General features: G+C 38.3%; 9 protein-coding genes and 1 long non-coding RNA gene across 14 annotated transcripts in view; 9 read left to right on the plus strand and 1 right to left on the minus strand.

Annotated features, from left to right (window-relative positions):
- Positions 1–7,282: 7,282 nt before the first annotated feature.
- LOC149926720 (macrophage mannose receptor 1-like) lies at positions 7,283–15,455 on the plus strand. Its single transcript, XM_090159155.1, has 26 exons — positions 7,283–7,382; positions 7,442–7,632; positions 7,701–7,878; positions 7,951–8,085; positions 8,148–8,276; positions 9,062–9,210; positions 9,282–9,390; positions 9,456–9,709; positions 9,768–9,942; positions 10,010–10,159; positions 10,223–10,336; positions 10,395–10,562; positions 10,632–10,664; positions 11,064–11,245; positions 11,310–11,478; positions 11,532–11,669; positions 13,008–13,136; positions 13,201–13,343; positions 13,407–13,506; positions 13,570–13,832; positions 13,895–14,069; positions 14,135–14,296; positions 14,364–14,471; positions 14,530–14,694; positions 14,763–14,804; positions 14,872–15,455. The coding sequence occupies exons 1-26, from the start codon at positions 7,328–7,330 to the stop codon at positions 15,042–15,044; spliced, it is 3,789 nt and encodes a 1,262-aa protein (XP_090015281.1). The 5' UTR covers positions 7,283–7,327; the 3' UTR covers positions 15,045–15,455.
- Positions 15,456–15,816: 361 nt separating this feature from the next.
- LOC149926721 (macrophage mannose receptor 1-like) lies at positions 15,817–25,547 on the plus strand. Its single transcript, XM_090157737.1, has 11 exons — positions 15,817–15,862; positions 16,107–16,238; positions 16,317–16,445; positions 16,776–16,930; positions 16,992–17,100; positions 18,709–18,962; positions 21,140–21,314; positions 21,370–21,510; positions 21,577–21,693; positions 23,427–23,600; positions 25,336–25,547. Exons 1-11 carry the CDS (start codon positions 15,817–15,819, stop codon positions 25,545–25,547), a joined length of 1,644 nt encoding a protein of 547 aa, XP_090013863.1.
- Positions 25,548–26,341: 794 nt separating this feature from the next.
- LOC149926722 (macrophage mannose receptor 1-like) lies at positions 26,342–30,223 on the plus strand. Its single transcript, XM_090157738.1, has 10 exons — positions 26,342–26,480; positions 26,539–26,667; positions 26,717–26,880; positions 26,941–27,049; positions 27,107–27,360; positions 27,417–27,591; positions 27,658–27,798; positions 27,866–27,982; positions 29,771–29,944; positions 30,009–30,223. Exons 1-10 carry the CDS (start codon positions 26,342–26,344, stop codon positions 30,221–30,223), a joined length of 1,617 nt encoding a protein of 538 aa, XP_090013864.1.
- A 7,103-nt stretch (positions 30,224–37,326) lies between these two features.
- LOC149926723 (macrophage mannose receptor 1-like) lies at positions 37,327–52,492 on the plus strand. 4 transcript variants are annotated; one of them, XM_090158833.1, is made up of 13 exons: positions 37,327–37,360; positions 42,501–43,017; positions 43,084–43,149; positions 43,214–43,342; positions 43,412–43,566; positions 43,629–43,737; positions 44,645–44,898; positions 44,962–45,136; positions 45,207–45,344; positions 45,405–45,518; positions 46,849–47,022; positions 49,517–49,666; positions 49,889–50,080. In XM_090158833.1, exons 2-13 carry the CDS (start codon positions 42,960–42,962, stop codon positions 50,044–50,046), a joined length of 1,680 nt encoding a protein of 559 aa, XP_090014959.1. In that variant the 5' UTR covers positions 37,327–37,360; positions 42,501–42,959; the 3' UTR covers positions 50,047–50,080. The 4 variants fall into 4 exon arrangements, with proteins under 4 accessions (XP_090014959.1, XP_090014958.1, XP_090014960.1 ...); XM_090158832.1 differs by lacking the exon at positions 37,327–37,360 and having other exon boundaries at positions 42,207–43,017; XM_090158834.1 differs by lacking the exon at positions 37,327–37,360 and having other exon boundaries at positions 42,207–43,017; positions 49,517–49,651.
- Positions 52,493–53,108: 616 nt separating this feature from the next.
- LOC149926724 (macrophage mannose receptor 1-like) lies at positions 53,109–59,784 on the plus strand. The gene is made up of 11 exons (XM_090157739.1): positions 53,109–53,217; positions 53,388–53,516; positions 54,010–54,161; positions 54,229–54,337; positions 54,404–54,657; positions 54,712–54,886; positions 54,954–55,091; positions 55,152–55,268; positions 55,608–55,781; positions 55,851–55,967; positions 59,633–59,784. Exons 1-11 carry the CDS (start codon positions 53,109–53,111, stop codon positions 59,782–59,784), a joined length of 1,626 nt encoding a protein of 541 aa, XP_090013865.1.
- A 5,636-nt stretch (positions 59,785–65,420) lies between these two features.
- On the minus strand, positions 65,421–68,755 carry LOC149926725 (macrophage mannose receptor 1-like). The gene is made up of 9 exons (XM_090157740.1): positions 68,674–68,755; positions 68,527–68,605; positions 67,476–67,729; positions 67,241–67,415; positions 67,034–67,174; positions 66,855–66,971; positions 66,517–66,690; positions 66,227–66,448; positions 65,421–65,796 (listed from the first exon to the last, which is right to left on the minus strand). Exons 2-9 carry the CDS (start codon positions 68,582–68,584, stop codon positions 65,618–65,620), a joined length of 1,320 nt encoding a protein of 439 aa, XP_090013866.1. The 5' UTR covers positions 68,585–68,605; positions 68,674–68,755; the 3' UTR covers positions 65,421–65,617.
- Positions 68,756–101,548: 32,793 nt separating this feature from the next.
- On the plus strand, positions 101,549–103,137 carry LOC149926726 (uncharacterized). Its single transcript, XR_016473721.1, has 3 exons — positions 101,549–101,607; positions 102,902–103,030; positions 103,098–103,137. It is a non-coding gene; the product is annotated as an uncharacterized LOC149926726 (long non-coding RNA).
- A 459-nt stretch (positions 103,138–103,596) lies between these two features.
- LOC149926727 (uncharacterized) lies at positions 103,597–107,721 on the plus strand. Its single transcript, XM_090158912.1, has 7 exons — positions 103,597–103,807; positions 105,902–106,076; positions 106,147–106,284; positions 106,346–106,462; positions 106,645–106,818; positions 106,887–106,910; positions 107,505–107,721. Exons 4-7 carry the CDS (start codon positions 106,366–106,368, stop codon positions 107,699–107,701), a joined length of 492 nt encoding a protein of 163 aa, XP_090015038.1. The 5' UTR covers positions 103,597–103,807; positions 105,902–106,076; positions 106,147–106,284; positions 106,346–106,365; the 3' UTR covers positions 107,702–107,721.
- Positions 107,722–125,553: 17,832 nt separating this feature from the next.
- On the plus strand, positions 125,554–131,242 carry LOC149926728 (macrophage mannose receptor 1-like). 2 transcript variants are annotated; one of them, XM_090158910.1, is made up of 11 exons: positions 125,554–125,608; positions 125,672–125,800; positions 125,867–126,021; positions 126,084–126,192; positions 129,310–129,563; positions 129,625–129,802; positions 129,869–130,009; positions 130,072–130,188; positions 130,393–130,566; positions 130,638–130,901; positions 131,018–131,242. In XM_090158910.1, the coding sequence occupies exons 1-11, from the start codon at positions 125,557–125,559 to the stop codon at positions 131,215–131,217; spliced, it is 1,773 nt and encodes a 590-aa protein (XP_090015036.1). In that variant the 5' UTR covers positions 125,554–125,556; the 3' UTR covers positions 131,218–131,242. The 2 variants fall into 2 exon arrangements, with proteins under 2 accessions (XP_090015036.1, XP_090015037.1); XM_090158911.1 differs by having other exon boundaries at positions 130,638–130,661.
- Positions 131,243–143,915: 12,673 nt separating this feature from the next.
- LOC149926729 (serine/threonine-protein kinase PLK1-like) overlaps positions 143,916–144,179 on the plus strand; it is a 2,107-nt gene continuing 1,843 nt past the window's right edge. The window contains exon 1 of the mRNA XM_090157741.1: positions 143,916–143,964. Coding sequence (XP_090013867.1) covers positions 143,916–143,964 — 49 coding nt within the window. The remainder of the gene's footprint in view (positions 143,965–144,179) is intronic.

Raw genomic sequence — 144,179 nt, forward strand, 5'->3', positions numbered from 1 at the left:
TCTCTTGAGTTTCTTGCGCCCGTTCCGACCCTTAAACCTTTTTAACGGGTTAATTTGAAATTCGTGGAAGGGGAGGTTTAGTTGGGATTTCTAAGTAGTTCAGGAATTTTTGCTACGCGTGTTACGTGTGTTACGTTTTTGCTTCACGTGTTACATTTTTGCTACGCGTGCTGCGTTTTTGCTACAGCGCGCTGGCAACTTTCACTTGCCAGCTCCCTCCTACGCATTCTAACACGACCACCGGTAATTGGCTTTACAAGTCGCTAGTGACTTAAGCCTATAGTGGTGCCTTGGGTATTAGCTTAGCATTCTACATTTGTTTGACTTCAAGAATGCATTTGGATATCTGAGAATACGGGTAGTTTAAGCTCCTCTTCATTATTGTGTTGAAAAAATTAGTCTTTCCAATTTTCATGACACTCATTATCTGCTATACAGGGTGTCCACTAAAAAATGAACCAGAGCGAATATCTCAAAATCTATTTTAGGTACCGAGTTTGAAATTTTCAGGTTCGCATAGAGTGTGTAGGGGGAACACCTAGTATGAAAATGTCGATGACCTTGAACCATGTCTTCAAGGTCATTCAAAAATTATCTCGAGAACCGTAAGTGATAGAAAGTTGGTTCCAATTAGAAAAGTATTCCATGTCACGTTTTATGGTTAAATAGCTTTGACCCGATCGGATTTAACCAATAGGAAGCTGAGAAACTTTTTACTAAAATCACAACTGGTCGTAAAAGGGAAATTTGCTCATTCTTGATGACTCACGAATATTGCTCAAAAATCAACCAACTGTTCAAAAACGCGCTAAGAAACCCATATTTACTCAAAACTAGGTAAAATATTAATCATATGCCCTCTTTAAACATTACATCAGTACTTAATGCAAGTTTTAGATAAATTCATATTTATAAATATATATTTACTAACTGGGTAAGCCGGTCTTTTATAGTTGTAGCATATGTAACATAATTACCCATAGGTATACAACTAGCTCTATTTCTTCACTAACGGTTTGTTTCACAGATATTGCGTCATCCGTACCCTAGGTAGTGGCGTACCTAGACCCTTTGACGCTCGGGGCGGATCACGAATTTGACGCACCTCCGAATTTCCAAAAGAGCAATCGTTTAATAGTTAAAAGCAGTAAAAACTATGATACTATTTTAAACTATTTACTGGCTAACTTGTGCATGGTACTCAATTAACAAATAATCACACCACTGTTGCGCAATAATACCTTTATTTAGAAACGCTACAGCTGTTTCGGGACGACTCGCACGTCCCGAAACAGCTAAATATTTCCGATATTTCTTAAATAATTCCGATATTTCTGAAATATTTCCGATATTTCTTAAATATTTCCGATATTTCTTAAATATTTCCGATATTTCTTAAATATTTCCGATATTCTTAAATATTTCCGATATTTCTTAAATATTTCCGATATTTCTTAAATATTTCCGATATTTCTTAAATATTTCCGATATTTCTTAAATATTTCCGATGTTTCTTAAATATTTCCAGATTTCAGAAATATCTAAAATATTTCTAATATTTATCGATTTCCGGATATAATTATTTCGATTTATCACTATTTGTACACCAGATTTCTTGAGTGACTTCGCCCTCGGGAAGACTGCCCCAAGAAACTACCTTTCATCTGCTTGAAACCTCTAAAGCTACGTTCACTCGTAAGCGGTAGAAAACGGTTTGAATTGTTTGAAACGATTTAGCGTGGTTCACGCAACTTCTTCGAAACGTACTGAATCGATTTCAAGGTAATGTGTATATAATATACTGGTTAAATCGTCCGTTTTTGACGCAAAACTACTTTCAAACGATCTAAAAATTACCGATTTTCCAGACATTACGCTTATTTACCTGCTTTTCTATATACATTTTGAGATCGGATAATTATTTTATCCTGTTTCAGTGCAAACTGCCGACTTGGGCAAAACTCACAACAGTACTTGTCCCAATGGCTAAATACGACGTACACAATCGATACTGTTACTACTTTGAGACATCGTGCGATAGGAGTTACTCCTCAGCTAACTCCGACTGCTCCAGAAATGTTTGAATTGGAGCGGGAATGCATAATTGGAATCAGCCAATCCTTTGCACAGTAATAATAATTAAAATAAACGACATTGATATTTAGAACAGATAACATTCGTTCATTTCAATTCAGAATCATTACTAAAAACTTTATCATTCATAACAGGAAACCGATTGGAAACTATTTAGTAAGTTAATCCTAATATGGTAGGACGTGTTTGGTCTTGTCTCAAATTCATATTTTCATGAAAAACTTATTGCTGGTTTTTAGCTTTTGATTGAATTATATTTCCGGAAAGGTTATTCCAATGACTGAAATATTGTTAGTTGTGGTTTTCATTATGTACATTTCAACGGCATTGCGAATACAAAAAGTTACTTACAAGAGACTACCCGAGGTGGTTATCACCGATTTTGTTAGAACTCGGTGGTTAGGAAGACATTATGGTAGTATGAAAATTGCCAAAGGGAAAAGTTGCAATGGGCTTTAGTTTTCATATGGCAACCGAAAATGTTTTTGATCTCTCTATTTAAAAAAGCATGGGATATTCTCGGTTAACCAAATTTTGTTAAAATTTTACCATAATTGATTAATTTTACCCAAAATCCTTGACCAATTTTACCCAAAATAGGTCAAATTCATCTTTTTGGGTAAGTTTTGAAAATTTAATTTTTTCAAATTTTTTAAGTAATAAAGTACCCTGTGAAACCGAGAAAATCCCATGCTTTTTTAAATGGAGATTTTTGGGTTTTGAGAGATCAAAAACATTTTCGGTTGCCATGGGAAAACAAAAGCCCATTGCAACTTTTCCCTTAGACAATTTTCATACTACCATAAGGTCTACCTAACCCCTGAATTTCAACCAAATCGGTGATAACCACCTCGGGTAGTCTCCTTGTTAGTTTTCGCCAGCCAATCTTATTGTCGTATATGATCATACGTTGTTATCATATGTTATTTTTAGTCTCTATTCATTTGATTCATCGAATGACACTTCGCCATCTACATTTTAAAAAGGCGTTTGTTTCAAACAAAGAAAATTATTCCCGTTATTACAAGGTGTTTTAATTTTTGGAATTGTGTAAAAGCTTCGAAATTTATGTATCTTATTACTCCTTCGATGCGGCGGTAGGTTCTGGCCTAGGAGAGGATTTTCGGTAAGAATTTCTCACGGGTACATTAACAGGATTTTTATCCCTTCTCAATGCGCTCTTAATCTGTTGTCTTTTAAATTACCAGAAAACTAGATATTTATAAATTTGGGATATCAACGGTTCCGTGGCCGAATGCATAGAGGGATTTACACTTCGTGAAATATAAAACGTGACACGTTTTTTTCAAAATCATTGGCTGGCTGCTAAGAAGCCGCGAAAAAAAATAAAGAATATTCACTCGGAAAATGAACTTACTGGAAAATTAATATTAAAGACGAAGATAAGCTCTAACACTAAAGAGCTTGGATAATTACTCATGCTCTAATGAAAAGGTTCTAGTTCCACTTAAAATCGTGTATTTAGCTGAGCACGGCTTGAGCGAAAAACTCGATGAGAATCATCAGAGTCACCATTGTCTTCCATTGACTTAAGTAGTTTCCTAGTTCGGCTTGGTTGTATTACTCGTATTTCGTGTGTTTGGTTTCGGGATTTTTTTAATTAAGTTTGTTATCGGTTTCAATTTGGTTTCGGTGGGGTAGCGGAGTGGTTAGCACTTTCGCCTCGCAGCAAGAGAAGCCGGGTTCGATTCCAGCTTGTGGCTCTGGTGGTTAAAAATTTTAAACTACACTTTGCAAGTTCTCTAAACACTGGTTAAAGGATTCCTTCGGTTTCCCCTTTCCATAAAACCTTGTAGAGGTTAACGGTAACAGTTAGTGTAGGGAGCTGTTGGCTCAAGTGGCATGCAGGGCTTGCCACCACCCTCCTACGCATTGTAACCCGGCCACCTGTTTAAGGCATTAAAAGTCGGTAGATGACTTAGGCCTAAGGTTGTGCTTTGGGTATTAGCCTACCTAGCTGATTATTATTATTTATTCGGGGCTTATAGCTCTACATCGAAATATCTTTCGAATTGAACTATTGTTTTATCCCAAGTGTTGTTAGGTGTCTTTGGTGTTGTTGTCGTCATAATTTGCGACACTTTGCTATCTTGAAAGATAAATAATAACTCCTGATTCCCAGTTCACACGTACTAACACGTGAGAGGTATGCTAATCGGACACAAAAATCAGACTTTTATTTACAAAAATAAAATGTTATAAAACTTAAGCTTCAAACCAGTAGCGTAGCCAGGATTTGGTTTCGGGGAGGGCACACAATGAAAAAAAGTAAAACAAAAAATAAAAAATTGTACATATTTAATGTATTGATTTGTAAGAATACACAGTTAAATTATGTTTACAAAAGAAAAGTAAGGAAATCTTTACTGGGGGCATTAGGATTCGAACCACGTTACTCCCGGTAACAAGAACACACCAAGTCACACGTAGGCTAGGGCTCTTCGGGTCTTTTGATTGGTCAGTGTTCTTTGATTTTTAGCAAAACAAATACTATTTAAAAAAGTATGCTTATTATTACAGGTAAAACAGATAAAATTGAAGATTGGCAGTTAAATTTCACGACGGAATTTTTTACTCGGACTACGCTGAAGATGGCGCTACACCACATTAATTGCAACGCCGTTATCAAATAGAAGTGGGAAAGCCCACCTAATGTGAAAAGTAAATAACTCGGCGACACCCCGCAAAAATATTTCCACCCCCTTTTCCCTAATTTCTCTTACTTCTAGCGCCAGAGATGGATAGCGGATGATTTTAAAATTACAATGGAAAATGCGATCTAGAACAGCGGTTCCCAAAAGGTGTTCCGCGGAACCCTGGGGTTCCGTAAAAGGGTCACAGGGGTTCCGAGAATTCGCTGAGTGGCCATCTTTGTTTGTGTCAAGAGTTTAAGATCAGTAAAAAAAATGAGTTGGGGTTCCGCCAGAATTAGGTGGATAATTTAGGGTTCCATAGCAAAATAAAATTCGGAACCGCTGATCTAGAACATGCTTGGAAAGGTGAGGTACTTGCGTTTCTCGCAAAAGGCGGTAGATTCCGGTAACACGGCGTAAACATAAAAATTTATAAAATTTATTATAAATTAAATTATAGTTTTTTTAATTGGATTTTTTCGCCAATTGCGTTTTATGTATAATTTTACATTTTTTATGTTTTTAAAGAATTAAATACTACATCTTATTAAAATGAAAAGCCTCAACTCCCACCTTCCACAACTTAAAAATGCCGGCTGTCTAAATATGTGGAAATCCCTATGAAACGTGAGCCGTCTTTCAGAGTTTATTTTAAATTAATCAAAATTTTACAGGTGGTGAAAACCGCAAAGTTTTTATTTGACTTAATTTTCTCCTTTTCTTATCTGTCCGCTTTGTTAGTTTATTTAAAAATAATCAAATGGCAATTAATTACGCAACATAGAATAGTAGCATTCCATAGCGTGGACCATGGCCTCCATTTTGCGCGCAATATTTTTAACCATAGGAAAAACTAGAGAGACGTCACAGTGCTATTATTCTGTTCGAACTTAAACGGTACTGCGAACATGGACGAACTACTGAAGGACACTTCTCGGGCAGCTTTTCCCTTCACGCTAACGTTCCGTAGCAGCTTACGTGGGGTTAGTTCGTGATTTTCTCACCAAGGTGTGTTGGCTCTGACTTCAGGGGCAAATAAAATATCCCGTGATGCAGGAATCTCAACGTGCCTCCGTTTTCGAGAATTTTGAATTTTAGTAGCGGTTTTATCTTTTAAATAATTCCACACTTAGTGACGTAAAGCTCACGTGACTTGTCCCTGAAAACGTGCCATAATATGCACCGAAACACGAGTCATACTTTGCCGGTAGTGTTGTAGAAGGCTAAGTTAGAATAAACCTCCTATGGACTGTGCGAAGGATGATAAAATACGCGAAAAAGTAGATTAGTCCATAATTAAAAGGGATAATATAAACCCTAAACAAATTTGAAGAAATTAAAAAAACTTACTAATAACTCGTACCAATAGGTCTTTGAGCAAACAAAAAGATGCGAATCTCGGATCAAATAGATCTTCGAGTAATAAACTACATAAAAACTATATAAAATAGCCAGAAATTCCAACGGTAGACCGGTTACGTTATATTTGGAACTCATCAGTACCGTGCGGGAAATCTGGCTGGCGACTGTTATATCGAAAAGAGAAACTAAGCCTAAACATCAAAAATTAGAAGGCTAGATGAGAGGTGTAGCGATGCGTCGTAAAATGTAGAAAGAGCACCTTTTGCAAAAAAAACACATAAAACTAACCTACTTTTTCCTGTAGTAACCATAATAGTAAATAATTAAAAATAACGATCGAAAAAGACAGTGACCTGCTTTTAAGCAAAATATTTGGTTATACAAAGGCTGCCATTTCCAGCTATACCAGGCAAAAGAATTCTCAGTCGGCCAAAAAAGGTAACTTTGTTTCCCGATTCAGAAAAATTCTTAACACACCCAAGTGTTTCAGTCCAAACAGCTCCACTTATGAAGAATTTCCAAATTCCTATATAAAAAATAAGGTTTTACTGCCCTTCACACAAAGGCTTATAGCTATACATAATCAAAATATATATAATCGTGGCATGAAGTTGAATTGCATATGAAGACATTTGCAAATGAACTGAGATCCATTAGGCTTTTCACCCTCGTTTCTATCAAAAACATATCTTTCTCATCAAATTTTAAATCCACGTGGCTTAACTCAAAGTAAACTGAACTAAGAATTTGATTATAAAATACACGAAGTCATACTTATGGTCTTATGTTACTTTCGCGTATACTTAAGAAAATGTAATTAGAATAAAAATTGGCAATTATTGATAGGCTTATTAAGTTCCCAAATCAATGGAATTCTATTTTCTACTCATTTCTTTTATAATTCACGTTCGCAATCCAAAGATAGTCACCGTTTCTGATAAAAGGAAATATCCGCGATAAGCAGAGGAACTTTGGGGGAGTATATGAATCAGGTACAATAGATTTCAATTAAGAAAGCGCCACGACATATCAAAGCATTCTATTAAACAGTTCCGATTAAAAACAACAATAGAGATACAAGTAGATAAGAGGTGAAAGAGGGGTGGATCTATTATCTTGGCCTGTGGTATTTCGAAAGAAAACCTTTTGGGTTTGAAAAAGTGTTGGGGGTCCGAATGTAACAAGTTACACGAAAATCGAATTCAGAAAGGGATAAGATGACGGGGAGTCAAGTCAGGACGACTTTGCTTATTTTGGCGCTTTTACCCATTGGTAAACTTACAATGTCGAAGTGGATCGAATATAAACTTATTTTAACCGATATTATTTAGCGTTTTGCGAGTTGATTCCGTGTACTAATGGTAAAGATGGTTGGTATCTCTTCAACGAAAATTGTTACAACTTCATCGAGGATGGCACACGACGAACATGGGATGAATCTCAGAGATACTGCAAGGATAATTTGAAAGCCAATCTCGCCTCAATTACTTCCAAAGAGGAGAATGAATACATTCAGGGCGTTGTGAGTAACCAATATTCCCAATCTTGACCTTAACCATCGATGGCAATATATAACACGCGTATATCTAGTTGAAGACCTTCGAACTAATTAAATCACCATCATCGTACATGGGATTAAGGGCGATTGGTATAAACGCGACGTACAAGTGGTCGGATGAGTCCATCTTCGACTTCAATAATTTCAAGGACGGAAAAGTGATAATGCCACAGACAAGGACGTCGTGCGGCGTAATCACCAGCATCGAAGGTTAGAAATTTTTCGAACTTTTTGAAACAAAATGATTGTTAACAGATATAAAGTAACTTTGGACAATTCCAGGAGTATGGGGAGGGGTAGATTGCAACACCGTATTGAGAAGTTTCATCTGCAAAAAGGAAAACTCAACCGTGGAACCGGTAACCGAACCACCATTTATAGACGGGAACTGCAAAGACAACACCTATCGCAATTTCAGTAAGAATGAAACTCAAATTGCCATGAATTGAGTGCGATATTTTATTTTCTTGATTCTTAAGGGGGTCAGTGTTACAAATTCTACAGCGACCGAATTGAGGATGGCGGTGGTAGTACGTACGATAACGCCCGGAAGATTTGCCAGAATAACGGCGGAGAGTTGGCTTCTATCCATTCCCAAGACGAACAAGGTACAGCTGCAGGGCCTTAATTCAACTGGGGTAACTTTTAACCGTTAAATTGAGAGTGGGGTTGCGGAGTGGTTAGCACTTTCGCCTCGCAGCAAGAGGAACCGGGTTCGATCCTTTCTTGTGGCATTGGGTGAAAACTAGAGGTCGGCGGAACGAATAAATTAACCGTCAAAATTTCGATTAACAATAAAAAGTTGGGTTAATTGTTTTTTATGCACATTTTATACGAATAAACAACGATTTAATCGGTTTTTTTCGTATATTTTTTGGATAATTTGCGGCTATGATTAAAAATAAATAATTGGATAATTTCTTATTCAAACGCCGATCTCTAGTGAAAACTCGGAGCAGCTCCTTCTGCGTTGAGTTTGAAAGTTATCTCCCCACTGGTTTAAGGGGTTTTCCCCCCGAGCTCTTCCAAAAAAACTTGTAGAGGTTAACGGTAATAGCTAGTGTAGGGAGCTGTTGGTTCGATCGCGTGGCATGCAGGACCACCCTCCTACGCATTGTAACCCGACCACCTGAATTAATGGCTTCAGAAGTCGCTTAATGACTTAGGCCTAAGGTGGTGCCGTGGGTATTAGCCTAGCTGATTATTATTATTATTATTATTATTATTATTATTATTATTATTATTATTATTATTATTATTATTATTATTATTATTATTATTATTATTATTATTATTATTATTATTATTATTATTATTATTATTATTATTATTATTATTATTATTATTATTATTATTATTATTATTATTATTTTATTATTATTATTGTTCGCAGATGTAATGACAGTTGAGCTATCCTCTCTGAACACAACTGTATGGATTGGTCTTCACAAAGAAGGTAGCTGGAATTCAAGGCACGAATGGGAAGACAAATCCAAATTAGATTTCACGAACTGGGCTCCCGGAGAACCTTCCGATAGTTGGGTAAGCAAAACTCATCTGCCATTATTCATAGAAAATTATGTTGTTTCTTAAACCGTTACTTTCATCGCCAGGGCTATTCTGAACCGTGCGTCGAAATGTACCACATCTTGAACGTGGCCGGGAAATGGAACGACGTTCCTTGCGACAAGAAATTAGGTTTCGTCTGTCAAAACAAAGCTGGTAAAGAAATTAATTGAGAGATATATTCGAGTTAATAAAAAAAATGTTCACTTTTTTTTACGTAGATCCTAAGGAAAAGAAGCCGACCCCGGCCCCTAATCGCTGCAGAGCCGGAGAAACGCGTTTGCGAGATGCTTGTTTCAAAGTAGTAACCGATCCCTTGGATTGGCAAAGCGCCGAAAATGCTTGTAAGAGGTATCCTAACAGCGGACATCTCACGTCGGTCAACGACAACTTTGACCTCGCCCTCATTAACGTGTTAGCCAAGGAAACTATTCAAGGGGATATGTGGCTAGGATTCTCAGACAGGAACCTATCGGTAGCGTACTTAATATCTAGGAAGTCGAGAAAATATCTAACTCGAATGGTACTTTAAGAACAATGGCCTCTTCACGTGGGCGGATGACTATCCAGTGTACTTCACGAAATGGGACACGGACCAGCCCCAACCGGACACCGCCGGCGACCGATGCGTCTCCACGAAGCCAAACGAAAGATGGACGGTGAACTCGTGCGCCAACAAGCTACCATACGTCTGCCGAAGAAACGATTGTACGGTGGAAAATATCAAATTACAGTATTTTTAGAAACTGTTCTAAAAGTCGCTTAAAACACGCAGATAGGCCACCGGTTAAGCCGGTCATAGTTGGTACATGTCCGGAATCAAACACGACTCAATGGGTCGACGTTGGTAACAATTACTGTTACACCGTCAACTACAGAAATCCCAGAAGCTGGGATGAATCCCTTAGAGCTTGCGCGTCGTTAGGTAATGCGGAAGAACCTGGATACACTTAACATATTTTCTATAACATTTTTTCAAAAACTCAAGGTCGAGGTGTAAAACTCGCGTCATTCCATAGTAAACACGATCTTGATTTGTTGAGGACCTCAATAGCCGACACTGAGAAAAACTTGTGGATTGGTCTGATACAAGACGATAACGGTAAGTTGAAATTTGCTCCTAATTATCGATTATCGAATATATATCAACCCATTTTAAGGAGTGTACAAATGGTATGACGGGACACCGGCTGACTTCATTCCTTGGGATAATGGAGAGCCAACGCCAACCAGGAACGAGGGCTGTGTAGAAATCTTGGGACACAAGATGTTGTACAACAACCTCAATTGTCAAGAGAGACGAGGCTTCATTTGTGAAGTTCTAAAATGTACAACCGTAGTCATACATGTAGTTATTATATTTTAGCCGCTTTATAAAACGTTTCTCCTCTGCGTAGCTCCCGCCCCAACAACCACACCAGGCCCAACCAGTAAGTTTCGCCAGATTTCATATTCAATACCATATTTCAAAACATTTTTTCCTACCACTTTTCACTTCCGTAATATAGAAGAAGGATTATCGCTAGTAGTCTTTGTTAGGTTAGTTTTGCCTAGTGGTCAGCCAATCCAATAACACTCGGTAAATGTAGGTCGATGTTGATAAACTCTACAAAAAGGCCGTTGAGATCCGAAATTAGAAAAATATTACCTTCATAGACAAAGCTAGTGATTTAAATAATAAACTTTATGTTATGCTTTTTGCTAAAGTGACCCTTGACCTCTAAGTCGGATACGATATTAGTATTGTTCAGGAATTCGCCGAATTTCATACTTCTCTTATGGAAATGATGATAATAAATTTAACCGTAGCCCGTTATTTTCGAAATTAGCGGTACCTCTGCGAACCGATTGCGGTCCCGAATTTAGAAACTGGAGATACTTCAACGGTAATTGCTACCTACCACTAAATACCTATAAAAGCTGGTACGATGCGGTAGAATACTGCAACCAAAACGGTGGACACTCGGTTTCGATTCACTCCGACGAGGAAAACAAGTTCATTTTCAAATCGGTAATCCTAATATAACTTCGAGAGTATTAAACGACTTATAGATGAATAAACGACTTTTCAAAAGATACCCTTGTACAACACGTATTGGATCGGGCTCAGCGCGACGAATGGAGAAAGCTTCGAATGGAGCGACGACACTATTTTAAACTTCGACGTGCTTCAGGACACCACCGATAAACTTCTTTTGAAGAATGAAAAATGCGTCTCCGTGGGCAATTACCGGAACCCGAATAGTACGTTACGAAATGTATTTGTCTATAGAAATTATAACGATCCAATCAAACAGGTACGTGGGCTCTTCAACGTTGTAACCAACAGCAAGGCGTTATATGCAAGAGAGAGTTTGGAGTTACTCCCAGCACCATCACTCCTACCCCAAGTACCAGTGCACCTGGAGTATGTCCCGATGGTTGGGTTAGGACGGGTGAGTAGCTCAGTCTATACTACGTATAACCAGAAGTCTATAATGCCCCTTTTGAGAGAAGTATCAATCTGTGCCTTTAAATTAAACGTTTACCTTCGCGAGCTCGACACGAACATCAATGAACGCGAATATTCCGCTAAATCGCGTATATGTACTTTTTCTCCCACTGCTGGGTGCGAAGTGGGGATTGGTCCACCCGTTGCTGCACCTTCTGCTGGGTTGAGTGGCTTCCGTCTAAGGTGCGACCATCGGTAGTAGGGTACTACTACCCATGCTGGATTTGTTACTTGTGTGGGCTTGGGGACGCTGGCGTAGGGTACTATGATGATAGACCTCCGGTGGTATGGTCTCTGGTACTAGGTACACTGGGATATAAATTCTGACACACTGCATCACGGCTAAAAATTTACCAAGTCTCTTACTTAAAAATGTAAAATGTAAAATGTTAAAATTACACAGCGTAGGTATAGTCCATATTTTACCCATGGAATAGTATTTTTTCCTACTAAAACGGATGGTATATGTTTCAAGCGAATAATATTAGAAGGGTAGGTAGTAAGTTTTGTAATAAATAACAAGTTGGCAAGCCAAAATATACCTCTCCTCGGAAGAGTTTTTAATTTTCAGTGAAGCGTAACTGTATCCGTGGCTCTGCGGTAGAACGCTCACCTGTCGTTCAAGAGGGCTCGGGCTCGAATCCCGGCCGATTTAAAAATTATACTACACCAATGACACAAGGGCGTATCCAGGATTTTATTTCAGGGGGGGTTTTGAGGGAAAATTTCAAGGGGGGGTGCTGACGGAAGTTTCACTGATTTTTATTAGGCACCCCCCAGTCAATCAGCATTTCGGGGGGGGGGTATTGAACCCCCAAACCCCCCCTTAAATACGCCTTTGCAATGACATAAAGCGGGCGTTTTTGAAAAAACCTTTTCCCTGATTCTAAGAAACTGGGTACGCAGTGATTACGCTTTGCCCCAAAAATGCGAACGCGTTCGCAGGCCTGACAGACAGACCCACAGACAGACAGACACGGTGGTTGTATAACCCCTCCTAGGGTACAAAGTTCCCTCGGAGAGGTAAAAACGTCGTTACATTTGCATATATATATTTTTAAAAGATTTTTATTTTTACAATATTTACATGAGCGTCTGACCGGTTTCGTCGGGCTTAACTCTTTATCGTCGACGATGAAGGGCTAAGCCCGACGTTTTTATTTATTACAAAATTTACTAACAACGCATATAGTAACAACTGTATCATTACCTAAGCCTTAAGTATAGGTAGATAACTAATAAGAATTTCAGCTGCCAATAACAAATTATCAATCTTCAACAGGAAACAAATGTTTGAAACTATACGGAACAGCCGAAGGTGAGAAAGCCAACTACACGGTCGCGTCGACTACTTGTAAGGTGGCTGGGAACAAGGGCAGTTTGCTATCCATTCGAAGCGACGTGGAACAAGGTACTTACTAATGGAAGGTACTCTAAACGGGGTTAAACAACGTATCACGTTTATCTATGAACAGCGGTGGTAAATACGCTACTTCTGGGTGTGAAGGACAACGTTTTGATTGGATTGAGAAGAATAACGACCTCTTTCGAATGGGAGGACCATTCTGCCTATAAATATACGAACTGGGCGCAGGGACAACCCAGCCTTATTTATCAAGTTAGTTTCAGCTAATTTCTTTCAGCTTGCCACAGGGAATATTAAGAAGATTTTTCGTTGCAGCGTTATTGCGCCGTAATGCAAACGACCAGGAATCAACCTGGGAAATGGCAATCTACGGACTGCGCTGAGAAAACCGCTTACATTTGCCAAACTGTTCCAAGTAAATTGCGCGAGCGTATTATTTACCACAAAAAGCTAATTGAAATATTCTAACCTTAAAAAGGAACCGACATTGTCACTACTGTCCCAACACCTCCCGAATGCTGGACGGACGAAGAGGGTTACGTCAAATTTGGAAATTCGTGTTTCAAATTGTACACGAGCGAACAGAAGTCGTGGGACGCCGCCGAAGAAGACTGCCAACAACGAAAGGGACACTTGGCTTCCCTCAACAGCGGCTACGAACAAAGTTTCATCAATACTCGCTTATCCGGGCTAGCTGCAAATAGCGACAGTCTTTGGATCGGACTAAGCGCCGAACCCGACGTAAGAATACAAATATTCCAACTTTCCCGATAAAAAGGAGAATCTAAACGGTTGTCTTTCAGACGAAACAATTCAAATGGGCCGACAAATGGCCGGTGTACTTCACAAACTGGGGCTCCCTTCAGCCGCAACCCTTCAACAGCACCAAAAGATGCGTTTTCCTCGACGCAAACCGGAAGGAATGGAACAGTACTGAATGTTCGGAGGAACGAAGTTACATTTGCGAAATCTCCAAAGGTTAGTTTATTCAATACCGAAGATCAGTAACTAAAATATAAACAACCAACTTCCGTTCTTGGTAGACGTACCACCAGTAGTACCCGAAGTACCCAACGGAGTTTGTCCGGATCACGTAGGCGAATGGGTGGACATAGGAACTGAATACTGCTACCACGTTGAAAGCGGAGTCGGTTTTAGAAAAACCGCCCCATGGTCGGACGCGAGCGCATTCTGCGTTAGATATGGTAAAATATCTAGAATAATCTTACGTCGTTTAATCGAGGATTGGTAATGAGGGCTTTTGTTCCCTAGACGCCGAGCTCGCCAGCATTCACTCGCAACACGAAGCGGACATGTTGGCGACGTACATGAAGGAAGCTCGATCCTCAATATGGATCGGCCTAGTTAAGAAACATCATGGTAAGAGTCAATCCTGGGAAAACAATTAAAAAATTAAATATTAATAATTACAAATTAGGCGAATTTGTATGGCTCGATAAATCACCGTTGGATTTCGCCCAATGGGAGGATGGTGAACCAAAAAACAACACTAACCAGTGCGGAGTTATCAACCCGATCACGTTAAAATGGGGAACGATCTACTGTTCGCAGTCGCTAGGATTCATATGCAAAATTAAGAAAAGTAATTGATAATCGCTGGTTGTTAATTAATACGAATTACATCATTTTAATATAATATTTTAATATTAGTTATGAGCAACTTTCCATCACCGCAGCCAGTTACCGACAAAGGTATGACTGTAACGATTCGCAATATTGTTCGCGAACAATAGGGTTTACGATAACGTATTGTCCACAGATCCAAATGTAGGAATGGGCGGCGGCGCTGTGGCTGGGATCGTCATATTCGTAATTCTAGCAGTATTAGCATTATCCGGCGTTGCCTATTTCTACCTCAAACGACGCAACATGCTCCCTTCAAGCAAACCCGGAGTCAGTTTCGATAACAACTTATTCGAAGGATCCAAATAATCATTTTTAATTTAAACCATAAATCGATTCACAAATTGATCGCGGGGAAACTAACATTTATAGCCTTAGAGGTTCGATTTCAATGCTTTTATTCATATTAGATGGCGCTAATTTATACTTTTTGATGGGATAAGAATAAATACCGATACATGTAAAATTTTTAAGGAAGAGATTGAAGTTTCACACTCTTGACGCTCTCTTGGCGCCATCTGGTAAGACTTAGGGTATTTAAAAATGGGCCTCTAATGGCGTTACTCCCGTGAAAAAGGATCTTTTCTTTTGTCAAACGTGTATCGGTCTATAACGCGTTTATTCTTTCTCTGTACATATTTCATCTTTCTCGGATTAATTTACAACAAACAAAAATGTATAAATGATGTAATTAAATATATTAAAATGCTTTCGTTAATTCGAGCTTCGAAGTTATTTTCATTTAAATTGACTGCTAAACGTCCTGCTTTGAAAATTTAGAGCGTTTGAACGTCGCAGAGGTATTCAATGTTTCTATTTGAACAGAAGGTTTGAGTTATTTAGAAGGATATGATAGCGTGTTAGATTTAATTGCCCGAGCTTAGAGAGTGAAACGGCCATTGTTTACGGATTGATACGTAACTTATACAATTAAACTAGTACTTCAACTAGAAAAGGTGCATTTTTCAAGCCGGCCAAAAGAGGAATTTCAAATAATATTTCTTAGCTTTTATCTAAAATAAAAAGCAATTCACCTAAGAGCAAGTGCTACTGTTTATAAATTGTTATAATTATTTTTAAAATGCGAACACATTTTGGAACAACATTCGTGGGCATATTATTAAGAGGTAAGTTGCGATAATGTCTTAAGGCGCATTGTGAGTTTAGCATTTAATTTAACGTTGTTAATGTACTAAAAGTAATGTCAATATAAAGTTTATACATAAAGGAATGCTTATCTATGAAATTTACTTTAAATTTAGCTGACTAACAAAACTGATAGTGCCCTTGTAAACGCTTTAAACAAATTTGCCATTTAGGCTTAAGAATTTAGTAAAATTAACTTTGTTAACATCTCGAAATATCGTTAAGTTTACACCGCAAATGGACTTACCACCACGATTCCGACAACTAGTCAAGATCCAATTACAACGACAACAGTGAAATCATTTGTCCAACACCCGATGAACGCGAGTAGCTGTCCGACATCGTGGAAACAATATGGTAAAACGTTACTCACCTAGCCCTAAATCAAACTAATCAAAATCACCCACAAACATTCTTCCCTGACCTTTATTGCAGGAAGAACGTGTTACAAAATCTACACGAACGGGCTTGAAGACATAGAAAACAAAAATTTTGACGATGCCATGGAATTCTGCAACAATATACAAACCAACTTAGCTGTTATACACTCTCAACAAGAGCAAGGTACATTTCATTAGCATCTGGTCGGTCGTCAGCTTTATGGTTAGATAGTCCTGATAGAAAAATTACCAAACTGCTTACAGGGAAGCAAACGTTCAGAGCGATGCCCTTAGAAGTTTCGATTTAAATTAATTTTTTATACTAGATGGCGTCAATTTAAACGTTTTGCATCTTACTTTAAATATTTGTAACAAAAGTCGCGGTTTTTTCAGACTGTTGGCGCCATCTAGTAAGACTTCGAGTATTTAAAAATAGGCCTCTAACGGAGTTAGCACCTGGAAAGGATATTAACCGTTGTCAAATGTTTATCGCCTTTTGACGTTTCATTGCTAGATTTCTTAACGACGCACTTGGGAAATCCGAAAGTGAAGAACCGAGCTTACATTGGTTTAGAGAAACACGCCACGAGCGGCGAAGCCTACGACTTCAGATGGGTCGAGAACGAAGATTCCAATTACACGAATTTCGCGGCGGGGGAACCAAACGGGGTACGAAAATCGTTATGGATCGGAAATACAATAAATATTAAATTTTTGGTCAAATTGACAGGCGTTGTACGAAAGATGCGTTCACATGTGTGGGAACGAGGCCATCGCTGGTAGATGGAACGACGTACCGTGCGACGAAAAAATGGGTTTCGTTTGTCAGTTTAATCTGGGTACGTGAATGACACGCTTATGGTGATAATCGAACAGTCACAAGTAACTTAATTAACATAAGTATGGCAGTATTTCGGTTAATGATAGTCTGTCGCGGAATAGGCGCTTAAATAAATCATTCTCCCAGGAAATCGCCAAGAATATTTCCAGAGCCGCAAGGTATTGTTTATATAGTGCCTGTTGAAATAATGGAAACCTTTCACCTGTAAACAGAACGTCATGTCAAGAGTTTTCACGTTAAAACTGAGCCCGAGCTGAGGTATTGCGGAACGCATATTGTAACTAGTGAGCCCGAGATTGAGTCCCTGTTAAAATACAAATTACTTCGAACTCGCACTTGAACCCATTTCAATATTAACATTACTCTGAGCTCGAGCCCGAGTCCGTATTAAAAATTGACGTACTAAGAGCTCAACCTTGAGCTCGACATAATATTTGAGCCCGAGCTCGAGACTGATTTTTGTAGTTTTCATATCTGACGTGAGCCCGAACTCAACTCACGATTACGATTGAGCCCGAGACCGATTTGAATACTGTTTTCGTATCTGAGGATAAGCTCGATCTCTTTCCAATTCGCGATATATTTTAGAATCAAGCCTACGTTCAAAAAGTTGTTTTGGCAAAAAAAAAGCGTTAGAAGCTAGCGCAGTCAGCGCCGTCTGGATTATCGGGCTCAGGGCTGCCTGACCGCCTCCGACTGTCTTCCACGTGTATCAGTGATGCCGGAATGGAGCTCGAAAACACTAATTAGGCTATTTGATAAATACATTGTGCGACGAAACATCGAGCTCGAGCTTGAGCCTTTAGTAGTTTTAAAACAAAGTGAGCCCGAGCTCGAGGCCACCATTTTATTTGTAAGTAACTATAATGAGCCCGAGCTCGAGGCCACCATTTTATTTGTAAGTAACTATAATGAGCCCGAGCCCGAGGTCACATGTCGAATTTTAATTGTTGCGAGCCCGAGCCCGAGACCACCCGTCGATTTGTAAATATAGTGAGCGTGAGCCCGACACTGCCGGTATATTTATAACTACAGTGAATCCGAGCCCGAGACCGTTTGTAGGTTTTAAATCTACTGAGCTCGAGACCTCACATCGGCGGGGATATTTAGATTGCGAGCTCGAGCTCGAGACCCGGCCAATAATTGGTGAGACCAAGGTGAGCCCGAGATCAGCCGTAAGCTCCTATACGAATTCAGTGAGGTGAGCTCGAGCCCAGCTTTTGGCGTGGACCTATGTAGATTACTGTGATGGCGATAAATACTAGCGAATTCAAGAATAATTAACTACATACAGAAACGGATGGGTTACAATAGTAAATTTTATGTTCCTATTAAATAATTTGTCATAATTTGGCGAAAACAAGCTGTTGAAAATGTTTTAATTTTCTTTAAGCCTTGGCTGATCCTTCAAACAGGTGATTTATCAGTCACTATCACCTCACAGTGTCACACTTTCCAAGACTAGTAATAGCTCGCGAAGACTTCTCAGTTCTTAGCCACTCAGTGATTTATATAGTCCTTTGGCAAAACGGACTGTCTTTAAAAAATTTGCGTATACTTATGTCTGCTATCTTACGTACGGTACAACTAATTCATATTTTGTCAGTTGAAACGAGTAAACTCACGGATGGGATGGAAGAAGATCCTCGGTGTCCAAATGGTTTCAAGTTCTACTTGGATATCTGTTATCGCTTGGAAGAGGACGAGGAGAGTTGGTTTAACGCCGAGGAAAGATGCCGTGCCCAGTACGGAGGACACTTGGTGTCCATTCTGGACGAATACGAACAGGCCTTCGTCAATTTACTAACAGACAACATTGAGAAGGAACTTTGGATCGGGTTTTCAGACACGAATAAAGCGGTACTAGAACACGCAAACTTTCAGAGGCGTAGCGATCAACGGGGTATAGACGTGCACCACGACCTTAGCCAGGGCCGTGCTTAGGGGGTGGTGAGCCGGGCGGTCGCCCAGGGCCTCTAAAATTTTACCATAGGGATGTATATACCGGAGGGCCGCTACAATTAGTTTCGCCCGTGCATTTCGCCCGGGGCCGCGAGACCTCTAAGCACGGCCCTGACCTTAGCCGAATTTTATCTGAAGGCACTATAATAAGAGTAAAATAAGGCGCTAAAATAGAAAACACGGCGCGAAATTCACTTAAAAGGTCGTTCCCGAAAGACAGTGAGTTAAAATTATCTTCCCCATATTTTATGAAGACTAACTTCCCTCGCGTCATAGTCTTCTATCTTACTCCCTGAACCTAAATGGTGGTATTCATTAGGGCAAAATCTTCACGACGGTGAGCGTCAACGCAAAAATACCCGTTAGGCCTAATGATTGGTTTCCACTAACGGACGTCATAATGAACTTTTCTTTAAGTGCGTCAAAACGTAGGTATGCTAGCTTGGTATACATTAGGGCGCTTAATAATGTATTTTTTTTTAAGCGCATGAAATCTTTTGTAAGTTCCAAAGTTAAGTGACACGCCTTTACGCGCGCTAGTAGAAACTAAGCTTAATCCAATTTTTTGCGTCGACAAAATATGGGGATGGAAACTTTTACCCAATGACATTTGGAATTGATCTATTAGAATATTTAAAACAATCTTGGTAATCTTAGTATTCTACACTGTCTACATTTATTATAGTCATGAAATGAAGATAACTCCTTCGTATAAGAACCGCTCAAATTGAATATTTTTATTATAATTATAGGGGCCGCATTGATTAGCGTATATGGTATTTGAAAGGGGCTGCCAAAAACTGCTTTAGCGTTTTACGTTGTAGTGCTCGAAGATTGTTCAGATTTTACTGTGACATCACGGCTCTCGCTCCGAGGTGGTAACGGTGCTAGGTAGAGCCTCTCCAAATGATATATGAAATGTTTACAGAGTGGCGTATTTAGGAGCAACAAACACAAGGAGAACGCAGCTAGCCTTTAAACACGCTAACGCCGTGTTGTGTACAAATTTCATTGGACGAGCCTTTACGCTGAACGTTTTACGGGCGGGCGGAAGGCAAATTTTGAATTATCCCCTTCCGACGGCCGCAGCCGCTAAAGCGTCTAACTAATGAAAACTGAACACAAGAAAATGCACGACTTTTGACGGGTTGCGTTCTCCTTGTGTAGGGTGCTGTGTTTGTTGCTACTAGGGCGTATCATCCGCTATCTACCAAGAAGTTCATATGCCGGTGCCCGCCCGTAAAACGTTCAGCGTAAAGGCTCGTCCAATTAAATTTTTACACAACACGGCGTTAGCGTGTTTAAAGGCTAGCTGCGTTCTCCTTGTGTTTGTTGCTCCTAGATACGCCACTCTGTAAACATTTCATATATCATTTGGAGAGGCTCTACCTAGCACCGTTACCACCTCGGAGCGAGAGCCGTGATGTCACAGAAAAATGAAGTTACGACCGATCTTAAAATATCGCTTCGTCTTGAGAGACGTAGTAGATCAGCTCAGCCCGAGACGCAAATTCGTCTTGGAGCTGGTTTTTCCCCCCCCATTGGAAAATATTTTTACCCCCGGCAGGGACAGAGAGTGCTAGTAGCACCCAATGAAAACCGTATTAAATGGTTAGTTAAGGTCAGATCTTTTCCCTAAAAAGGGTACCATTGAAGAATTTTCCCCCGGCGTCTTTGGCATGTGGCTGCCTTTTAAGTGAAGTCGAGATACTGAATTATTTCTCGTGCCTAAACAATGGGGCATTAGTAAACTTTTTTTACACCCCCTTTTCTGGTGCCGTAATTTCCTCGAACTCCTTGCGCTTCTCATATGAGGTCGGGCCTTGGCCTCCTCAGCCCGACCCGCGCGCCGCACACCCTCGGTACGCCACTGCAAACCGTAACTTTCTATACATAGTTTTTCACTTACTCAGCTGAACCAGTATTTCTATTGCCAATTGGCCACTTTTCAATCCCTATCAGTGCGTTCTACTGGCGTAGTGGACGCGTTCCCATAGTAAACTTCACGTTTAGCTAAGTATGGAAAACTATGTACGACGATTCTATTTGGATATCGTGAAACTGGCCTTTTTCAGACCGAAGGTATGTTGAGGTGGTCTGACTTCCGGCCAGTATATCACACGAAATGGGACAGGAAGGAACCGTCGGAAGGGAAATCTGACCACCGATGCATCGCCATGCAAAAGAACAAGAAATGGAAGGTCCGCAATTGCGAAGACAAACACGCCTTCATCTGCGCCAAACACAAAAGTAACTACGGGTAATGGTGAAATTTCTCAAGATAAGACTAATGTTTTAAATACAGAGACGCACTCTGACGTACCACCTCCAATTATGGGTTCGTGTCCGCCACATTTCATAGACGTTGGTACCCAACACTGCTACTACATTGTCACCGAACAAAAGGAATCCTTCTTAAACGCCAAGCAAGATTGCGAAGACTTGGGCAAGTATACGAGCTTTACAAATACCATCTTTCCATAGATAACTTATAAATGTAATATTGAAACAGTGGAGAATGGCACCTTGGCTGAGTTTCATTCGGAACATGACATGGTCTTGTTGCGTCCTCACTTGACGCGTTACACTGATCAAAGATTTATCGTCGGAATTCAGGAACAACAATACGGTTTGTATACTGCTTTGAGCTAGACACAATCAGAAGACATATTTCTTAGAGAGATGTATTAATCTTCCTCTATTGCTAAAGTTATTCGCTTGAAACGTGTACATATTTGGCTCCTATGGTCTCCATGGAAATCGGGAGGGGAGATCAAAAATTCAAACCTTTTCGGGCGTAAACTTTGAACACGCGCTGTTCGCGCTACAGCGGCCAGCCCATTCGTTGAAGTTTCTATGTTAACCTATGAGCGAAAGATATGTGTATGGTTTGAGCGCCCCTAGCGGATTATTATGTTTAGAGTAGTTTTGTCATTGAAGCCAATATAAAAACGAGTGTGGCGCTGAACTCCTACAGGTTATAGTACAGATTATAGGGATAAATTTTTTGCTCACGGAATTTCGACGTTATGGGCCCTAAACTAAACCAGATAAGATTTTAAACCCGGGTTATTTAAATAAAATAAAGAAATGACAGGAATATCTACGAAAAGAAGTTGGCAAAGTTTATAAAATTTGGCCTTTGTGATGATGCTTTTTACAAATTTAAAATTACCTTCGGTAACGAATAAAATGACCAATACTCGAACAATTTTTAACAAGGCAGTTGCCCATTTTTTAACGTGAAACTTAATTCTTAATTATTTGAAAATAATTAAAATCCCCAAACAGACGATTGAAACTGTCAACCCTCGCGTTTTACTAAGAAATCTACACCAGAGAAATTGCGGTTCATTCTTACTCAAATTACACATTTATTCTTGGTGCATACATCTATACTAAACTACATCATTGATGACGTAGGGATGCAAACTATGTTAGTTTTTATTGGGATTTTATACATCATCGGAACAAATTGATTTATAAACAAGTTGGCAAGCCAAATATACCTCTCCTCGGAAGAGTTTTTAATTTTCAGTGAAGCGTAACTGTATCCGTGGTTCTGCGGTAGAACGCTCACCTATAGTGCAAGAGGGCTCGGGTTCGAATCCCGGCTGATTAAAAAATTATACTACACCCTATGACAAAAAGAGGGCGCTTTTGGAAAAACCTTTTCCCTGATTCTAAGAAACTGCGTACGCAGTGATTACCCTTTGCCCCGAAAATGCGAACGCGTTTGCAGGCTTGACAGACAGACCCACAGACAGACAGACACGGTGGTTGTATAACCCCTCCTAGGGTACAAAGTCCCCTCGGAGAGGTAAAAAGTAAATATTTCTTACCAGTGTAATTTTATTATTTTCTATAATTATTCGGATTTTAAATTTTGAGCCGTACAGTTTCAGCTTAAATTAGACCCCATTTAAAAAGTGGCATGAGCCTGCGAAGTTAGATAGTTATCTTGTTATAGATATACTAGCTGGGAAGCCCGTCCTTCGGCCGGGCCCCAGCTAGAACTAAAATCCCGGGAAGACTGAGACTTAAACCAAATCCTTCCCCCCTCCCAGCGCAGCAACTAAATTGACTGAGGCAGAAAAATATTGCTTTAGAGGTGTATGTAGGTTGCAGGATTCACGGCACCTTTCCAGGGGCAAAAATACATTATTTAATTAATTAACTTAATTGGAAATCGATGAAAATAGCGCGACTCGCTGCCTTTGCGCCATAAGAATAGCTGTGAGAAATTTGGAGGTCCTGGGTTGAACGGCTCGGACGTCTATAGAGAATATAGTTAGGAATATAGTTTAGATTATTATTATTATATTTATCAGCCACAACGTAACTAAAGTGCGCAATCTTTAGGACGCTATGCTTACATCACTGAGCCGGACGAAGAAGCCAGTTACCTGCCTTGGGATACGAACGAACCGAACAACAACGAGAATGAAAAGTGTGTCGAGCTGATCGCCCATAAGATGGCCTACAACAATTTCAACTGCGATCACGATAATTTTTTCATCTGCCAGATTTATAAAGGTACTCAATCGAGTTCTAACATTATTAAAAATATATACCAGAAGTCTATATTATCCGCCGTCGGTGGGAAGTATGAAAGCGTAGTCAAATAGCGTAACAACAAATCTCCCCCGTGGAACTATATAACTGTGGTGAACGGGAACCGACTTGGTTTTGTAATCTGGCTCAAATCTCGGCTTTGGGGTGCGTCTAGTTTGTCGTTCTGTGTTCTGACAAAAAGCGTTTCTTTTACAAAGAATTCTTGGCCAAATAGCATTCATCTAAAAAATCAAAACAAAAAAGCACGTGTTTCTGTTTGGCATTGGCTCTGAAGCGCAATTTTAAATTAGTAGGTGCTAAAATAACTGTTAGACATAAAAAATCGAAGAACAATAAGGACGAAATATTACTTCCTATTCCCACTGTTGTACACGTTAAATATAAATTTTGTTTCGGGATCGTATAGTGTCTCATCAGCAGCACTACGTCCCCATTTTGATTTCTGTCGGCAAAGTACGTCGAAACTATTCTGAATATTTAGCTCAGAACTAATGATTCTATTCGTGTCTAGTAAAAATTTCTGAGCTTCTGAGTTAGAATTTTGACAAACTTGACGCACCTTTGACCAGACTTAAAATTTATCATATTCGTTTCTTAAAAGCTCCTTAAAACTTTATTTTGGTGATAAAAAATGGTTATAATTATAATTCTGTACATAATATGTTTTAAAGTAATTAATTTTCGGTTTACACCACTTGGGGCCTTGGGTTTGGTGTGATTTTGGGGCCCATTTCGCTCCTCTTCTAATTTTATGTTTTGGACGCCACCTCGAAACTTAGCACAAAGTTTTATCATGATATATTTCGCGTGGGCAATCTGGAACTTCCTAACACGCCTAGGCGTAAAATAGCCCATTCTATTGTTTGTTTGTTTCTATAAAATCAATGTTAAAGATAATATAACCTGCAAAGCAATCTTTATGGAAGACCTCTTCAATTTTTAAAATATCCCTGTACAGTGGCGCCAAACATTTCTAAAGCCAAAGCCAAGAGCGGCCAGAGCTACAAACGTTGGTGTTCCACACCAAATACCTGAGGTTATATTCCCTTTAAGTCCAACGCCGATATTTGAAACTGAATCATTTCGTTAGACAAGTGCTTACCCTAACATTTCCACTGCGTCGAAAGATAGGCCCTGCTTTACAACGATATGTATTAGCTGTTTATACTAGTTTACAGTGGCGTAGCCAGAAGTCCTCCTACGCATTGTAAACCGGCCACCTGTAAAGACCTTTTCACACGAGCCAACTTTTCAAATCAAAATGCTGAGTCAGCAAAAATGGATCAGTGATCCATTTTTTTCTCGCGTACTTTTTTGGTGGATCAACTCATCGAACTTTTATTCACACGAACCAACTAGTTTACTCAACTCAAAGTTGACTCATCTAGTTGGATCAAAAAGTTGGCTCGTGTGAATAGACCTTTACTTGATCACGCACAAGCAACATTGCTTATGTGGTCGAAGGTGGTGCCTTGGGTATTAGCTCTATTTTTAAAGAAAAAAAAAACTATGTGAAATATCTGAGAGGGGTCGATAAGGGGGTGACTTTTTAGTACCCTCCCCTTGTCTACGCCATTGCTAGTTTAAACTATGATTCTATAGTTTATGGAAAATATCTGTTGTACGCGATTTTTGCCATGGAGATTTTATACTTCCCACAAGCGAGTGATACTTAATACCAGGAAATTCTCAACAGAAATTCACTACCGGATACTGCCACACCCGGAGGAAAAAGGTGGGCTCTCAGGGGGAAGCGTAAGTGCCATTGTTATCGTAGTGCTGCTGCTCATCGCCGCCTTGGCTATCATCGGTTTCTATTTTTACCGAAAAAGAGGCCTAGACGACAAAATGAAATTGGGGATTGTGAAGTTTCAAAACGAATCTAACGGACAAAACTCCAATATTTGAACGTTTCAAACAAACATTTTGCGTTTCATCTTCGGGTTTTTATAAACAAAACCATACATACTTATAGCTATTGTAGAATTATCTTATGTGAAATAAAGAGTGATTTTTCCAAAACATATCTTTACATAAAAGTTGAAATATTTCAAAGGGAAGTCGATAAAATTACGAATACAGAATTGATTAGTTTCAACGAACATAATTTAGTTTCAAATCTACTAGTGTTTAATGATTTAATCTTAACATGTCCTGTTTTTCTATAAATATTGAAGTGAGAATATTCGTTAAATTAAAGAAATAAAAATCGTTAATAAAGTTTTCAAAAATATCATATAGTTTCAAGTTATTAGTCTTAACCGTTCCAATTGAGAAAAGCCTTGATCATAGTAAATAGAGCAACTATGCGATAGACGCGAAGCTATTTTAACAGTTCATATTTGAACAGGAGGACGGTATTATTTGTCGAAGAAAAAATATATTCCCAGCTAGCATGCTGTTCTAATTGTTGGATAAAAATGAAAAAAAAAAAAAAACTAGTACAGGCTTGCTTATCCTAAAGAAGAAACAAGATATAACTCCTTTAGGTAACAGGCTGTATAGAACTGACTTAACACGTTCTATAAGATTTTACCTAAGAATTATCTTTAAAATAATTTATCTGCATACCTTAAATATTTTCAACTAACTTAAAAAATGAGAACTTTCTTAACTCTGACTTTCTTTGGACTCGTATTTAGAGGTAAGCTAATTATCTATCGTGTTTAAAATGATTATCAAATAGCCTTATTTTTTAAATTATGGAAGTGTACTCTACGAGAATTGCTACTAAAAGTTTGACTTCGACTACCACACTCGCTACAACTACAACAACAAAGGCGTCATTCATACACTTTCAGTCAACCGCCACTAAATGCCCATCAACGTGGAGACAATACGGTAAGGCCAAACAGAAAATTTGTGGTTTCTTTTAATTTCGATAAATAAACGGGCATAGGCAAGACGTGTTACAAAATCTACGCGAATAACATCGATAACGTTGAGACTAAAAACTACGACGATGCCATGGAATTTTGCAACGGCAGACAAACCAATTTGGCCATCATACACTCCCAACAAGAGCAAGGTAGTCAAATACTACTCCAAGTAATTTATTACTTCGTTACTGAAAATAGACTGTTTAGATTTTCTAACGACGTATCTGGGGCATACGGAAGTGAAAAACCGAGTTTGGATTGGTTTACAGAAACACGTCAAGAATAGATACGACTACGATTTGGACTGGAATGACCACGGAAGTTCCAATTACACAAATTTCGCGGCTGGCGAACCTAACGGGGTATCTTTACCGTCATTTCTTGTTAGGCGATAAAGTGGTAACATATTTAACGTGTTCCAGGCGTTGCACGAAAGATGCATCCTAATGTGCGGTAGTGACGCCATAGCTGGACGATGGATAGACAAACGGTGCACCGAGAAAGTGGGTTTCGTCTGTCAGTTTGATCTTGGTAAGTCTCAATACCTAAGGCAAACTATCAGCAATCATATATAGCTTGTCTTGTCAGTTGAAAAGAGTAAACCTAACGACGGACTACCAGAAGATTCTCAATGTCCAAAAGGTTTTAAGTTCTATCTCGGCATATGCTACCACGTGCAAGACGAAGACGTTGACTGGCACGAAGCCGAAGAAAAATGCAAATCCAAATACGGAGGCCACTTAGTGTCAATTTTAGACGCGTACGAACAGGCCTTCGTCGATTTACTGACAGCCAACGTGGATAAGGAGCTCTGGCTTGGCTTCTCGGACACGATTAAAGCCGTAAAAAGATTCGATTGGAATAACCACAACACGCGCTTATGAAAATATATTTTCAGTACGAAGGTATGTTGACATGGTCGGACAGCCGACCGGTGTATCACACGAAATGGGACCGGAAAGAACCGTTGGAAAATAAAGCCGACCATCGTTGCATCGCAATGCAGACCAACAAGAAGTGGAAAGTTAGGGATTGCAACGATAAACACGCCTTCATATGCGCCATACACAAAAGTAATGAGACGCGAGATCACGTAAATATTTCTGCCAAAACTAACTTCTATTTTTTACTAAATAAAGAGGAGCAATCGGTAATACCGGAACTAATTATTGGATCTTGCCCACCCAATTTTATCGACGTGGGTACCAAACATTGTTACTACTTGGGCACCGAACAAATGGAAACCTTCGATAGTGCTAAGAAAACTTGCCAACACCTTGGCAAGTATTTTCATTTTTCGGGAGCTCAGTCTCGTCACGTGTACCATGTTTTATTCATTTAATTTAGCGGAGAACAGCTCATTGGCCATGTTCCGATCCGCGCACGAACTGGATTTGTTACGACCTCATTTGGCCGCCCATACTGATAAAAGGTTCGTCATTGGCATACGACAAGTGAAATACAGTAAGTAATCATTGTCGTTGTACAAGTGGACGTAGGTAATGTATCTCTTACGAGAAAGGTTTATCAATCTACCTATGCGGCTAAATGGTATAGGTCGATTTACAATTTTTAACGGGCAAAGACACTTTAAAGGAGTAAAATTCATCCGAGGTAACGTGGTGATGGCGTTATTTGTTAGTAGATGGCGCTCTGATAGCAGCATGACGTCATAATTTTTATTTTCAATGATTTGTTGAAAGTTTTCAGTTTTTAGTGGAGAACGGTTTTGTCGAGATTTAAAATACAAAATTATCTTCCCTGATTGGATAGTTTAAAATCGTATTATAGTGCCATCTATGGCGGAGAGTGTTAACTACTGTTAAAATTAATTTTTAATTTAGATTACAAAAATTATTTATTTTTAATAAGAATTTAAAGTACTATAATTAACTAGTTATTAATTAATAACTTTTTAAAAAAGTTTATTTTTCATAAACTTTAGTGTCGCCATCTATCTCAAACAATATTAAATAGGAAGGTACCTCGGGTGGATTTTGCCCCTTTTTGTATATTTCCCTGTAGGCAATATGTGAATGCGTCTATTTGTAGAGTCTCACCATTTTCTCTAAATACTTAATTATAGTGAATTTTTTAAAACCTATAGCAGTGATTGTAGGAGGCGTTTTAAAAAAAAAATTCTTCTGATGTTCCTACAGGCTTCTGCACACTCGATTTTCAGTTAACGTTTCTAAAACAAACCATTGTATGCAGTGAAATAACGATATCTCAATGTGCTGTTATTATTACATTTATAATATTAGTATATTTTGAGATATATTAAATTCACGTAGGTCACAGTTAGACATAAAAAAAATCGAGTGAGTTTGAAAATCAACTATTAGTTGATTTTATGAAATAAAACGTGGTCTTGCCCAACTTGTGGAAATGTTGCTCTTATGGCACTAGTAATTAGTAATTTAGTATACTAGCTGGGAAGCTAGAACTAAAATCCCGTGGAGATTGAGTCATGGCATAAACCCTTCCTTCTTTCTCTATGCATAAACAAAACTCTATCCCCCCTCCCCAGCGCAGCAACTAAATTGACTGAGACAGAAAAATATTGGTTGTATAGGTGTATGTAGGTTGCAGGATTCACGGCACCTTTCCAGGGGCAAAAATACATTATTTAATTAATTAACTTAATTGGAAATCGATGAAAATAGCACGACTCGCTGCCATTGAGCCATAAGAATAGCTGTGATAAATTTGAAGGTCCTAGATTGAACGTCATGGACGTCTATAGAGAAACAGACGCAAGACAGAAGACACTTAGGAAAATAGTATAGATTCTTAGCCTATATTCCTCTGGCGACTGTAGCGCGCGCTCGTAGACTTGTAAAAGTTAGAGACTGTGACGTAAGAGCCACATTTAAACAATAAGGACATGTTACTTTACAAAAAGAACAATACGTGACGTCAACGTTAAAATGAAAAATATGTAAACTAAGAAACGGCGAATCGAAATGGAAACAGTTTTGTATTTGATACTGACTTGTTTCGTTTCTGTACTATTGGTTTGTGATTAAAATTTAACAGTCACTGATAAAATGCTTAGAGCATATTATGTTAATTTTCACTGGCTGTTATTCGTTTTCCCGCGCTCATTTAACTTCACCTTTGCACGCTAGATAGTGCACGTTTCACATTTCCGATATAGATGTTAACTTTTCTCGTAAGCGATATGTAGTATATACTTCTGATCGTACTTAATAATCATTGACGCATTGACTTACAATTCAAAACCCCCAGAATTTTACGCTTTCATTTCGGACACCGATGAGGAAGCCAATTATCTGCCCTGGGATACAAACGAACCCAACGACAATGACCGAGAAAAATGCGTCGAATTGTACGCGCATAAGATGAAGTACAACAATTATCCTTGTAGGATTCGAAAATATACCATTTGCCAGGCGGATAAAGGTAAAGTAAACCATTTCTAAATTAGAAGCGTTTAAGGGTCAACTTTCAAAATATTTTCGCGTAGTACTGCACCCAGAAATAGCGAGCGAGCATAACGAGGGAAAAGGTGGTCTGTCGGGAGGTGGCGTGTGTGCCATCGTGATATTCGTTCTACTTCTGTTTGGTGGCGCTGCCCTCGCCGGGTTCTACTTTTACAGGAAGAAGAATTTGGACGACAAAGTGAGGGCTGGAATATTCCAGTTTCAAAACGAAACGAATGGCAAAAGTTCCAAAAGCTGAAACAATAAACATAATTTGAATAAATCATATTTATAATAACAACAGGAATCTGAAGCGTCATTTTTAAATTCCTCGAAAGAGAAGATGAATAGAAATCGTTTTTACAAATTCCGGGCAACAAATGCTTATAAAAAGCATAAGTAACAGTATTACATTACGTTATTTTATTTAATCAAACCAGAATCTTTAAAAAAAAATATTTCGTAACTTTCAACGAGTCACGAAATACGCGTCGAAGTTTGAGATGGAAACCTACTTTGAAACGAAAGTTAGGTACCCTTGACAACAATGACAAGCCAACTTTATCTCGAGCGTCGCGAGATTATATAACCTTAATTTGTAATTTGCTTTTGGTTTCCAAAATACAAGACGAAATGAGCGATTAAAATCTGAGGATTCCGAAGTTTGTACAAATACCGTACACTCTACAGAAAAATGATTTTAGAAATCTTGTAATAAACTTGAAATCTCAAAATCATCCCAGAAATCCACACGAAAATCGTGCTCTGAAATCTCAAAATCAGTTTCAGATTTCTGAAATAACTTTGACATTTAAAATCCCGTACGCAAAATTGACAAATATTTGAACACTCGTTCAAGACAGTCCACGTTTGCATAAAGTTTGCTATGTTCCGTGTGTAAAAAGTGTCATTGAAATAATTATGTTTTATGGAGATAATTATGTTATAATGAGACATACTTATGAGATAGATAGGATAACCGATTCATTAATTCGCTAGGAAGTATTGTACTAAGTCATTCTTAATCAAATAATGGCGATCTCCGACTAGAGCTTTTTCGAATTTCTTCAAGGAAAAGTAAATAGCTAATAGTTGTCATGTACTCTGAGATACAATACCATGTTTTTCTCCGTCCTTAAAGACTCAATCAATCAGAAGACTCCTCAAAGTTTGAAATTAAGGGCTGGACATTCGTGAAAGTAGTAGTAATAGTAGTAGTGTATTCGCGACCTAAACGAGTCTAGGTGGCGTAACGGCGCACGGCGCTAGCTTCTCCGAGGTACAGAAAAATTAAAGTCAAATTTGCCAATAACAACGAAGAAAAATTAATAGTCTGCTTTAAACGCTACTTATATGTTTCAATGGCGAACCAAAGGGGGCGTAGCGGTAGTTTTTGGTCCCTTTACCAATCCTGACGGGATTTTGTTCCTTCAACTGCTTTGGTTTGTCGGAAGAGTTTACCAAGTTGGTCTTGTTTCGGATTGTTTGGTGGTTTTCACCTGTTTGCTTTACCGGTAATGGAGATCATTGTAACCAACTCACTTACATCCGTTGTCAAAAACCATTAATACATCATAAATGTCTAATTAACTGTGGGCTTAATGAGTTTGGCGGCTTAATAAGAATTTTGAAATTAAGTAAGGAAAATGGATTTAATAATAATCTTACAAAGCTAGAACTAGACAATTACTCATTCCTAATAATTATTATATTGAATTTGGTAACAGAAGGATAAAATTGCAATTTAAAAACAAAATACAAATCAAGATAATAGTAAAATATTATAGACCTAGGGCTCTTAATGGCACACTGAGCTCCGTAGTGCATTAGTAACGACTAAACAAAATCACTGAGGTATTGTGCTAAAGAAAGCAACGTTCACAAAATACAAATCAAGACCATAGTAAAATATAATAGACTCAGGCTCTTAATGGCACACTGATTGAGTTAAAAAGTGTCTTAGCCACGACTAAACAATATCACTAAGATATTGTGCGAGCTTAGCAGGAAAACCTGTTGCTGGTACGTTAAGTGATATTTTACGTTCAGTGACTGAGCTCTCAATTCTTCCTAGCGTCGAAGTTCGTAGAGCACCGGTGCCATTCTCAAGGTGACCTAATTCCAGCACACCACACTCACACCACCCCTTGCTTTAGCCTAATTAGTCTTCACGTAAAACTTGAGGACTTTGGAACACAGTCTCGCGCCATTAAAGTTTTACCTCTCCGAGGGGACTTTGTACCCTAGGAGAGGTTATACAACCAGCGTGTCAGTCTGTGTGTGTGTGGGTGTGGGTGTGTGTGTGTGTGTGGCCTGCGAACGCGTTCGCATTTTCGGGGCAAAGGGTAATCACTGCGTACGCAGTCGAACAACCGTTTTAACAGTTTAGAGGTTGGCAAAACCACCGTGTGACGGTAAGCGTTAACGGATAAATTTGCGATTGCGTTGAGTTTTTTTTTTTCCGTTAACGTCCACCGTCGCTACGTTTGTTACGGGTGCGTATTCTCCAACTCCTTCTTATTGACTTTCGGGACGGACCGAGTGCTGAGCAGTGGCGTACCTAGACCCTTTGACGCCCGGGGCGGATCACGAATATATTATAATTATACGGTATAATTATTATTTAGTAAGAATTAAAACGGATTAATATATATATATATAACGGTATATTAGTATTACCTAATCATTGTTGTCGTCTTGTGTGGTCGTGCACACTACTGCATCATAAAAATATGGAACGTTTGAGGGAAACGATAAAGTTTTAGTTTCACTTTAGATTATATATTGATAATATTGTTAGATTTTCGATTTTAAACCAAGGGTTAATTCAAGATTAATAAACTTGGTTAACAATTTACTATATGTATTATCAATGCCATGTAAAATTAATGAAGTAAAAACAAATACAAAAAAAAAGAAAGTCAATGTCAAATGAGTAATCTACACTACACAGAACAGATATATTTCAACTATCCGTATAGGCCTTTATTAAAAGATGGGTAACAATTACGAGTAACGACCCACCCAGCAAAATTTGAATTTATGTGAAAGACCAATAAGAAACTGCTATTTCGTTACACGACGTCTGAAAGGCAGACGATTTTAACTCGAAAACACGAAACTACGCAAGACAGGAAATTCGTTTTCATATAAATTCAAATATTGCTGCGAGAGTCGACATTTTTACCCACCTTTTAATTAAGGCCTATAATCCGTTTCCGTTAATCCAAAAACTGAACACGATCGCAGGGGCGTAGGAAAGTTTTAGAAGTTGTAGGGGGCAAAGTGAGACAAAATGGGGTCTGGAGAATGGTTTTGAGTTTTTAATGGAGTGTAGCTCATTGAGTTGGGAATATTAATTTAGAGATCCAATCAAATCTGCTCCCGCGAAACAAGTTTTTGAAAATTACGAATGTGCCGTCTCCTCGAAAATGACGAGAAAATGTTATCATATGACCCGTGGCGCCATCCATTATTTTTGAAAAAAAAATATTTTTGCCGGAAAACGCGTCTTATTTGAACGAACCATTGAGAGATAGACGACGCCACGGGTAGAATGATAAAGTTTTCTCGTCATTTGGGAGCAGACGGCAGTATTCTCATTTTTTAAAAACTTTTTTCGCGAAATACTGAAATCCCACGTTTTGATTGGACCTCTAGATTAATATTCCCAACTCAATGGTGTAGCTTCTACGAATGCATGTTTACTTTTTACTACTCTGAAAATTGGCGGGAAAAGACTGAAATTTAAACACAGTTGAGGTTCTATAAGCTTTATATGCTTTTAAAATGAGAATTTGAGCCTTTTGAAGATTTCAACTGAGCAAAAAGTTGGAGGGGCAATAACATTAGCTGCCCCTCCCAGCAAAATTATAGGGAGGGGCATTGCCCCCCTGCCCCCCCCCTGGTTCCTAGGCCCCTGCACGATCGGCTAAAACTACGACGAACATTTATCTACGGTTTTTACTACGTCGTTAGTTGCCGCCGGGCTCAGGAAAGTAAAATTCGTATTTAACAAGTTGGCAAGCCAAAATATACCTCTCCTCGGAAGAATTGTCCCTAGTGGTATTAGTTTCTCGAGGAAACCCTTAAAGATATATCTCCGCAATTTAGAGTTTTGTTAAAAATGTTATCCCAGTTCTATCCCGCCCGGTATAAAATTTTAATTATAATTAAAATAATTGAGACGAAACGACCAATTTTAATTTATTCAAAATATCATAAGTTCAGTAGTTACAGCAGTGAGTTAGACGTACTATAACAATGCACAATTAAATTAAACCCTTTTTACAGTACAAGTTTATCAGTTGAATATAATACGAAGCAAACTTTAATGAAAGAAATATCTACAGAGGGTATTATAACGACCGTTCGCTTTTTGGTTTATAATTTTAACGGAATCGGGCCGATTTTAATTAAACGATAGTTTATCGAAATTTTGTTAAAAGAATATTCCCTAAGGCCACGCGATAAATTTACGAGAATAATTTCCCGTCGCCGTTATATCGAAAATTTATTTGATTCGGGATTGCCAGAACTGTAATGTTGTGGGCGAGTGATTAGAAAATAAAATGACAACCAGAATTATGTAAAATTATAAATGTTTATTTTTATTCAGAACAGTCTATGGAACGTTCTAGATTTAACTTTCATCAATAACCCAACAATATATATCCCTTCTACGTAATTGTACAGAACTGGTACTCAAGTGTCTAAGACTAGATTTGTCTTATTTCATCGTGATTGAAAAATAAACCAAAACACACTTACACTTAAGTAAATATCATAAATTATACTGAGTAATTTTAACTAAATTCAAACTACCTAACTATAAACTGTCTTAATTAACAGCTGAGAGCTAGTTGTTCGCTACTAATTACTTCCAATCTACTTAATTAGCCTCACAGGTTGAGTTGATAATTTCAAGGGTATAATTAGGTTATTCCAATTCAAAAAAGAATAACAATCAATTTTATCTTACAGCTGACTTGAGTTAGTTCACAATTACTTTAACACTTTCAGTCTTAAACACGCACTGTTCATACACTTAAGACCATTCACTCACGGTCCAAACGCGAAACACAATTTAACTCTTTTCTTGACCGAAGACCGAACATACTAATTAAAACCGCAAAGTTACCTCATAACTTTTGACCGACACCAGGACCCCGTCCTGTAGTAGTTCGTCTGACAGCCAAGAACTAAGAAAGACTATATCTTCTATATTGACGGCAACGGCCTTATATACTTTTATTTTGTGTTTTCGTTTGACCCGTCGAGATTTGACTAAAGTTCGAAAAATTGAAGAGATTATATTTTTTACCCGGTTTGATTGATAGTTCTCCACACGGTGGCGCTATATTATTACTTTGATATAGTTTCCGCGGGAGTTTTGAATAATTATCCTTTTTCTAAGCGTTATTAAAAGGTAACAATGAACAACTTTTTGTGTTTTAATGAAATTTTGTGAAGAATTTAACAAAAATTTAAAACAAAACAAAAAACCGTACCAAAGAATAAACGAACAAAGTTCAATACACAATATATACAGATATTGTATTAATCCGTTTAGTAAAAAGACCCGCCTTATCATAATGGTTCCTTTACTTTAATATTTTCCCTAAGGAAGTCAATGGCTCGGCGGTGAACTATCCGCATTGTTACAATGCGACCCGAGTTCAATTCCTGATCACGATCAAATTTTACATTAAAATACTAAAATATTTAATTAAATATAAGATTAATATAATCTATAAATATTTAATTAAATATAAGATTAATATAATCTATAAATATTTAATTAAATATAAGATTAATATAATCTATAAATATTTAATTAAATATAAGATTAATATAATCTATAAATATTTAATTAAATATAAGATTAATATAATCTATAAATATTTAATTAAATATAAGATTAATATAATCTATAAATATTTAATTAAATATAAGATTAATATAATCTATAAATATTTAATTAAATATAAGATTAATATAATCTATAAATATTTAATTAAATATAAGATTAATATAATCTATAAATATTTAATTAAATATAAGATTAATATAATCTATAAATATTTAATTAAATATAAGATTAATATAATTTACAAATATTTAAAATGATGTAGAATAAATTATAACTTTGTAAAGGACATTCGCCAAAGCTGTTTTTTAGAAAAACACCGTATATTAACAAGCGTTGGTGGCTGAGTGGTTAGAGTAAATCTCTTGCACGAGGCAGACCCGGGTTCGATTCCCGGCCAGCGCCAATAAATCGCAAATTGATACTAAGACGAATACCGTGTGCAATTGGTGGAAACCCTGCCATTGGACGTTGAGAGGTTGCATAACACTCAGCAGTCGGTCCGTCCCAAAGTCATTAAGAAGAAGTTGGAGAGAAAACGCCCGTACAAACAGCACAAACAACACAGACTCAACATCCACAACCATCATTACACGAACTCAACATTCACAACTTACACATAAACATTACAATAATGAAATATCCAATCAAACTGAATTAAAACTGTCGCGACGGTGAACGTTGACGAAAAAAAGACAAACCAAACCAAACCCTACCGCAAATCAATCCGTTAACGCTCACCTTCACACGGTGGTTTTACCAACCCTTCTAGAAACTGCGAACGCAGAAATTTCGAGAAACTACGTAAGCAATGATTACCCTTTACCCCGAAAATGCGACAGACAGAATCACAGACAGACATTCACGGTGGTTGTATAACCCCTCGTAGGGTACAAAGTCCCCTCGGAGAGGTAAAAACTTGTTACAATATGTAACATAATTACTCCACGAACCAGTAAAAAGGTGGACTTCGTTAGATTTTAACCTTTTTATTCATCCTAGAAATTTTGGTAGGTCACACTATTGGCTACCAACATATGTATTTAAGCCAATGGAAAACCTATAAATTGAGAAGTAATTTTCGGTGTCGGAATTTTAGTCAGCCCAATGTAGCTTTATTGAAATTTATAAACTTGCTCGGTTTGTGCGGATGAAGTTAAATAGTGAGTAATTTAGAAAAATAAATGGTTGTGGAAAATGATTAATAAGTCTTGAATTTTTTTATGAATGAATTTATGAAGGCCTAATCTGGTTTTTTTATGAATGAAATTATGTTGATTTAATCTTGTTTTAATATAATATGTATTTCGGTTTTAGGCATAGTAAGGGTCGTATGTTATTTTTACTGATCGAGATAATGTTGTTTTTTGTCTATTCTTTGATCTTATATTTTTATCTTTAGTTTTTTGAGATTATTTTTTTCCACGAGAGCGTCCAGTTTTGGAGGAAACTTTGTAGTGTGTGCGTCGTGTTCTTTAGCTTATCCGGTTTCATTATAATAACGTCGAAAATTCCTGTTTGTTAAAGGTAAGTTAGTCTAAATTTTTGAAGGAATTTGTTGCTTGATTGCGTTATATTTTTGGTAATTTATTTCATTTTTTCAGTCGTATATTTTTATCTATTGTGTGTTTAGCGTAATGGTTCATTTATGAAGCAAATATTGAGCTGTATACATCGTGCCATTACACTTATGTCGGTCTGGTTTTTAACTGGGTCGTCATTACTTCGTAAATTATTTTAAACGTTTTCTCGACTGATTAAGATGTTTAATGCAGTTCATCAATTGGGTTCGTTTGTTTTTATTTATAAAGAGCCCTAACTATTCCATCAACGGTCATTTATTGATATACGAACTGTCGTTTAGTCAAGTGGCTTTCTGTGCTTTGTGAATGGTAAGTTTTTCGCTTCTTGTTAATACATTTTTTATTGGTGTGGATATTTGGACATCTACGATTCCTAATGCAGTCATTGATTTCCTGGGTGTGCGAGTCATTATATGATATTGGAAATTGGATGGTCACAACGTCAACAGGAAGTCTACGAGTCGTCCACTACCAGATATCGAATATAGCTATTCTGCGGTATCTTCATCAAGGGCGAGTGTTGAACTAAAATGAGCGTTAAAGATGCGGCAAGTATTTCGTAAGCGATAAAAATACAAATACCCTCTGTAGATATTTCTTTCATTAACATTTGCTTCGTATTATATTTAAATGATAAACTTGTTCTGTAAATAGGGTTAAATTCAATTGTGCATTGTTTTAATACGTCTAACTCGCTGTTGTAACTACTTAATTTATATTATTATGAATAAATTAAACTCTGTTGTTTCGTCTCAATTATTTTAATTAAAATTAAAATTTTATACCGGGCGGTATTGAACCGGGATTACGTTTTTAGTAAATAACTCTGAATTGCGGAGATATCTTTAAGGGTCGTCTCGTGAAATTAATACCACTAGGGACAATTCTTCCGAGGAGAGGTATATTTTGGCTTGCCAACTTGTTGTAATAACTATGACTCGATACGTAGCGAGACGCTATTAGGGTTTGGCAGCCAGTTGCGTTAGGACCTTTTTACCTCTCGGAGGTGACTATGTCCCCTAGGAGGGGTTATTACCTCTCCGAGGTGACTATGTCCCCTAGGAGGGGTTATACAATCACCGTGACTGTCGGTGTGTGTGGGTGTGTGTGGGTGTGTGTGTCCAAGATGCGAACGCGTTCGCATTTTCGTTGCAAAGTGTCATCGCTGCGTACGCAGTTTCTTTGAATTAGGGAAAAGGTTTTTTTCCAAAAGCGCCCTCTTTTTGTCATAGGATGTGTAACAAAATTGTATCATTCATACATTTATGGTCGACCCCCCCTCTGATAAAGAAATATTCCACTGGCTCTGGCACTCCTTATACCTTATTGTGGCTCTGCTCTTTCCCAAATATTCCGCTCTTGCGGATAAAATTTTCCACTCCGGACCGAACGATGACCGAAGCTATAAAGTGAGGCACGTGGGTTTACGGGTCAGAACGTTTTTGATCAACGAAACGCGTATGCGGTATGCCACTCTGTTGGTACTACTTTGTAGCCGGATTCCTGGTGGGCTGAAAAGCCAAAGTTTTAAGTATGTTCGCGGAGAACCAAAATCGAGTGACCGCGATCAAGAAATAGTGCAGTGCGGATCCACGCCGTTAGTACCACGGTCTTACGTTGAAACCAGAAGTTACCTCCGAGGGAAATGAACCTATCTCTTCGAAACTGTAAGACTTTAATAATTAGTTAAGACCAGAGCCAGAACCACCTATTACTAATAATGATAAATGTATGTACGTTTTACTAATACCATAAATTAAGTGACCAAATAAATCTAAAGAACCTTTAATTAAATCATTTTTTATTTACTAATGTGACACCAATTTGTTACTATATAAAATTAACCCCTAGACATAACGAACCAAGTACTTTAAGTAACCCTCCCCTATAAAAAGTGTCACAGATGTTTTATAATTTTTTTTTAATTTGCGTTAGTATCGGGCGGGATACGAACCCGAGCCCTCCTGCGCGACAGGTGAGCGTTTTACCACAGAACCACGGCTTGCCAACTTGTTAAGAGATGCTTTTAGGTGTATTAGAGGGTTATGATGAATTAAATAGAAGCTATAAACGGTTAATATTTGCATATTATTTTAATTTGACCATGTTTTGTGTTTCCTCCATGGTAACCTTATATTAAAACAAGTTGGCAAGCCAAAATATACCTCTCCTCGGAAGTATGGTCCCTAGTGGTATTAATTTCTCGACACGACCCCCAAAGATATCTCCGCAATTCAAAGTTATTTACGAAAAACGTATTCTCGGTTCAAACCCTGCCCGGTATAAAATTTAAATTATAATTTAAATAATTGAGACGAAACAATCGAGTTTAATTTATTCAGAATATTATAAATTAAGTAGTTACAACAGCGAGTTAGACTTACTAAAACAATGCACAATTGAAATTAACCCTTTTTACAGTACATGTTTATCAGTTGAATATAATACTAAGCAAATTTTAATGGAAGAAATATCTACAGATGGTAATTGTATTTTTCTCGCTTACGAAATACTTGCCGCATCTTTAACGCTCATTTTATTTCAACACTCGTAGACTTCCAGTTGACGTTGTGACACATACCGCATGAAAAAGACCAATGCCGTCCAATTTCCAATATCATATAATGACTCGCACACCCAGGAAATCATTGACTGCGTTAGAAATCGTAGATATCCAAATATCCACACCAAATATATTTACAAGAAGCAAAAACCTTACCATCAACAAAGCACAGAGAGCCACTTGACTAACCGCCAGCTCTTAAAGCAATAAACGGTAAATTATCGCCTTTGAATTAACACAACTATATATAGGTCGTTAATAATACCCGTAAATAAATAACAAAAAACTAACAAAGTGGACCACCCACAGGGTCTACCCTTTAACCCTCTTATCTCGGCGACTGCGCTAAAACAAGATTTAACCTTTAAAATTTCATTCGTAAAAAAACCAGATTAGGCCTTCATAAATTCATTAATAAAAAAAGACTTTATTACCTATTATGCTTACGATGCGAGTCTTAATTTCAGTTAACCTAAGCAGCTATCGGTGGTTCTGTGGTAGAGCGCTCGACTGCCAAGCCGAATGGTCTGGGTTCGAAACCTGGGTGGCGCATTTGTTTTTAATCAATAGAGAAACGCTAAATTAGAATTTCTACGATGCAATAATTTCAATTTCAATTCTATTTCAATTAAACCAAAATTTCGTACTCTATTAAATACGCTTCCGATAAAGCTGAAGGTCTAATTTTCAATAAGGCGTAACAAGTGTCGGTGGTTCTGTGGTAGAACGTCCGCCTGTCAAGCAGGAGGTATCGGGTTCAAATCCCGCCCGATGCGATCGCAAATTGATACTAAGACGAATACCGTGTACAACTGGTGGAAACCCTGCCATTGGACGTTGAGAGGTAGCATTACACTCAGCACTCGGTCCGTCCCAAAGTCATTAAGACGAAGTTGGAGAGAAAACGCCCATTTAAACACAACAGACTCAACATGCACAACCATCAGAACACAAACACAACAAATTCAACACTAACAACCTACGCATAAACATTACAAAAACGTAATACACCAAACCATCACGACGGTGAGCGAAAAAACACCATCTAAACCAAACCGCAAACGAATCCGTTAACGCTCACCGTCCCACGGTGGTTTTGCCAACCCTTCGAGAAACTGCGAACGCAGAGATCTCGAGAAACTGCGTACGCAGTGATTACACTTTGCACCGAAAATGCAAACGCGTTCGCAGGCCTGACAGACCCACAGACCCACAGACAGACACGGTGGTTGTATAACCCCTCCTAGGGGACTTTGTCCCCTCGGAGAGGTAAAAACGTAACGATCTTTAATATAGTGCAAGCTACGATGCTTTTAAACTGAGGTAACGATAGGCGCTGTTTTGGAAACGCGAATTAAAACTGCTCAGTATCTGAGAACAGGAATTCATAACTCAGCTGATTTGTTTTTGGTCATAGGCTAAAAAACCTTCAACGTAGGATGCGCGCGCATTCGTTTGTTTTGATTGCGTTAATTAAATTGCGTTTCCTATTACTCAAAATTAATTTTAAACAATAATAATTAATAATTATTAAATTATTATTGGGATACTTGGATAAACCAAATATACTTTTTCGAAATAAAAAATATTATAGATAAAAATTAATAATTTTATAATTAATTTATACTAAATTACCGTTCTTTCCTGGTTGATAAAATATAATAAAATAAATAAATTTCCACGTGCTTCCTCGCACGGTGCATTATTTGCTATTTGAAAAATGATTAATATCCCGCCGCAATCTAATTGGTTAGGATGAGGCGGAATGTCGTGACATCAGATACCGAAGCCAAGAGTAGCGTAAAAATGTTCAACAAAATTGAAGTCGGTACGAAACCGACGTTTGTCGTAACAGCAAGCCGCCAGGACCAGCGCCATTTTTCGTGACTGATTGTCGTCGGTACCAACAACGTTGGCGGTACCGGCAACAGTTGTTGAGACGAAAAACTGTTCAGTGTGCGACGGGCTTAAGGCACGAAGTTTGTATTATCTTTGTTCCAAACAAAACGGTAGGGTTAGTTAGCAGCGTTTAGACAGCCCTGGGCTAGCTAGTGTTCGGCTTCATTTGTATTTATTTGTAATGTTCCTTGTCAATAGCGGCGGAATATAGGGGTACATTGAGGACTGCCGAGAGATAAGTTCCGGTCCCCAAGAGGGCCGTTAGTACTGGAAATAGCTATACTTTTTCGGAGGGAAAATCGTTAGTATTATACCTCGTTTTGCCCGGCCTGGGTACATTGTATCTCTAAGATTTAATTCGGTGGTACAGTGTACGTATTTGCACTCCCAAAATTGTATTGCTCTTCAAGATTTTATTCGGGGGCACAGGGTACGTATTGGTACGCCTAAAATTGTATTGGGGACTGAATACGGACTTCCCTTCGGATTTTACTTTTAAACGTCACGAAATATTATCCTCCACTCTGCCTGGAAACCGAGCTCATATTATTTTTTTAATTAATTAATAACATATTTATAGTAATATGTACAGGGAAATTTCTGAGTGTTTTTTTTGGCAAAGTGAAAACTGCAACAGAACTATCGTGAGGTGGCGAGGTCGATGGGGGATATGGCAGATTATCCGTTCCTAGACCTGTCGACGTATAGATTCCTGCTCAAATCTATAATAGGACGTGGGTAAACGTTAACCAAACTTTACATTAAAAACATAGAGTTGGATTTTTGAAGAATAATTTTAAAGGCACCAAACACTTTTCACAAAATACGTTCCACATTGGTTGAAGTATTGAAGAGTAAAAGCGTAACGACCTCAAACGTTATTCCGGAACTTTTGTAAAATAGGAAACGAGAAAATATAAACCTCGAAGAGTTCCTTCAACGCAGAAAGGCAAAAGTTTATTTTTATAGAATAATTTTGAATTCCAAGAAGAAAGTGAGTGGGATCCGGTGCAGGAAAAAATAAAATAATCGGTTAAAAAATAAACGATCATCCACAATGAACGAAGTTTAGCGCCATGCAATGGCATTTAAACCGGGTTTACTAACAGTGACTCTTTGGACAACTATCTTACTAAATGGTAAGGTTCACCGTAACTAAAGACAATGGTAAATACTAATAGGAGGAGAATTTCCAAATTGACTAGCTCAATGCGAAGGAACGACAACATCAACTTTATCCACAGGATGTCCAGAAGGATACAGACCATTCAGTCAGTACTGATAAATGCATTTTCCTTCAATAATGCTTTATAAAAATAGCGTAATACCCCATAGAAACGAAGTGCTACAAAATCTACAGCAACTACCTCGAGGGAGTGGTCAACAAAGACTTCGAAGACGCAAAATCCTTTTGCGAAAATGAAAGCGCCGATTTAGCTTCCATTCACTCCAAAGAAGACCAGGGTACAACAGATTTTAAGTTTCAAACTAACTTATAAAAACACACCGTTCACCGTAATTTACTCCCTTTAGATTTTCTAACGGCGTACTTGGGCGAGACTTCAGTGACGAATCCCGTTTGGATAGGACTCTATAAACTTTTTGGAAAGAACCACACTGAAGAAAAATGGATCGACGGATCAGATGACAAGCATTTCAGAAATTTCGTGCCAGGAGAGCCAAACGGGGTACAATTTGAAAACGAGTCTATGGGTGGTTAAAATTTAAGTAACTTTGACAACGTTATCAGGGAACATTTGAAGGCTGTTTCCTCGTGGAGACGGGTACTAATGTGGCTGGAATGTGGAACGACGTCCCCTGCTCCAGGAAAGAAGGTTTCGTTTGCCAAACAGAACGAAGTTCGTCATACAAAATAACAAAAACATTTCTTTCCAAGAAACTATTTATGTATACACTTGGAGTGTCTAAGGAAGTATATATGGCGCTAATAATTATCATAGGAACCGGCGTGGTTTTCCTTCGTGGTGTTTCAGCGACGGCAACTAGCCAATGAATTTGGAGAAAAAAAACCCGTTAGGTCCTACATTCGGTATAGAAAGTATCGCGCCATTTTGATTGTCGTTCTCTTGGTGGTTTTCGTATACTAGTAATTGTGTTTCTCCTGGTAATTGTCGTTCTACTGCTGTTATTCATTTTCTCGAGCAGGGTTTCATGAATTCATAAATACAAATTTTAACGGAGGAAACACACGGATGTAGAATAGTATTTTTTTATTTATCTCTTCACTTTTAAAATAAACAAAAGTCAATTAAAAAATAAAAATTCCAACTAATACAGGTGAGCTTTCGACCCGTGGGTCTTTGTCAAACTAAAGTATAACACTCCTTGTCCAAGGTTAAATTTAAATGCGAAACTATGGGGGCGTTTGATAAAAAGCTGTTGTATCCCGCGATAAAAACTGATTCTTGATTGTGTCGTGTTTTTTATTGTATTTACTCTAATGGTGTGTATATAACCTTGGACAAGGAGTGTTATCCTTTAGTTTGACAAAGACCCACGGGTCGAGAGCTCACCTATATTAGATGGAATTTTTATTTTTTAATTGACTTTTATTTATTTTAAAAGTGAAGAGATCAATAAAATATGACTATTCTACATCCACGTGTTTCCTCCGTTAAAATTTGTATTTATATTAATCCCATGACTCTTATCAAGTATTTTAATATTTATTTCATGAAAACTTTGACATTCCAAGTGCATATAGTTTTTTCGTCATACTAATGGATATACTGGTTGTATTCTCAGTTGGTGGAAGTAAAAACGGACCATTCCAGCAAGACGGACGATGTCCAGAAGGATTCAGACATTACAGGGACAAGTGCTACCGTCTTGAAATAGGGGACGCCGACTTCTGGACAGCCGAGGACAAATGCGAAAAAGACTTCGATGGTCATTTGACGTCCATTCGGGACAGTTACGAAGAGGCTTTCTTGACTACCTTGACTGTCGGGGTGAGGAAGAGTGTTTGGATTGGATTTTCCGATCACCTCAACGATTTGGTAACTACATATTTCCAGACGAGAAACAACAATTTTGTAGTTGAATGAGACACATAATTACAGGTGAGAGGGAAATTCACGTGGACGGATGGCAGCCACGTTTACCACACTAATTGGAATCGACGACAACCCGCCAGTAGGTCAGGAGACAGTTGCGTCGCGGATACACCCAAAGGATTTGGTTGGACTGTGGAAGACTGCGCCAAGAAACTCCCTTTCATCTGCTCGAAACGTCTAAGTAAATAATGTTCTGGTTAAACCGACAGTTTTTGACGCAAACTTACTCTGATTTTATCCTTTTTCCGAAGAAACCGGCGACTTGGCGGTAACTTACATCGGAACTTGTCCCAATGGCTGGATAGACGTACACAATCAATATTGTTACTACTTGGAGACATCGTACGGTAGGAACTACTCCTCAGCTACCTCTGACTGCTCCACAAAAGGTAAGAAAATCATAATACCCTCCGAATGTTTCGTTGCATACTTAAACACATTAACAATAGCACCGAATGGAACGCTGGCGATGTTCGAATCGGAACATGATTTGCTTTTGCTACGGCCCGCCCTTTCCAAACACCAATGGGTATTCATAATTGGAATCAAACAATCGCCGATCAGTAATATCAACTACTAGGCTCGGTTCACACTCGGCGGATAATGCATCGGAGTCACAGCGCTAAACACGCTGCGGAAATTTTGTTTCTGATTCGTTTGACATCTGACCATAGAAATCTTATTACATAGAATGATTCCGTATAAATACAAAATTGGCCAATTAAATTTTCGGAGGTTTCGTCATTATCAGCCAATCACGATTCAAAGAGTGACTACGGCAACGACTCGTTGCCATCTAGTTTGAGTTACTGAAAATAATAATACGATTTTAGATTACGTCACTTTAAGAACCCGATTTGGTAAAAGTTACTTCAGGAAGTTCAGTGAGCGTAGTGGAATAACAACTCAGGACTATAATTACTGCAATATCCGGTATCGAAAAAACACTTCATTTAACATTGTAAATATCGGTCTTCGTTGAGTACTATCTCTTATGTTGTTTAACAGTGGAATGTTGAATTTAAGCAGAGTGCGAGATATTTATCTTAGCTAAGCTTTTAAGAGAAAAAGCATATTATTAAATAGAAGGTAAAGTTTTGAAAAATGAGACCATTATCAGTATTGTTGCTGTTTACAATTCGTCATAGTGTCATTCTTTAGTGTAATGTATTTTTTCTGGGATATAATAACTCTTTCATAAGGTTTTTGTTTAACTAAGTTTCTACAAACATAATAATAAATATAATATTTCTTACTTTAAATGTGAAATAACCTTTAAATACAAAGGTTAATACTAAGTACCTTCAGTCACTGCTTCTCCCAAAACTGCCGTTGACATTGCCTGCTATTAAAAAGTTGGGCTAGGCTATGTCAGGCCTAGGCTTAAATATTTTCAAAGCGAACCTAAACGAAATCTTATTTATCTTCCTCACAATGGCATTTAAATATTCCTTATAATAAGTAAATATGGAAAAAAATAAAAGTTAAAAAAATCTTAACACTATTATTAAATAAAAATTCAAAAACGTTGAAGTGGTTCATGTGAAATATTCCAGCAAAAACCTATGGGAATTCTGCGAGCTTGGATCGGATGGATCCTGTAAAAATCGTCTGAGCTTCTACTATTTTTAACCGCCATGTTATGGCGCTAGTGGCTTGCCGTAGTCAATGAATGACCGCTGATTGGCTGAAGCTTAAGCAAAGACTATATAATCATTAGCAGTTGCTACAAAATGTCTTGGTTCTCCCGTAGACCGGAGCATTCTATGTAGGAGTATAAGATTTCTGACACCCGATTTTACGCGGCTAAATTTCCGTCGAGTGTTGAACCAGTCGCTAAATCCGAGAGCGGTATTATATTTATCGCATTATCTTTGAATTAAATCTTCGCAGGTAATGCCGTTTACGTATTCTCAAACAATAAACCAGCGACGTATTTGCCTTGGGGCGAAGGTGAACCTGACAAATTGGCAGACGAAGGTTGCGTCGAAATCGACGTTCACTATCTGCAGTACCGCAACGTAGTTTGCGAGAACGAGAGAAACTTTATTTGCCAAACCGATAAAGGTAGATAAAATACTTCATAAACGGAACGAAATACTTAATTCTTAGTATATTTAACTTTTTTCACGCATTTTGTGTTAAATTTAAGAAAATCTCGATATTTATATTTTCCTTAGTGTCCAAATAAGGAAATAAAATAATGTTGGGGAAATAATATTTAAGGAAAAAAACAATTTGATGGACAAATATTTTGCTGTAGTTTGGAGGATAAAAATATTTTAGCAAGATGAAAAATATTTTAAAGGGAATATAACCTGCAAAGCAATCTTATGGAAAACCCCTTCAATTTTTCAATTTGCCCTGTACAGTGGCGTCAAACACTTCTAAAGCCTAGGCAAGAGCGGCCAGAGCTGCAAACGTTGGTGTTCCACACCAAATACCTGAGGTTATATATTCCCTTTAAGTTGCTTTAACTATTGAGGGGCTATACCCCCCTCTAACGGGTAGAACCAGGACCATAAGTAACATAATAACAATAAGTATGACAATTAACGAGATTTACAACCAAACTGATTTTCATAGTTATTGCGTAATCAAGATGTTCTCTCAGCACAGAGCCCTCTAGTGTCTAAAATATGCGAGAATTCCGCTAAGCCTAAATATTTGGTTTCCGATAGATAGGCGGAATATTAGGCTAAAATTAAAAATGTTTTTATCGGCGCCACGAGCTCGTGTTTTTTTATTACGCGTGATTCGCACGCGGGCTTCAAAACCAAGCCAAAGCCCCTCGCGACTCCAGAACGTGCTCTCCGATATTAGGCTTAAATGTTTATCAAAAAGTAGTCATCCAAAACGGTAAGTCGCGAGCCCAAGTAACAGCTTGAAGAGAGTATCAGTGCCGAGAAAAGGTTCAGTTAGAAAATTAGCATTAAAGCAATAGGAAGTGTCTTACTTATTGTTATTATGTCACTTATGCTACTACTTTGTGGTAACGGAATTCATAACTAACGACAAATTCGACAATACACTAAATTTTTACTTGGTCAAAATGTGTTTCTATAATTTTTTTTATCTCTAGCAAATATATTTTTCTCTGTCAAAATAAAAATATTTTTAGCAAAAATATTTTCCCCACTTTTTAGCTTTATCCCCTCTAGTATGTAGGAGAAAGAGGCTGCTATTTTCGATACTGTCGTTGTCGGCGGTGGTTGCGCTTCTCCTCAACGGCGCTTGATAGAGATTTATTAGGGGTGTCATTACATCGGTTAATAATCACCCCTTAAATGAAAATGTGGCGTATTAGGCTTCGAAACGTGTCACGCGGTAGTCGCTCCCTGTTGAGATACAGGGTGTCCACGTGGAACACTTTTCAAATTGGAACCAACTTTCTAACACTAACGGTTCTCGCGTTAGTGTTAGGATGACCTTGAAGACTCGGTTCAAGGTCATTGAAAGACACCCAATCCTGATGAGGATGTGTAGCAAATTTCAGGACTCTAACACGAGTATCTTTAGAGTTATCAGCTCCCGAACCTCGCTTTCGACAGGTTATCAACTTAACGACCCTCTTGTTTTTCATCTAGCATTTCTCGGCTTCCTATTGGTCAAATCCGATCGGGTCAAAGCTATTTGTACTTAAATTGTCACGTGGAACACCTTTCTAATTGGAACCAACTTTCTAACACTTACGGTTCTTGAGTTAGGTTTTGGATGACCTTGAAGACGTGGTTCAAGGTCATCGACATTTACGCAGTGGGTTTCCCTTTACATCTTGTATACGACTTGAAAATTTCAAAATCGTACCTAAATCAGATTTTGAGATATTCGCCCTGGTTCATTTTTTAGTGGACACCCGGCTGTATAGAATTGTAAATTAATATGCTGATAGCGAAAATTTTATGGCACGTTTTTTTAAATAAAGACAAGTTTATAGCGAAATCTAACGTGTGATAAATAAATATGTTAATAGCGCGGCGTTTATACTCCCACGCGACTATTAGCGCCAGCTTAATTATAAAGGCAAATTGAAGTAAGTGAAAATCCATAAAAATGGTCCGATAACCTATAAATACTATGGGGCTTCGCTTAATCTCTCAACTTTAGCTCGATATAACTTCAACAGACCAACAGATCCATGTTATAACACCTGCAGATCTTTTTAATCCCTCTCGTTAGAAAGGCTACGCAGCCTATACAAGCAGCGAGAAGAAATTTGTAAATTGAATAAAGATTTTGTTGCAGTCTTAACAATTTTGAATTTACATCAATTACAAGAAGGCGAATTAGTATTATGGCCCCACCAACCTCGCCACATTTAACTATTTCATTTAAAAATTTGGGATGAGGTTAGTATTAAGTTTTAATTGCCAATTTTTTTTTATATTTTCACTAAAATATTTTTTCTTAGTAAACTTAAAAAAGACAGAAGCTTTGGATGATATTTAGAATATTTATTAATTACAAGGATAATGGTGTAAAATTTAAATTTAATTAATTTAATTTTTTTTTAATTTTGCCATATTAATACCTGACTAACCAAGTTGAAAAAATATTTCAGATATCCATCAAATGATACAGAACGGTAGGTTCACAACTGTGACGGACGTTGCCATAGTTACTCAGGGGTATTCAACATCTGACGCGGGTTCGACGTCTGAGAAGAGGCAGACGACCATAATTTCGACTAATACCGGTACCAACTCTGAAAGTAAAACAGTCCAAATGACCCCACTTCCCACTAGAATCTTTCCAGACCCCACTGCATCATGACTTCCTCAATAATCTCCACTCTTTCCCATGTGTTAACAACAGTTAACTCTAGTTGTCTAACGTTCTAAATGTTTGTAAGATTACCCTGAACATCCTATATATATTCTAAATATATTAAATTTCGTCTGAATCCCAATGATTAAGGTAAATATTATTGCAGAGGACAGAGCTCGTTGGGTTTCCAAAGAGAAAAAAGGCTTGGACCAATTATCCGTGGCTTTGATTGGAGCTATCGTCGTCACTCTGGCATTAGCACTGACTTTGTCCGCGTACTATGTCTGCAAGCCTCTACGAGCAAGCCAGCGAGAAAATCATTAGATTCCAAAATGAAAGCGAATAAACAAATCTTGATAAATGGTCATCTAATCCAAATGAACATTATCGTAGATTTTATTATTATAATAATAATATTGTTAAATTTTAAAAAAAGCTGCTACTTCATGACTTAGAAAAAAACTTGATTTTATTCGGAGCTTTCGGACCGTGGTCCTTCTTCAGTCACTCGCTGAAGAAGGACCACGGTCCGAAAGCTCCGAATAAAATAAAGTTTTTTTCTAAGTCATGAAGTAGCAGCTTTTTTTTTAAATTTAACAATTTATAGTAAACCATGGCTAAAAGTTTTAATATTTATAGTTATAATAATATTGCAATAAATAAAAATGATTTTCATTTACCTAATTATACAATCAAAGGTGCCCAATAAGCGCTTAAAGGCCTAGGTATTTTTCTGCCTGTCCCCCTTTAAATTAACTTAGTGGAGCACAAACACCCTGGTGGTAGGCCAACCGCTGAACATGTTGGCCTAATTTAAAGGGGGACAGGCAGAAGAAAACCTAGGCCTTTAAATAAATCATCCTCCAAAGGTTATCGCCAAGAATTAATATATTATATTACTTCTTGGCGATTTCCTTTGGAGGATGATTTATTGAAGCGGGTGATCTCGACCTTCAAAATGTTTAACTCGAATATACGCCTATACAAAAATCTTAAACTATATAAACCGTTCGACTTCGACCATCAAAATGGTGAACTTTTAATTTTTGAAATTTGGGTAATTGCACTTGTTCTAACACTTAATTTGTAAACGTAAACAATGATTTCGCTCAAAACATGTTCATTTTTCACAGACAATCATTACAATAACATAAGGCGTAAAAACATTTGGGTAGTACCAACTTGTTATTTTTCATGACCTATTATTTCAGTGACCAAATGTACGATTTTGACCTTACTAACTCCATTAAAGGTTTTCGAGTATGCTCTACAACTTACTCATTGAAACCTTTTGCCTACCACCTAGCGTTCAAAAATTACAAATTCTAAAACCGTGAAAAATTTCAAGATTTTTCTGAAATTCACAACTAACAACGATCACCCCCGAGAGAGTACATACTAAAAATGTCACATTTATAGAAGGTATAGACACCCAGTATAGAAATAGTATAATATAAATAAAAAAATAAAAGCAAAAGTGTTACATATTTATTTCCACCATTAATTATTCTATAGTCAGTTGCAGGCTAAGAAAGACAAAATATATAGTACAGTCGGCGCAAGGATACATCAGACCATTTCCGGCCAGTTGACCGCGCGTAATTTAAATTTGACCACTTTACGGTCAATTTCAAATTTCGTGAGTTTCATCGTTTTTTCGCGCCATCTAGGAACCGAAATTGGAATCTATAGTTTAAATCCATGTTGTCATGAGTTTAATTACTGAATGCAGCTAAAGAAGGTTCGATAATTGAAGCTCCAAATATTTTAAATAGCCCAAGAGGTTACTATAAAAAGCATGATAAAGGTTTATTGTTAACAAGTAAAAATATAATTTTAAACGTCTATAGCTCATTAAGACATCGTTACCCCCAGAAAGCGTGGTAACTATTTTAAAAGAAACTGCCGATTTAACTGGTAAGACGTAGAAATAAATTTACAAAAATAAATAATTATACATACTATTTTAAATTTAAGAATTATAGGGATGCCTTATCTTTTAAATTTGCTCGCCACCACAATTATGAAATTAAAAAATAAATATTCCAATTTCGGTCTCTAGATGGCGCTAATAGACGACAAAAAGAGCAAAATTCTAATTTAACCGTAAAATGGCCAAATTCAAATTTCGCGCGGTGGAATGACCGGAAACGATCTGAGGCATCCTTGCGCCGATTGTACTATATATTTTGTCTTTCTTAGCCTGCAACTTACTTATATTAACGTGTTATTTAATAGTTATCGTAAAAAAAAATACTTACTCTGATAGAAAAACACTCTCCTTTCGGGAAAAATAGTCTTAGCATTTCAGTTTCCCCTTTTCATAAAATCCTGTTGGTGAGTGTAGGGAGCTGTTAGCTCAGGCTAACGGAGAGGGTCCAGACAAACTGGCCGCCTCGGAGGATTGGGTAGCCTGCTGTGGGGCGGCGGGTCTCCGTATGAGGCGCAGTGGTCCTTTTTTCAGGCCTTTTGGAGCACACCGGGATCTACGGTGCCGGCTGTGCCGGGTTATGCGGACAACCCAGGCAGAGCTTAGGAAAAACGCCACTCCTTCATTTATTAATACACCTCTTGTTAAATTATAGATTTAATCCCCGATCAGCACAGAGGTCAGACGCTCAACTTTATGAAGTTACGTTCTACCAGATGCCGCAACCGAAATGTCTAGCTACTCGAACAAAGAATTCAGCGCTATATGCTAAAGAATCGGTCTTCTATATAAATCTATGGTGTGAGCGTATTTAATAAAAATAAAGATATATACAAATAACATTTGTAATATTTATTTTAATGATAATAATTAACAGAATATTTTATCTAATTGACTCTGGCTACGGGCCTGCAACAACCGTGATTCTCGCGAACCTTAGCTATAATGTTTATGTATTATGTTAAAAGTATCAAACACGTACTCTTCTCAAAAACCGTCGAACTTCGAGTAGAACGAGCTCAAACGTAATTGCGGAACTATTTTTCCAGGATTTCCGAAATAGAAAAAAGATATTATAAATAGAAAAATTTTGTTAATTTAGTTCTAAACGTAGAAATGTGAATGCGAGGAGCTAGTCACTCCGCGTAATCGGTGTACAATCCCGTATCTTTGACTGTAGTAATGAGATTACGCGTAATCTTGACAGTCTGTACCTTTGAGTACGCGTAATCGGTGTACAGGCCATCTGACAGTGGTTAGCCCCTCAGGTGAACGTTAATATTGTTATTTAGGTGATTGAAGGGAGCAATATTAGAAAAACTGTAGTGTAAAAGTGTCAGAACTCTCAGTAATAATATCTAAGTTGGCGTTTAAAGCATTTTGTTCTTAAGAAAAACGGGGATATAAAATCCGCCGTGGGAAACGAAACCAGAGTATAATAGTAAGAACACCCACAATGGTTGAGGGTGGACGCCACGTGATGACATTTAAACAGGGCTTACTAATAGTAACCCTTTGGACTACTCTCTTACTAAATGGTAACGTTCAGGGTAACGAAAGAAATGGTAAATACTAATCGGAGGACAATTTCGAACTTGGCTAGTTACTTGCGAAGGAACGAAAACATCCACGTCATCCACAGGATGTCCAGAAGGATACAGACCATTCAGTCAGTTCTAATATAAAGGAAATTCCTTCAATTAAGTTTTTTTTTAAATAGCGTGTTTTCCCGCAGAAACGAAATGCTACAAAATCTATTGTAACAACCTCGAGGGAGTGGAACCCAAATCCTTCGAAGACGCAAAATCCTTTTGCGAAAGCGAAAACGCCCATTTAGCTTCCATCCACTCCAAAGAGGAACAGAGTACAACGACTTAGTATCCTCAAGAATGTACTTATTTATACTTATTTATCCGCGGATATTATTGATTAATTTAGACGTCAGATTTAGGGAAGCAATGAAAACCAGGATGATTTGATTTTTGAAGGGGAAGAATCGCGAGAGGAGAAAAAGGAACGCTAAACATCCTCTCAACATAGTCATTCACAGGAATCCATACCTCTACATTGAATGCTTATCCTGCCGTATCGCGTATGGTAAGATCACTCTAACGGCTTTGCCCCCGCCTACGAGAGAAAAAATCCCCTCTGCGCACGCTTCCCTCTCACGTAGTTGTTTGTTAAGTTAACATAGTGACGTCAAAAAAACCGTCAGCCACACCGAGACGTAAATCTGTCGCGATAAACATTCCAAGTAGAGGTATGGATTGCTGTCATTCGCAATAAGTAAAAATAAATGCATTCTTGGTTTCAACAAGATTATAAAAATACGGTTCACTGCAATTCATTTCCATTAGATTTTCTAACGGCGTACTTGGGAGAACCTTCCCTGATGAATCACGTGTTTATTGGGCTGAAGAAAAATTCGGAAAAGGACCAAACTGAAGGAAAATGGATCGACGGCTCAGATAATAATTTCAGAAATTTCATACCGGGAGAACCAAACGGGGTACAGTTACTAAATAAGATATAGTCTATTGCTGATACTAATTTATGTAGCTTTGGTGACGCAACAGGGAACGGAAGAAAACTGTTTCCTCATGGAGTCGTATGAAAACATAGCTGGAATGTGGAACGACGTTTATTGCTCCACCAGGGAAGGTTTCATTTGTCAAACGGCTCGAAGTTCGTGATGCAAATTCCAAGGGGCATTATATGTCGTACTATAGGATATGTTGGTTACATTCTCAGTTGGTGGTAGTCAAGACGCGCCATTCCAGCAAGATGGACGATGTCCAGAAGGATTTAGATATTACAGGGGCACGTGCTACCGTCTTGAACGAAGCGAAGCCGACTTCTGGGCCGCCGAGAACCAATGCGCAAAAGACTACGACGGTCATTTGACGTCCATTCGGGACCCTTACGACGAAGCCTTCTTGGCGATATTGACGTTGAACGTGAAAGGGAATGTCTGGATTGGATTTTCTGATCACCTCAATGATTTAGTAAGTAGATTGGAAGACAAGAAACGAGAAGTTGCGTGACACACTTAATTACAGATGAAAGGGAAATTCACGTGGACGGATGGCAGCCACGTTTACCATACTAATTGGAATCGACGACAGCCCGCTAGAAGGCTAGAAGACAGATGCGTCGCGGATACACCCAAAGGATTAGGCTGGACTGTGGAAGACTGCGCCAAGAAGCTCCCTTTCATCTGCTCGAAACGTTTAAGTAAATAATGTTCTGGTTAAACCGACCGCTTTTGACCCAAAATGAATGCTATTTTATAATTCCGAAGAAACCGGCGATTTGGAGGAAACGCACATCGGAACTTGTCCCAATGGCTGGATAGACGTATACAATCGATATTGTTACTACTTGGAGACATCGTACGGTAGTAATTACTCCTCAGCTAACTTCGACTGCCCCAGAAAAGGTATCCGAAAATAATATCAATCTAATGTTTCGTATTATACTTAAATCGCATTAACAACAGCACCGAATGGAACACTGGCGATGTTCGAATCAGAACATGACCTGCTTTTGCTACGACCCACCCTGTCCAAAAACAAATTATGGTCATTATGGATTGGATTAAGACAATTGCCGCACAGTAATAATGAATATAAAGGCTGGGTTCACACTCGGCGGATATGTCAGAGTTATGGTGCCAGTGATGCTTAGTTATCTTAAGGCTACGGGTCAAGCCAATAGCTAGGGGTGGACGAGACGAGGCAGAAGAAACCAGGTCAGGAGCACTATTAAGACTCAAGCCTAGGGGCCCGAGTGGTAGTTAATCCGCCACTGTACGGCACTATAGACCAAACTGAAAACTGTTCCTTAGTCGATTGGACCAACTATGTGGCTAATTTTCCGTCCAGTGTTGAACTAGCAGCTTAATCCGAGACCGACATTGTATTTTTCATATTATCCTCGTATTAAACCTTTGCAGGTAACAACATTTTCGAATTCTCAAACAATAAACCAGCGACGTATTTGCCTTGGAACGAAGGTGAACCCAACGATTTGAAAAACGAAGGTTGCGTCGAAGTCATGGCTCGAAATCTGAAGTACAATAACTTAGGTTGCGAAAAGGAAAGGTACTTTATATGTCAAACCAATAAAGGTAATAAATAGCTCGTAAATGGAATACGTAAAAATATATTGAATAAATGCCGATTGCTTAAATTTCCAGACATCCATCAAACGACATGGAACGTTAGGTTCAGCCCAACGACAGGTTTTGACATAGTTACTCACGGGTATGAAACATTTGAAACGAAACAGAACACCACCCTTTTAATGAACAAAGGTACCAGCTCAAAAATAAAGAAAAAACTTTAAAATCATTATAGACCCCCATGGAACCACTTCCACCACCAACTCCACCAATATCTCCACCTGGTCCCTTGTTAACAACAGCTAACTCTATATCGAGGGGCAGGTCACTTCCATTTTGGGTGCGTCTTAATCATAGTAAAATTATTAAATCAGGGTAATTGTGATTAAATCAGGGTAATCAAGATTAAAAAATCTAATCAAGATTAGAAAATCTAATCACAATTTAATCAATCTAATCGCGATTTAAAAGAGATTTAATCAGATTTAATCATTTTAATCAGATTTAATAATTTTAATCACGATTTAATAATTTTAATCAGATTTAATAATTTTAATCACGATTTAATCATTTTAATCATGATTTAATCATTTTAATCACGATTTAAACAATATAATCGGCTGAATCGAGATTTTATAATTAAAATCAAAACTAAGGTACGATAATTTAATATTAATTTGATATTAATGATTAATATTCATGGTTCTATCGCCATTGTGCTTAATTGAAATTATTGAAAAATAAATTGTCACATTCTGTTTAAAACATCCGAAAACATCACAGCTTTGTAACACGACCTATCACAGCTTTGTAACACGACCTATCACAGCTTAGTAATTAAGGTATTCTTGACTTGGTCTTCACAATTGATCCCCATTTGGTTTACAATGTCCTCCAACATCCACCACTAGATAAAAGTGACCACAATGTAATAACGTTTAAATTGGCTTGCCCCAATCAATCAACCCTTCAACCCACACGCATCTGCAGAGACTTCTTCAAAGGGGACTATGACAATTTTGCGAGCTACCTTTCATCCATCAATTGGAACGAAGAACTAGACCAGAATCATGTTGTAACCAGTTGGAATGCTTTCCTAGACGTATTATATCGCGGTATCAGTCTCTATGTGCCCTTCTGCCGCCTGAAACAACCCCGTCCACCTCAAGTTAACGCTAGTTACGCCAAATCTCATAAATTCAAAACTGCTGCCTGGAAAAAAATACTCGTGCCAAGACCCGAAAATACGAAACACCCCAGCTTGAGTCTGCCCACGATGAATATAGGAAGGCCCGTAATGCCGTCACCAATGCGTCACGTAAAGCTAAAAGAAAGTTTGAAAACAATCTCACTAATCAAATCGCCTCCAATCCCAAAGCTTTTTTTTGACACGTCAATAGCCTCCGAAAAACAAAATTTACTATGACTGAAATGAAAACACCGGATGGAACCACAGCTACTGATCCCGCCCGTATAGCTGATATCCTCAACGACCACTTTATCGCAGTATCCTCTAACCTAGCCTCTTCGTCACCAACGACACTTCCGCTTACCAGCGAGCGAACACAAGTACTTACCGAATTCCGTTGTGATACTGTTTCCGTTCTTCGCCAACTCCTATTGCTAAACCACAACCAAGTGGCAGGGCCTGATGGCTTACACCCCTACCTGTTAAAACGATTAGCCCCTTATCTTTCCCACCCGCTCGCCACAATAATCAACTTAAGCTATAGCACGGGAATTGTGCCAGGCTCCTGGAAACAAGCCACTATTACACCTATTCACAAAGCCGGAATTCGTACCAACCCTTCTAACTACAGACCCATTGCTAATACTAGTCACGTTGCACGAACTGCTGAGCGACTTGCGGATGAACAAACTCGTCAATTCTTGACTGTGACTGACTACCTTCACCCTTCGCAGCATGGATTTAGACCAAAACACTCGATGAGGGGAAATCAGTCAATGTCGTTTACCTAGATTTTTGTAAAGCTTTCGACACCATTCCCCACCAAGAGCTCATAAATGCACTATCAACAGCTGGAATTGCAGACAGGGCACTACTGTGGCTCTCTAAGTTCATAACTAACAGGCAACATTCTGTGGCTCTCCAAGGGCACATGTCTCGCCCCTTAACTCCCATGAGTGGAGTCCCTCAAAGGAGTGTCCTGGGACCAATTCTTTTCTCAATTTTTATCAATTCCTTACCCGATGCTGTTGCGCACTCTCGTATATACCTCTTTGCGGATGACTCCAAAGTAGCCCATCCGGCGAATACCGCCCAAGATGACCTTCTCCTCCAAGAAGACCTAAATGCCATTTCCAACTGGGCTGATGACAAACACATGCTATTTAACATCCAGAAGAGCTGTGTGCTATATCTCGGTAAATACAATCCCTCTACCACCTTCACACTAAATGGTACTGCGCTTCCTAAGGCTGACTCTTCTGTTCGGGACCTAGGAATCTGGATGGACTCCAGCCTGAACTATAGCCATCATACTTCCAAGGTTGTAAAAAAGTTCAATTCCCTCACGGGCCTCACCAGACGGAACTTTTTCTTTCGGTCCCCACGACTTATTCGCACTATATATACATCGCTGGTTCTTCCCCATATAAACTTCGCCTCAGAGGTGTGGAGGCCCTCTTTACTTGGTGACCAAGATAGCCTTAGGAAAGCGCACAATCGATTTACCAAACTGACTCGCGGCCTAGAACATTTATCACCTGATGACCGTGACGCTGCACTCCATCTCGACTCCCCCAAACTCCGACATGTCGTGAACGATATTGTACAACTTTGGAGTCTGTGGCATGGTGACTCATCAATCGACCCAAACTCATTCTTCCGATTTGACTCTCTACATCGAACCCGGGGACACGACGCAAAAATCTTTAAACCTAGGACTAGAACATCCCTGCGCCAATGGCATTTCTCTCACCGAACAATCGATCTATGGAACTCTCTACCACTGATGTTCTCTCTTGTGGCACTCGTTCTGCTCTCCGACGCTCTGTTCGCGAGATTGTGCGTCCTAAACTTGACCAACTAGCTTAACTTTTATTTTACTCCCCTTTTACGTTTTCCCCAACTATACCATTTATACTATTATCTGTGACTTCTGTTTTACCCTAGTCTCAAATGACCCTTTTAACTCGTTGTACCGTATGCACCCCTTTTATTTGTATTTTGTAAGTTTTTGTTGTTTAATCAATAACCAATAACCTGTAACTATTTTGATATACTGTACGGCCACATATAAGCTAACACTAGCTTAGTGACCGATTTCTTTATTATATAAATAAATACATAAATAAATAAGGTAACATTGTAATAGGAACTACTTTTTTTTCATATTAAATTATTCTAATCCGCTCGTTCTAATCACGCACAATTATAATCATTCCAATCACCAATATTGTCATTCTGATTCTCGTTCTAATTTCTAATCGCGATTTAATCATACTAATCACGATTTAATCATACTAATCACGATTTAATCGTTTCAATCAGGATTTAATAATTTTAATCAGATTTAATCCATTTATCATGAATAAATCAGACTTAATCATTCTAATCATGATTAAACGTGATTTAATCAACATAATCGTGATTAAATTGAATTTAATCAACATAATCGTGATTAAATTGAATTTAATCAAAATAATCACGAGTAAATCGGATTTAATCTTTCGAGAGGTGCGTTGTTAATCAAGGAAGTGACCTGCCCCTCGCTCTACATATCTCATACGCTCTAAATATTTTTTATGTCGACCCTAGACAGGGCCGTATAGTATTTTTAATAGATTCAAATTAAGCTTGTTAGTCCTAATGAAAAATATAAATATTTTTGCAGAAATCCGATTTCGTCAGCTTTCCAAAGGCAATGGTGAGGAGGAAAAAGGCTTGGACCAATTATCAGTGGGTTTTATTGGAGCTATCGTCGTCACTGTCGCTGTTGGACTGATATTGACCGCGTACTATGTCTGCAATCCAGCGAAAGAATAGTTAAACTTTGAAAAGAAGACGATTCTGGGAAATCGCCATTTGATCGTCAAATTACCATTCTCGTAAGAATTCGTTAAAATAATAATAATGTAGTAACTTAACAGCATGAATTTATTTCATAAAGGAACTCAAGCTTACAGTAAATAAATTGTTTTTCGAAATTAAATTTAAAATATTTTAAATGATGTGGAGAGTTTTTAACGAATTTATTTAGTAGCATTTCTAGACGTTTTGTTGGATCATGTAAAATGTTTTACTTTAGCAATAACTCCCATGTCTTTAATTAAAATAATTGACCATTTTCCATTATATATTAAATTGAATGTTAAACGCGGGTTAATAGACGCATTCACATATTGCCTACAGGGAAATATTCAAAAAGTTGCGAAATCCACCCGAGGTACCTTAATATTTAATAATGTTTGAGGTAGATGGCGACACTATAAAGTTTATGAAAAATAAACTTTTTAAAAAAGTTATTAATTAATTAATTATAGTACATTAAATTCTTCTTAAAAATATATAATTTTTGTAATTTAAAATAACAATTAATTTTAACAGTAGTTAACACTCTGTATTTTAAATCTCGACAAAACCGTTCTCGAGCTTCGGGGGGGGGGGGCGCTAACTTGGGGGCTATATTAAAAAGGGGGGCCTCATAGTGATTTTTGCGGGGGGCCTCTAAGTTCTCAGCTGCGCCACTACCACGCGCGTCTTGATATTTTAGCGTAAACGACCTCGAGTCATTTCGCGTGTGCTTCCTGAAATAAAAACAAATGCACGAGCCTTTTACGCTAAAATATTAAAGAATGCGTGGAACTTTTTATCAAGTTGAACAATAATTTATGCTAGTGCCTATCGACCTTCGACAACCTTGACTCCTCAAAGAAGGGATGGAACTCGGATTAAGGCACTTTTGGCGAGTTGAGCTTGATGAAAGCTCTTCACAACACCTAGCAGTAACAAACACAAGGAGAACGCAGCTAGCCTTTAAACACGCTAACGAAGGGTTGCGTACGAATTTCATTGGACGAGCCTTTACGCTGAACGTTTTACGGGCGGGGGGGGGGGAGACAATTTCCGAATTTTCTCCTTCCGACGGCAGCAGGCGCTAAAGCGTCTAGCCAATGAAAAATGTACACAAGAAAATCGACGACTTTTGACGAGCTGCGTTCTCCTTGTGTGGGGTGCTGTGTTTGTTGCTCCTAGTAAACACGTTCTTTATCTGAAGATTTTGAGGATCACACGGCTACAGGATCTTCAAAATGCATCGCTTGGAGCTATATATTTCATATAACTTTGGGGAAAAATCACTAACTAGGTTTTCTTCTGAGCTACTTGTCTTGGTTGTTTCTTTTTCAGTTTGTCCAGGATATCTCTAATAATAAGACTGTATCTCTGTCACTTTTCTTTGGCCAGAAACTGAAGCGGACATTTGTTCTTCTCCTGAATTATCCCTTTGTCTCGTGGTTTTGTTATCCTTCTATTTGTGGAGGGTGGAAATGTTAGGTGCCGGAAACGAAGCTACTTGTGGTTCGGTCTGGGGTGACATGTAAGTTATACCAAGTTTCTGATTCGCTGGAGATGATCTCAGTCCGTTTGGGTCCGCAAAGACTTTCTAATGGGCCTCTTAGTTTCTCTTTCTTCTCTTGTCTTTGGACGGCGAGCGCAAGGCTTTCCCGGCCCTCGTGAATCTGGGCTCCTAAATGGAAAAGCTGCAGAAATGGTAAAGTTTCCTGCAAGGGGGTTATGTTTTGAGCTTCTTCCTTTCGTAACCAGGTTTCTAGGCGCGCTGGGATTGATTGATGTGGTGCAATCATCATTCAAGTGGTTTTCTTCGACTTTCTCTTTATTTTTCTGGCGCCAGTTTGGCGCAGCGGCGGCGATCGGAAAACATTTCTGTGGGGGCAAGAGCAATTAATTTTTTATCCAAAAATCCATATACTTAAAACTTAAGCAAGAAAATTTACAGCTCGAAATTTTTCTTACTAGATATATATTTTTTAAAGTGTTCTTTCTAATATCTCATCCGTCCACGAATACATTGATAACAAAAGTTAAGTCGATATCTTTAGAAAAATATCTGTGTACATGGATAGATAATTAGGCCTTTCTTGACCAAATACATTACGAAGGTATTTTAGGTAAAAGAGGGTACACGACGGAGTGATTTTTTGTTTGGACGAAAATATCGAAATCATTTTTACGGTTATATCATCTTGATGCTACTCGCATCTGCAATCTCAAAATAACTTCTGTAAAAAGACTGAATTCGGACCTAAATAAAGGCAGTGAGATTATAAATTTTTCCCTGATTGCTATTTTTTTCAATTTTATTTCTATGGGGGCTCTGCCCCAGTTTGTTTTTCCCTGTGGGGGCTCGAGCCCCAGAGCCCCCACGGGATCGCCGTCGCTGGTTTGGCGAGTTTCGGGGGAAGTGTGAAAAGGATAGGAAGGTCTCTTTAACGAAACCGTAGCTGGATTAATACTTAAAGGGGAACCCTATAGCCCGTTAAAAACTAAAATTTATGGCGAAAACCGCATAAAAATATTAAGCGGTTAATTTTTAATAAAATAAAGAAATTTCAGGAAATCGAAAAGCGCCGGTCCGCCGCGACCCCTGGTGAGAAGTCGGTGAGACAGAAAAACAACGTAAAAGCGCGCGTTGCTGAAGATGCAAAAAATTTGTTTTGCACGCGCGGCGCGCTCCAGTTATATTTGGAAAAGCTTGGCCGTTCCCCTTTAATATCCCGAGGGAACTTATTTCAAAACAATTACAGGGAGTAATCAATTTTCCCATTGGTGGCTAAAGGTTTATGTTCTTAAAAGTAAGGTTTTAGTTCTCCCCCCACGAAAAACTACTCGGAGCCCTTTTAAATAGCACCGATTTTAATCAGAAACGTTTTGGGGCCCCCTAGTTCTCACCCCCCCCCCGCGCCGCGGGGTCTGCGGGAGTACCACCAGTTTGCTGATTACCACGCGTTAGTAAGAATTATTAGTAAAATTTTAAGGGAAAATAATCGTTAACTTATTTGAGTGGTTCTTAGCACCAATATCTTTAATTAAATGGAATAAAATAAAATTTAAATCAAGATTATAACTTCGATGACAAAAATATGTCTGTAGTATTACCATAAATAACGTGATAAACGCAATAACTCTACGACAGACTCTCATTAACCGAAACCGTTCATACTTCTGTTATTACGTTACTTATGGTATTACCCATAATATATTCAAGTGAACAGAGAATATGTGGGCCGGACCCTGTGGGCGTCGTGATTCCCGAATGAAAAACCACAGCCCACCGCCTTTCCTGGTGTAATCTTACAAGTTAGTTTTAAGGCCCTTTACACTTTTCAGCCAAAATGTTACCTTTGATGTTATATTTTACGAATGTATTTGGTATCAAATTTTTAAATCCGTCAGGCTCGCAATTTTAAATCTGTTTTTCACAAAATTCCCATCAATAAAAAAATCTGATAGGTGATTCTGAAATCTAATATTGACTAAACATCTACAAAAGAGTTAACTTTTTTGGGCGCGCTCTTGGTATATTAGTAGCGTAGAAATATAAATGAGACTAGAATCACTGCGCTATCCGGTAATTTCAAGGAAAACGGGCAAGCTAGAAGGCTGCGGCTGGCTGTCATGAGAGTGGAATCGCTACTAATCCACGCAGGAGTGCGCCATCTATTAAAAAAAATTAAAGTAAAATTTTTTAAAATAGATGGCGTACAGATTACTGGCGATTCCACTCTCATGGCAGCCTTCTAACTCGTACATCTCACCACAATCTAATCGTGCCTCTAGTCCCATTTCTATTAGTAGATGGTAGCTCGGGGGTTTTGCAAGCGCGTTGAAAATTAAAAAAGAAGCGCGCGCTCAAATACTTTAACCACACGACAGAAAATAAACACCTATTAGCTTGGTGGCTACATGGACTAATTAACAACAGGGACTGTCCGGCACGGGAAAAAGTAAAAAGAACAAGCATCGACGCACTCTAGCGGTACTCGTGGGCATAACAGGAAATGCTTGTATAGGCTGGTGATTCAAAATAAGCGGGGGGGGGGGGGGGGGTAGGGCAAGAAGCTTCCTGGGAATGCTATGAATTTAAAATTTGAATTAATCGTCGTAAAAATTTAGAATGTCGAGCTTTTCCGATCATACTTAAAGTAAAATATTCTGTTTACCCAATTTGTTACGGTAATTATTTTTATCATAATATAATATTATTCATAAATATAAATGATTGTACCATGTTGTTTACCTTTTTTTCTGATGATTAATTCTAAGAAAATATCTTAGAATCGGAGGTGGAAAACGTATCAATTAACCATACCAATTATACTAAAATAGTAGCAATAATTATACTTATTTAACGTGATAACATGGATGGTTATGAGACACGTTAGGGGCTTCCTTAGTAAACAAAAATCTGTAAATTGAAATCACAACCGCTAAAACCGTTAAAAGTCAGTTTCCAATTTATGACGTTTGAATCACTAGGATAAACAATATTTGCCTGCCAACGCTACTGAACGCGTTAACACTCTTTATACAATACACTCTTTATCGCACCTTTATTTGAGCCCTCTTACTTACCTCCCGCTCATCGGCCATTGCCTCTGCCCCTAGCGGGGAGTCTAGCATCCACTCTTTGGGTTCCCGTAATGGAGGATGGGACTGAATGGGGAAAATCAAACACGGACGCGCCCAGGAAAATACCGCGAAAAAGAATGTATAGGGAAATGTTACAGTGGCGGCCTAAGGGGGGGGGGGCGGGGGGCGGTCCGCCCCGGGTACCAGGGCAGCAGGGGGTGCCATCGGAGAAGCTCGAGGGGGGGGGGGGGTGCAAATCCGAACGATTAAACTTGAAGAAGATGGACCCGCGAAAACTTCTGCATGGTCCTGGGGGGTGTCACAAAACACTGCCGCCGCCCCGGGAACCCAGCCTTCTTAAGCCGCCACTGAAATGTTATAGATCTGTACCGTCCTTGTGGTAAATTAGTCCATGGTTGCTCTACCAAAATAAGTACTCATTTTAAGTAAATGATCAATCTAGTTCGACGTACGGGTCGTATGCTATTGTTCTTTGTAGTTATCGGAAAAACCTATTGAAACCATATCACTTATTTAAGTTATTTGTTTTCGAATTCCTAAGTATAGAACAAAAACGAATTGAATTTATTGTGAAAAATATTTTCTAGAAGCTACTAGTAATTAATTTTATAAATAACTTGTGGTCTGAGCCAACTTGTTAAAATGTTGCTCTTACGTCAGAAGACGGATCATTATTGGAATATTCTTGGGTCGCGCCATTTGCATGAGCATTTTCGAATTCGAGGTCTCTCGCGATTCTTCTAGTGACGTACAAGGCAACATTTTTAAGCTAAGCTCCTCCCCTTTAATAAAATCAACTATAGATGTTACTACATGTATAAAATAAAATGAATACAAAGTAAAAAAATATAATGTGTAGCTTTATTAGTATATTATTCGCACGAGCGATTTGCACGCGCGCTAGAAAAACCAGTATTTCTCTGGCCACTGTTGACTTTGCAACATTTGAACAAGAAGGGCAATTTACTTTACACAAATAATTATTGCTCCAACCTAAACTAAACCTTTAACACGTGAAAGATTGGGAATAACATAATTTAAATCGTATAAATTAAACTTTAGTAACTTTGGTTTTTCGTTTCGTTTGAAACTCTTCCTTCGGTAAAAGTGGAACTCGGCGAAGGTAGGTTACCACTTTACCAACACGAAATCAAGAGAGAAGCGTTATCTAGCGTGAAATAGATCATATTTTAATATTTCGTATTGTTTATTCCACCTCATGTTGGAATCGAATGATTCCAACTAGGTTTTCTTTGTAAAGCATTCTCCGTCGGTAGACAAAGTAGGTGGTCGTTATCAGTCCTACGGCGACGAAGACCACAACGGCAACAACTAAAGACGCCGCTTCTTGGCTCAAGCCTACGTCTTCCTCACCGTTGTCTTCAACTGTAACAATAATTACCTAATTAATTATACATCAGACTAATATTAATTTATATATGCTATGGTATAAGACGTTAGTGATAGCACCAGTGTTGGGCTTCGCGGGAAATAGATTTTAGGGGCCTACAAATTTTAGTTAACGGGACCTGGAAAAACCTCAAGTTAATTTGTGGGCCCCCAAAGAACAAATAAATTACTTAAATATTAACAAATAGTATTTTCTAAACAGTTAAAAATTGGATAACTTTTAAATATTTTTTTGTAAAAAATGGAACGTTCTAAGGTTCTTTCGAAAACGCAAAACAAATTTAGTTTTGAATCTTACGTAGTGGGTAACCTTCTGTATAATTAGTTAAAATCTAAAAAGGGGCCAATTTTGTGAAAAATTATTCTGAACCCGTCACTGTAAGAAATATATAGGAGGAAGTGGTACTGTAAGTGGTTCCAGAGCGATCAGTAAAGATTCTAGCTGGAAGTGTGGTCATTTCGACAGTTTTCGACGTCATCTCAGAGTTGGTACTCGTGGTCATCGCGAGAGTGGTGGTGTCCATCGTTTTCAAAGTCAAACCCGTGTTCGCTGTTTCACCCGCCTGAGTGGCCATGGCAGTGCCAGTCGAAGTAGAGTGCTTACCATTCTGTAACGTTTGATGAATATCTGAAATTATTTATTTCGCGTTTAGTTCATGTCTTTCACGTATTAAAATTACGAATTATTGTATCTACCTTTATTGGTTTGACAAATAAATATATTTGAGATAAAACAATTTACGTTGTTGTACTGCATAGTTTGAGGGTTTAGATCGACGCAACCTTCTTTGCTCAAAAGGTTGGGTTCTCCTTTGGCCCAAGGCAAATACGTCGCGGGTGTTTGGTTTGAGAATTCAAAAACGGACTCATCTGCGAAGATAAAATATGAAAATATTGTAGGATATGTCTGGAAATAAGGTGCTGGTTCAACACTGGACAGAAAATCAGCTACGTAAATTTGGGTGTAAGTAGTAAATTGATTTAATTCCGTCATATTTTCTGACGAGTGTGAACCCAGCCTTAGTTATTATTACTAGTCGGTGATTGTTTGATTCCAATAAGATATTGAAATGTTGGTTGTCTGGACAGGATAGGTCGTAGTAAAAGCAGGTCGTGCTCCGATTCGAACATCGCCAGTGTTCCATTCGGTGCTGTTGTTAAAGTGTTTTAAGAATAGCATGAGACATATCGGAAAGTATTATGATCTTCGTACCTTTTAAGGAGCAGTTCAGTTTAGCTTTCTTGTAATTCAAACTGTATATTGTATGCAAGTAGTAACAGTATTGATTGTGTACGTCTATCCATCCACGGGGACAAGTTCCGATGTGAATTTCTGGCAAGTTTCCCGGTTGCCCTAAAATAAAACGACATAACATTCGTTTTGCGTCAAAGATGCCGGTTTAAACATTATATTATTTACCTTGTTTTTTCGAGCATATGAACGGGAGTTTCTTGGTGCAGTCTTCAACTGTCCAACTTCTTATTTGGAGTGTATCCGCGACACATCTGTCCCCTGGTGTTTTGGTGGGTTGTCCTTGAATCCAGTTAGTGTGGTAGATGGGGCTGCTATCCATCCACATGAATTTCCCTCTCATCTGTAATTAAATTTATCGTGCAACTACAAAATCATAAAATCAGGTTTGGACAATATTTACTAAATCGTTGAGGTGATCGGAAAATCCAATCCAGACGTTCTCCCGCACGTCGCGGGACAAGGTGCCCAAGAACGCCTCGTCATAATTGTCCCGAATGGACGTCAGATGACTGTCGTAGTCTTTTTCGCATTTGTCCTCGGCAGCCCAGAAGTCGGCTTCGTTCTCTACTAGACGGTAGCAGGTGTCCCTGTAGTGTCTGAATCCTTCTGGGCACAGTTCATCTTGCTTGAACGGCGCGTCTTGACTATCATCAACTAAGAATGCAATATATTGTGAAGTATTACCTTAAGTAACATAATATATAAGAAGGGCGCTTATTACTTCCACGAATAAAATCTATTTAATGATAGACTGTTTCGCCAATGACCATAATAATCAGCTAGGCTAATACCCAAAGCACCACCTTATGCCTAAGTCATCAAGCGACTTTTAAAGCCTTTAATTCAGGTGGTCGGGTTACAATGCGTAGGAGGGTGGTGGAAAGCCCTTCAAGTAACTCCAGCCAACAGCTCCCTACACTAACTATTACCGTTTACCTCAAAAAGCTTTTATGGAAGGGGAAACTGAAGAGCTCGCGGGAAAACTCCTTAAACCAGTGGGGAGAGAACTTGCAAACTCAACGCAGAAGTAGTTGTGCATACTTCATTACTTGACTAAATAAAGACTACTCTCCGCGAGTTGTTACTAGTCTTTTTAAATGCCCGGTAACCATGCTCGATAAATTTGGGTCGCCAACATTTATTTGGTCAAAATACTAATGAGTTCTTTACTAATTAAACCGACAAAAGCCCTGGCTTTGTTACTGAATGTAGTTTACAAGCCAGTTAATATGGCCTTCACTTGTTTGTCAACTTTGTTTTCGCTCGTTATTCCAAGAAAAGCCAGGAATCCTACAAAGTACTAATGATACGGACAAACGTTGATCTGCTTAATGACTTAATGCATGTGATTGTGGTTATTTTTGAATTTGAGACTTTAACTAATTTGTCAGAACAATTACTCTGTCGACTGGCGATAGACTATTATTAACCGAAATCGTTCAGTGTCGTACCTCTATCCATTTGACAAATGAATCCCAACTCTATGGAACAAAATAAGTCGTTCCACATTCCAGCCCGGTTGTCACTCGACTGTAAGTGGAAACAGTCTTCAAATACTCCCTGTCAACGGACTCAAAGTTACTTTTAATTTTAACTACCAATAGTCCATAATTCCTTAGTGGATAATATTACTCCGGATGGTTCTCCAGGCGAAAAATTTCTGAAATGATTATCATCTGATCCGTCAATCCATTTGCCTTGATCCCGTCTGGAATTTTTCTTGAGCCCTATCCACACAGAATTTGTCACGGAAGGTTCGCCCAAATACACCGTTAGGAAATCTAATGGGAATAAATTACAGTGAACGGTGTGCTATTATAATATTGTTGAAAATAAATGTGTTGTACCCTGGTCTTCTTTGGAGTGGATGGAAGCTAAATTGGCGCTTTCGTTTTGGCAAAAGGATTTGGCGTCTTCGAATGTTTTGGGGCCCACTCCGTCGAGGTAGTTGCTGTAGATTTTGAAGCACTTCGTTTCTGTGGGATATCACCCTATTTATTGGAATCTGGCCCATTCGACCGACAAATGTTGTGGCCGATAATATTCTGATCGATCCCAAAGGGTTTCCTATTCGACCGACAAAATAATGATGAAACGTAATCATGGCTAATTTTTAAAGAAATTAAAATCTATTAACCTAACCCGGGCTAACGTAACGTAGTCTAAAAGCAAACATCTTTTAATCCATGTAAAAGAGTATTAAAATAATTTATCCTAAAAATTCCGGTAATTATTTACTGATATTTCATTAGGTTTTTTTTACACAGTGAGTGTTGGACGGTTCGCTCTATATCCCATATTCTTCGGCATAGCTAAGCTTTCTGATTTATAAATATTTTTGCATCCCATTTGTCGTGACCAATTTTAAAGTTTCATTTTATATAATCAAATTTCCTGTATGGATTTTCATCCTTTAAGATATTTATCTTAATCTACTTCAACTAGAATCCCACCTGCTTTTCTTGATGTATTAGAGTGTGAAGTTTTGGGCTATACATAGTGGCGGCGCTAGTCGTCGTAATAATCTATTAATTAGAAAGGGGTGTCAAAGGTGACCACAGTTAACCTTAGTTTTTAATTTTCGCTGTGACTGCTTATCTTATCTAATATTATAGACTATTATTTTCCACAGTCGGTCGATTAGGAATATCGTTTTAGTATCGCGCTATTATATCGGTAAAATTTGTGTCGGTCTAATGGGAAGATAACAGTTTTTCGGTGATGAATTGTCTAAATCAGTACTGACTGAATGGTCTGTATCCTTCTGGACATCCTGTGGATGACTTCGGCGTTGTCGTGTCGTCGCAGTTAACTAGACAATTGTTTTTACATTATTCTTCGTTCTTAAGGAGAAACCATGTGAATGTTTATTAACATTTTCTGTAATAAGATCGGCTACAGACTCTCTCATCATCGTGTTGTATTGAGTATAGTTAGGCTCAAATAAATAGTATCTAACAAGGGGTGAGTAAGAACCGGAACTATTTTTAAAGCCGTCTTTTAATTAATTTCATTCAAGGCGCTAAATCGGGAACGATAGCTTTTCAAAGTCTATTTTAAATGATTGTTATTCAAATTCAATATTTGAACTAGATATTAAATGGTTATTTGTTTAACTAAATAAAACGAAAGTTCCCCCATTCTTACGTCATCTCATTCAAAACAAAATTAGTAATTGACAAAATATTGGTTTTGGAGTTTGTTCGTCAAGTTTAAGACAATGACTATGCCTAGATCGAGGGTTAGTAAAATTGCTCAGAACAAGTTATAAAAGTCTTATCCCGACAAAAATCAAACTCATGAAAACTGATCCATAATTGACATAAATCGTCATATTCACAGGGTTTTCCGTTAAATAATTGAATTCATTAGTTACGTTTACTCTTACCATTTATAAAAGTAGTTGACAGAAGCGTCACTGCTAATAGTAACTCCGGTTGAAATGCCATCCTGCCTCACACCACTTCGACAAATTGTGAATAATAGTTTCATTTTAACGGGGGTTTTATTCTTAACAGCTCCTTTTCCTGAAACTAAGTTTCTTGGAAATTCGATAATTTTAACGGGAGTTTCATTTTTAACAGCTCCATTTCCTGTTAAAAATTTACTTGTAAATTCGACTATTATTATTAGACATTGTTTTTATCAAAGAAAGAGTTTCAATGTCTCAACAACTTGGGCAAATTTGAATAATAGTGTAATTTTAACGGAAGGTTTATTTCTAATAGTTTCATTCTTCTTAGAATATACTTGGAAATTCGTTATCTTTTACTTATTGTAATTCAACTCACAATTTTTTCATCAGAGGAAGTGGTTAAAACGCCCCATTAAATGGAAATTTTATTTATCCATTTTCGTCCAACAAGTCAGAAAGCAATTATCGCCTTTTTTTAAAACGATAAGCTTTCAACGTTTATTATAAATAAACGATAACGCATATTTTTTCACGAAAATTGAAACCCGGCCCGACCCGAAAAACTTGCACTTTATATATTTATAGTATACGCTTGTAATGTATACTAGAGCGGGCTCCTAGATTAAAAATTTTAAATGCTATAAGTTTTAAAGGCTTTCAAAAAATGGTCAATAACATTAGGAATTCAATTATTTCTTTTTATCTCTAAAAATATAAACAAAATATTTTGATCGAAATTTGTTATAGCACCACACGTACATCCTTTGCACATGTACATGTTATGTATCCAAATAGTTTTTATGCACAAATGTTGAGCCTTTCAAATTAGTTCTCCGTGGCGCGAGAGTTTCGGCAGTTGCCCAAAAAAAAAAAACTCTTTGCGCAACTATTGTTAAAGCAGGATACTGATTTGCGCATCATCAAATTTGGAGTACCTGAAGTTGAGTATCTAATAGTAGTTTTTATCTAATAAATTTATCTTCAAATTATTGGAGGTTACAAGTTATTTCTTACTTGAATTAAATTTAAATTTAATTTTCATGTACCTTTCAAAATCGGCTTCAGCTTTTTACCTCTCCGTGTCTGTCTGTCTGTGTGTCCGGCCTGCGAACGCGTTCGCATTTTCGGTGCAAAGCTTAATCATTGCGTACACAGTTTCTCGAAATCTTTGCGTTCGCAGTTGCTAGGGAACGAAGTCGAAGGGTTGGTAAAACCACCGTGCGACGGTGAGCGTTAACGGATAAATTTGCGGTTGGGTTTGGTTTGGATCGTTTTTTTCGTTAACGCTCACCGTCGCGACAGTTTTAACTCAGTTTGACTGGACATTTAGTTATTGTAATGTTTATGTGAATGTTGAGTAGGGGTTATGACGGTTGCGGGTGTTGAGTTTGTGGTGTTTGTGTTATGATGGTTGAGGGTGTTGAGTCTGTTGAGTCTGTTGAGTCTGTTGCGTTTGTGTGTGTGTTTGTGTTATGACGGTTGTGGGTATTGAGTCTGTTGTGTTTGTGTGTGTGTTTGTGTTTGTTCAGTCTGTTGTGTTTGTACGGGCGTTTTCTCTTCAGCTTCTTCTTATTGACTTTTGGGACGGACCGAGTGCTGAGTGCTATGGCAACCTCTCAACGTCCAATGGCAGGGTTTCCACCAATTGTTCACGGTATACGTCTTAGTGTCAATTTGCGATTTATTGGCGCCGGCTGGGAATCGAACCCGGGTCTAATGCGTGTCAGAGATTTACTCTTACAACTGAGCCACCGACGCTTGCTACGGTGTTTTTCGAAAACAGCTTTGGCGAATGTCCTGTACGAAGTTATAACGTATGGTACTATAATTTATTCTACATCATTTTAAATATTTATAAATTATATTAATCGTATATTTAATTAAATATTTATAAATTATATTAATCTTATATTTAATTAAATATTGATAAATTATATTAATCTTATTTTTAATTAAATAGTTATAAATTATATTAATCTTATATTTAATTACATATTTATAAATTATATTAATCTTATATTTAATTAAATAGTTATAAATTATATTAATCTTATATTTAATTAAATATTTATAAATTATATTTAATTAAATATTTATAAATTATATTTAATTAAATATTTATAAATTATATTTAATTTAATATTTATAAATTATATTTAATTAAATATTTATAAATTATATTTAATTAAATATTTATAAATTATATTTAATTAAATATTTATAAATTATATTTAATTAAATATTTATAAATTATATTTAATTAAATATTTATAAATTATATTTAATTAAATATTTATAAATTATATTTAATTAAATATTTAAGTATTTTAATGTAAAATTTGTTCGTGATCAGGAATTGAACTCGGGTCGCATTGTTACCATGCGGATAGTTCACCGCCGAGCCATTGACTTCCTTAGGGCTGCTATTAAAGTAAAGGATAAGGCGGGTTTGTTTACTAAACGGATGAATGTTAAAGTCTAAATTTTTTACGTATGAAAATTTAAAGGTCAAATCTTGTTTTAGCGCAGTCAACAGATAAGATGGTTAAAGGGTAGAACCCGTTAGTTTTTTGTAATTTATTTCGTTTTTTCAGTATTTTTTATCTATTGTTTGTTTAGCGTATTAGTTTTCAAGGGTAGGTAATAGTTCATTTATGGAGAAAATATCGAGTTTTTAACTGGGTCGTCATTACTTCGTAATTTATTTTAAACGTTTTCTCGACTGATTAAGATGTTTAACGCAGTTCATCAATTTTGTTTGTTCGTTTTTTATAAAGAGCCCTAACTATTCCGTCTACGGTCATTTATTGATATACGAGTCAAGGGCGTATTTAAGGGGGGTTTGGGGTGCCTAATAAAAATCAGTGAAACTTCCGTCAGCACCCCCCCCTGGAAATTTTCCCTCAAAACTCCCCTTGAAATAAAATCCTGGATACGCCCTTGATACGAGCTGTGGTTTAGTCAAGTGGCTTTATGTGCTTTGTGAATGGTAAGTTTTTCGCTTCTTGTTAATACATTTTCCTGGGTGTGCGAGTCATTATATGATATTGGAAATTGGACGGTATTGATCTTTTTCATGCGGTATGTGTCACAACGTCAACAGGAAGTCTACGAGTCGTCCACAACCAGATATCGAATATAGCTATTCTACGGTATCTTCATCAAGGGCGAGTGTTGAAATAAAATGAGCGTTAAAGATGCGGCAAGTATGTTGTAAGCGAGCAAAATACAAATACCCTCTGTAGATATTTCTTTTATTAAATTTTGCTTCGTATTATATTTAACTGAACTTGTTCTGTAAATAGGGTTAAATTCAATTGTCCATTGTTTTAGTAAGTCTATCTCGCTGTTGTAACTACTTAATTTATAATATTCTGAATAAATTAAACTCGGTTGTTTCGTCTCAATTATTTAAATTAAAATTTTATACCGGGCAGGGATTGAACCGAGATTACGTTTTTAGTAAATAACTCTGAATTGCGGAGATATCTTTAAGGGTCGTCTCGAGAAATTAATACCACTAGGGACAATTATTCCGAGGAGAGGTATATTTTGGCCAACTTGTTATTCTCTAGATTCGTCTTCAGTTTCCAATTCATCATCAGAAGTGTCCTCTAAGACACTTAGAAATGTCCTGCAATTTAAAACACTAAAAAATGGCCTGCAATTTAAAACACTAAGAAATGGCCTGCAATTTAAAACACTAAAAATGGCCTGCAATTTAAAACACTAAGGAATGGCTTGCAATTTAAAACACTAAGAAATGTCCTGCAATTTAGGACACTAAGAAATGTTCTGCAATTTAAGACACTAAGAAATGTCCTGCAATTTAGGAAACTAAGAAATGTCCTGCAATTTAGGACACTAAGAAATGTCCTGCAATTTATGACACTAAGAAATGTTCTGCAATTTAAGAAACTAAGAATTTTTTTTCAATTTAAGACACTAAGGGCCTATGCACTGGATCAAACATTTCAGGCCAACTTTGTTGGAGAGCCAAAATTGTCGAGTATAGTTCGCATGAACACGTTACATTTTCGTTCACACACTACCAAAAATTGTCCAGATTTCGCACATTAGCTGGCGACGAAAATTACTGCTAATTCTTAGAGAAATAGCTCTTCTACTACAAAATACGTAAATTTACTTTAATAAAAGTGTATACTGTTAATATTATCATAAAGGCTGATTAAGGTACACGAAATGGACACCGTTAAGAAGTCTGACATTCAACTCAAGTCTTTTTCGGGTCATCAGATCGAAGTCGTCGGAGTCACGTACAGTCAAGGTAACACTCCAGCGACACGAAGACATACTCTCCAATATTGTGTACGAAGGAAACGGGCCAATACTCTGCGGCAGATCTTGGATTTCGTCATCTCTAACAATTATTCAAGAAATTAACTGTGACGCAAATAACGTACTGAGAATTTCCATTTCTGAATATTCGTTGCAGACTGTCCTGGCCAGAGGGTGTCTAAAAGGTGTAAAAGTGCATCTACATCGAAAAGCAGGAGTCGAACCAGGATTCTTTAAAGCGAGAACAGTTCCCAAGGCCTACAAGGACCAAGTGGATGATGAACTGACAAGGTTAACAGAAGCCAACATCATATGTCCGGTTTCATATGCTTAATCAGCAGCTCCTATTGTTCCGATCCTCAAACCCTACGGCAAGATCCAAATTTGCGGTGATTTCAAGGTCACAATGAACCGCCAGATTGAAACTGAAAAATATCCGCTTCCCAAAGCGGAAGACATCTTGGCCAAACTCACAGGATACAAAATATTAACTAGGCTTGATATGCGAGATGCATATAGCCCATTGCAGTTGGACGAGTCGTCAAAGAATCTTGTGGTAATCAATACTCAAAAGGGGCTATTCCAGTACAACTTTCAGCCATACGGTATATCATCTGCTTCACATGGAGATTCTTCTCAGAAACCAACCAAGTGTTACTCCGTTCCAGGATGATATATTGCTAGGTGGAACATGTCCCGTTGATCATATGAAGCATCTGGATTCGTTATTACTAGTTTTCAGAGATTCTGGTCTGAAACTTAATCTGGAGAAATGCCACTTTGCAAAGGAGTCCATTGATTTTCTGGGGTATCATCTCTATGGCGAAGGTCTCCATCCACAAACTAACAAGTTGACCGCAATCACTGAAGCGCCAGAACTCAAAAACCTAGAAGAGCTCAGGTATTTTTTGGGCTTATTCAACTACTACTCAAAATTAATTTCCAACTATGCAACTGCACTAGCACCGCTATACAAATTACTAATTACCGAACTTAACTTGAATCCCTGATACAACTTAGGGATAATGACTCGCATGGTGACCAGTATGTGAGATGGTGAAGTGGTTAGCACTCTCCGAATATCTCATTTCGCGTTGATTTTTCAAAATTATCTCCCCAACGGTTTAAAGGGGATTTTTCCCAAGATCTTCAGTTTCTCCTTTCCATAAAAACTTGCTGAGGTTAACGGTAATAGTAGTGTAGGAAGCTGTGGGCTCGCGTGGCTTGAAGGGCTTGTCACCACCCTCCTACTCATTGAAACCCGGCCACTGGTAATTGACTTTACAAGTAGTACACTGTTAAAAAAAATTCGTTCAGAAGACGTTCAACTTAGAACAGTCTGTTCAAAAATGAACGATAGCGTTCTAAAGGTATGTAACCGAGAACGGTGTGTTCAAGATATTTTATTTCGTTCAAATAAGAACGAATGCTCTTTCTCCCTCTGGAGGAAGGCTTATAAACTACACAATAGAATAGATTCGTTCCAATAGCTAGGAGATCGTTCCCCTTAGAACAGGTTTTACACACAATCCTATATGGATTTCCTTGTATTGGTTTCATGTACATGTACTAACATATAAGGGTGACACTTTCAACGTATGACCAAAAGTAACAAATAAGTGTGACACTATTTTGCGGAAACTGTCGTAAGGCCAAAAGTAACAAATAAGTGTGACAATATTTTGCGGAAAACTTCGTATGTCCAAACGTAACAAACAAGTATAACATCCATAAAGTAATAAATGAGTGGTTTAGAGTGCGCTTTATTATAGGTTGCTTTTTCGTACATTATTATGTTGTTTTAAGTTAGTGTACTGGTTGATTAAACTATTACTCGTAGTAATTTATTTACAGGGTGAGTTAGAACATGTTTTAATGAAGTTGTATGAACAGTGTGTTTGGAAATTTACCGAAGATTCAATATCATTGTTCGAGTGTAGCTCCTAATTCACTAGCGACTCAAAGCCAGTTAGATCTGTAACGCTGTTTCTCAGAAACTACCCCACCTATTGAAAAGAAACTTCACACAAATAACGATATAAATAACCTCTGTGTCCTAACGAAGTGGAAAACGAAATAGGGTTGTGAAAGGTCCGAATTTATAGAACACCCACCGTTTTTTTAAGTACATTTTTATTTGATTGGCAAGGTAGACGAAATTCGTTCGGAAATGTAATTGCCCAAGTTCCAGAATTAAAATTTACAGAAAATATTTCATAATATACTGCAATTTGGTTTGACGTTTTCAGCATAGAAATAAATTATAAAATCATCTTTTACCAGTTCTTGGCCAAACGGCTGAGAATAGAATGTAATCTCTTTTGCGCTATGAAAAGGCTTTATTTGGTATACGCATATCACTGTCGTGGTAGATATTTTAAGCTTAATAAGATGGTTGTAGACTACAACCATCTTATTAAGCTTGTAGTTGAGGTTGGAACTAAATTCAAATAATCTAGTTTAAGGCCTGTTTTTTTTCTGCGGGCAATGGGTTAGGTTAGGTTACTTTTATGAATTTCGCATGATGAACCGCCGGCAGGAGACATGAGCTATAACTTGGAAAGCAATAACTTTATGTACTCTTTGTACAGGATAACGATAAAGCATTCCAAGAAAATGATTCACGGCGAACGACAAAGTGTTCTACCGCGAACGACGAAGCGTTCCGCGGCAAACAAGAAAATGATCCGCGGCGAACGACAAAGCGTTCCACCGCGAACGACAAAACGTTCTAATTTGAACAAAGAAGGTTTGTTCAATATTGAATATCTAAGTTCAATATTGAACCATCAACCATCGTTCTTTATCGAACGAATATTTTTTGTTCATATTAGAACAAAATGGCGTTCTGTTACAGGGACAACCTTCTGAACGGCGATTTGTTCAAATTAGAACAATTTTTTTAACAGTGTATATAGTCCATGAGCCAGATACCCAAAATGGAACATTTGGGTACCAACTCGGGTGGCTAAGTTCCAAGGTTTTTTTCATTATCATGGGTACTTAAGATATAGCAACAGACATCTAGCTGATCATGTTATCTATTTATTAATGTAAGTACGAGCGCCATAGGTGAAATAGAAACAAAGTTATAGTAATTTACGTAATAGGGCACGCCGTGTAATGGTCGCTTTAGAAGGATTTTCGCTAGTCTCTCTCTGTGGCTCTTGCAGCGACTACTTTGTTTCCTTTTTGCCAACTCTCTCGTATAACTGACGAACAATGCAGTGGTGTCTTATGTTTCGGGTTCACAGTTCCCGAGCTGACGGTCATAAAAGTACCAAAGTCCAGCTAACGAAGCTCGTTTATACGTCGCGCGCTTTTCACTTGACCTCATCTCAAGCTAATTTAATATTAATATACGTGTCTCTTTGGAAGTGGAGGCTACTTAATTTTGTGGGGTTACTTATTTTGAACTGCCATTTTTTTTCCGACAACAACAATTATTTATATTTTTCCTACCGAGTTTTTTAAAATGTCGAAATCTATTGAAAAATGTGATTCGGTTCCCAAGATTTGCATAATTTGTAACAAAAGATCTAATCAAAGTGATAAACTTAGTACACCTCAAGATGAAAGTTCGTGGCCAACTCTTTGCGACGCGGCCAAAATGAGAGAGTTTGGACCTATTCTGACTTTATCAAGTGACTCCTCAACTTTAATATCTGACGTATTCTGTCATAGACAATGGAGAAATAGTTTCACGTCTAAAACAAACCTTGCAATAATAGAAAAACAAAAAACATCGAGTTCCCAAGGTAGCAGTTCTTCCGCGGATTTAAATCCAAGACGTTCTTTAAGGCAAGCTCCCTCAAGTAGCGCAGTTCTTGAAAAAAAAATCATATTTTAGTTCTTAAAAGGCGAAAATACTCGAGAACCATTAGTGCAAGCTGTAGAACTAAGATCCGACAAAACTGTTCGAGAAATTGCGCATTATCATAAAACATGTTATAGGCTTTATACGAAGAAACCTACAGGTGCGGTTTCGGAAAAGTCCGAGGAATTAATAACAAAGGGTGATGAATACAAATAAGCAGAAAGAAGATCTCTCGCACAATTATTTCACAGTCTTAGATATGAAATATTTTTGCAAGAGCCGGTATGTCCTTTTTTATATCTTACTAACAAAATGGTTTCACTTATGGCAACAAATGAGGTTCCAAATTCAGAAATAAAAGATTCGACAAAAAAGCATTTGAGAAGGAACCTGGAAGCTGAATTTGGCGAGTCTTTACATTTCTTTAACGTTAACCGAAGGGTCTTTGTCAGGCAAGATAGTTTGTCGTTCAAAATCCTTTTGGATCATTTCGTAAATCTCAAGATACAATATGAAACTTGTATAAACTCCGAAAAGTTTAAATCACACTTTAGAGTGACGGCTCTTTCTCTGCGAACTGAAATAAAAGGTTCACTTACGGAGCAGAATTGGCCACCCCAGCCCCAAGAACTGAACTCTGACTACTTGTAAATTCCAGAAAACTTAAGGATATTTTTAAACGATTTGCTCGGTGGAACTAACGTCACAACATCTGATCGACTAAAAAGAGTATCGTGGTCCATATCGCTCAAGAAATTGTTTACGCTGTATCAATGGGAAAAGTATTTACACCTAAGCCTATTTTATTAGCGTGGGTAGTGAAAACGCTGACAGGCAACGTTGAAACAATTAAAATATTAAACAGACTGGGGAATTGCGGTTCTTTTACTAAGTTAGAAGAAATTGACACTGCACTATGTATCGAAAAGCTTGAAATGTCCGGCAGTGTACCACTTCCTAACGGGATTTACCCTAACGTTCCGACAATACTGGCGTTCGACAATATCGATAGGCAAGAAGAGGTCCTAAGTGGTTCCGGAACTTCGCATCGAGTGAACGGAATAATTGCCCAGCACACGTCAGATTCGTGCCTACCACCAAGATCTTTGTCTCAAATTAGTAGAAAAGACAAAAAAGAACTATCCATAGTACAGATAAACCACTTGATCCGTACATTGTGGGTAAAAGAAAAAGTTCATCACCAATTCAACCCCTGGATATATCTACTTAAACGAATAATATTGTTCTACAATCAAGAAGTAAAGATTTAATATGGGTTATGGTGCGAAATATTAATTCACTTGATCAAATAGGAAGCTCATGGATTGGATTCAATATCTTGGTTAGAAAACATATAGTTGTCACCCCCGATACAGTTGGATATTTGCCGACGATTAATGCTCCCGCAACTGAATTGGCCACCGTTCAGGATATTTGGAGAAAATGCTTGGAAATGAAATCCGCGCTAAATTTGACTTACATTACATTGGTACTCGACCAGGTTTAATCGCCAAAGCCGCTGAAATAGCGTGGGCTAAGCAAGATACATTTAAAGATATATATTTTGTGATGGGAAACTTTCATACAATCTGTAACTTTATGTCCAGTCTTGGGAAAATGTTTGGCGATTTAGCAGTGGAATCTGGAGTAATAGCAAAAGGCTCGATTCACAAAGTACACGATGGAAAACAATATAACCGTGCCATCCCTAATGAGAGTAGCGTGGAGAAGTTTTAATAAATAAATATTCAAAATGGCCCGTTAACTGTAGTTCTTGGAAAAAGCTTAGCCGTTCTAAGCGAAGTTCATCAGATACATATATGGCTGCAATTTCCGACGAGTCGTGCGAAACAGTTATTCGAGAGTTCAACGACTACCTCGATATTTTGCAAAACGAGAGAGGTGCGCTGTCAAAGTTTTGTATGATTTACTAAGATATGATTGACACTCTTTTTCGACTAATTCGAGCTGATAGAGAAGGGGTTTGGTATTTCCAGTTATCAGCAATTCATGATGTCATCCCGTGGTCCTTCGCGATGGATAAAACAAACTATTCCCGATATCGCCCTTATTACTACACCACTATGACGCAAATAGAAAATACGTGCCCTGACTTACACGCACATTTTAAAAATGGTGGGTTTTCGGTTCAATTATTGAAAACTAATAAATTCGGGAAAATCGCCGTGAACCAGACAACTGAGTAAACTGTCAAAAAATACTCCCAAACCGCTGGGGGTACTCGTGGCTTTAGCCTTAAACCAGGAACAGTATCTGTCGTGAACAGCGAAATAAAAGACGCGAACTTTTCCGACATAAAAACCGGTAAACCTTTTTCCTCTTATTTCAAAACAGAACTGGCCGTTAATTTATTTTTACACGCGCAAAATAACACCTTTTTTAACAGCAACCAAAAACTCACTTTCACGCGCGCGTGCGCTATATAAACATTTGAAAACGAATATAGGTAGTGTCGTGAACAGCGAAATAAAAGACGCGAACTTTTCCGACATAAAAACCGGTAAACCTTTTTCCTCTTATTTCAAAACAGAACTGGCCGTTAATTTATTTTTACACGCGCAAAAAATAACACCTTTTTTAACAGCAACCAAAAACTCACTTTCACGCGTGCGCTATATAAACATTTGAAAACGAATATAGGTACATGTACTATACAAAATTACGATGTGTACAACCGAACATTCCGCCCGCCTTGAAATAACGAATTTCAAATGAGATAGTAAAAGTCCGAAAAGTTACATTTGCATACATAAATAACCCTTAGTAAACAGTTTGAATACAATTAAAATCAGTCTAGTGGTAACTGGCATAATTTAACTACGGGTCTTTTCAGTGATTTGTCAGAGGTTCTGACAGTTACGACGCGAACTTGATTGTCTTGTCCTGGATGAAGTTCAGTGATTCTTGCCATTCTCCACTTGGTTGGAGGTAAATCTTCATCTTTGAGCAAGACCAAGTCGCCGACTCGTAGATTCGGTTTTGGTGTAGTCCACTTTGGACGTTGTAGAAGGCGAGAGAGGAATTCATTTCGCCAACGGTTCCAAAAGTGCTGCAGTACTTGTTGGCCCAATTGCCAACGTGACAGGCGGTTGACGTTTTCAGAAGTGAGATCGGGTTCGGGTATTGCGGTGAGTGCATCTCCGATTAGGAAATGTCCAGGTGTCAACGCATTGAAGTCGTTTGGATCCGAGCTTAACGCCGTTAAAGGACGTGAATTTAAGCAAGCTTCGATTTGGCAAAGAAGCGTTTGCATTTCTTCAAAGTTTAGAACCATGGTGCCAAGAACTCGTTTCAGATGATACTTGACGGACTTCACCCCGGCTTCCCAGAGGCCTCCAAAATGTGGCGCTGCAGGCGGGTTGAAGTGCCAATTAATTCCTTCGTCTGTGAGCCATCGTGACACTTGATCGTTGTTGTTTGTAGAGACTATGAATTTGATGAATGTTTTCATCTCTCGATCGGCTCCTGTAAAGTTGGTTCCACAGTCGCTGTAAATGTCGGCGCATTTTCCTCGTCGAGCAACAAAGCGTTTCAATGCTGCCAGAAATGCTTCGGTGGTCATGTCACTGACAAGTTCAAGATGAATTGATCTTGTGGTAAAGCAAGCGAAGACGGCAATGTATCCCTTAAACCTGAAGTGACTTCGTCCCTTCATTAGTTTAAGGGTAAATGGTCCTGCGTAGTCGACTCCACACTTCAAAAATGGCCGAGCAGGATTTACTCTCGCTGGTGGTAAATCGCCCATAAGTTGCTTTACAGTGACTGCCTGCTGTCGTACACATGAAACACATCTTCTGATATGGAAACGTATGGCATCACGAAGACCGACGATCCAATAACGTTTCTGTAAGACAGAAGTTAGTAGTTGAGCACCTCCGTGAAAATGTTTCTCGTGCTCGTGTTGTATTAGAAGTTCTGTTAATTTGCTCTGTCTCGGTAACAGTGCCGGATGCCTTTGTTCGTATGGTAAGTTGGAGTGGCAAAGTCTGCCACCAACTCTAAGAATCCCATCTTGATCGATGTACGGACGCATCGAAAGGATTTTACTTTTCCGTGGTAATTCTTTGTTTTGTTTAAGGCAAGCTATCTCTTCGTTAAAACTGTTGCTTTGGACGACCCGAATCCAATGGGATAGCGCCTTTTCGTTCTCTTCCTTCGATAAAGGTCCAGTAATCCTCAATTCTGTCGCATTTCGCGAATTGAAGACAAAACGTAGAATGTAGGCGGTGATATGAATGAGTTTTTTACGCGCTGAAAATTTGGAAAGGAGCGTGAAATCCATTTGATGATGCGTTACTAACGAAATAATTCGTCTTTCCTCGGATAAACATTCATTTGGCTCTGAGAGTTCATGTAGTTCTTGCGTTGTTGCGGCGAAAATAAGGCACTGCGGTCCATGCCACCAGAGACCATGATTTCCCAGTTCGCTAGCGGATATTCCTCGAGAAGCGCAATCTGCAGGGTTGCTGTCTCCTGAAATGTGATGCCATTGCGCTCTCGGTAGTTTCTCGTGGATTTCTGACACTCGATTGGCTACGAACGTTTTCCAACGTTGCGGTGGAGCTTTCAACCAAGCTAGGACGATTGTTGAGTCCGACCAGCAATGAACATCAGCTATATCCAATCTCAATGACTCCCTGATCAGTTGAATCAGAGAAGCCAAAAGTAATGCACCAGATAATTCCAGTCTCGGAAGTGTGATTTGTTTGAGCGGAGCGACTCTTGTTTTCGCAGCGATCAGTTGTATTTTGATTTGTCCGTTGTTATTCACCGTCTTCAGGTATACGGCAGCTGCGTACGCTTTCTCCGATGCGTCACAAAATCCATGCAGGCTAATGTCTGTAGCATTAGCTTGCGAAATGTGCCGTTGAACCGTAATGTTTTCAATTTCTGGTAAATCGGTTCGAAACGACCTCCATTTAGCTTCAAGTGGTTGGGGAAGTTGCTCATCCCAATTCAATTTTAGCTGCCACATTTCCTGTAACATCAGTTTCGCTCGAACGGTTACTGGTGCCAACAGTCCCAGAGGATCGAATATCCTTGCTGTATCCGAAAGAATCGTACGTTTAGTGATTGAACTTCTTGACGCTGGAGAAGTAACCATAAACGAGAAATTATCAGCCGAAGGAGTCCAATATAGGCCGAGAGTCTTGACTGATTCGTCGTTCTCGATGCATAGTGGCTTTTGTAAATCCTTCATGTTGGCTGGTAGTGTATCCAATAATGCAGCTTCATTCGACGCCCATTTCCTTATTTCAAATCCTGCTTGAGATGTAGCTTGAATGATTTCTGACTGAAGTCTTAAAACGTTCTCAATCGTTTCGTCTCCTGTCATTAGATCGTCCATGTAGAAGTCATTTTGTAAAGCCGAAGATGCCAACGGAAGTGTCTCTTTCACGTCATGGCCGAGTTGCTTCAAGACTTTAGTTGCTAGGTATGGCGCTGATGCGGTTCCATATGTAACCGTTAGCAAACGGTATTCGAGCAAGGGTTCGTGTGAGTTGTTTCGCCAAACAATTCTTTGAAGATCGGAGTCGTCTGGATGTACTCTAATTTGACGAAACATTTTGGCAAGGTCTGCTTTCATTACAATGCGATGTTGACGAAAGCGAATAAGGAGGTTGACCAAATCATCTTGAAGTTTTGGCCCCACTAGCAGATGATCGTTTAGGGAAACTCCAGTTGTAGATTTGGCAGAGGCGTCGAACACCACACGAACTCTCGTGGTGGTACTGTCTTCTTTGAATACCGCATGATGAGGCACGTAGTAAGATGGATTGGTTTCGATTTTTATTTCATTCGAGGGAATGAGTTCCATATGTCCAAGGGCAATGTATTCCCCCATGAACTTGCGGTACTCCTCATAGAGATTCGGGTTAACACGTAGACGTCGTTCTAAGTGAGAGAATCGACGGATTGCCATTTGTTTAGAATCTCCAAGTTTTGGTGCATCGTTTATCTTTGGTAATCGTACAGTGAATCTTCCTGTAGAGTCACGTGTATGTGATTCTTCAAAGTTCTTTTCACATTGAATTTCTGTTGGAGATAGTATTCTTCGAGGCTGGATGTCTTCTAGCTTCCAAAGATGTTTCAAATCTGCTTCCAATGTACAATGGTGGACCTTTATTTTCGAACTTCTTCCGGCCATCAGCAATGGACCGGAAACTGCCCATCCGAAAAGAGTATTAAAGGCACCTGGAAGACCTTCTTTCCCCTTGCAAATGCCATCTTGTAAGAGCTCTAGATACACGTCAGCACCTAGTAAAATATCCACTTGTCCAGGGCTATGAAAAGTTGGATCAGCAAGTGTTAAGCCTTTCAAGTGTAGACAATTTCCAGGATCGAACGGACTGTTAGGTAAATAATCCGTGACCTTTTTCAGGACGATTGCCTCGACGATGACCTCCGACGTGTTAATGATATTTGACTGAATATTCACCATGACACTGCCTTGAGAGGTGTTCATTCCGGTTGCTCCAATTCCGTCAACTGAGACGTTGAAACGTGTTCGCTTCAATCTTAGTTTCCTCGTGAATTGTTCCGTGATGAAACTGGCTTGAGAACCCGAGTCCAGAAGCGCTCGGGCTGGATAAAGTTGCTCGTCAAGTCCCTTGACTTGGACCATTGCGGTTGCCAAGATAACTTGGGTTGATCCAATTATTTCACGAGATGGGCATGAAACTACACCGGAGGTTGCCTTCGTCTTCGTTAATTCCTTCTCTTGATGTAGAAGTGTGTTATGTCGTGCGTTGCATTTCCTACAATGACCAGATTTGCAGTCATTGCTTTGATGACCGGTTCGTAAGCAATTGAAACACATGGCACTCCTCTTGACCATGTTCCAACGCTCGTCCGAAGATGCATTCAGAAAATTAGTACATTTGTATACAGAGTGTGTTTCGTTGCAAAAGTGACACGTCTCGCTCAGAGCACCATGATGAGCCTTTGTACTCGGTCTCTGATGTAATGGAGGCTTCGACTTGATTGCAGTAGTTGTAGGCGGAGCTGCTGCTAAGGCTCTGGCCCGTTGTTCAAGAAATGTAACGAGATCCTCGAAAGTTGGTCTTTCGGTCCCCCTCAGGGAAAGTTCCCATTGTCGGCGAGATTCTGAATCCAGTTTTTCCTTTACAAGATGAAGTAGTATGGAGTCCCAATGTTGTACTGGTTCTTTGAGAACCTTGAGCGCCCTTATGCATTCGGCGGTGGTATCGATGAGCGTTCGTAAAGCGGATGAAGATTCTTGGATGACGTTAGTTTGACTGAAGAGACGTTTTACGTGTGCATCGATGATTTCCCGGGTATTGTTGAACCGATTGTTTAAGATATCCCAAGCCTCCAGATAGTTAGCGTCAGTTACCGGAATAGATTGAACTAGGAGCGCTGCTTCGTTTCGTAATGATGACTTCAAATACTGAAACTTCTGAGCTCCGGTGAGCGATTCGTTGTTGTGTACGGTGCCCGTGAAGAGATCGTGAAATGGAAGCCAATCGACGTAACCACCGCTGAATGATGGAAGTTCCAGCTTAGGTAAACGTACATCACTAGCTGGTCTGACTTGTCTCACTGGAATGTTTGCTGCTCTTTCATTTGATTCAGTGACGAGTAGGATTGTCAGATCTTCGAGTCGAGCGACTAGAGGGTTGTATTCATCTTCGTGATCCGCGAAGTCGTCGTCGTCGGGATCGATATTTGCAACTACGGCATCGTAAACCTCATCCAAGTCTTTCGATAGTTTTTCCACCTTGTCTACATACAGCTTCAAGGCGACGTCAGATAGATTCGTTGCTGTTTGACCCACCGCATTTTCAATCCTGGTGATCTGTCCCTTGATAGCTGCTCTTCTTCTCACCAGAACATCCATGATGACTTATGTTGATTCGTTTACGATCGGGATATGATCGATGGTTTAAACGGTTTCCAACGGAGAATCCACGCTAATTTTCACTGTCTCTCACGGAAAGATAGCCGATTCGATGATAAGTTGAGGAACATAATCAAGTTGACGAATGTATCCGGCTCGACGGACCAAAAAATGTCGTGAACAGCGAAATAAAAGACGCGAACTTTTCCGACATAAAAACCGGTAAACCTTTTTCCTCTTATTTCAAAACAGAACTGGCCGTTAATTTATTTTTACACGCGCAAAAAATAACACCTTTTTTAACAGCAACCAAAAACTCACTTTCACGCGCGCGTGCGCTATATAAACATTTGAAAACGAATATAGGTACATGTACTATACAAAATTACGATGTGTACAACCGAACATTCCGCCCGCCTTGAAATAACGAATTTCAAATGAGATAGTAAAAGTCCGAAAAGTTACATTTGCATACATAAATAACCCTTAGTAAACAGTTTGAATACAATTAAAATCAGTCTAGTGGTAACTGGCATAATTTAACTACGGGTCTTTTCAGTGATTTGTCAGAGGTTCTGACAGTTACGACGCGAACTTGATTGTCTTGTCCTGGATGAAGTTCAGTGATTCTTGCCATTCTCCACTTGGTTGGAGGTAAATCTTCATCTTTGAGCAAGACCAAGTCACCGACTCGTAGATTCGGTTTTGGTGTAGTCCACTTTGGACGTTGTAGAAGGCGAGAGAGGAATTCATTTCGCCAACGGTTCCAAAAGTGCTGCAGTACTTGTTGGCCCAATTGCCAACGTGACAGGCGGTTGACGTTTTCAGAAGTGAGATCGGGTTCGGGTATTGCGGTGAGTGCATCTCCGATTAGGAAATGTCCAGGTGTCAACGCATTGAAGTCGTTTGGATCCGAGCTTAACGCCGTTAAAGGACGTGAATTTAAGCAAGCTTCGATTTGGCAAAGAAGCGTTTGCATTTCTTCAAAGTTTAGAACCATGGTGCCAAGAACTCGTTTCAGATGATACTTGACGGACTTCACCCCGGCTTCCCAGAGGCCTCCAAAATGTGGCGCTGCAGGCGGGTTGAAGTGCCAATTAATTCCTTCGTCTGTGAGCCATCGTGACACTTGATCGTTGTTGTTTGTAGAGACTATGAATTTGATGAATGTTTTCATCTCTCGATCGGCTCCTGTAAAGTTGGTTCCACAGTCGCTGTAAATGTCGGCGCATTTTCCTCGTCGAGCAACAAAGCGTTTCAATGCTGCCAGAAATGCTTCGGTGGTCATGTCACTGACAAGTTCAAGATGAATTGATCTTGTGGTAAAGCAAGCGAAGACGGCAATGTATCCCTTAAACCTGAAGTGACTTCGTCCCTTCATTAGTTTAAGGGTAAATGGTCCTGCGTAGTCGACTCCACACAGGACCATTTACCCTTAAACCTGAAGTGACTTCGTCCCTTCATTAGTTTAAGGGTAAATGGTCCTGCGTAGTCGACTCCACACTTCAAAAATGGCCGAGCAGGATTTACTCTCGCTGGTGGTAAATCGCCCATAAGTTGCTTTACAGTGACTGCCTGCTGTCGTACACATGAAACACATCTTCTGATATGGAAACGTATGGCATCACGAAGACCGACGATCCAATAACGTTTCTGTAAGACAGAAGTTAGTAGTTGAGCACCTCCGTGAAAATGTTTCTCGTGCTCGTGTTGTATTAGAAGTTCTGTTAATTTGCTCTGTCTCGGTAACAGTGCCGGATGCCTTTGTTCGTATGGTAAGTTGGAGTGGCAAAGTCTGCCACCAACTCTAAGAATCCCATCTTGATCGATGTACGGACGCATCGAAAGGATTTTACTTTTCCGTGGTAATTCTTTGTTTTGTTTAAGGCAAGCTATCTCTTCGTTAAAACTGTTGCTTTGGACGACCCGAATCCAATGGGATAGCGCCTTTTCGTTCTCTTCCTTCGATAAAGGTCCAGTAATCCTCAATTCTGTCGCATTTCGCGAATTGAAGACAAAACGTAGAATGTAGGCGGTGATATGAATGAGTTTTTTACGCGCTGAAAATTTGGAAAGGAGCGTGAAATCCATTTGATGATGCGTTACTAACGAAATAATTCGTCTTTCCTCGGATAAACATTCATTTGGCTCTGAGAGTTCATGTAGTTCTTGCGTTGTTGCGGCGAAAATAAGGCACTGCGGTCCATGCCACCAGAGACCATGATTTCCCAGTTCGCTAGCGGATATTCCTCGAGAAGCGCAATCTGCAGGGTTGCTGTCTCCTGAAATGTGATGCCATTGCGCTCTCGGTAGTTTCTCGTGGATTTCTGACACTCGATTGGCTACGAACGTTTTCCAACGTTGCGGTGGAGCTTTCAACCAAGCTAGGACGATTGTTGAGTCCGACCAGCAATGAACATCAGCTATATCCAATCTCAATGACTCCCTGATCAGTTGAATCAGAGAAGCCAAAAGTAATGCACCAGATAATTCCAGTCTCGGAAGTGTGATTTGTTTGAGCGGAGCGACTCTTGTTTTCGCAGCGATCAGTTGTATTTTGATTTGTCCGTTGTTATTCACCGTCTTCAGGTATACGGCAGCTGCGTACGCTTTCTCCGATGCGTCACAAAATCCATGCAGGCTAATGTCTGTAGCATTAGCTTGCGAAATGTGCCGTTGAACCGTAATGTTTTCAATTTCTGGTAAATCGGTTCGAAACGACCTCCATTTAGCTTCAAGTGGTTGGGGAAGTTGCTCATCCCAATTCAATTTTAGCTGCCACATTTCCTGTAACATCAGTTTCGCTCGAACGGTTACTGGTGCCAACAGTCCCAGAGGATCGAATATCCTTGCTGTATCCGAAAGAATCGTACGTTTAGTGATTGAACTTCTTGACGCTGGAGAAGTAACCATAAACGAGAAATTATCAGCCGAAGGAGTCCAATATAGACCGAGAGTCTTGACTGATTCGTCGTTCTCGATGCATAGTGGCTTTTGTAAATCCTTCATGTTGGCTGGTAGTGTATCCAATAATGCAGCTTCATTCGACGCCCATTTCCTTATTTCAAATCCTGCTTGAGATGTAGCTTGAATGATTTCTGACTGAAGTCTTAAAACGTTCTCAATCGTTTCGTCTCCTGTCATTAGATCGTCCATGTAGAAGTCATTTTGTAAAGCCGAAGATGCCAACGGAAGTGTCTCTTTCACGTCATGGCCGAGTTGCTTCAAGACTTTAGTTGCTAGGTATGGCGCTGATGCGGTTCCATATGTAACCGTTAGCAAACGGTATTCGAGCAAGGGTTCGTGTGAGTTGTTTCGCCAAACAATTCTTTGAAGATCGGAGTCGTCTGGATGTACTCTAATTTGACGAAACATTTTGGCAAGGTCTGCTTTCATTACAATGCGATGTTGACGAAAGCGAATAAGGAGGTTGACCAAATCATCTTGAAGTTTTGGCCCCACTAGCAGATGATCGTTTAGGGAAACTCCAGTTGTAGATTTGGCAGAGGCGTCGAACACCACACGAACTCTCGTGGTGGTACTGTCTTCTTTGAATACCGCATGATGAGGCACGTAGTAAGATGGATTGGTTTCGATTTTTATTTCATTCGAGGGAATGAGTTCCATATGTCCAAGGGCAATGTATTCCCCCATGAACTTGCGGTACTCCTCATAGAGATTCGGGTTAACACGTAGACGTCGTTCTAAGTGAGAGAATCGACGGATTGCCATTTGTTTAGAATCTCCAAGTTTTGGTGCATCGTTTATCTTTGGTAATCGTACAGTGAATCTTCCTGTAGAGTCACGTGTATGTGATTCTTCAAAGTTCTTTTCACATTGAATTTCTGTTGGAGATAGTATTCTTCGAGGCTGGATGTCTTCTAGCTTCCAAAGATGTTTCAAATCTGCTTCCAATGTACAATGGTGGACCTTTATTTTCGAACTTCTTCCGGCCATCAGCAATGGACCGGAAACTGCCCATCCGAAAAGAGTATTAAAGGCACCTGGAAGACCTTCTTTCCCCTTGCAAATGCCATCTTGTAAGAGCTCTAGATACACGTCAGCACCTAGTAAAATATCCACTTGTCCAGGGCTATGAAAAGTTGGATCAGCAAGTGTTAAGCCTTTCAAGTGTAGACAATTTCCAGGATCGAACGGACTGTTAGGTAAATAATCCGTGACCTTTTTCAGGACGATTGCCTCGACGATGACCTCCGACGTGTTAATGATATTTGACTGAATATTCACCATGACACTGCCTTGAGAGGTGTTCATTCCGGTTGCTCCAATTCCGTCAACTGAGACGTTGAAACGTGTTCGCTTCAATCTTAGTTTCCTCGTGAATTGTTCCGTGATGAAACTGGCTTGAGAACCCGAGTCCAGAAGCGCTCGGGCTGGATAAAGTTGCTCGTCAAGTCCCTTGACTTGGACCATTGCGGTTGCCAAGATAACTTGGGTTGATCCAATTATTTCACGAGATGGGCATGAAACTACACCGGAGGTTGCCTTCGTCTTCGTTAATTCCTTCTCTTGATGTAGAAGTGTGTTATGTCGTGCGTTGCATTTCCTACAATGACCAGATTTGCAGTCATTGCTTTGATGACCGGTTCGTAAGCAATTGAAACACATGGCACTCCTCTTGACCATGTTCCAACGCTCGTCCGAAGATGCATTCAGAAAATTGGTACATTTGTATACAGAGTGTGTTTCGTTGCAAAAGTGACACGTCTCGCTCAGAGCACCATGATGAGCCTTTGTACTCGGTCTCTGATGTAATGGAGGCTTCGACTTGATTGCAGTAGTTGTAGGCGGAGCTGCTGCTAAGGCTCTGGCCCGTTGTTCAAGAAATGTAACGAGATCCTCGAAAGTTGGTCTTTCGGTCCCCCTCAGGGAAAGTTCCCATTGTCGGCGAGATTCTGAATCCAGTTTTTCCTTTACAAGATGAAGTAGTATGGAGTCCCAATGTTGTACTGGTTCTTTGAGAACCTTGAGCGCCCTTATGCATTCGGCGGTGGTATCGATGAGCGTTCGTAAAGCGGATGAAGATTCTTGGATGACGTTAGTTTGACTGAAGAGACGTTTTACGTGTGCATCGATGATTTCCCGGGTATTGTTGAACCGATTGTTTAAGATATCCCAAGCCTCCAGATAGTTAGCATCAGTTACCGGAATAGATTGAACTAGGAGCGCTGCTTCGTTTCGTAATGATGACTTCAAATACTGAAACTTCTGAGCTCCGGTGAGCGATTCGTTGTTGTGTACGGTGGCCGTGAAGAGATCATGAAATGGAAGCCAATCGACGTAACCACCGCTGAATGATGGAAGTTCCAGCTTCGGTAAACGTACATCACTAGCTGGTCTGACTTGTCTCACTGGAATGTTTGCTGCTCTTTCATTCGATTCAGTGACGAGTAGGATTGTCAGATCTTCGAGTCGAGCGATTAGGGGGTTGTATTCATCTTCGTGATCCGCGAAATCGTCGTCGTCGGGATCGACATTTGCAACTACGGCATCTTGAACCTCATCCAAGTCTTTCGAAAGTTTTTCCACCTTGTCTACATACAGCTTCAAGGCGACGTCAGATAGATTCGTTGCTGTTTGACCCACCGCATTTTCAATCCTGGTGATCTGTCCCTTGATAGCTGCTCTTATCCTCACCAGAACATCCATGATGACTTATGTTGATTCGTTTACGATCGGGATATGATCGATGGTTTAAACGGTTTCCAACGGAGAATCCACGCTAATTTTCACTGTCTCTCACGGAAAGATAGCCGATTCGATGATTAGTTGAGGAACATAATCAAGTTGACGAATGTATCCGGCTCGACGGACCAAAAAATGTCGTGAACAGCGAAATAAAAGACGCGAACTTTTCCGACATAAAAACCGGTAAACCTTTTTCCTCTTATTTCAAAACAGAACTGGCCGTTAATTTATTTTTACACGCGCAAAATAACACCTTTTTTAACAGCAACCAAAAACTCACTTTCACGCGCGCGTGCGCTATATAAACATTTGAAAACGAATATAGGTAGATGTACTATACAAAATTACGATGTGTACAACCGAGCAGTATCTATCTCACCGCTGAACATAGAGCAGCTGCATTAAGGCAGCTTCGGGAGCAAATAAACACTGGAACGATAGTATTATCTCGTCCTGATTTACAGCAGCCTCGGATCGAAAGAGATGAAGCGGATATAACTTCTATCACGGATATACTGGAGAACAACTGGACCAATCGTTTTGCAGAGGACCCGAGAGATATGGTGAGTATTTCAACCGGGACCTAAGCACCTCCGGATGTCGCAAATGATCTGTTGTCTGCTCGGGAAAAAGGTGAAGCAGATTATAATTCATTCCAAGAGGATTGTTTCTCAAAAGGAACAGGATTTTATGAACCAATGACATTCTCGGCCATAAAGATACCAATAAAGAAAATTCCGAGCAGACAGCTGGCAAGACCCAAAACGAAGAGAAAAATTATGCAACAAAACATTATACGTGTGTTAACGTTGTTTTGTTAAAATAGTTTAATAGTTGTGAAAAAGTAATCATACAGCACATTCGATTAGACTTTGTCATCGTGCCTCTCAACGCATCGTTCTCGTCCAAAAAAGTAAGTCACTCTCTAACAGGGCTGCCACTTCGGCCTTTCCCATATTCGAATCTAAAAAGGGAGTCCCTGCGTAGCTGGGGCCATCTAGGCAAAAATATGTAATGTATATCGAGAGATAAAAAGGGGGCTTATGTTACTGCCTGTATGTCTGGCGTTAACATTCGGCTATCCTGCATACTTTAGGCTCCTGACTAAATAGTGTATTAAAAACGTGCGGCCTAGCAAAAACACGATACCGATACAAAATAAGTATTATGACAAACATTTACATGATACGTGGTAAAATAATACTAATTGCGGTTTTAGGAACCTTATAAACCTTACAAATATCGCAGTTTCTTTGAACTTAATTATAATCTCCGTTCTTTTGACTTTCACGAGAGTTCATAATCTTTTAGGTGTTTTGGCTTCTGCCGTCGTCGCGAACTGGTACGTTTCTGATTGTCGGTGGGTTCGTCAGTTTCAGTGAGCGTCTCTTCTGGATCAGTCGTCCTAGGAGTTGGGCGGTGACGCAGAATTGCTGGTGCTCGGCTGGGGTCTCGGAGTTCGTGACTGGCTTCGTTACTTCCGTCGTCGTCAGATGATGAATCTAAGTTGTCGTGTCCATCGAATAGGAACCATCGTTTGAGTTTATCAGCTGGTGCGGTGTTACGATAAAAGCGCTGACTTCGTTGTATCTCTGGAAGATCCTCGATAACAAATCTATCGTGAGGAAGTGTTTGAGAGATGACGTAGGGTCCCTTGTACTTCGCATTGGTTTTGTGGGGTTGACCCGTTGCTGTTGGGTCTCTTTCAACCACTACCATATCTCCAACCTTGTACGTGGGAGCTTTGGCTCTTTTGGCGTTATACCGCATTCGTTGTCTTTCTTGGTCGATTTTGATGTTGTCTAGAGCCTGTACCCTCTTCTTTTGTAGGTTTTCGTCATTTTGTTGATCTAGTGCGTCGATCAGTTCATTTCCTTTTGGGTGTCGTGAACGGAAGTTGAAGAGTAGAGAGAACGGTGTACTTTTCGTGGCTCTGTGCAGAGTATTATTGACGCCCCATTGGACTTGGGTTAGGTGGGCGTCCCAGTCTCTTTCGTCTGCGCGAACGCATAGGCTCGCTATAGCTGGCGTTATTGTCCTATTATAACGTTCGACTTGGCCATTACCCCGTGGGGTGGCCGTGGCGTTTTTGACATGAATTATGTTGGCTTCTTTGCAGAAATTTTCGAAAGTCCGACTTGTATAACAAGTACCTTGATCCGTTATGATACGCCTAGGAGGGCCGAATATTCCAATAAATTCTTCGAGTATTCTTCGTGTAGGTCCTGCCCCTGTGTTCCGTACTGGTCGAATAATGGTAAACTTCGTAAAGGCGTCCACTATGACTATTAAGTAGGCGTTCCCTTTAGTACTTGTGACGAATGGACCTAAGTGATCAGCGTGTACCGTGTCCATTGGTGTTCCAATCTTGTCGATTGGGTGAAGAAGTCCTGGTTTCTTTCCTCCTGGCGTTTTGTGGAATAAACATGGCAGGCAGGAGGAAATATACCTTCGGACGTATCGTTTCATCCGTGGAAACCAAAATCGTTCTTGGATTTTTGCGTAAGTCTTATCCACCGCAAAGTGGCCTATCTCGTCATGATTCTTCTTCACGATTTGCCAACGTGCCTTATCTGGTACAACCCATCGGAGCGTGTCATCGGTGGGGTCTTCCTGATTTGCGTGCCGGAACAGTCGTCCATCCTTTAACTTGAAATCTTTCTGGACTTGGATATCGTGTTTGGTTAATTTTTCTGTCTTCTTTAATTGCTCGATAATGTCCGTGATTTTCGGGTCCTGTTTCTGAGCGGTTACAAGCCAGTCTTCGATCGTAATTGACTTGTGACAAATCTGGAGTCCGCTGGCTATTTCGACCTCTTCTGGTTCGCCGTATGGGGCGCGGCTAAGAGCGTCGACGTGAGTCATTGTCGAACCTGGGCGGTGAATTATGGTGTAGTGGAAGTCTTCGAGCTTCAGGCACCATCTCCCAATTCGTGGAACGATATTCTTTTTCGCGAACGTGTTTCTGACAGCGTTACAATCAGTCATGATTGTGAAATGTCTTCCTAAAAGGTACACTCGAAACTTGTCGACTGACCAGCAGATGGCTCGAGTCTCTAATTCGTACGAGTGGTAACGAGCTTCATCCGCAGTAGTACCTCGGCTTGCGTAGTAGACTGGATGCATTCTTTCATCCGGTCCCTTTTGCATGAGGACTGCGCCCAGCCCTATTTGGCTTGCATCAGTGTGCAGTTCCGTTTCCGCTTTAGGATCGTACAGTGCTAAGATTGGTCGTTCTGTCAATCGTGCTTTTAACGTGTCAAACGCCTTCTCTTGCTCGGGCTTCCATACCCATGTGGCGTCCTTCTTCAGTAACTGGTTTAGTGATCCAGCTATTCGGGCGAAGTTCTGTATGAATTTCCGGAAGTATCCGGCCAATCCCAAGAATCGCCTTACTTCGTGAACGTTTCTTGGCGTTGGGAAATTCTGTACGCATTCTATTTTAGCCAGTCCTGGTTTAACCCCTTCGCTACTAACTTCCGATCCAAGGTAGTTGATTTTGTCCATCAAGAAGTAACATTTCTTTCGGTTAAGGGTCAGTTTTGCCCTCCGTAAAACGTCGAAAACTTGTCGCAAGTGGCTTAGGCTTTCTGCCACTGTGGTTGCTGGCACCAGGACGTCGTCCATGTATGCCATGGCGATGGTATAACGTAGATTTCCCAGAATCGAGTTAATCATTGGTTAGAATACCGCAGGTCCGTTGGTGACGCTGAAAGGCATTACTTCGAATTGATAATGGCCGTCTGGGGTCACGAATGCAGTTTTCTCTTTTGATGACGCTTCTAGCGGGATCTGATAATAGCCTGAGGCTAAGTCCAAACTTGAGAAAAAGTTGCTTCCTTGGAGGCGTTCCATCTGGTCTTCAATTCGTGGAAGCGAGTAGGCGTCGCGTTTTGTAATCCTGTTCAAGGCTCGGTAGTCGATGCATAGACGTTCATCTCCATTTTTCTTTTTCACAATTAGGATTGGGCTCGCATACGGAGATTCAGATTCAATAATGATACCCAGTTGGAGTAGCTCTTTCATCTGCTCCGCTACTTTTTCTCTTTCTGAATGAGAGAGACGGTACGGTCGGAAAGTGACGGGTTTCGGGCTGTTCAACTCAATCGTCATCATAGCTCGGTCTGTCCGTCCCAAATTTTCCATCCCGTCGGAGAAGACGTCTCGAAATTCGTTAACGAGGTCTAATAACTGCTTCTTCTCGTCGTTCGTTACGCTTGGTCCAACGTTTAACTCGTCCTCCGTGATTGGCATTAAGGATCTTTTCTCAATCTGCATTACGCCCGATTTTAAGTTTTCTTCCGCTGCAACGCAGACTTCGGCTTGGGCAATCTTTTGTCCTCTTCGAAAAGTTAATTTCTTATTCGAAAGGTTCATGATAGGAATTGCGGATTGTCCTTCTTCGTTTATTCGTGTGATGCTTCTTGGAATGCAGTGCTCGTAACCCGGCCTCTGACGTTGTTGCATTTCGACGAACAAATCAGATTCTGGCGTTCCAGGTGTTTCCTGTCCTCCTACGTGAACATCGATGAATCCTACATACCGAGTAGGTATGACCGTGGCTTCTTTAACCCAAAGCTTCAATCGGGGTTTCGGTAAGTCTGGTATTTGAAAGTTTTTTAAACAGTCATCTTCATCTTCAGACGTTTTCTTTTCTTCAAATATTCGAATTGTATTCTTACGTCGAACGATTACTACGTGCGGTTGTTCGGAGAACGGTTGGCCCACCAGCAATGGAATGTGTTGAGCCTCGTCTGGAACTACATGAGCTTCCACTTCTGCCTTCGCTTGGTCGATTTCTAGGGTGGCTGTGAAAACACCTAGAATCTTAGTTACTCCGGATCCATAACCTTCAATCACCGCTCCGTCCTCTGGTGGTTGGTATTTGATGCCCAGTCTGTTAGCTTCGCTGGCTCGTATGGCAACACACTTGCTACCAAGATCTAGATAGGATCTTATTTCGTGGCCATTTAGTAAGGCGTCTTGAAAATACTTTTCGTTAGTTTCGTTGCCTGTTTTGTTGTCTACGTGAGCGATTGTGTTCGTATTGGTATGGCCACAGTCCTTCGTCTCGTGTCCAGTCTTGCTACATTTCGTGCAGCGGAGCTTGCGCTGGGGTTTCGGGCAGTCCTTGGATAAATGTCCATATTCCGAGCAATTGAAACACAAGGACTCACCCTTCTCGTTGACTCGTGGCTTTCTAACAAATTTCGTATGACTTTGATCTCTCCCCTTCGTGCTGTCGTTTGGTAGCTGGAAGTTGCGTTGCCTGAAATCCCTCTTTCCCTTGTCCGATGTTTCAGATTTATTCCTGTCCCTACCTTCTCGCACGAGCGTTAGTCTTTCTTCCATAGTCTTGATGCACTTCAGCAGTTCTTGGGGCGTTCGATAATCTCTGTTGCTTAAGGAAGTGATCAAACGTTCATCGTTTAAGCCAGTGATGATATAGTCTATCATATCAGCTTCTTGTAATCCGCTAAGTCGGGCCTTAGCTACTTTAACATGATAGTAGGCTTCAATAGTTTCGTTTGGCTGCTTAAGCCTACGTTCCATTTCTCTGTGGAGGCTTTGTTTACCTCTAACAACTGGAAACCATTCCCTCAGAAGACATGTCCATTCTGCCCAGGTATGATTGACAGTCGCTAACCCTTCGTACCATACCTTGGCTGTTCCTTGTAGTTTCGGTATTGCGTGGTTTATTTTCATGGTATCAGTCCAGTTGTATGCGGCACCCGTGTCGTCGACTTTCTTTATCCACGAGTCGACAGTTTGATGAGGGGATTTAACTGGATCAAAGTCGGGGATCAGTTTGCTTCCGTCATTGTAATGGTGGTGTTGTACCGCATGTCCAGCTGGTTCTCGTTGAGGATTGTCTCTTTGGAACGCTTCCAATTGTCGTTGGTGAGCCGCAAGAAGTTGGTTTTGTTGTTCTAGATGCGCTGCAGCCATTGCCGAAATAGATTGCTGTACCGCAGCATCTACCGCTCTTTGTAGTGATGCAGAGAAATCGTTTATGGATATGAAACCCATAGGTGCAACCTCTTCATCCGCTTCGTTACTGGTTCGTGGCATGTTGTCGTTTTGCTGTTCCCAGTTTCTGTTATTTTCCATAAGATCTTCAGGTTGGTTTTCGTGTGTGAAGTCTTCTGGCGTGTTATTCGTAGCGTTGCCGTTGGTTGCTTTGTTTAAGGAAACGTTAGACTCAAAATCAGCTTGCCTGGAACGTTGGGGCTTGATTGTCTTTCCTCTTTCGTTTGCTTCCTGGTTGGCTATAGACTCAGGGCTTTCACCTTTTAGTCTTCTGCTTCTTCGTTTATTCGTTGGTGTTTCTTATTCCCCTGCGTAGTGCTAATCATAGACGTTTAATTGCAAGGCGTTGGGAATATTTCATGCGTTATCATCCGAAAGTTCATGGGGACGACTTTGTTCGTTTTTCGGCGACTTGGGTAGCGTAGCGTTAGGCTTAACGTTTCAAGCCCAATGATCGCTATTTTCGAAATTTTTGGCGTTGATTTTGGGTCTTATCCCACTTCTGAATTGTTAACGTTGTTTTCGTAGGCATTTAGGAAACGTTTACGTAAAGTTAAAATAGTTTAATAGTTGTGAAAAAGTAATCATACAGTACATTCGATTAGACTTTGTCATCGTGCCTCTCAACGCATCGTTCTCGTCCAAAAAAGTAAGTAACTCTCTAACAAGGCTGCCACTTCGGCCTTTCCCATATTCGAATCTAAAAAGGGAGTCCCTGCGTAGCTGGGGCCATCTAGGCAAAAATATGTAAATGTATATCGAGAGATAAAAAGGGGGCTTATGTTACTGCCTGTATGTCTGGCGTTAACACGTGGCGCATAACGAAAAATGCTTGGAATTAACCAAATGCAGTATTCAATTACGCACCAATCAAGAAGATGCCGACACGCGTTTACTACTGCACGCAAAACATGCCGGAGAATTTTACGATAATATCATTTGCGTTTCCGACGAAACTGATGTTTTCGTTTTATTTTTAACTAGAGGCCAAAAAGCTACAATTAGAATTGTAGATATTTCGAAATTGCTTAGCGCAATAGGAACGAAGCATTGATAGGACTGCGTGCTTGGACCGGGTGTCATACGGTTAGTGCTATAGCTGGTCAGGGGGAGTTAAAAGCTCTTAAAATAATTACCAAAACTGAGAAGTATCGACAATCGGTCGATGATCTCGGTACCAAATGAAAGCTGACCGAAGAGACGTTTAACTAAATTCAAAAACTAACCTGCCAAATGTACTGCAATAACACAAAGGTGAAAGATGTCAATACACTCCGATACCAAATTTTTCGTGCAAAAAAGGGAAATGTTGAATCGGGACTACACCATGCGCTGACACGCTAAGGCGGCACACACTGAGAGCGAATTACCAAGCTGCAATTTGGAAAAGAAGTCTCGAAGCGTTTCCCGTAATTCCTGGCCCAACAGATGGTTACGGATGGAGAAAGGACGGAGAAATACTGGACATACTCTGGATGACTGGTCCCCCAGCTCCAGAAATAGTCCTACACTCTTAAAAAAAGGGTGTTTTAATGGTATATTAAGGGTGTAATATCTGTAAAAAAACACTCTTTAATGTTCATTTAAACGCCATAAAGGGATTTTTATTGTCCCAAATTAAAAACCTGAAAAGGTGTATAAAGGGTGTTATATTACCCCGTAAATTGAGTGATTTAACACCTGGTAAGGGTGTAGCTCCCTTAAGGCAGTAGTTTAGAACCTTAAAGGGAGTAGTTATAAAACTTTAAAGGGAGTATTATAGAACCCTTAAGGGAGTATTGTAGAACTCTGAAGGGGGTAGTGTAACACCCTGAAGGGAGTCGTTTGGTACCCTAAAAGGAGTAGTCTTGTACCCTAGAGGGAGTAGATAATAACCCTGAAGGGAATAGTTTTATACCACAAACTGTTAACGAAGGAACCAAAACGGAGGACATAAGCACCCCAAACAGTGTAAATAAACACCCTAGCAGGAAAACTGCTTTTTAAGGTGTAGAATAACATCCTTTATAAACCTGTTAAGGTGTTAAATATGGGACAAGAAAACACCCTTAAACGTTTGAAAAGAAACCCTTTTTTTTAAGAGTGTATCTCTAATGTCTTGCAAATGCGCATGTATTCAAAATAACCTAAAATGTACAGCAGCTTGCAAAAATTCAAATTGCACAAATATGGTTAACGATGACGAAGAATACCAAAGCGACAGTAATTATTCGGATAGTGGAGACGACTAAAGTTTTGTCATTTTGTATTCTGTATAGTATTATATTATGTACTATACCTTTGTTTCTATTTCACCTATGACGCTCGTACTTACATGAATAAATAGATAACATGATCAGCTAGATGTCTGTTGTTGTTTAAAAAAATTACTATAAATAATTTTACTCATCAACGGTTAAAATGCAGTTTTAAAAATAACGTAAATGTATAGTTTTTTAACTTACCGCTAGATGGCGGCATATACGAAACATTGTCATAAACACGAAATATAGGGGGCACATTATTCTTTCGATTGACGAAAGAAACATGAAAATATGTCGAATAGCGCCCGAGATATGAGACTTTTAATGTTCTCTATTTCCGCCATTTTGAAAAAGCCGCCATAACAGAATCTGTCACTGAAATAAATCCCTTACTTCCTTAATCTTCAATTTTGAGTATTAAATCAGGCTATTGCGTGCTTAATTAGATCTGTTATAAGTATGAATATCGGAATGAGATGTTTAAAAAAAAAAGACTTATTTGAGTTTATTTTGTTAGCGAGTGGTTGAAACTTGTTCATATCTACATTTTACAATTGTAAATAAGCCTTAGTTAAGGTCGAAATTAAGCGTGATTTAAGGTTAAAAAGGGGATGAATTTGGAACTGTGGCAGCTTAAAAAAATCAGCTGCGATTTTGGTAAGGGATAACAAGTCCAAACGCAATTCCGGAAATTTTTTGTAAAAGATTTATGAAACAGGAAACGATAAAAATATAAAAAATATATATTTTTGTTAATTTTAGCAGAAAAGCAAACGTTTCAGTTACGATGCGGGGCAGCCATCAGTGAAGGTAGGCATAAAATTGTGGCTACTTGCGTAACTCGCCAAAAAATATTTAAATTCCAAGAATAGCGGATATGGGATGTAGTGGAGAACTAGACTAAAATCACAGTTAAAATAAAAATGAGTATCCATAATAGACGACGGTCGGTGACACGCGATGTCATTTCAAACGGGTTTACTAATTGCGATCCTTTTACTAAATGGTAAGGTCCACCGTTACCAAAAAAATGACAAATACTAATCGAAGTAAAATTCCAAAACTAACTAGATAAATGCCACGGAATGACAAGGTCGAAGCTATTCACGGGTTGCCCAGAAGGATACAGACCATTCAGTATAGTACAGATTAAGTCAATTCCTTCAATAAACATCTTCAAGGAAATCACTAAGAAGGAATACAGGGTGTCTTAATTTGATCGGCCAGGCGTTTTTCTCAAAAACTATAATTTCTAGAAATGTGAAATTATCAGGATATACTCTCTCGAGGAGGACCCTTTTCCTTTGGAATTTTCAGAAAAATCGTGAAATTTTTCACCGTTTTGAATTTTTTTTTTTTGAACGATAGGTGGTAGACAAGTTGTAGAGCGTACTCGAAAACTTCTAATGAAATTGGTTTGGTCAAAAACGGACCATTTTTCATTGTAATAATACGTCATGAAAAAAACACAAGATGGTACTACCCAAAAAGGCTTACGTCTCATGAAAAAGAAAGAGAAACCTATCTAATTTGAAATGATCGTATGTTTGTAAAGATAAAAAAAGGGACTGTTTTTTAACCCAAATCATTTACGATTTTTCTGAAAATTCCAAAAGAAAAGGGTCCTTCCCGAGAGAGTATATCCTGATAGTTTCACATTTCTAGCAACTATAGTTTTTGAGAAAAATGCCTGGGCCGATCAAATTAAGACATCCTGTATATCAGGACCTGCAAGTTACGGTTTATTTGGTGCTTGTTGAAATAATGGAAACTTTTCACCTTTTCAACAGAACGTCGTGTTTTTTCTAAGCCTTAATATTTAAAAAAAAGTGACCTGTTAAAAGGAAACACTTTAGCCACGTTCACACTAGAGCCTAAAACCCAGTTTAGGTCGGTTTGAATGCCAGTTTTGACCGCCTACGATAATTCTTGGTTCACACGTGCGAAATCGCTTCACCCCGGTTCGCTTATAGCAAGGCTTAACGCCATTTCAAATTATGACTAGAATTTTGAAAATACTAAAATGTATCCCAAAACAATTAGTTAATCATGTTTAATATACATATAGTAATATTATTTGACATTGTTTAGAATTTTTTCCCGATTATTTTTGAAAATACGAGCAATTTTACTTCCAAGCTTTGTCGTTTTGAAAGCGATTCTAAGCGAACTGACTTGGACGAGTTGCTTCCCGAACAATCACGAAGCGATTTCTCACGTTGGTTTTAAAAACCAGTTATCTAAACGAAGCGAATTTAGGGCTAAGTGTGAACGTAGCTTTTTTGCATAGCGTATAGTTGAAAAGTTTCTATTATTTCAACCACCTTTATATAAACAGTAACTTGCAGGCCCTGCCTCTTGGAAATATTATTTCTCGGCGATTTCCTTGAAGATGTTTCATTGCTTCTAAAATTAGAGTAATTTATCGCAGAATCGAAGTGCTACAAAATCTACAGCAACTACCTCGAGGGAGTGGATCGCAAAACTTATGAAGTCGCAAAATTATTTTGCGAAAACGAAAGAGCCAATTTAGCTTCCATCCATTCCAAGGAAGAACAGGGTATTCGAGAATAAGTTTCTACAGACTGAAATAAAAAACACGGTTCACTGTAAATTATTCCAATTAGATTTTATAACGGCGTACTTGGGCGAACCTTCCGTGACGAATCACGTGTGGATTGGGCTCGAGAAACATTTTGGAAAGGACCATACTGAAGAAAAATGGTTCGACGGATCAGATGACAAGCATTTTAGAAATTTCGTGCCGGGAGAGCCAAACGGGGTACAATTATTAAATAAGATAAAGTCTAATGCTGATACTAATTTATGTAGCTTTGGTGGTACAATTTTTCAATAGGAAAAGGCCTAATTGAGGTAAAAATTTAAAGTAACTTTGCCAACTTTATCGGGGAACGGACGAAGGCTGTATTGTCATGGATGCGCATGAAAACTTAGCTGGAATGTGGAATGACATCACTTGCTACAGAAAAGAAGGTTTCATTTGTCAAACGGAACGAAGTTAGTCATAAAAAATGTACAGGGACATTTAATTAATACGTCTTGCTCATAGATACATTGTTTGCTTTATTAGTTGGTCATAGTCAAGATGCGCCGTTCCAACAAGATGAACGATGTCCAGAAGGATTCAGACATTACAGAGACATGTGCTACCGCCTTGAACGGGACGAAGCTGACTTCTGGGCAGCTGAAGACAAATGCGAAAAAGAATACGATGGTCATTTGACGTCCATTAGAGACAAAGGCCTTCTTGACCACCTTGACCCTCAACCTAAGGAAGAAGGTTTGGATTGGATTTTCCGATCACCTCAACTATTTGGTAACTATACAGGGTGTCTCAATTTGCTCGATCAGGCAATTTTTCTCAAAATTTATTTATGCTAGGGTTCTGAAATTTTCAGGGTTTATTTGTTAGGTATGGAAGGCTTTGGTTACTAAATTTCAGAAAAATCGAACGATTTTGTGCCGTTTTGGGAAAATTTATTTTTTCACCGGTAGGTGTCACGCAAAATGTTTCAATAGGAAAGTTGTAGGGCATAGTCGAAAGTGTAAAAATAATTTTGGTTCGGTTGAAAAAGACCTATTTTTCACTGAGTTTGGAGGTCGGGGGAAAAACAAGTTGTACTAGCAGGCAATAGCCTTTAACGAATTGTAGGTAACATGCATTTCAGTTATAAGATTTCGAAAAATAAACAAATAATAATTAGCCCAAGTGACAAATGTTTTTTAATGACTTCTACAAAATGTTTTCAAAAATGCCACCTTCTGATGCAATGCACAAATATACACGATGTTGCATATTACGAAATGCTCCCCGAACCATTTCTGGAGTCACCCGGCGACATGCTTCGATGATTCTTTGTCGTAAATCTTCAACGCTCGTCACAGGTGTTTGGTATACGTAGTCCTTTACGAATCCCCAAAGAAAAAAGTCGAGTGGTGTTAGATCAGGGGATCTTGCAGGCCAACGAACAGGACCAGTTCTTCCGACCATCTTCCAGGAAACTCGTCGTTTAGATATGCAACCACGTCACGATATTGGTGAGGTGGCGCCCCATCTTGCTGGAACCAGATGCGTCTGTACTCGGCCAGAGGAATGTCGTCCAACACGTTGGATATTTCATTTTGAAGGAACTCCAAGTAGTTTTGACCGTTCAGACGATTTGGCAGGAAGAACGGGCCAATAATTCTGTCACCTAACAGACCAGCCCACACATTTAAGCGAAACTGCACTTGGTGGCGGTGAGGAAATCCCCAGTGTGGATTCTGGTAGTCCCACATATGTTGGTTTTGACGGTTGAAAGGCCCATCTCTTCCGAATGAACATTCGTCAGACATCAGTAGTTGATCGTGAAGTGTCGCTCGATAAGGATGAAAATGGTGTCTTTTGAGTGTTCTCCAAACGTTGTTTCGATCCAACCCTAAGTCAAAGCTGGCAGTCCTGACGCTCGCTCGAGGATAGGCGACGAAGTAGGCATATATGGTGCTTTCCATGTCGATGTCCTGGAGACCACGACCTCGAAACCTCGGATTGATATTACCCCAGTTGTCGAAGTCGCGGACCACTCTAAGAACCGTCGTATGACTTGGTCTGCAATTGGGAAATCTTCGTCTAAATAACTGACTTACTAGAGTAGCATTACGACGACCTTCTCCGTAAAATAATTGTAGCATATGAGCGCGCTGACCTCGAGTGTAAAGAGGCATACTGGACAACAATCGGCCAAGCTGAGATAATGTTTTAACTTTGAAATGTAAACGCTTTAATTACTACCCAGACAATTGATATTTCACGTTAAAAAACAACAAAAGAAAAATAAGCGTAATTTTTGGTCTACAAATCTTTGTTTGATGATCTTACTCGTAACCACGTCGAAATGGAAGACGCGGTCTTTGTCTACTTTGTCTAATTAGGTGTTGAACGTAATAATTTTCTTTAACAATAACTTTTTGCAGATCTGATTATTAACTACATAGCTGAAAGCATAAGTTCCCTAAAATAAATGTACATGTGTGTTGTGATTATGTACGATTGTTTACGTTAAAGGCTATTGCCTGCTAGTACAACTTGTTTTTCCCCCAACCTCCAAACTCAGTGAAAAATAGGTCTTTTTCAACCGAACCAAAATTATTTTTACACTTTCGACTATGCCCTACAACTTTTCTATTGAAACATTTTGCGTGACACCTACCGGTGAAAAAATAAATTTTCCAAAACGGCACAAAATCGTTCGATTTTTCTGAGATTTAGTAACCAAAGCCTTCCATACCTACCAAATAAACCCTGAAAATTTCAGAACCCTAGCATAAATACATTTTGAGAAAAATGGCCTGATCGAGCAAATTGAGACACCCTGTATATTTTCAGATCAGAAACGATATTTTTTTACGAGCATTCGACACTTAATCATAGGTGAGAGGGAAATTCACGTGGACGGATGGCAGCCAAGTGTACCACACTAACTGGAATCAAGGACAACCAACCAGTAGGTCAGGAGACAGATGCGTCGCGGATACACCCAAAGGATTTGGTTGGACTGTGGAAGACTGCGCCAAGAAACTCCCTTTCATATGCTTGAAACCTATAAGTATATCTCATACTGGTTAAACGAACCGTTTTTGACGCAAAACTACAGTTACTTCGTCCTATTTCCCAAGAAACCGGCACCTTGGCGGAAACGCACATCGGAACTTGTCCCAATGGCTGGTTAGACGTACATAATCAATACTGTTACTACTTTGAAAGATCGTACAGTAGGAATTATTCCTCGGCCTACTCTGACTGCCCCATTAAAGGTACGGAAATTATAATACTATACAAAATGTTTTATCCTAAATTTGTTACGTGACATAACAGCACCGAATGCCACTCTGGCGATGTTCGAATCGGAGCACGACCTGCTTTTGCTACGACCAGTCCTGTCCCAAAACATATTCTGGGCATACATAATAGGAATCAAACAATCCCCTCGCGGTAATACTAACTAAGGCTTGGCTGACACTCGGCGGATAATATTTTGGAGTCACGGCCGTAAACGCCAAGCGATAAGTAGTTTCTTTAGTCGATTGCACCATCGACGTGGCTAATTTTCCGTCGAGTGTTGCACCAGCAGCTTAATCCAAGAGCGACATTATCTTCGAATTAAATCTTCGCAGGTAATGCCATTTTCGAATTCTCAAACAATAAACCAGCTACGTATTTGCCTTGGGGCGAAGGCGAACCCAACGATTTGCAACACGAAGGTTGCGTCGAAGTCAGTGGCCGAACTATCCAGTACCACAACATCGGTTGCGAGCAAGAAAGATTCTTTATTTGTCAAACCAATAAAGGTAGAAAAATATTTCGCAAATTGAATACGTAAAAGACATTAACTAAACGCCAACTGAAATAATTTCAGATGTCCAGCAAACGATTCAGAACGGTAGGTTCACTATACCCTGACCAGCGTTACTATAGTTACTCAGGGGGGGGGGTCAAACAGCGGGTGCGGGTTCGACTTTAGAATTGATGGACACTACCACTATAACAACTCGGCCAAAAGTACCTCACTTTCCACTCGAATATTTACATATCCATCTGGAACCATTTCCAGAGTTAACCCATGTTAACAACAGCGAACTTCTTTTTATGCTAGGATATTACCCAAGGCGTCACCTTCGGCCTAAGTCATCAAGCGATTTTTAAAGCCATTTATTCAGGTGGCGGGTTACAATGCGTAATAGGGTGGTGGCAAACCCTTCACGCCACGCGAGCCAACAGCTCCCTATACTAACTATTACCGTTAACCTCTATAAGTTTTTCTATTAGGGACGGGCAAAGGTTACAATGACCACTCTTTCCATTAGAATCTTTAGTTATTCGCTCTGGAACCTCTTTCACCACCGGCAACAGTTAACTCTATTTCTCTCGCGATCTATTGTTAAGACCTCCCTGAAAACTGAGCAACGCCCTAAAGCATTTCTAAATAATTTAAAATTAGTTTTAATTCTAATAAATACTGTACAAATTGTTTCAGACGGCAGAACTCATCGGATTTCCAAGGACAATGGCGAGGAGGAAAAGGGCTTGGACCAATTATCGGTGGGTTTGATTGGAGATATCGTCGTCACCGTGGCATTAGGAGTGACTTTGTACGCGTACTATGTCGGCAAGCCTCTACGAGCAAGCCAGCCCAGCGAGGGAATCGTTAGATTTCAAATTGAAGACGATTGAAATCCATCCTAATCCCTAAATTATCATTACCTCAAGATTTTGTTATTATAATAATAATAGAAAAAGAATGTTTTGAAATTTAAATAAAATCTTTTTATTATTGTTTTTAAAATGGTTTTCATTTAATTTATCGGAGTATAGGTGTTTTTACAAAAGATCGGTGGTCACGTGTTTTCAGTAAGTTTGCGTCACTACGGTCAAAATGAAATCTCGAAGTTGGCCGATAATTTATTGTCGTCCGCTATTTAAGACAAGGCTTACCTGTTGTTTAGTTTAACAGTAAAGTGAAAGTTCTAACTGCTATAGAAGATTATTTATTTTTGCTGAGTATTTTATATCTTTCAAGGTTAGTAAATAACAAATAACTAAAACCAGACTACCTTATAATATACATAACACATAAAAAGATATTTTTAATACAACCCTAGCCTTTATTTATCTATTTGTAACGCTGTTAATATTTAAAACTAAAATTGTCTATACGCGGGCCTTAGTATCAGCAGCCGGATCTAAGCAGACGATGCCTTGCTCAAACATACTGAATTCCCATGAGCCTCTATAGCGAAAATCTTTTGTAGAACCACCTATTACAGGGTAAGGTATCATATTTCCGGACCTTAGGCAAAGTCTTAAAACCGGGCCTCATGCAGTGACAGTGAGGGCTGCCAGACTAACGTTCCACGGATGATTTTCATTTCAGAGATGAAATATTTGGAAGCAAATGAAGTGTGTGGCAAAATCTTCAATTGGTACTATATTAAAATATAACAATATTTAATAGCTAGTGCGTACTTAAAATTAAAATTTCACAATTGACAAGAACTAATTAGAAATTTAATTTAATTTTCCGAGTAACACGTTTAGTTTTGTAAATATATTATTAATAATAATGTAGTAATAAATATTTACATTCCAAATATTATTTAAGCTGGTTTTAATAGGCTAAATTATTAGTTTTAGTTCGTGAAATGCCTTTTGGGGAGCAAGTCCTAAAACCAAGACAACTCAAAGTGATGAAAACAGCAGTGGCCTATCTTCAGAAACATCTGGTATGCTGCTGCCCTTTTACAGTGTATTCCCTAGCTGAACCTTATGCCCCATGATTTACTTTTACAACAAAAATTATCTAAAATATTACGACGTTCACGATAAATATAAACAACTAACTCTTCCCATAAAAGTAAACACAAACCTTTATTATTTTGAAGACTGGAATCGGCGTACAATTAAAAAAAAAAAGCTTGTCCCACCATTCTCCCAAAAAATGTCATCCCGCCCGATAAGTTGTCCGCGACTTTTCAGCATTTTGTGTGCCGTTTTAGAATGCATTGGGGAAGATAAGAGTGTGGTAAGCGAAGTATTATATTATACTCCGCGGCAACGGAGTATATTTAGAGCTCACTTTTCCCTCCGCCTTAAAAACCCGCTGAATTGTATAGGATGATTTTTAAGGCAGCCCAAAACGGGGGAATCCACGTCACGTCAACTTAACGTGTACACGATCGGGACGGATCCGCGAATCGAAACTTTAAAGTCATCCATTATTTTTTGCGCATGATTATAAAATCAACCACTCGCCCGATTTTAATTTGGAGACCAGATTTGGATTCCTTGGATTTCGTAGCATTTTACCATTTATTTTTATTAGTTTATTTTTTGTTACAGATTACTGCAATAAATAACTAATAAACTAATAATAATAAATTTCAAAATTTTAATGTTAAATGAGTAGTGAAGAAAATAAATATAAATATGGATACCTTTGTGGGCAAAATTTTACCAAAGATTTTGTGTTAAAAATTGGAGGAGCAGTGGACTGTGATTTAAAAGCAGAATGACGTCATTCTGTTGTTCACAGGAGTATTTTTTTAATACTATTTCAATTAATTTGACAAATTAATCAACATTAAAAAATAATATATGTCCCTTTAAGGCCGCACCTCTAACGAGCTCTAAACTGTTTTTTCAGTTCGAAGAACTGTTTTTGTTATAATTATTAATACAATTGGTACGTTCAACAACTAGGAAATGGAGTCAACGGTGGCAGCGTTGGAGCGTTGAAAGTTGTTGAATGTCATTTAGAACTTCCGGTATTGACGTCACGATGCTCAACGGTTGCGGAAAAAGCTTAACGCCTCAGGGAGACGTTGTAAGTACGCTGAGTGCGCTAAAAGGTCGTCTGCAGAAGCGTCTGATCAGTTTTGCGAAGATGTCGGCTGATATAACGGAGACTGTAGAAACCATTTTAAAAACCGAAAATGGTTTAATTTATCGAATTATTTTAATGAAAAACGATTATAAAAGAAGTTTAGTTGGTAAGTTTAATTAAATTAAACAATCAATCATGAATAATAACTTATATATAACTTTCAAGTGTTTTGGCAAATTAATTATAGGTGGCGCCAAAATCGCTAAGTTGGTGATATTTTAATTTTCTCCTACGAGTAGGAAACACCCCGAAAACTCTTGAGCTCTAACCTTTTTAGATATTGAAAAGCTTTATGGAATTTTAAGGATACCTTTATTGGTGGTACGGATCGTGTTTTGAAGCAGTACCCATTTCATTATAGGTATAATAATAAAGTTTATTAAACAGGAAAAGAAAGTTTACACTTATTGCGCTCTGCTTTAGTAGGGCATGGCCAACTTTGATGTCTAGCGCATCTCTCGCGCTACAGCGGCCATCTCATTCGTTGACGTTTCTGTGTTAACCTATGAGCAAAAGATGTGTATGACGTCAGCACCCCTAGCGGATTATTATTTTTAGTATAGTTTTTACATTGAAGACAATATAACCACCGAGCGTGGCGCTGACCTCTTACACATTATAGTACAGTTTATAGGGGGAAAATCCTTGCTCGCGGAATTTCGACGAAAGTGTTGGCCGTAGTAGCGCGAACAGTGCGTGATCAAAGTTGGCCGTGAGTAGGGAATGTAGATAATATAATATACCATCAAAGTTACACAAAAATAAAAATGAAATAACAGCAATGACAAAGGAATGGCGATGGATATGACAAAAGGTACAGTTAGGAAAAGTAAAATATATATATATATTTTTCGTTTATACAAGAAAGATATTTACCACCCGTAAAACTTGTCAAGCCGACTCTTAAAGACAGAACTAGAGGATTTAATCTTAATTGGGGAAGGGAGTGCATTCCATGAGTTTACTACTCGCTGTGTGAAGGAAACACGGCTAGAGGTACAAGCATTATACCCTATTCAGACGAGGCTAATAAAACTGGGTTCAGTAAACCAAAGTTAAATTTTTATAGTACATTTTAGTATAGCTAAATAAGCTCTGGTTTCAAAAACGGGATCTAAACCCGGGTTTATAAGCCTCGTCTGTAAAGAGTATTACGCTCCATACATATCGTAGGAGCTTTCCTACCCGTCCAGCGAATGGTAACGAAGGAGGTGGCCGGGACGTCATACAACTCATTTATTAGTTTGAAGGCCTCAACCAAACCATTTCTCAGACGCCTATTCGAAAGGGACAAAAGACCAAGGCGCGCAAGACGTTCAGCGTAAGACAGAGAACGAAGACCAGAGACCATCTTGATGGCCTTACGTTGCACTCTCTCAAGTCTCTCAATATCTTTTACCAGGTGAGGGGACCAAATACTCGAGCAATAATCGAGATGTGGACTGACATAAGATTGATATAACACCTTAAAGGACTTGATAGAGAAATAGGAAAACGAACGTTAAAAAACATACAGGGCACGTAAGCCGCGGGCAGAAGCCACCCGACTGTGAGTGGTGCCCAATATTTTTCCATCCAACATGACGCCAAGGTCAGTAGTGGTACATTGAGAGTCCTGGAACACGGGGTGGAGATGGAGTGAAGTGGAGTGAGGTGGAATTGAGGTGGAGTGAGGTGGGATTGGGGTGTATGTTAAAACCCGTAGAAAAGCAACATATGTTATTTTGTGGTAGTTTTTTCGATAGATAAGATAAGATATTGATAAGGTTCGGCTTGTTTCTCTTTATCTCGCGTTCCGAGCACCAACGCGTTTTCCGCGATATTTTCCGCGATATTTTCAGCATATGAGCGCGTTTTCCGCATACGGTGGGTGTAAAACATTATACATTTGTGTCCGCCTTGTTTATTAAGTAGTGGTGGGTGTTGTATGTTAAAACTTTAAGTTTTTTAGTAATAGTAGGTGGAATAGGTTGCGAATGTATTGGAAATTTTGTTGTATCGTGTATAAACGCATCGATAGATAAGATAAGATATTGATAAGGTTCGTCTTGTTTCTCTTTATCTCGCGATTTAAATATAGTATGGAATAAGATGAAAATGTATTGAAATGATGTAAGTTGTAAAGAGTGATATGTTCTTGTTAACCTAGGTGAGAGATGAGGACTGAGTAAATCCACATACACGTAATACAATGCAGTTTAAAATGCGGGTACTTAGAATGGAAAGTTTTTTAAGACCAATTTTAATCAATAAGATAGAATCCTTAAGTACTTTGCGGGTATAAAAAGAGGGGGCTTGTTCAATGTTTAAACCACATTTGAAGAGTTTTTCACTGAAATAGAAGCAATCCCTAGAAAACCTTAAAAAATTTAAGTATAAAATCTGTTCATAATAAAATGATTTGTCTCTTAACATTTATGTTCATTTATTTGGTTAATTTTTTTATTTGATTTTAACTGTAAACCTGTTACATTATTTAGGAATAGACTGAAAGTGTTTCCCATATCCCAAGTTAAAGGTATCACTGTTACACCGGATTGTGAAATCTTTTTCGGAACAATAGATGGGAAAAGGGGGATTAAGCTAACGGAAGAAGAATTACATCAATTATGGATGAAACGGGAAGAAATTTCGTCGTTCTTTCAGACCGAGTCCTCCCAATGCTCTACGTCGTTTTTCGAGGGATCAACGACCAGACAAATAGATCTATGTATTTTTCAAAACGTGAAAATTCTCAACATACGAAAAATGTGTCACGGGACTGAACCGCTTGAAGAAACGCTATTCCCCACCAGAGAGGGCTTTGCGATCACTTATTTGTCGTGGAAGAAATTTACCGAACTTTATGATGAACTTTTAGTATATTTTAATGAGGTTAAACGAGTTCACAATCTTATTAGTGATAATATCGAAAATCAACTACGTAAATTTATTCGAAACAAGTGTTACGGGTGTGAAATATCGCACGAGTCGCAATTACAACATGACTGTTTAATGATGGAGTGGTATCAAAGAGTCGATTTGCACTTTTTAGATGCTGTTAGTAACTTAAATTATTCAGAAATCAATATGATGTATTCTGGTAAAACGTTTCTGGAAAATAAATTCTGCGAACTTATTGTAAGTAAAATTGTTTGTAAGACGAAGCAAATGTTATAGACAAAAAAATATTTTAATGTAATTTGTTAAAAATAAATAGTTGAATATTATCTAACGACATTTACGATTTTAAATGTAATTTATGAACACTAAATAGTTGAATCCAGGGTGGTAGGTAGTGTGTGCGCGATGAAAGTAGATATATTAATTTTCAAAATTGGTTAATATATTTTAATTCATAAAGTGTGGTGGATGTTTGATGGAGTTTAGAGTGCCTTTCATTCAAAATATCTAATAGCGCTAGTACATTCTTGTGAATAAGAGACGTTTTTTTTTATCAAAGATAAGCCAAGTTTATATCTTATTGTCATTGGAACCATAACAACGTTGTAACGTGATAATGGCTACCCCTATCGATAATTATTAGCACTTAGAAATTCTACGTGGCAAAAATATTATACTGGTTTTGACATGTGGATATTGTAAATATCCGTGAATCGTAAACTTATCAAGATAAGAAATGGCATATAATGAGATAATATAACTAGATAACGTTCATTGATAAAAAATACTTTATTTTAACTAGCCATAAATCTATTTTAATAGATGCTTTGCTGACATCTATAGCCATCAATGGAAAATATTATACAAATATGAAATAAATTAAAATATAAAATAAAATATGAAATAAATTAAAATATAAAATAAAATATGAAATAAATTAAAATATAAAATAAAATATGAAATAAATTAAAATATAAAATAAAATATGAAATAAAATAAAAAAATATAAAAATATAAAAATATTAAAATTACTAATTTTTAACAGAATTTCCTAAATTATTCTAATATTTACCATAAGCCAACTTAATTTTAAAACTATTGTCTATTTATGAAAATTGAGTTTTGTAGATATTTTGAATCGTTTCATTTTTATCCTAAAATGGGTGATTTGAATAAATGTATATTATTTTTATCGGCTTTACGATATTTCAAGTTAATTTATAAAATTTATAAATGCGTTATCGTCAATAACACTCTAAGACATTCGTATCATTCAATTTGATATTCATCAGTTTTCAACAGATTATGGGTCTTATAAAATATGTAGTAGGATTTTAAGAAAAAAAAAATACGAAAAATCAATTATTTTATTTATTTAGGTCTTGATTTGTTATCTCCCACCAAACAATCGTGATGTCCTCTATAAAGTCCAGCTCATCTGGAGCGTCCCAAAAATAATGTTTTTTTTTTTAAATTGAGCATTGTTTATAGCTCCCTTCGCTGTTCTTTTGGATGCTGCCAGAAAGAAAAAGAGAGAAATCCTTAGCATTTAGGTCTATGTAATAAAATATAGTCGATTTTTTTCTAAATTCTATATTATTTCAAAAATATTTCGAATAAAGTATGGAAAATGGAGAAATTCAAGCATACGAAAAAGATAAACTTATAAATAAGTTTTTATGCTAATGAAGAATAACTATTTTACCTTCTAACCCAAAAATATATATTCGGGTCACACCCTTCGGGTACTTTGGTCCAACTAAAAAAAGAAGAAAAAGTATTAAATCTTACTCTACTTTGATGTAAAATTCAAGAGATTATTAATAAAATTCCATTCTTACCTAGTAAAAAGATTTTCCGATGACATTGTTTTTCTTCTGGCGATACTTGTTGTTAAGAATCGTATTATGAATTATCCTTTTTTCATTTCAGGGGTATTTATACATAAACGCCATACGGCCTCGATAGTTAAGAAACGGTTTTGAATAAAAGATAATTGTAGATAATCAATCTTCAAAAAGGAGTCCTCCAAAGTTTAGAAATGATTGTTTGATTTATAGTTCTGCATTAACAACAAAATTTCTATTATCATTTATTTATCATTGATAATAAATTTTCCGAGCCATTTTAATAAATAAAAATAACCGTGATAAATAGTAAAACCCACTTATTTTTCAATAAATACATTTCAGATACACAAATTAATTAAATAAAAGTATTTAAATTATGCATTTGTACTTTAAACAATACCTGAATTTGAAATTATATTAGAATAAAGAGTAAAACATTTGTTCAGAGTCGGCTTGATTAATAAAGTAAATAACACAGACGTATTCAATAAAGTGAAATATAATTTTATTACGCTGTTTACAAAATACTTTTAAAACAATATTTATAAATTTCTAAAATTGCAGATTTAAGAAACATTCTATTATTTATTATTTCTTTTTTTAATTATGAGCTATTTTGATTTAATATAATTAATGTTAAATTCTTTATTTCTAATAGAAAAAATGTTAATTATGGTCGCGTTGGGGAAGATTATACAATGCGGTGTCGGAATAAAAATATTAAATAACACACTAAGCCTTGGTAAAAACGTGTTTCGTAAGTTGCAACTATGCAAGGAGTATAATTTCAGCAGCACTATTTTCTCAACCGAATAACGCATTTTCAAATTGCTACGCTTCTAACTTTAATTTAGATGGCCTTAAAGCCGAGTATTTAACAAATTTTGTAACCAAGTAGATGGACCTTTAAACAATTTTTCAGTCATAAAGTCAAGGAAATGTTCAAATATACGTGTATTTGGTCATTTTGATGGTCAAATAGCCCAGTATGGAACTGCCCGCGCCCCACCGGTGCCCCGTTTCACATTTCAGACATCGACGGGGGCGCGGGGCACCGGTGGGGCGCGGGCAGTTCCATACTGGGCTATATGAAAACGAACCCAACGATCATGACCGATAAAAGGGCATTGAAATGTACCCGCATGAGAAGAAGTACAAAATCTATCTTGCATAATTCGAAAATATACCATAACCAAGTTGATCAAGTTTGGTAAAGCAAACTATTCTCAGATTAAAGTGTTTTAGTCTTTTCACGTACAGTACTGCACCCAAAATGTCGAACTAGCACTCGGTGTGACTTCTGATCATGGGGCCCTTTTTTTGGGATCTTTTGGGTGCCACCTAGACCTAGTATTTGTTGGAGTTGGCCTGTGTGCCATCGTGATATTCGTTCTACTTCTGATTGGCGGCGCTGCCTTCGCCGGGTTCAACTTTTACAGGAAGAAGAATTTGGACGACAAAGTGAGGGCTGGAATATTTCAGTTTCAAAACGAAACGAATGACCAAAGTTCCAAAAGCTGAAACGATACACATAATTTGAATAAATCTATTTATTATACACTAAGAACGCGTAGAAGTAACTAAGAACTGGGTACGATAACATAGTTCCCTTTTGCCATGATCTTATACAAATCAGGATGTAAACGCGTTAGGATTCTGTCTGTAACGCCATCTGGAAAGTGCAAAATTTAGATATTCTTTTCTCACTCTGATTGAAGATTCAAATTGCGAAGAATAAAAATAAATTATAATTTATAGACTATATTTTCCATGACTAAATAAAAATGTAGGCACGAGAGGGCGCTAGTCAATTCCCTGAGTTTGAGAAGTATTAAAAACTTCACGGTGTTAGCGTTTAATATTTTCATAGTTCCTAATTACTTCAATGCGTTATTGCGTTCTTGATAACACGAAGAGGAAGTGTCATTTTTGAGAACCATGAAAGCGAAGTTGAATAGAATAGACCTTTCTATAAAATACTACTTCTGTGGTTATCTACTTTTGTATATAGAGAGGCTGATGGTTTGGCCCAATTTTTCATGAACCAGGGCCGCTCATGATTATCTTTTATCTGGCCACCACGCAACAATGGTTGGCTGGTTAATCAAGCTAAATAAATTAATATGTTTAGCCCGTATAAGGACGGAACATAAGCCAATTTCTTAAAACCAAAGAATAATGAGAGAACTTTGCCAGTCCTACAGCAATAGCTTTAAGGTCTTTGCCAGGGGTTGGCCGGCTTAGCTCGGATTTTATAGAATGGCCTATTCCGGGCAATCAACGGCTTCAATAAATGCATAAGTAACATAAGTATGCCGTTACGTTCATAACTTTAATCAAATCATGATCTATTTATAAAAAGATTGCGTAACTTCCAACGAGTGACGAAATACACGTCATCAACTTTTTTGATGGAAAGGAAGTTTGGGAAGTTCCGTTTCAATGTGTCGTGCCGAGCACAGTTTATATCCTGCTTCCCGATCACCAGATTCCGTTAACCTTGGACCATGATTAAACGATTACATTTAAAAAATACAAGAACACGTAAATTTTAACTCGATCCACTTGGGGTTAATTTTCATGTCGACGCAATAATGTATGATTTTCTTCCACAAGTAACATGTATAATTTTTAAAACTATATATTTTTGGAAATCTTTAAACTTTTTCTAATATCATGTACTAAGTACAAACTGTGTGTTAACTTGCTGATACAACCCTGTATTGTTTTAATGCACATTAAACCACTTTTTCATTTCATCAATATCAATTTTATTAATAATATCAATATCAATATCAATTTTATTAATAATATTAATATCAATTAATTTTAAAATTAGTATTAATATCAATTAATGTTAAAATTAGTATTAATATCAATTAATGTTAAAATTAGTATTAATATCAATTAATGTTAAAATTAGTATTAATATCAATTAATGTTAAAATTGGTATTAATATCAATTAATTTCAAAATTGGTAGTAATATCAATTAATTTCAAAATTGGTATTAATATCAATTAATTTCAAAATTGGTATTAATATCAATTAATGTTACAATTGATATTAATATTAATTAATGTTAGATTAATGTTAAATTGATATTCATATTAATTAATGCGAGATTAATTAATTAATGTTAGATTAATGTTAAATTGATATTCATATTAATTAATGCGAGATTAATTAATTAATGTTAGATTACTGTTAAATTGATATTCATATTAATTAATGCGAGATTAATTAATTAATGCGAGATTAATTAATTAATGCGAGATTAATTAATTAATGCGAGATTAATTAATTAATGCGAGATTAATTAATTAATGCGAGATTAATTAATTAATGCGAGATTAATTAATTAATGCGAGATTAATTAATTAATGCGAGATTAATTAATTAATGCGAGATTAATTAATTAATGCGAGATTAATTAATTAATGCGAGATTAATTAATTAATGCGAGATTAATTAATTAATGCGAGATTAATTAATTAATGCGAGATTAATTAATTAATGCGAGATTAATTAATTAATGCGAGATTAATTAATTAATGCGAGATTAATTAATTAATGCGAGATTAATTAATTAATGCGAGATTAATTAATTAATGCGAGATTAATTAATTAATGCGAGATTAATTAATTAATGCGAGATTAATTAATTAATGCGAGATTAATTAATTAATGCGAGATTAATTAATTAATGCGAGATTAATTAATTAATTTAAAGTATGAATTGCTACCCCTTCGGGTAAATTGTATTTGTTGTTATTGATATTCAACAAAGGAGTAGGTGCTTACCCGGGGTTGCCACACGTCAGGGAAAACAAAGAAATCAGGGAAAAGTCAAGGAATTTAAAAATGGGCGTAAAAAGTCAGGGAAAGGTCAGGGAAAGGTGAGGGTATTTTAAGTATTGGTAAAAAGTGGGAAAAGTCAGGGAATTCGGTTTTTTTAAGGTAATTTTATTCTAGATATATGGCAAATTATGTTATTATTATTTAGATCCTAGAAAGGTTTTTTACGTTGAAATAACTTTTGTACTTAAATATAAGTTGATCAAATTTATTAACTTCTATAAGTGTGAAAGTTAACAAGCCAAAATATACCTCTCCTCGGAAGAATTGTCCCTAGTGGTATTAATTTCTCGAGATAACCCTTAAAGATATATCTCCGCAATTTAGAGTTATTTGTTAAAAATGTTATCCCAGTTCTATCCCGCCCGGTATAAATTTTTAATTTTAATAATTGAGACGAAACGACCAATTTTAATTTATTCAGAATATCATAAGTTAAGTAGTTACAACAGTGAGTTAGACGTAGTATAACAATGAACAATTGAATTAAACCCTTTTTACAGTACACGTTTGTCAGGTGAATATAATACAAAGCAAATTTTAATGAAAGAAATAGCTACAGAGGGTATTATAACGACCGTTCGCTTTTTGGTTTATAATTTTAACGGAATCGGGCCGATTTTAATTAAACGATAGTTATCGAAATTTTGTTAAAATAATATTCCCTAAGGCCGCGCGATAAATTTACGAGAATAATTTCCCGTCGCCGTTATATCGCAAATTCAGTTGATTCGGGATTGCCAGAACTTTAATGTTGTGGGCGAGTGATTAGAAATAAAATGGCAACCAGAATTATGCAAAATTGTAATTGTTTATTTTTATTAAGAACAGTCTACGTAACGTTCTAGATTTAACTTTCATCAATAACCCAACAATATATATCCCTCCTACGTAATTGTGCAGAACTGGTACTCAAGTGTCCAAGACTAGATTTGTCTTAGTTCATCGTGATTTAAAAATAAACCAAAACACACTTACACTTAAGTAAATATCATAAATTATACTGAGTAATTTTAACTAAATTCAAACTACCTAACTATAAACTCTGTCTTAATTAACAGCTGAGAGCTGTTCGCTACTAATATCTTCCAATCTACTTAATTAGCCTCACAGGTTGAGTTGATAATTTCAAGGGTATAATTAGGTTATTCCAATTCAAAAAATAAAAACAATCAATTTTATCTTACAGCTGACTTGAGTTAGTTCACAATTACTTTAACACTTTCAGTCTTAAACACGCACTGTTCATACACTTAGTCCATTCGCTCACGTTCCAAACGCGAAACACAATTAAACTCTTTCCTTGACCGAAGACCGAACATACTAATTAAAACCGCAAAGTTACCTCATAACTTTTGACCGTCACCAGGACCCCGTCCTGTAGTAGTTCGTCTGACCGCCAAGAACCAAGATAGACTAATCTTCCATATTGACGGCAACGGCTTTATATACGTTTGTTTGATGTTTTTTAGAACCGTCAAGATTTGACTAAAGTTCGAAAAATTGAAAAGATTATATTTTTTACCCGGTTTGATTGATAGTTCTCCACACGGTGGCGCTATATTATTAGTTTTATATAGTTTCCGCGGGAGTTTTGAATAATTATCCTTTTTCTAAGCGTTATTAAAAGGTAAAAACCCGCCTTATCATGATGGTTTCTTTACTTTTTATATTCCTAAAGGAAGTCAATGGCTCGGCGGTAAACTATCTGCATTGAAACGATGCGACCCGAGTTCAATTCCTGAACACGATCAAATAAAGTAAAATACTCAGATATTTAATTAAATATAATATTAATATAATTTATAGATATAATCAAGAATGTATTTATTTATTCTCAGGGAGAATGAGTATGTCGAGACGATCGAAGGACACGTTGAGGCCCTAACCCCCTCACGCTAAGGGGGGAGGGGGGAAGAAAAAGGTGGCGGTCTTATTTTTTGCGTCCTCGCAGCAGCGTTAATCGCGTCGAAAAACGTAATTTTTAAGAACCAATGAGATTGCAGTATTATTTGATTTTATTAAAGTGGAGGAGCATACCGGGGGGCACAACGGGTGGAATTAGAGAAACGCTAAAAATAATCTCAACATATTCATTCTCCCTGAGAATAAATAAATACATTCTTGATATAATATTAATATAAGATTAATATAATTTATAAATATTTAATTAAATATAAGATTAATATAATTTATAAATATTTCATTAAATATAAGATTAATATAATTTATAAATATTTAAAATGATGTAGAATAAATTATAGTACCTAACGTTATAACTTTGTAAATGACATTCGCCAAAGCTGTTTTTTAGAAAAACACCGTAACTTAACAAGCGTTGGTGGCTGAGTGGTTAGAGTACCCGGGTTCGATTCCCGGCCGCCGCCAATAATTCGCAAATTGATACTAAGACGAATACCGTGAACAATTGGTGGAAACCCTGCCATTGGACGTTGAGAGGTAGCATTACACTCAGCACTCGGTCCGTCCCAAAGTCATTAAGAAGAAGTTGGAGAGAAAACGCCCATATAAACACAACATACTCAACATCCACAACCATCATAACACAGACACACCACAATCTCTACACCCACAGCCGACATAACACGAACTCAACACGAACTCAACATGCACAACCATCAAAACACAACCACGACAAACGCAACACTCACAACCGTCATAACACGAACTCATCATTCACAACCTACGCATAAACATCACAAAAACGTAATACACCAAACCGTCACGACGGTGAGCGAAAAAACACCAAATGAATACGTTAACGCTCACCGTCACACGGTAGTTTTTCCAACCCTTCGAGAAGCTGCGCACGCAGGGATCTCGAGAAACTGCGTACGCAATGATTAACCTTTGCACGAATAATGCGAAGGCGTTCGCCGGACACACAGACAGACGGACAGACTTTGTCCCCTCGGAGAGGTAAAAACTGTCTAATTTTAACCGTAAAAAGTCAGGGAAAATAACTTAAAATGGGCAGGGAAATCAGGGAATAGTCAGGGAATTTGAATCTGATAATATTGTGGCAACCCTGTTACTTTTAGAATATCTAAAAATCTTCTCAACATAGTCATTATCCTAATGTCGAAATAAACCCATTATTGTCACCAAATTAATGGGTTGTGTGTTAGCAAAATATTTTGCGATTTAGTTTCTACTCCCTTTGAAAAAGTACCGGCTTAAGGCTAGTTCCCACTTGGCGAATTTTCGAGACGAATAAAATTTTCGCACAACGAAAAAAGATGCGGTTTTTCGGTCGCTGGGGAAGCGGTTCTCACTTTAGCGCGAAAATTTAAAAATGCTGAAAACAACTCGTGCGGGTTTTTAGTAATGTTTTAGGCCTAACATAAAACATCAGTTCAAAATGAACCAAATGGATGTTCCTGTTGATAATTTCAATATATAAACGATTCTATTCGTGAGATAATTACCTTTACTTCAGAATCTTGGTCAAGTTGGCTTAGCCGCTTTTCTAAAGACCTAGGCTTAATACGTGACGGACGGAAGCGGAATAGATCGAGGGAACGCGTTTTCTGATTGGCTGAAGCTTTTTATCGCCAAGGTGTGGACGTCAAAAAATAGAACATTCGCTAGATACCGCGGAGAAGCGACTTTAGTGGCGAATTTGAAAAAAACGCAAATTTTATTCGCGAGCGTTAATTTTCAGCGCGAAAATTGGTTTTTTCGCTAAGTGGGAACTAGGCTTTAAGCTGGGTTTCCACTGAGCGAAAATCGCGCGAATTTCGCAAAATTTTGCGGAAAGCTTATTTCGTTTTCGCTTTATTCCGCGAATTTCGCGTTTCGTTGACTCGGATACTATTTCTGTTTTTGCGATGGTTTTCAGCGCGATTTTTTTTTCTCACACTTCAACCGACCAATCACAGAGTAGCTGAGGTTCTGTCATTTTTTTTTAATAAAAACAGGTTTGCCAATAAATATTGTAAATAGTTTTGAAGTTTTGGACGTTGTAATTTTCAGATTTAAAGTGATTTGAATATGGATTGAGAAAAATTGTCATCAACTCGTACCTACTGGTTGAAGAAATAGTCCTTTAAATAAAAGATCATTCATAGGCGATTATAGAGTTTGTGCTGCTGCGACTGAACATAAACTGGTTTGTCTATGGTTTCTCTTTATACAGCCAAAGCTGATAATTTTTCATCCATAGATCTGGCAGCATTTTACAACAGGGGTCAAGACAGTCAGAGAGGGGTTTATTTAAGCGCCTATTAGGAAATATCCCTATCTTTGGGATAAGTGACACAACAATTACTAAGAAAACCGCATGAGAGAAACTTAAACTCTCATCCATCTTGAACCACATGAGAGATGATTCAGAGGAAGCAGTAGCAGACAGCAGTGAAGCACCCTGTGACCACGTGACCTCTCCGTCTTTTTTTAATCCCGCGTTCAGTGGAAACCCAATCGCGAAATTCAATTTTGAAAATTCGAATTTTCTGCTTTTTGTTTTTCCACAAAATAAATCGCTGTCAAATTTCGCTCAATGGAAACCCAGCTTTAAACGCACACTCGCCAGCTGAAAATTTCTTAAGCCTGGATATCGTCGCTATAAACAAGATGTCACAGACATTTCGGCACGCACAATCCCCCGATGTGTTAAGTATATTTGAAATATTAAAGTTACTTTAAAAAAATTCAATAATCCTGTACATTAACTTAATAAGCACACTATAACAACCTAGGGTGATTTTCTCCCTAAAGGAGCGCTTTTCAAATTTAAACTCATTAAGCATTAAAAATCTAAGAGTTACTTTATCACAAAGAATAATAACTTACAAATTTTTCTCAATCACCCTGTCCATTATATAGAGACAATACAACAAACAACAACAATCAGCTAGGCTAATACCAACTGCACCACCCTAGGCCCCAAGTCATCTAGCGACTTTTAATGCCTTTAAATCAGGTGGCCGAATTATAATAACTGGTGGCAAGCCAATCAAAATCACCCTATACACTTACTTGAATGAATATTTAGTAGAATTTCTAAATGTATGTGCTTCTTTTGCCATAAGTTAAATAAACATTTTTGGTGAACTTCAAACTAAGGCTTGATGAGGAGTCGTGCCGAGTTGTAGGAACAGCGCTTCGTCATTTGTTTTTTGCGCGTTTTTACCGCTGTAGGTATGTCGTCATTTCTACGTCACTCCACCGTTTCAGTTTCAAAACCAAACCAATGGCCAAAGTTTAAAAAGATATTTTCCGTTGAAACTACGATTAATTAGAACAAATGTATTTATACTAACTCTAAGATTAAGCGTTATTATTTTTAAAGTAATCTCCAGTTCTTGTTGGTGTTAATACAAAGGAAAGGAAGTTGAACATGAACAACTTCCCGTATTGGCTTAAATACTAGCCTCATTTAGAATTGATAGCATTCGTCCATTTTAAATAATTAAAACCTTTATTATATATTCATATATGAAGACGTGTCTAATTGTGCCCTATGTTGAGACGGTTGAGAAAATTTATGACATTTTAAACCCGACTCGAACAGGACCGATAAAATTGAAACAGGGCCCTACTCGAACAGGACCGATAAAATTGAAACCGGCCCGACTCGAACAGGACCGATAAAATTGAAACCGGGCCCGACTCGAACAGGACCGTAAAAATTGAAACCGGCCCGACTCGAAAAACTTGCAGTTTTTTTATACGCTTGTACCAAAAGTGATATAATTACCAAAAGTGTGACAATCCCTGTACTTTCGTATGCTAAAGGTTTAGTGAATGCTCGACTCGAGATCGAACACATAAAAGACTATTTATTGTCGCCTTTCTGGATCTTTTTTTAGTCTATGGCATTATATCGTAGGTAGATGGCGATAGCATCTCCACAAAACGACGAAAAATCTAAAAATATACTAACTTTGACCACTGCTACGTAGTTCGTCCATTCCTCACTGCGAGGCGTTATTTTATGGTTTTACCAGTGCAACTTAGTTCCTCCGTTCCTCACTACGAGGCGTTATTTGATGGTCTTAACTTCCTTCCCTCCCTCCCAACTTGTATATCACTCGTAACATTCATTAAGAAATAGGTCCGATTGACACACTTTTGGTAATTATGTCACTTTTGCTTGTACTAAATGCTAGAGTGGTCTCCAAGATCCAAATTTTGTCAGTTAATGGCGCGTGGAGCTCTTTGAGAAACGGTTAAAAATTAGTGACGTGCTAAGAGTATGATTAACACGTGATAAAGATTGGCTTTCTATATGTAGAGATTTGTTGTTGCGAATAAAATATAAACTAATACATCACTAATATATAAAAAGTCTGACCCGACCTGGTCAGTTTTATTTAAATAGCCCGACCCGACCCGACCCGTTTAAAAAAAAAGCCCGACCGGGCCCGGCCCGAAAAAAAAAAATAAATGGAAACCGACCCGACCCGTCAAAAACTCATCTCTACTTCCGACGTCATTGAAACTCCCGCCGGTGACATTTTATTCCCCCCCCCCATTCGAAATGGAGGGGGGGGGTGGAATTCGACCATGACGCCCGCGAATCGTGTCTCAACATATACATTATCCCAAAATATAACTAAATACATTCTTGCTAATACATTTCGTAACTCTTTTAAGAATTGTTGAGCGATAAGAGTTGAGAAAATAAAGCTATTTCAATCTAATCAGGAGTTTGAAACACTTCCTTAGATAAAAACAATGCCTAATTAAATTGTAGTACTTTATTAATCTTTCTATAATAACAATTATCGAATTTCCAAGTAAATTCGTTACAGGAAATGGAGCTGTTAATAATAAAACTCCCGTTAAAATTAAACTATTATTCACAATTTGTCGAAGTGGTGTGAGGCAGGATGGCATTTCAACCGGAGTTACTATTAGCAGTGACGCTTCTGTCAACTATTTTTCTCAATGGTAAGAGTAAACCATAATTAATAAATTAAATTCTTTGCGGTTGGTTTTTCACCTGGGTAAAAATGGCGTTTTTGCCCCAGTGAAAACAACCTTAAGACCTAGGTGTAATTTCAAAATCGGTTAGTTAACTGTGACGGAATGACGACGACGATGCCACCCTCAGGATGTCCCGAAGGATACAGACCATTCAGTCAGTACTGATAAAGTAATTAACGTTTCAATAATTCGTTCTAAATAGCGTGATATATCGCAGAAACAAAGTGCTACAAAATCTACAGCAACTACTTCGAGGGAGTGGGCTTAAAATCCTTCGAAGGGGCCAAATCCTTTTGCCAAAATGAAAGGGCCGATTTAGCTTCCATCCACTCCAAAGAAGAACAGGGTACAACACATTTAGCTGCCACAATATTATAATAACACACCGTTCACTGTATTTTATTCTCATTAGATTTCCTGACGGCGTATTTGGGCGAACCATCAGTGAAGAATCTCGTGTGGATTGGGCTCAAGAAAAATTCCGAATTGAGCTCAATTGGCGAAAAATGGATCGACGGATCAGATGATAAGCTTTTCAGGAATTTTGCGCTGGGCGAACCAAACGGGGTAGAAGTATTCAATTATCTATTGATGGTGGAAATTGAAATTAAATTTGTTGCCGTTGACAGGGAGCGAGTGAAAGTTGTTTCCACTTGCAGTCAGGGGAAAACGTGGCTGGCATGTGGAACGACGTGAGTTGCTCAGTCCAGATAGGATTCATTTGCCAAACAGATCGAAGTTAGACCTGGGACATATCCATCATATGCCATACAATAAGTAACATAATAAACATAAGTATGACACAACGATTTCGGAGAATGATAGTATACCGCGGAGTAATTTAGTAATCGCAAGTTTAGGAAGAGAAAGACTAAATTACTCCAAGGTTAGTTAGTAACAAATCGAGTTATTATAATTGTAAAATTATTTTCTATTCCATAATTCATCATTCTTGGCCTAAGTGTATGTTACTTTTAGCAGAAGTCCATAATATATATCTTACGGTAGAAGTATATCCATCTGGACCAGTAAAATGAAACACGTACTTTCGCAGTCTAAACGCGGATTCCATTGAGCGAGAATTTCCCGCATCACGGGCCAAAATCTACCCTAACCATTTAAATGAATAATATTACACGGCGTAGGAACATGTTCTAGTTAATGGTTCGTTTTCATGATGTAATAGCATATGCAACATAATCACTCATAAGTATGCCATAAAAGCATTTTCGTTAATGAAACCTTGTTCACGGGATATGACGAAATACGCGTCATCAACTTTACTGATTAGAAACGGAAGTTAGTGAGAATTCCTCGCGCGTTTCTGGCTTTGCCCATGTCAAGTTTAGCTCGTGCTTCACGATCACATGATATCATTTCCATGGTAACCTTTTCAATAGCGCAAGGATTATAAGCATTTTTGCATTTTTGGGTCCGCTCAATGTATGTTCCGCGTGAAACAAGGTCTCATTGAATTTTTTTCAATGGAAATATTATACAGAGGCATACTTATGAGTAATTATGTTACATATGGTAATAGTTATAGAAAGACACTATAGACACTTAAACCCGCCTTCCCAATCGACCGCCATTACCTTACAGTCTACGGGGAGGGTGATGATTAAACCGGTTTTGGGGGGATAAAATTTCTGCGGTAGAGGCAGTGGCGTAACTAGGAACTCCGGGGCCCCCCAGCGAAAAACCACTCGGGGTCGTTTTAAATAGCACCGATTTTAATCATAAACGTTTCGGGGCCCCTAGTTCTCGGGGCCCCCCCGCGCCGCGGGGTCTGCGGGGGCGCTATTTACGCCACTGGGTAGAGGGCTTGCTCGTTGGTTGTCTGTACGATAATGGCGGCGCCCAGTAAACGTTTCTAAAAAGAGTGTATACGATTAATTTCGGCCTGTACTATGTTACAATGCGTAGGAGGGTGGTGGAAATCCCTTCATGCCACGCGAGCCAAAAGCTCCCTACACTAACTAATACCGTTAACCTCGACACGTACGATTCACGATTTATAATTTTCATGATCGCTTGAGCTGAAATCGTGCATCGAAATTTGATATGAATTCCGTTTCACTCGCCGATCTAAACGAATCGGATATTTTCCCCTTGCGCGTTGCTAAAACTTAAGTTTATAAGATTACATGATAAAGAACAACCAATCAGGAGATGGAAAATACGATTGTTAATTCAGACACTTTAATATTTATTAAATATTTTTGGAGGATATCAAAGGGTAAAAATTAAAAAAACAGTTATATTAATTTTTAAATGCTTAGATCGAAATTAAAATTATTAGAACATAATTAAACTAATTGGTTCGACACAATTAAATTTATTATATCGTAATTAAAATTAATAATTGTTTGAAATCGTAATTAAGTAATTCAAATAATCAGTTGATACTGAAAATAATTAGATCGCCAAAAATTAACAAATGATAATTGAAATTAACAGTTTATATTAGTAAAAAATATTATAAAAATTAACAGTTAATAATGATTTAAATGATTATGATGAAAATAATAAATTAATGACTAAAATTATGAAATAATACTTAAAACGAAACCGATAATTAAGATTACATTGTGATTGAAATCAGAAATTAATATTTTTAAGCTTTAGATAATAAGTAAAATGAACAATAGTTGATTTTATAAAATAAAAAGTGGTCTTGCGCAACTTGTTAAAATGTTGCTCTTACGTCACAAGACACAGCTTTATTAGTATATTTTGCGCACGAGCGATTTGCACGCGCGCTAAAAAAAACCTATATTCCTGGCGACTGTAGCGCGCGCTCGTAGCCTTGTGAAAGTAAGAGACTGTGACGTAAGAGCAACATTTAAACAAGAAGGCCACGTTACTTTATAAAAAGAACTATTGATTAAAAATGGATAGTTGATTTGATTGTTGTTTAAAATAATAAAAATTAATAAAAATGATTAGATCGTTATTAAAATGAACAATCGCCAATAAATATTATTAGATTGAAATTAACATCTCTAAATTGTTTAATTGGTTTTTATATTTGGGTAGTGTTGTTAATTTTCCGGAAAAATAAAATGCGGAAAATGTTTCGCAAATCGGAAAAATAAAAAATTGAAACTTAAACTACTTTTTAAGAGTTTTCAATATTTTAAACTTTTTATCGAGAAAAAATGTCTAATATCAGTAAACATACTACGAAACATTAATAGTGTGACATTGTTAATCAGTTTAAACTAGTCTAGAGGTTTAGTTTTACTTTTAGATTCGAAAAAATGAGGCGAAAATGCCGCTTTATTTAAATTTGCAAACAATATATTATAGATTAATCATGGATTGAAATCTAATAATAATAATAATAATAATAATCGGCTAGGCTAATACCCACGGCACCACCATAGGCCCAAGTCATCAAGCGACTTTTAAAGCCTTTAACTTAGGTAGCCGGGTTTTTTATATTTTTCGGAAAATACGGAAAATGTTCCGGAAAAAAGCCTCGGTCATTTTCCGGAAAATTTTCCGTGGAAACTTAATTTGGTTTGGATAAAATAAGGAAATAAAATCTGAGTTCACATAAAGAAATGAAAATATTATAATAAAAATAAGCTATTTAAATATTGTACAGAGACATTAGCCTCGAACATCGCCTTGATAACCCAAAGTAAAAAGCGCTTGACACTTTCTTGAAAATAGGAAAGCTAAAGGTTGAAGCGGAAATTGGAAACTTAACCAGTACTTGTCACGCGACCATGAAAACTGGCCTTGAGCGACGTCATGAAACAAACAAATAATAAAAGAAATAAGAAGCGTCATATTTATGTTCATTATGTTACTTAAAATCATACTCATGGATATATTGATTCTCAGTTGGTGATATTGAAGACGTGCCATTACGGCAAGATGGACGATGTCCAGAAGGATTCAAATATTACAGGGACACGTGCTACCGTCTCGAACTAAGCGAAGCCGACTTCTGGAGTGCCGAGGACAAATGCGAAAAAGACTACGACGGTCATTTGACGTCCATTCGGGACAATTACGACGAGGCTTTCTTGACCATCTTGACTCTTGATGCGGGGAAGAATGTTTGGCTGGGATTTTCCGATCACGTCAACGATTTGGTAACTATTGGTTAAGACCAGAAATGGGAATTTTGTAGTTGCACGAGACACGTTATTACAGATGAAAGGGATGTTCAGGTGGACGGATGGCAGTCACATCTACCACACTAATTGGATTCAATTAGGACAACCCGCCAGTGAGTCAGGAGAAAGATGCGTCGCCGATTCACCCAAAGGAGCTGGTTGGACTGTGGAAGACTGCGCCACAAAACTCCCTTTCGTCTGCTCCAAACGACTAGGTATATACTACAGTGGTTAAACGGACCATTTATGACCACAAATCCACTGTTATTTTCCTATTTCAGGGCAAACCGGTGATTTGGGGGAAACTCACATCGGTACTTGTCCTAATGGCTGGATAGACGTACACAATAAATACTGTTATTTCTTGGAAACAAGGAACGATAGGAGTTACTCCTCAGCTATCTACGACTGCTCCAGAAAAGGTAAGAAAATCATAATACATTCCGAAATATTTCATAGTATACTTAAAACACGTGAACAATAGCACCGAATGGAACGCTGGCGATGTTCGAATCGGCACACGACCTTCTATTACTACGACCTGCCCTGTCCAAATATCTAACATCGGAATTTCTGATTGGAATCAAACAATCCTCGAACAGTAATAATAACTAAAGCTGAGTTCACACCCGACGGAAAGTATATTGGAATCATTTTGAAAACGCCAAACAAAACATTTTTTCCAATCCATTGATCACTGACACCAAACATGACGTGGCTAATTTTCCGTCCAGTGTGAAATCAGTAACTTAACCCAAGAGCATAATTACATATCCCACATTATCTTCACGTTATATCTTCGCAGATTATTACAATTTCGAATTCATAAACCAAAAAACAGCGATTTATTTGCCATGGGCTAGTGGCGAGCCCAACAATTTGAAACGCGAAAGTTGCGTCGAAGTCAACGCTCGAACTCTACAGTACAACAACTACGATTGCCGCCACGATAGATATTACATTTGTCAAACCAATAAAGGTAGGTATTATTATTATTATTATTAATGTACCACGTAAAAACTAACTTTATTCGAATTGCACTGATTTTAGTTATCCATCAAACGATACAGAACGGTAGGTTCTCCACTGCGACGGGCGTTGCCATGGTTACTCAGGGGGATCAAATACTTCACACGGTTTTTACTTCCGAGACGATGGACACCGGCACTTTCGCGATGATCACGAGTACTAACTCGGAGATGACGTCGAAAACTGCCACAATGACCACACATTCCGCTAGAATCTTTACAGATCCCCCTCGAGCCACATCCACCACTACCTCCTCCAGAATCTCCACCTTTTTTAGGAGCCACAGTAAACTATACTTCTTATACGTTCCAAAAGCTCCCAGTCCACAGAGCAACGCCCTATAGCATTTTTAAATTAAAATTCGGTTATAAATGTAATGAGTAAAGTAAATATTGTTACAGAGGACATGGCTCATCGGGTTTCCGAAGACAACGGCAAGGAAGACAAAGGCTTGAGCCAAGAAGCGGTGGCTTTGATCGGGGTTGGCGTGGTCCTCGTGGCGTTAGGATTGATAACGACCACCTATTTTGTCTATAGACGAAGAATGTTTTACGAAAAAGCTAACGACGGAATTCTTAGATTCCAAAATGTGGCCGAATAAAAACAAGAAGAAGTTTTAAATCATCCATTGTTTTACATCAGATAAACATTCATATCTAGATTTAGTTTTCGTAATAAGCTAGTAAACTAACTCTTATACCCAGGCGACGAGGATGGCGTGTCTGGGTATAATAATCCAAATAATTTAACGTTAGTGAACTGGTCTTTTTTAGGTTATTTACTCGCTATATAACATATATACATAAAATTGTCTCTTGTTCGTCTTTTTGTTAATATAATGGTTTCCAAGTTTACAGGTTTATTGGCTGTCATAGCAACTACACTCTTTTGAAACAGAGTGGCTCCTTTCGGAGCGAAGCAGCGCGAAATTTAAAAGATCAGTGTAATACAAAATAAAATCAATGGGAATGAGAATGAAGTGGTATACCATAAAAAATTATAAGTCCTAGAATCAATATCAGTAGAATGGTAGATTACAAGCCTATGAATTGCATATCTAAACTCATAAAACTTTACAAGACACATACCACAGATTTCATAAAGTATATCTCCGTTCTCATACATAACATCTTTAAATATCACAATCTGAACGAGACAACCCAAGTCTCCTATATTGTAACCGAATTTACTTCGGATTAAAAGTTCTCTATCCCACGCTTCTTTTTTTTTGCATCCAACCAAAATGTGAGCCACCATGCTATGTTCCCAGGGTTCACCAGTCAAGTTAAATAATGATTTCAAGAGGTTGTTTTTATTGGCTTCCATCCATAGGTCAACGCCAAGAGCTGGGCTTGAGCTCACCTCACTGAATTCGTATATGAGCTAACGGTTGGTCTCGGACTCACCTTGGTCTGACCAATTGTTGGCCAGGTCTCGGGCTCGAGCTCGCAATCTAAATTTCCCCGCCGATGTGAGGTATCGAGCTCAGTTGATTTAAAACCTACAAACCGTCTCTGGTTCGGACTCACAGTTGTTATAAATATATCGGCAGTGTCGGGCTCACGCTCACTGTATTTACAAATCGATGGGTGGTCACTGGCTCGGGCTCGCAACAATTACAATTCGACATGTGATCTCGGGCTCGGGCTCACTATAGTTACTTACAAATAATATGGTGGCCTCGAGCTCTGTCTCACTATGTTTTAAAACTACAAAGGCTCAAACTCAATTTTTCGTCGCACAATTTATTTATCAAATAGCCCAATTAGAGTTTTTGAGCTCCATTCCGGCATCACTGGCACACCTGGAAGAGTGTCGGAGGCCGTCAGGCAGCACTCCGCCCAGGAATCCAGACGGCGCTGGCCGCGCCAGCTTCTGACGCTTTTTTTTTTCAAAATAAATTTCGAACGTAGGCTTATGGCTAAACAATATCGCGAATTGGAAAGAGATCGAGCTCATCCTCAGATACGAAAACAGTATTCAAATCGGCCTCAGGCTCAATCGTTATCGTGAGTTGAGTTCGGGCTCTACTCAGAATGAAATCTACTAAAATCAGTCTCGAGCTTGGGCTCAAGTATTATATCGAGCTCAAGGTTGAGCTCTTAGTACGTTAATTTTTAATACGGGCTCGGGCTCGAGCTACAAGTAATGTGAATCATGAAATGGGTTCAAGCTTGAGCTCGAAGTAATTTGTATTTTAACCGGGGCTCAAGCTCGGGCTCAATAGTTACAATATGAGTTCCACAATACATCATCTCGGGCTCGGTTTTAACGTGAAAACTCGGTCTCGTCTCAAGCTCAAAATATTTATTTAAAAATACCTGAGCCCGTTGACCTATACTTCCATCAAAATTCCTATATGCTCATCCACATCCAGCTCCGTTTGCATCAAGACAACGCAGTATATTCTCCCTATCTGTGTCGCACAATGTTCATTCGGGGCTAAATGAAACCAGCTCAGATAATCTACCACCAGTGTGTCAGAATTTATAGCCCGGTGTACCTAGTAACAAAGACCATACCACCGGAGGCCTATCATCATAGTGCCCTACGCCAGCGTCCACCTAGCCCGGACAGGTAACAAATCCAGCATGGGTAGCAGAACCCTACTACTGATGGTCTCACCTTTGACGCAAGCCACTCAACCCAGCAGAAGGTGCAGCAATGGGTGGACCAATCCCCATTCGCACACAGCAGTGGGATTTAGAATGGATGCTCTAGCAACTCCAGCCGACACCCTACCTACGTAGGTAAGGAGCCAAGCCCTTTGGAGAGAGCTCCTAAAGGGGAACGACGAGCACACAGCAGCCCAAGTAACCCGGCATAGCTGGCAGCGGAGATCCCGGTGGGCCCCAAAAGGCCGGAAAACAGGACCGCCGTGCCCGCATATGTAGGCCCGCCGCCCCACAGCAGGCTACCCAATCCGCCGAGGCGGCCAGCTTGCCTGGACCCTCTCCGTTAGCCTGAACCGAAGTTCAGTATCCAGCCCTAACCTGACCGAAGTCGGAGGTGGAGATAGGACCATTTGATCAGAGCTAACATCTCCCAGTGCGCCACCGCCCTTATGGGTTACAAGAGCCGGATCCCGACTCCCCGGTAAAGCCACCAGTTATTGCACACTCTAACCCATTTAGGGCCAATATAATCTACCACCAGTCCCCGTTCAAGCCTGAAAGAATACCCCACTCGCGTAATTATTTCTATAAAATTCCACTACTCCTGCTTAAGTTTTCGACCTATACCATTACTAACTATTTTTTTCCTTCACTTGGCCCCTCCACAACCTTTCTGCAGCCGGCCTTAGCTCTCTATCCACGAAGGTCAACCATTCTCTATAGTTAGAAGAAGTCCCTGACTAGTCTTATCCAACTGAGCCGCCCTATTGGGTGTCGGAGTGGTTAGCACTTTCGCCTCGCAGCAAGAGGAGCCGGGTTCGATCCCAGCTTGTGGCACTGGGTGAAAACTCGGAACAACTCCTTCTGCGTTGAGTTTGCAAGTTCTCTCCCCACTGGTTTAAGGGGTTTTCCCCCGAGCTCTTCGGTTTCCCCTTCCATAAAAACTTGTTGAGGGTAACGGTAATAGTTAGTGTAGGGAGCTGTTGGCTCGATCGCGTGGCATGCAGGGCTTGCCACCACCCTCCTACGCATTGTAACCCGGCCACCTGAATTAAAGGCTTCAAAAAGTCGCTTGATGACTTAGGCCTATGGTGGTGCCTTGGGTATTAGCCTAGCTGATTATTATTATTATTATTAATCCATTCAGTTTGATGTCCAATACTCTGAATAAACGTATAAACTTGCTTAACTTATCGACATTCATTAAGGATATATCAGGCATCCCAGGTATTTAACTTTACTTATACAGTCTCGGAAGGCCATGTCGGACCCCCCCAATTCAACAAAGTTTTTGCAACATCTTTCTGAGCACGTTCTACACACGCGGTTGTTTCACAGGAGGAGGACAGTAGGTAAGAAACAGAGCGTTGTGATAACTATCGACACTGAATGTGCCATTTTCATGCACTGGAATGCATCATCACTAAATTGTTCATAATCAGGTTCACCTGTCTCGTAAAGACCCCATGACAAACTGATGACTTTCAAAAGTGACGCCAGGGTGGCAGCCACCACAAAATAACAAGATACACCATAAATGAAGAATACTTAAGATAAAAATATTGACAGGGTGATCCCAATTATGCCTATCACCCTGATAAATGAGTAGCGGAATTTCGACCAATTATCGCAAATAAAATAAAACATAGCAATATTAAAGTATTGGCAACTAGATGGGCAAACCACAACGTTTTGGGTAAAATAGAGGGAAATGGGTCCATACTTTTAATAATAAAAATGTTCGAGAGAGGTAGAGTCGCTAAGACCAATAAAGACGGTTAAATTACGCGAAAAGGTAGAAAAGTCCAGAATAAAAAGGGTTTAAAAATAGCTAAACCGTAACAAATTTAAAGTTATGACAAAACTTACGAAATACTCGGACCAGTAAGAATAACATTAAAACGTGAAACTCGGACCAAATAGATCTTGGAGTCAAAAACCAATTAATATGGAAATAAAATAGCTAGAATTTCCAACGGTAGATTATTATCGCCATATTTGGAGCTCTTCAGGGAATCTGACTTGCGACAAACTACACCGAAATAACTGCATTATAGTCCATAGGTGGTTTTTATTTACTTTGGCTAAGGTATTAGCCTAGCTGAGTATTAATATTAAAATTAGACCACCTATTCTCGAATAATTCTCCATAAGATCGTTAGCTTCTGCCAAAACAATGTGAATAAATTAGTTGATTCCGACTTCTAGACATTTAATATCGGGCATATTTGAATAGTTTATCCAGCTAGAATTTGTTAATCAATTATCGGATGGCCTAGTCGACGTAAGGCCGGGCCGGACTGGCTAGTAGTTGGCCCCACCGGCTATGAGTTTGTGTTGGCCCCATATCCCAAATGTAAAATCCCCCTCTGACCAAGCTTCATTCTTGTGTAACCTTTGTACTAGTGCAGTGGCTGTTTCCTGGGGGTGTAAAATGGGGAAATTGCCCCCTTTCATGAGCTATGCTACGTTGCCCCCCCCCCCTTTGATCGGAATTTAGTCCGTCGTTATTTTCTGTCGAATGTTTTTTGGGGAGTACACCTTAGTAGAGTAGTCAAGCAATTACATGAAATGCGTGTTATAACATTTACGGGAAAACTTTTATCCCTACCTTCAGTTAGGACTCGTCCATTTATCAGGTATCGTTTTATGTGTGCGTCTAGTGTATAGCTCCTAGCAAGCGAGGCCGCCTGGGCGGGCCGGCTAGTAGTTGGCGCCACCAGGTATAAAATCGTGTTTTCCCCATTTCCGAAATTTTCCCCTTTTCCAAACCATATATTGCAGTACAACAGTTTTGTACTGAAATTGGCAAGTAAATCACAATAAATATGAAATTGATGACAATTTTATTGTTTTTATTTATTTGAATTTGTTTTGGACTAAAAGATTAACGTTATACCATATAATGCATAAGATACGCTCGTATATTACAGCTTGAGTATTTTAGACAATTCGCTTGAACTGGCGGCAATATCGTCAACAACTTTAATGGCAATCAAAGTTAAAACCTTTCTCAACGTAGAAAAAGACGAAATCTTCTAAAGGTCTTTACCCAAAGATGCAATAGATTTTTAATGATTTTCACAACTGAAAAAACTTTTTCACAAGAAACTTGTGTGCACGATAACGTTAGCACAAACTTATAAGCTAAATAAAGATATGTATAAAATTATCCGTGACCATTCAACTCGTGCAATAATTGTAAAGCACAAACTAGACATGTTTTACATTTAATTTTTTCGTCGCACTTTACAGATTCACTGAAGATATCTTCGATTTCCATAGTATGCTGTTCGTCAGGGTTTCTCTGATATTAAGAAAAGAAAATTCGAGATCTCTGGCAGTATCTGTGTTCTCTGCACAGCTCAGTCAGGTTTGTTCCCGAAAGTTCAGTCAATTTTTGAAGCTTAAGTTTATCGCAAGAAGTTTCGAAACTTGAAATATTTTTAATAAAAATTTGGATCCAACTCTCCAATGTCTTTCATCAGTTCGTCATTAAAGATAAAACGCTGTTTTACTTGTTGTATTGGCGTATCAGTGATCACGTAGAACACTTCTCGTTCGAATATCTTGGATTGTGATGCCTTAATTTGTCTTTAATCATTTGCTTTTCACAAAATATTTTCCGGAGTTATTTTAGGAAATGCGTCCACCCCTATGAACCAAAAACGTTTGATCGTCACATTCTCTGACGGACTGCCGTTTAGCCCCTGACGTCTGACGACATACTAAATCTGGTAGCAAAATGAATTTTCCTTCCATTTCTCAATTATAAATTGAGGAAGCGGGGGCACCAAAATTAACTTGGGCCTAGCCCCATAAAGTCTTAATCCGTCCCTGACCGCTAGGGACAATTCTTCTAAATAATACGTCATGAAAAAAAACAAGTTGGTTCTACCCAAAAAGGTTTACGTCTCATGAAAAAGAAAGTTAGAAAACCTATCTAATTTGAAATGATCGTATGTTTGTAAAGATAAAAAAGGGACTGTTTTTTAAGCCAAATCATTTTAAATAATTTTTTAGAGAAAATATAATTTACATAGTAGAATTCCAGAATTAACGCGTCTTATTTGGGGCAAGAATGTTGCAAGAAGTCCACGAAACCGTCTAATTTATGACAACTGAATTTCCCATGTGTTTTTTATTTTGCACTACTCTGTCGCGTATAGAGATAATATACTACTAAGATCGGTTGCACATCCAACTCGAAGCTAAGCGAGTGTCAGTGTCAAAAATAGGTTCCGTTGTAAAAATTGCATTAACACCCTAGAAAGTGAAATTTCACATATGATAGAAGAACAAACAAATAGTTTTGATTCCGATGAGGCAACAATATAAATATATTTAAAATAATTGAAAAAAAGTAATTTCTTTACAAAGTTTCCTAGTTTATTTTAATACATTTGGATTGTATATTTGTTACACTGAACTTTTGAACTCTCAGAAAATTTAATGTGACAACACCTGTCAAAACTTAAAATGGTGTAAAACATTTAGGTCAAAATAAGGTGCTTCGTTACAACAAAAAAATCAATCATATTTATACTTACGAGGAGACTACCCGAGGTGATAATCACCGATTTTATTGAAACTAGGTGGGTATGTAGACCTTATGGTAACATGAAATTTCACCAAGGGAAAAATTGAAATGGGCATTAGTTTTGCCCTGGCAACCGAAAATGTTTTTGACAACACAGGATGTAAATTTTCTCATTGAAAATAACATGGGAATCTGAGCACTTCTAAGGGTACCCCCCCCCCCCCCCCTGTGAAAAAATTTTAAAAAAGTTTCAAATTTCAAAACCAAAAACAAAATTGATAAAAATTGACAAATGAAATGAATTTTATGATATTTTGATGAATTTTGGTCAATTTGATCAAAATATGTAAAAATTGATCAATTGTTATTTTCAATGGGACAATATACAGACTGTATTGTCAAAAACATTTTCGATTGCCATGGCAAAACTACTTTTTTCCCTTGGTGAAATTTCATGTTACCATAAGGTCTACATACCCACCTAGTTTCAACAAAATCGGTGATTATCACCTCGGGTAGTCTCCTCGTTAGTAATCCATTTATCACCGGGTAAAGAACAAAAAATAAACATTATCTAGGACCCTTAAAAATTAATTAAACACTTAATAAAAGAAAGGGCAAGTAGTAATATTTTTGATTCTCACTTTACTAAAATAAAACTTTTTTGTATTACAAAATTTATAAATCAGTTTGGTTTTGAAAAAACCACAACTTTAACTAATTTCTAAAACATATAATCACTGCCACAAAACACCTTCTTTAAAAATGCTGACTGTACTGTATGACCGCTAATTAGAGCCTTTGCCTCTGTGGTCGCCTGCTGGTAGAAATAAATTTTAAGCTAAAGCTGCATTTCCAAGTAAATGGCAAAATAAAATGAACATTTTTCTCCAACTGCAGTTACATCCCCAATCACCACATTGGTTTCCAAGAAGCTGTTGAATTTCAACAAAACACCTATTTTATAAAATAAATAAGTAAATAAATATCAATTACACTAAAATACCGAAATCCCAAAAAGTATACATATTTACCATTTTAGGAGCTTCAAGACACATGATAACCAATTGTTCAATTTATAAATATTACATTAATCAAAAGAAATTTTAAAACATTGGCCACTATTCCAACGAAAATTAATTTTTCAAAGTTGTTTTTATTCTTATGGTTCCCACAGTCGTATATGGGTTTAATTACAACCACAGATATTCTTGAGGCTTAGTCCATCTTTCAAAAAACCCTTTCTCATAATATTACGCAAACAACAGCGTAACGTTTTTCGTATCCAATGTCAGATGAAACAAAGCGATTCATCTCTACTCCAACTTAAAAGCTTTACTATGCTAAAGTTCTACTTTATTTCCTGGTTCTTAGTGCAGTTTACATCAAACATCAACTGATTTACTTCATACATCCAGGAAAAATTGGTTATTACGTTACTTATGATAATACCAATTAGTATGACAGTTCCTCTCGTGCGAATCATGCGAGCCAAAGACAGACGCCTCTAAAGAACAAGGTGAAATAGAGGAGGATTTCGAAAACAATTTAATTATCTACCTACATCAAATTACTGATATTCACCGTACGGTTACGATTGCTGACGATCCAAATATTGAAATAGAAAAAAACATGCTGTATAAAAAGGGCACTTTTTACTTCTAAATATTATTAACAATACTACTGAATATTATAACTACTAATGAAACTTATTTCAATTTTACTTGAATATTCTCATACCGGCGTGATATCGAATTCGCAATCATATTGACCACGTACGATGTTTAAACGCACGATTTAGCCTCTCGGCCATTACTGTCAACTAGGAGTAACAAACACAACACCCCACATAAGTAGAACGCAACCCGTCAAAAATCGTGGATTTTCTTGTGTACGTTTTTCATTGGCTAGACGCTTTAGCGCCTGCTGCCGTCTGAAGGGGAAAATTCTGAAATTGTCTTCCCCCCCACCCGTAAAACGTTCAGCGTAAAGGCTCGTGACGCTCGTCCAATGAAATTCGTACACAGCCCTTCGTTAGCGTGTTTAAAGGCTAGCTACGTTCTCCTTGTGTTTGTTGCTCCTAGCTGTCAACAATATCATTACTATTTTTAATTTACAAAAATAGAGCGATTAACCTTGGAGCTAGTACATATTCCTAGGATTGACCGAGGCCTAGGTTAAACGCGCGCCACGGCATCACAAGCAGACATTTTATTTTGGTCGACGGCCTACAGACATAATCGTAAACAGGCCGTGGAGTTAATACCGATGTATTTGGACCATAGATAGGAATTACTATCAACTAAGAATAATTAATATAAAAATGCATCAAATTATAAAAGGGGACCCTGTATATTCCAATTAAATTTAGTGGAAACCCTGTATATGTTAATTAACGTTGTTTTGTCAAGTACCCCATTGGCAACGAAATGGAGGGTACAGGGGTATATTGTACGACCTCCGCGGTTGAAGTCCGGGGTTCAAAGTATATGAATGATGGTTTGAACGAAGAAATTTAGAGGAATTTTTAAGAAAAGCAGGGTTCACGAAATGTTTAGACATTATTAACAAATTGATTTAAGTTATTTTTCGGTTAACAAAGTATACGCAAAGATAGAAACTATGGTGCAAAATCTGAGGTTTTCAATACGCGTCTCACGGGTATAGGCTCCAATCGCACTTCTGAAATCATGTTATATTTATGGATTCGAAATGACGAATCTTAATTATCACGAATAATGAGAATCTTCTACATTGACGTTGTAGGGTATTTATCATTTATATATTTAATGTACACATTTTATACATATTACTAAAAGATATACATGTAATGGTTTGTATCATAGTACTCTGAAAATGTTATCTGTCTTATTCAGCGGAAAATAATGCATTTTGGGCTTTTACTTTGGCGAGTGATAATTAACCTTTTTAACAGAGTGTGATTTCTAATGGGCCAATTCGCAATTCATAAACTTAATTCCAAAATAACTTTAAGTATATGAATCAGTATATCCGCCGTATTTTGAAATTATCGGTTATAATTGTCCCAAAATGGCCACATTTTTGCTAAAGAGCTTTGTTAAGAGTTCTTATTAATGTTATAATTTAGATTTTTTGTACAAAAAAACCCAATAAATTCTTGGTAATTTTTAGCACTACCACTTGTATTCAAATTGTATATAACAAGTTGGCAAGCCAAAATATTCAATGAAGCGTAACTGTATCCGTCGTTCTGCGGTAGAACACTCACCTGTCGTGCAAGAGGGCTCGGGTTCACGGTATTCGACTTAGTATCAATTTGCGATCGTATCGGGCGGGTTTCGAACCCGAGACCGCCTGCTTGACAAGCGGACGTTCTACCACAGAACCACCGACGCTCATTGCGCTTCATTGAAAAGTAGACCTTCAGCTTTATCGGAAGCGTATTTAATAGAGTACGAAAATAGAATTGAAATTGAAATTATTGCATCGAAGAAATTATAATTTAGCGTTTTCCAGTGCCCCCGCCAGCAGTAGGCACAAGTAGGCCTTTGTTGAAAAACTTTAGGCCTATTTTAGGGGCCTCTAAAAGTTTCAAAAAAATACCCTCTGGGGTCTCCAAATGAGACCGAATATGATTTTCAAATTTTATTTATTTTTAAAAATTGGTCATCTTGCTCTGTAAAAAAGAAATCCCATTCAATTCCAATTTCCAAGAGTCCTAAATGGCCCTTACAAAACGTTATCTTTTTAATCACCTATACTCGAAATCAATCTTACCTGAGTACACTACCAATGGCAGCGAACTCTGTGGTTTCGGCCATTGGTAGTGTACTCTGGTTACATTGATATAGACAGAAGCCAGGACTAGGATATGACAGTGGTTGCCGCGTTAAATGAGCCCCGGCCATTGGCAAGGCTAATTAGCAACTCTACCTAAATTGTTCAAACAGCCTTTTTCAAGGCTAGATATAGCTGTTATTATTATAAAGTCTGTTTGAAGACTACATAGCTTTAACTAAGTTTCATTGTCTTAAACCTTGTTAAGGTTATTTCGCTATTAGTATATAATAGTAGTATTTTTAAATATGAGTACCAGAAATTTTTCATCTGTGGCTCAAAAACGACAAAAAGGGAATAGAGAAGATAGTTTCGTTAGTGTCAGAAAGGTGCAATGGCACGTTTTTTTAAATCGTCGGCGCAAACCCATAACGATAGTTCTGAGGAAAACCTAGGCAAATAATTGGGAGAGGGTTTAGAATCCTTGGGGACTGATAACAGTGGTAGTAATACTGCTGAAGTACTTCCAAACATAATGGAAATGGAACTAACTCATGAAGGAGAAATTGCAGAAGTAATTGCAAACCCCAACTCTAACCATGCAAAAAATTGATCAAACAACGTGTTCAATTCAAAAGAAATGGGCTTACACGCGTTGAATAACTTGGATAGTAGTCTAGATAAAGATTGCTTTCCAGTTCCGCCTAAACTAAATCCTTTTCCTAAAAGAGTAATTGGAGGTAAAAGTCGAGGTTTCAATTCTTCTAGGTATGACAAATATCAAATGATTGAATATTCAGTTGCAAAGGATGCAGTGTATTGTTTTGTTGCCGTCATTTGTTAGGCAGTAAAAATACTGGATTTCTAAAGGGATTTTCGGATTGGAAAAATATGGGGAAACAATTCAAAGAACACTTCACTTCCAACAAATCTTCTCACCAACTAGCCTACAAAACGTACTTCTACTACATGGAATCCGAATCCCGTGGATCAATAGCTTTCCAGGTTAACGACCACCATAAACCAGACATTATTAGAAATACAGAGGTCCTATCTACACACGTTGAAGTGATTATATTATGTCCCCAACAAGATTTAGCACTTCAGGGGAACACTTACACATCCGCCGACAATATTGGGAATAGGGGAAACTTTATTGCAATATTAGATCTTTTAAAAAGAAAATGTCCTGATTTAAAAGCCAAGTGCGATAATATGACGAATAATTCCAAATATATGCACAGCACCATACAAAACGAAATAATTGGCATTTGTGCAAGTTTAGTGAGAAAAATTATTCTTCAATAGGTCAACGAATCCGGTGGATTCTACTCTGTAATAGCTGACGAAACTGGAGACAATGCGGGAGTAGAGCAGTGAAATCTTTGTATTCGATATACTAAAGCAGAAATAGGTGTCGTAGAACGATTTATTGGGCTCACAGATTTACACAAGTTTGATTCTGAGAGTATCAGCTTGGCAATTATAAATCTTTTAAAAGAGGATGGTTTCAAACTGGAGAATTGTGTTGCACTGACTTATGATGGGGTAAGTGTAATAAGTGGGCATGTAAAAGGAGTAAGGGTGAAAGTAGACGAAGCAGTAGGTGGCCATTGTCCGTACGTTCATTGCTACACCCACTGCTTAAATTTAGTTTTGGTTGACCGTTGCTCCAAAATATCGACAGCTATAGAACTACTGGGTTTGGTTCAAGCCATTTACAACTTTCAAAGCAATTCGGTCATTAGAAGTGAATATTTTGAAAACTCCCAAAAACATCTAAAACAATGCTTTTATTGCAGTACCTGACCGTAACAGCGAACCATTAGCTTTACGAAAACGTAAAATTATCCCTAACAACAGGAGATTAAAACATAGTGTGGTAACAAGTACATCGGGGACCAGGGCAACTGAAGCAAAAACCCTGGTAGACCAGATGAGGTCCACCTATTTCGAATTAATAGACAAATTTATTTCTGAAATGAATATACGATTATTAGAATACTCTGATTATTATAAATGTATCATGGCGTCTGACCCTAACTCTGAGAACTTCCTAAACGAAATCGATATCCTAACACATTGTAACACATACGATAGGTTTCATTTCGACCTTGATTCCTTAAAAAGTCAAACTAAAATTGCGTTAAATCTAATTATCCCCAAAAAATTTGCAGCGTAAGCGACTGCTTCCACTATTTAATGACCATGGAAGATGGCTTCCCTGACCTTGTTATGTACTACAAGGTTGTTTCATGCATTCCTGTGGCAAACACTATCTCAGAAAGAAGTTTCAGTTCCATGAAAAGAATTGAAACACGTCAACGAACAACTGTGGGATAATATTGACTTTCAAATCTGGCTACTTTGTCCATTAATCGGATAATGTCGAATTGTTTACAAGAAAACCCTAATTTAGTGGTTGATGAATTTGGTAAAAGCTTTAATAGAAGAGAGTCATTCTTTGATTAAATTGCCAGGGAAGAAAATTTTATTTTTCCTAAGAGAACGTTTAAATTAACAGTAAAAAATTTCTTTAAAATAGGGCATTTCTAAATTAAAATATTTATAAAGGGGGCCTCTAAATCAGACCGGGCCTGTGTGTTAAAAATTCCTGGCGGGGGTACTGGCGTTTTCTCTATTGATCAA

Source organism: Leiobunum rupestre, chromosome 9 (genome assembly GCF_980474605.1).
Source record: "Leiobunum rupestre chromosome 9, qqLeiRupe1.1.hap1, whole genome shotgun sequence".
Classification (NCBI taxonomy): Eukaryota; Metazoa; Arthropoda; class Arachnida; order Opiliones; family Sclerosomatidae; genus Leiobunum; species Leiobunum rupestre.

Excerpts from the sequence above, each read along its gene's own strand:
- LOC149926721 (XM_090157737.1), top strand. The coding sequence starts at position 15,817 with ATGCGAACACATTTTGGAACAACATTCGTGGGCATATTATTAAGAG. Across the intron at positions 16,446-16,775 it reads ACACTCTCAACAAGAGCAAG|ATTTCTTAACGACGCACTTG; the intron begins GTACATTTCATT and ends TTTCATTGCTAG. Across the intron at positions 21,694-23,426 it reads AATTCAGGAACAACAATACG|GACGCTATGCTTACATCACT; the intron begins GTTTGTATACTG and ends CGCAATCTTTAG.
- LOC149926727 (XM_090158912.1), top strand. The coding sequence starts at position 106,366 with ATGTTCGAATCGGAGCACGACCTGCTTTTGCTACGACCAGTCCTGTCC. Across the intron at positions 106,463-106,644 it reads AATCAAACAATCCCCTCGCG|GTAATGCCATTTTCGAATTC; the intron begins GTAATACTAACT and ends AAATCTTCGCAG. Across the intron at positions 106,819-106,886 it reads TATTTGTCAAACCAATAAAG|ATGTCCAGCAAACGATTCAG; the intron begins GTAGAAAAATAT and ends AAATAATTTCAG.
- LOC149926723 (XM_090158833.1), top strand. The coding sequence starts at position 42,960 with ATGGCATTTAAACCGGGTTTACTAACAGTGACTCTTTGGACAACTATC. Across the intron at positions 43,150-43,213 it reads AGAAGGATACAGACCATTCA|AAACGAAGTGCTACAAAATC; the intron begins GTCAGTACTGAT and ends AATACCCCATAG. Across the intron at positions 45,519-46,848 it reads AATCAAACAATCGCCGATCA|GTAATGCCGTTTACGTATTC; the intron begins GTAATATCAACT and ends AAATCTTCGCAG.
- LOC149926722 (XM_090157738.1), top strand. The coding sequence starts at position 26,342 with ATGGAAGTGTACTCTACGAGAATTGCTACTAAAAGTTTGACTTCGACT. Across the intron at positions 26,668-26,716 it reads ACACTCCCAACAAGAGCAAG|ACTGTTTAGATTTTCTAACG; the intron begins GTAGTCAAATAC and ends TACTGAAAATAG. Across the intron at positions 27,050-27,106 it reads CGTCTGTCAGTTTGATCTTG|TTGAAAAGAGTAAACCTAAC; the intron begins GTAAGTCTCAAT and ends TTGTCTTGTCAG.
- LOC149926728 (XM_090158910.1), top strand. The coding sequence starts at position 125,557 with ATGACGACGACGATGCCACCCTCAGGATGTCCCGAAGGATACAGACCA. Across the intron at positions 126,193-129,309 it reads CATTTGCCAAACAGATCGAA|TTGGTGATATTGAAGACGTG; the intron begins GTTAGACCTGGG and ends ATTGATTCTCAG. Across the intron at positions 129,564-129,624 it reads CCGATCACGTCAACGATTTG|ATGAAAGGGATGTTCAGGTG; the intron begins GTAACTATTGGT and ends ACGTTATTACAG.
- LOC149926720 (XM_090159155.1), top strand. The coding sequence starts at position 7,328 with ATGACGGGGAGTCAAGTCAGGACGACTTTGCTTATTTTGGCGCTTTTA. Across the intron at positions 7,633-7,700 it reads ATGAATACATTCAGGGCGTT|TTGAAGACCTTCGAACTAAT; the intron begins GTGAGTAACCAA and ends GCGTATATCTAG. Across the intron at positions 8,086-8,147 it reads CAACACCTATCGCAATTTCA|GGGGTCAGTGTTACAAATTC; the intron begins GTAAGAATGAAA and ends TTGATTCTTAAG.
- LOC149926725 (XM_090157740.1), bottom strand. The coding sequence starts at position 68,584 with ATGTGGAACGACTTATTTTGTTCCATAGAGTTGGGATTCATTTGTCAA. Across the intron at positions 67,730-68,526 it reads CATTTGTCAAATGGATAGAG|TTGATGATAGTCAAGACGCG; the intron begins GTACGACACTGA and ends TTGCATTCTTAG. Across the intron at positions 67,175-67,240 it reads CATATGCTCGAAAAAACAAG|GGCAACCGGGAAACTTGCCA; the intron begins GTAAATAATATA and ends GTTTTATTTTAG.
- LOC149926724 (XM_090157739.1), top strand. The coding sequence starts at position 53,109 with ATGGTTGAGGGTGGACGCCACGTGATGACATTTAAACAGGGCTTACTA. Across the intron at positions 53,218-53,387 it reads TCAGGGTAACGAAAGAAATG|AAACGAAATGCTACAAAATC; the intron begins GTAAATACTAAT and ends GTTTTCCCGCAG. Across the intron at positions 55,269-55,607 it reads ATTAAGACAATTGCCGCACA|GTAACAACATTTTCGAATTC; the intron begins GTAATAATGAAT and ends AAACCTTTGCAG.